The sequence below is a fragment of the Perognathus longimembris genome, chromosome 16 (genome assembly GCF_023159225.1).
Source record: "Perognathus longimembris pacificus isolate PPM17 chromosome 16, ASM2315922v1, whole genome shotgun sequence".
Taxonomy (NCBI): Eukaryota; Metazoa; Chordata; class Mammalia; order Rodentia; family Heteromyidae; genus Perognathus; species Perognathus longimembris.
In genome coordinates, this window is record NC_063176.1 from 19,841,034 (window position 1) to 19,985,212 (window position 144,179).

Consider the following 144,179-nt stretch of genomic DNA (forward strand, 5'->3'; position numbering starts at 1 on the left):
TGTGCAAAAAGGTTCTACTGTAACTTTTCCACACTTAAACAATGTATCAACCATAACCCTCCCTCCATCTTTCTCTGCTATCCCACTTCCCAAAGCATTTTCCATTGTAAACTTATTTTTAAACCAGATATTGGTGAACATGCACCTGGTGTAAGTGTTAACAAATGTCGACCTGCCTTAACAGGTCTTAGAGAGGATGAGAAGGTTCCTCTGTGGTGCTTCCTGTGCTTCTCAGGAGGCAGGGGTAAGCAAATCAGACTGAGGTCAGCCCAGGCAAGTTGGTGTGAGAGCCTGTCTGAACAACAACCTGACAAGCACAAGGTCCTGAGCTCAGTCCCCAGCACCACAGAACCAATAAGCACAAACAATGCATGATTAGTCCTTCCTCCATAGTATTTATCTGAGTTTGTGGGACAGACTTCCTTCAGTGATAACTTGATAACAGCTTGCCTGCCTTACTGGATTGAGTTTTCTGAGCTGAAAGCCTATACTGTTTGTAGACTGAGCTCAGTGAAACAGAAATAGTAACCTCAGATAATGGGGAGAAATAACTAGAAAACTCTCAGTTGGCTTTGATACAGGTCTCAATAAATATATATTGAATGTTAACCAATTGTAGCTCAACATTAGCTGCGTGTAGTGGTGTAGATCTGCAGTCTTGACTATTTAGGAGGCTCAGTCAGGAGTGAAGCAGGATAGATTAGAGAAAACGAAGCCAGGAATTCAGAAACAGTGTATTTAGAAACATAGAAGCCCTGTCTTCCTTGCTTCTAAATACACTTTCTGGACATCAAGGATAAACATCTGTTTTATGGCAGAATACATTCTTTTCTAAAAGGGATGCCTAAACATGATGGTCAAATATTTAAAGTATAGGTCACTAGAGATACCCAGCCTAAGTAATAAAAATGTAACACCAAGAGTGATTAAGAGTAAAGGTAAACACTTATGTAAAAGTTAAAGTCAGACCCTGCCCATAAATATATATTCTATATCTATCTATCTGTCTGTCTATCTATCTATCTATCTATCTATCTATCTATCTATCTATCTATCTATCTATCTCCCTGATGTGAAAGAGCTCACTGTTTCCCTTTGGGAGCACTCACCAGCCCACCTGCCTGCCTGCTTGCTTGCTTTTGAAACAACAACAAAAAAAAATTCTGCCAAGTTTTCTTTTTTTTTTTTTTTTTTGGCCAATCCTGGGCCTTGGACTCAGGGCCTGAGCACTGTCCCTGGCTTCTTCCCGCTCAAGGCTAGCACTCTGCCGCTTGAGCCACAGCGCCGCTTCTGGCCGTTTTCTGTATATGTGGTGCTGGGGAATCGAACCTAGGGCCTCGTGTATCCGAGGCAGGCACTCTTGCCACTAGGCTATATCCCCAGCCCCTCCAAGTTTTCTTATCATTATGTCCTGTCCAGAAATTCTTATTCTACTATCGAAGTCAAGGATGCTAAGTGGCAAGTCCCTAACCCTAGAGGGAAACTTCCCACCCCCTCTCCTGAAGCCAGTGACTGAGCATTTGAACTAAGAGTTCAGCCCTAGGTAACACAGCAAGTGCCTGTCTCTTAATTTTCTTTAAAAAAGTCAATCTAAAAGATTATTTATAAAGGTGCCAAGGGACAGGCAGGTTTGTACCCAGTCCATCTCTCATGACATAAAATAATAAAAACATACTGCTGACAGAAGTAAAGTCCGGTTCAGGTTGTTTTCATTGCTTCTGTGGGGTTTGCATTAGGTAGATCTTCCATATCTAGGGCATAAATGAAAATTCAGTCTTAAAATTTGGCCATCTTTAGAGCCCAGATACCTGAGGCTCAACTGCAGCATTTTATTGGAGTCAAGAGGAAATGTGGGAAGGCTCTCAAGCATTAAGACTAGAATCTTTGGTCAAATCAGTCAATGATGCCTTCATTCTCTGGATGCCTCAGAGAACCAGAACTTGCCCCCTCAGGTGCTTGTAAGTTTCCAAAGGAAATATTTCCCATCCCACAGGAAGAGGGTGGCCAGCTCTCCTATGACTGGAGAAAGCAAAGAAGACAATTTTCTATTAAGCTACAGTGTTGCTGCAATGCAAAACCAGTCTCAGAAGTGGAGCTGTAGCTCAAGTGGTAGAGCACTAGCTTTGAGCAAAAGAAGCTCATGGAGAGTGCCCAGGCCCTGAGTTCAAGGCCCAGGACCAGCACACATGTTCACACACACATACACACCTTGGAATCTTGGAGACTTAGTTCCCAGTCTGCTCCTCTGAATCTTTCTGATGAAAAGCCTATGTTGTGAAATTTTGTTTCAACTTTTAATTTTCATTATTTTTAATCAGTTTCTTTTTTTTTTTTTTTTTTTTGCCAGTCCTTGGCTTGGACTCAGGGCCTGAGCACTGTCTCTGGCTTCTATTTGCTCAAGGCTAGCACTCTGCCACTTGAGCCACAGCACCACTTCTGGCCATTTTCTATATATGTGGTGCTGGGGAATCGAATCCAGGGCTTCATATATATGAGGCAAGCACTCTTGTTACAAGGCCATATTCCCAGCCCCACAAGGGATTTCAATTCAACATTAATTGATGAATACTATGTATCTTGGTCAATGTCACCTCTTCCATCAGTCTCCTCCATTTTCCTACTACTTAAAATATAGTCCCTAGAAGACAAAGTTTGTGTCTCACCTATTTCTGTTAGACAACACTGCTTCAAAATATTCACACAGGGACTGTGAGTGTGGCTTAGCGGTAGAGTGCTTGCTTAGCATGCATGAAGCCCTGCGTTTGATTCCTCAGTACCACATAAACAGAAAGCTGAAAGTGGCGCTGCGGCTCAAGTGGAGTGCTAACTTAGCAAAAGAAGCTCAGGGACAGTGCCCAGGCCCTGAGTTCAAGCCCCAGAACCAGAAAAAAAAAGTCATCCAGTATACATAGCAAAGGAAGAAAATTTGTACTCTAAGAACTACAAAATGTGAAAAAAAAATAAGTGGAAAGATATACCATATTCATGGATTGGAAGGCTTAATGTCATTAAGATGTCATCAGATAAAGTGAACTACAGGTTATCTCTATCAGAACTCTCATCCATTCCTTGTAGAACTAGACAGATCCATCTCCAAAGTCATACTAAATCTCAGGAAAAATCATATAAGTCATTTAAAAATGGTTAAGATGGTGCTATATGTAATTTACCGCAACTAAATATATATTTAAAAAGTCTTACCCAAATATAACTCTTCCCCTTCCAGACCTAGTGAATTAAGGACTTCCCTTTTTATCTTGGATGTGCTACTGTTACGGCTTATTGGGCAATTATTCATTTAACAGGATAAGGGTTGGGATAAAGCTGGAATAGGATGAAAACTCATCCACTTCTGGGGGCTGATCAAAAGCTGAGGGGAAAAAAAATATTAGGGATTATGGCAGGAAAGAAAAGAGGCACAAGGGACAGCAAAAGTCTATTTTGTGGGCCTCTCACCTCCAGGCTGGACCTGGAGACACAGTTCCTAGGCAGCCATCTTTCTATAAGCATTTCTGAAAATCTAAAGGGCCCGTTTCCTCCCCAGCATACAGAAACCTCCTTTTCTCCATCATGAGGACAATCAGCTGAAATGCTTATTCCTACCTGGTCCAACTCTTTTATGATAGATTTGGGCTGGAGGCATGATTTGAATGGTAGGGTGCTTGCCTAGACAGTGTGAAACCTTGAGCCCACACCCCAATACCACCATTATTTTTTGAAAAGGAGATTTGACATAGAACAGCTTATTTACTTGATAAAGTACTTGTGTTAGTCCATTTCTTATGACTGATAAAAATACCTGTGAAATACAAAGGAGGGAAGATTTACTTGGTAGAGGTTTTGGCATTTTTGTTGGTTGGCTCCATTTCCTTGAGCCTGTGGCAAGACAAAGCATCAAGGCAGTAGGACCCGGTGGCAGAGACTATTCATTTCGTGGGAGCCAGGAAGCAGAGAGATAGAGAGGTATGGGATTGGGGCAGTGACAAGGCGTCTCCTTCAGAGCCATGCCACCAGTGACCCAATTCTTCCCACTAAGCCCCATTCAGCTATGATGGGGCTAGGCCCCATCAGTAGGTTTGCTCCATTGATGCATTTAATGCCCTCTGCTCCCATCACCTCTACCAATACCACACCTTCACCATGAAGCCTTTGGCGGATCCTTCAAACCACAACAGTGCTGAGGCTCCGAAGGAACTCTCTGCTGTTTCCCCATGGATTGTTGTAGGCAATGCTAATTATTTTTCTAATAATAGTCAATTTTCCTGCCCGTCTGATCTCATAGACACGAGGTTATATTTGTATCAGTCTTGGCTCCTAGACAGTAAATTCTTTAAAGAGCAGGGGCCATGCCTTATTCATTTATGTATCCCAGTGCTTATTAGTCCTGGCACAAAGGAGGTGTTCAATAAATGCCAAACAATGACTTATGATTACTTAGGACAGGATGAATCTTTACAGAAATCCAGAGAGAGAGACCTTTGGCTGAGCAACTACTGTGTGTCCAAGACAAGACAGAACTTAAGAGTCACGGGGTTTGCCTGGTTCTAGTGGGAAATCTGAGAGTAGAGGAGACATGAGAAGAAACATCTCCCCCATCTACATTTTCCAAATCTTCTATTCAGATGGGTTAATTTTCCTTGGAAAATTCTGAGTGATGTTTCTATAAAGTAGTTATTTAATGGTTCGGCAGCAGAGGGCTGAGGCCATTCCAAAGCACCCTGGTTAGCAAGCACGAATGTATCAGTCTCAACTCAAAGCATGAAACTGATGGCTGCAAGTCAGCCACAAATCATCTATGTATCACCCAACAGGCATTGACTGGGCGCCTACTGTGTGCACCTGCAGCTGCACAGGTGGAACTGGGCAACTGCCTGCCACCTGCCCATGGAGCCTTGTCCACTAACGGACAGGATGTAAGATTCTGATTGTGAGAGAGTGAACAAATGCAGCAGTTGTACTCACTAGACACTGTGTTGAAAATGAACTATACAACTTGTGGGTGGGGAGTGGGAGGGAAAAACTGGGAGAGGGAAAAGGTGTCATTGTCCAAAAAGAAGTGTACTCCTTTACCTCACTTATGTCACCGTAACCGCTCTGTACATCACCTTTATAGTAAAAAAATTTTTTTTTGAGATTCTGATTGTGGGGGCTGGGAATGTGGCTCAGTGGTAGAGTGCTTGCTTAGCTAGTATGCATGAAGTCCCAGGTTCCATTCCTTGGTACCACATAAACAGAAAAGGTTGGAAGTGGCACTGTGGCTCAAGTGGTAGAGTGCTAGCCTTGAGCAAAAAAGAAGCCAGGGACAGTGCCCGGGCCCTGAGTTCAAGCCCCAGGACTGAGGGGGGTGGGGAAGATCTGATTGTGGATCTAGCCTTATCTGATCATGTGACACTGAGAAACTATTTAAAAATTCCCATCAGGGATGTGACATGAAGAAAAAAAAAAGCAAATAAGGAACTGTCTGGAAACTATGTCTTGGGTCTGAAGAAACATAAGCAACACACATACATACATGCACATTCTCGAGTCTGAAGAAACATGAGCAGTGCACAGACACACACACACACACACACACACACACACACACACACACACACACACACACACACACCTCTGCCCTGCAGCCTCCCTGCCCCGTTAGCCCTGCCCCACTGCCGACACCTGCCCAGTGGGCACCTGGCTCAGCCCTTGGGAGCCGGGCAGGGGGGCGGGGCCCTTCCTCCTCGCCAGCCCCACTGGCGATCGTGATTGGCTGTAGCTATGCAGTGCATGTCTTCCTCCCTGGATCCCCCGGGCTCCCTCCGGACTCCCTCACTGCTCCTTCCACGATCCCGCCCTTCTCTCGCGCCTCCCTCCCCTCTCCTCCCCCTCTCCCCCTCCTCTCCCCCAGTCTCCCCCTCCCTCTTCCCCTGCACCTCCTCCTCCTCCTCCCCCCCTTCCTCGCGGGCGCTGGGTGACTCGCCCAGCAACAGATGCCAGCCGTCAGGACTGGCACCCCGCGGCCGCGCTGAGGCGGGGAGCCGGGGCGGGGGGGCCGGGCCGGGAGGCGGGCTCGCGAGGCGCGCAGAAGCCACCCAGGCAGACGCCCGTCCCGGAGCTGCGCGCACGGCTGCCCAGCCATGCCAGGCCCGGCCACCGCCGCGGGGCAGCTCCCCTTCGGCGATGCCAACGAGGAGGTCCGCGCCGGGCTGGGGGGCTCGGCGGGCGGCGCGGGCCCGGAGCCGCGGGGCGCGCGCGGACGGCGGCTGCACATCGTCTGGAGGAACGTGGTCCTGATGAGCCTGCTCCACTTGGGGGCCGCCTACTCCCTGGTGCTCATCCCCAAAGCCAAGCCCCTCACTCTGCTCTGGGGTAAGTGGCGTCCCCTCCGGGGCACCATGGTGGCCGCGGGGCCGCCACGGCTCTGCCCCCCACGCGCCTAGCGGGTATTTCTGCCCCAGATGGAGAATGCAGCGCCCCGGAGTCCTGCGACGCCCTCCACCCCCGACCCGCTGGGAACCGGCTACACGGGGCTTGGAGGAGGGAGGGCAGGTGGGGTGGTTGGGTCGCCTCTGGGTCCCCTGGGTCTTTCACTTTTCAACTTCTTGGGGTCCCTGGTGGAGGGACGTTGGATCCCCAGTTCAAGAAGGGCGTTGGGGGCGGTGGGGCGAGGAGAAACCTGACCCGGGACGCAATCTTGCTTTTTGCGCACGGGCTGGAAGAAATGAGCTCCCCGCGGCCCGTCCCCCCCCCCCGCCACGCCCCGGCCCTGCCCGGCCGTGCTCTCCTAGGTCCAGGTGCTCTTCTCCCATCCTAGAAGTTTCTCGGCGAGCCCATGCGCCCCTGGGCTGGAGGCGCGTGCCCCACACCCCTGTCCCGATCCCCGCCAGTGCCTCCGGTGCACACGAGGGCACGTGTGCCTTTCGGGCCACGCTCCTTCCTTGGACCTGCATCCTCACGGAAGAGAGCTCAGGGGCTGACCGCTTCTCTTCCGGACCCCAGAGACGCAGTGCCACCCCTGCAAAACAAGCCAACCAAGCCAAAACAAATGCTCACATTAGCGGCTGTCCCCCGCCCTCCCGAGCCACCCCCACGACTGTCTCCCTCGGCCACCACAGGGCCGCCTTCCGCGAGACAAGACAGGGCACGGTAGTGCTGGGAGAAATGCTTTCAGGTCCAGTCTCTGAGATCTGGAAGGAAGGCAGGCAAGAGAAACTCAACCCGCGTTTACTTCCAGGGGGGGAAGAGGAAGAAGGAAAACTCCCTGTAAAGCTCATTCTGCATGTATCCAGCTGTGCGGGCACAGCAGGTGCAGCCATGTAGAGAACAGCACAGCTGCGTGTCAGGCCGCCCTGCAAGCTCCTGTCTTGGAAGCACACCCGCACCCACGTTGAAAGTTGGTCCTTCTTAGGGGGTGTGGCTCAGGGAGGGAACTCTGCTGAGGGGTGTGAGAGAAGCCAGGGGTCTTTGGGGGATCCCTAAAGTGTAAGGTCCTCCCCACTCCACCCCACTTCTGCAGCACTCTGGGTAATCAATCCTGGGCCTCCTCTCTTCCCTTTCCAGTGCACCCTCTCAGTTCTTGTTTTCTGGTTTAATATTCTACACAACGCCTTTACTCCATGGACGCATTTCCACAGTGCCCACCAAAGCTCCTGATTTCCACCCTCAGATGGCAGAGGCAGGCTTAGCACTGAACTACAGAGCGCACTGGCCTCTAGGGGATGGGGCTGATCTTTGGTAGCGGCACTATTAGAGCTCACTCAGAGATCAGCGAGCACTTAAGATATTTTCTTACATGCCTGCAGCTCCACTGTGCCCACAGCTCCACTCCCTATCACCGAGCTCTGAGACGCTGGAGTTCTTCCAGGAGCCACAGGACTAGGCCGGCCTTCTCAGGTTTGCCAAGTCACCTCTGCCCTTTCCAGATTGTTCTCAGTGGTAAGGATGGAATCTTTGTTCTGGAAGACCTTGGCCAGAAATTCCTCTAGCTGCTCCAGAGAAGCTAACACACTTTAGGAACCTGATTTCTTTTTTGTAGGTGATGTTGCTAAATGCCTTGTACTTTGCTTGAATGGAAATCTTAAGAGCTCTGAATTCTGAATCTTGATTCTCTCCATCTCTTCGTTGAAGGTATTCATTTTCTTTCCCAAGGGAAAAAAAAATACTGAGCACAGTGGCTCACACCTGTAACCCTAGCTAGTGGAGAGGCTGAGCGTGGGAGAATTGGGATTCAAAGCTAGCCCAGGCAAAAAAAGTTGAGGAGGCTCTCGCTCAACCAATCTGAGCACGGTGTCCTGCTCCCGTCAGCTCAGCTCTATGGGAGGGCCGTGGTTCAGGCTAGCCCAGACATAAACGAAGACCCTATTTGAAAAGTTATGAAAGTGAAAAGAGCTGGGGACAGGACTCAAACAGTAGAGTGCCTGCCTAGCTAGGATAAGGTGCCGAGTTCAGAACTGAGTTCCATACTGCTCAGAAAAAGAGCAGACAATGATAAATGTTATAGTTCCATGATCTAAAATTATGGCTTAAAACATTCCAAGCAAGGTTTTGCTTGCTTGTTTTCTGGTGGCTGTCTTTTGGGGGAAAATGTAAAGGACAATCAGATTCCAGCTAAGATCAGTCATGAGAATGACTGGGTTTTGTCAGAGACCCAGAGAAATGGAGTTATTTTCAGTGAAAGTGTTAATGCCTTTGCCCCCAACTTTCACCCCACAACCCCAGGTCTAGTCTCCGGACTGAGTTCTTGCCCCACTGGGCTGCTCAACTACTCAGGACCTGAGTTGTCACAGAAGTAGCTTTAGTCCATCTATTGTTTGCCCTGGAAATGGGAGGTATCCATGCAGAGCACTCCTCAGAGGGTGCTTTCCATAGTGTGCAGTATCCAAGGAGTGAATTTTCATCGTCAGAGATGTCATCTATGACAAGCCCAGCAAGAAGTTTAGTCCACTTTCCCCCACTGCCCAACCCCCACATCTGCTCATGATTCTCCTTGGGGCCAGAGCAAGTTGTTTTTCCCTTCTGATCCTCCTAGTTTTCTGAGTGGCTGCTCTTGATGCCGCAGGGATAAAGTTAAATTCCAGGACAGAAAGCAGCTCTAGAGGAGAATAAATCACCTGCAGGTCTGAGCTCACAAAAGCAACCACTCTGAGGGTTCCTGGCCACGGGAACAGTTAGCCAAGGCACTGCATGCCAAGAGCAACAGTTAGAGGTCAAAACCGTGAGGCCAAGTTCCTGATCATATCCACATGATTTTCTGTTGATAAACAACAGTCTTGGCTGTTGACTCCCAGAATCGCTTTGCTGGTTTCATCCTATAGAGCATTTCAGTCCTCAAAGGATGCTCTGCAGTAACATAATGTAAAAGAGCTTCAACAACAGATCTGGCCCCCAGCAGCAGTTTATACTCTTTGATAGACTGGCTGTCCTCTTCTGATCCTGTCCCAGAGCAACTGGAACCTTCTTGAAGGCAAATGGAAGAGTATTTCTGGACAGTCTTGAATGGACGCCAGCCATGGCAGGAAGCTGGGAAGGGATGGGGATAGGGGCAGTTGGTGGGGGGTGGGGAGCCAGGAGAAGCAGGAGTTTGGAAGGCTCCATCAAAATCTCAGAATTATCCGCAGATGAGCTGTCTTGTTCGGCATTGGACAGCCTGTATCCACCACTTGGATGGTCCTGGCGTCTTTATGGGTTATTCTTCCTTCTTATAAATCTCTGGGTTGTTGGGAAGCCCCCAGAGAGCATGGCAGTCAGCTTCTGTCTTGCCTTCAGGTTTTGCAGGATGAGCCAGGCTCATCAGATTCCAGTGGCAACCCCTGCATACTTGCCTGCTAGCTGTGTGGCCAGGGACAAATGAATATCCCTGACTTGTAAATGGCTGAATTAGTAAATACTGCTTGCTCATGAGCTTGTGAGAATTAAATTAGATAATCATTTAGCATAGTGCCTGGCTTTTGGTTTGGTTGTGTCAAGAAATCATTAGCTGCCATCACTATTATTGGACCTTATACTGGCTCTTGACTTCTTTTTTTACTCTTTTTTTATCTGCATCTTTTCTTATTCATTCCTTTTCTTTTCCCTTTGATATTTCTCCCTCTTCCTTCCTTCCATTTTTCCTCCTTCCTTTGTTTTTCTTTCTTTCTTGCTCTATATATACGTGTGTGTGTGTGTGTGTGTGTGTGTGTGTGTGTGTGTGTGTGTGTGTGTGTAATCTTGAGACAAAGTCTCACTATCTAGCCAAGACTGGCCTCATGCTTGAGATCCTCCTGCTGGAGTTCTCCTGAGTACTGGGATTACAGGTGTTCACCACCACTCCTGGCTGTATTTTTGCTTTCATATAAATATGAAAGACTTCCCTGCTGCACAATAAATTCACTTAGAAGCCTGACGTTACTGACTCTCACATTTTGGCTTTCTAGATAAATTCTCTAAGTTCTCTAAGAGAAATGGACACAAATCCACTTCCTTTCCCACTCAGCCTCTTCGTTCTATCTGGCTCCCATTTTCCTCTATAAGATCACTGGTTTATAGCTGAGAATCTTTTGGTTCAGCTGACAGCTAAGCTGGTCTGCAGCATATTCTTTGGGTGATTTTTTTTTTGAATGGCCAATTATGATTGCTGTAGAAACACAGTGAAGCTTTCAGCGTCTCAGGTTTGAATTGTTTTGCTTCCTCCCTTCCCTTTGAGTCACCATTTAAAAACAAACTTTAATGCTTAATTAAACCACTAAAAATTATTTAAAGCCATTAAAATTTTGAAAGAAGTGAAATGTCTTTTCTTTCGAAACCCTGCAATTTCCAGCCACTGTCGCTGCAAGTCCTGCATTTTTAATAAGTGGGTAAGACTAAGAGCTGAAGCAGACAGGACTGCAGCAAAACCCGAGGGAATAAGAGGGTGCATTGTGCCGGCTGAGTAATTCCAACGAACATAAATAACAACATAGGTTGACACTATGAACTCATTTTTTTTTCTAAAACTGCTCAAGGTCCCTGCAGTCTGCACTGTGCTCATGAAATGAGAAACTGAGCTGCAGAGGGGAAATCAAGGTTGGAATCCCAGCATGGCCAATTCAGACTTCTCTCTATAATCTGTAAAGCTGTTTCCTTGTCTATAAAATGGAAACTATAATACTGCACTAGGATGAGGGGACTTTGAGTACTTATGGATCAAATGTGAGGTCCAGCCTTCTCTTTTTTCAGTAGGGGGATTGAACTCAGGGTCTTGCAGTTGCCAGACAAGTGCCCTACCACTTGAGCCACGCTATATGCTTCAGTTTATTCTTTTCATATAGGGTCTCACACTTTTCCCTGGGCTCGCCTCCGACAGTGATCTTCTTACCTCTGCTGGGATTGTAGGCACATGCCACAATACTTGGCTGACACCCAGCTTTTACATTCAAATATTTGATGTTGACTATGCTATGTTTTGGCTCTCATCTTGTGTAATTTTATGTATTGTATCAAATTATAATAATCACTTGGCAAAGCCAGTGATAGATTTATAAAAGGGTAATCAGAGCTACGGTGGGCTTTTTAAAGGGTTACAAAAGAAGGTACATTTGGTTGGTAGTTTCCTCACGGAGCGTTTATTTTGCTCCTCTGTAGTCCATGCCTGGAAGTGTTATTCCCATGTCCCAGGTTTCCTTGGGAGTGCCACCGTTTTTGGGGGGGGGGGGGTGGGCATTGTAGCTGGGTGTAGTGGTTTCAATGGTGTCCTGCTTACACAGGAAGGTGACATTAGAAAGACTGTGGTTCCAAGCCAGCCCAGACACAAAAGTTCTAGATCCATCTCAGCACACTGGGTACCGTAATGTGGACCTGACATCCTGGCTACCGGGGAAGCATAAACAGGAGGACTGCAGTCCACGCCGGACAAAGGAAGACCCTATCTCAGAGATAAAGAGCAAAAGAATGGCTGGAGGCATGACTCGGGTGGTAAAGTCCCTGCCTAGCAAGTGTGAAGTCCTGAGTTCAAGCCCTGGAACTACCCCAAGACAGAAAAAAGTATGAGTTTTGAAGGAAGAGGATCTGGTTTTGACGCCCCACCCTCTAGAGTAGCCCTGGGCAAATCACTGGTTGTCTGGTACCCCAGTATCTCCAGCTGCAGACTGGGGACCCTAACATTCGGCCACCATCAGCTGCTGCTGGAATGAATGAAGCAGCACAACCGAGCTGGGCCTGGAAGCCAGCACCAAGCAAGCAGTACCCTCGATGCTCCATACATACACCTGCTCGCACTGCTTCCCTCGCTCGGTCTCTCCATGGCTCCCCTCTACATGGAGGGGCGACGTGTGGCACACAGCCTCCTGGGTGCAGAAAGCCCCTGGCTGCCAGGGGGAAGATCTGGGTCATGTGTAAATTCAGTCTGTCTCTGGTTTGTTTTCCTTTGGCAATGAATGGCCTGAGCAGGTGCAGCTGACTTGCTGCCGTCGGTGATGTGTGTGAGCACCGTGGGAGGGCCTCATGGCGCTGCACCCCCGCACAGAGCCATTCACCCCCTTAACAGGAACGGAACAGGGAATGGAAATGACTGGGCCCAGCGGGCGGTGCCTGCAGCTTTTACAGTGCTCAGGAGCCCACGCTCTTAGCCTGCCCTACTGACTTAGAACCTCTCTTATGGTGCCCTGGTTTACTTAGTGAATTTGGAGGTGTTGTCTGGTCCACAGCCAGGTTGAGAACTAGTATTTAGTTTCCGTAGTCGACAAGCTTTGCCTCCTACCCCTTAATCTGCTCGGGACTGGTGGTGGCATTGAGGCAGGTCTGTCCAGAGCCCCGCGGGAGCTGGCACCTTCCTCTGGCTTCAGCCTTCTGAGGGCTGATACTACAGGCATATCCAGCCCCACAGAACTTCTGCTTTTCATTTCTGTATGAGGTGGGTGCACACAGGAACAGATGCTTATTAGGAAATACCAGAGGTTGCTATGAGCCTACGCCTGCCAATTGCTTTCTAGAGACTTCCCAGAACTTTAGCATGTACCTGAGAACAGTGCCTGGTCTCCAGCCTCCTGAAACTTAGGAGCCTTTCTACTCAAAGTCCAGTCTTCAGACCTGTAGCCTTAGCATCACCTGGGACCTTCTAGAACCAGGGAATCTCAGACCCCGACCGTGAACCTTCTCAATCAATACCTTCAGAGGGAGGGAGGGAGGGAGGGAGGGAGGGAGGGAGGGAGGGAGGGAGGGAGAGAGAGAGAGAGAGAGATTCTGAGATTTGAGCTCAAGGCCTTGTGCTTAGGTGCTTTCCCACTTGAGTTAAACTCTCAGCCCCTTTTTGCTTTAGTTGTTTTCCACATTGTATATTGCTTCTCTGCTAGGACGAACTTGGACCTCGATTCTTCTATTTATGCTTTCCACAGGCACATGCCACTGCACCCAGATTTTCTTTCTCCCCTTCCCCCTTCCCCCTCCCCCTTTTTAAAATTAGTAGAGATGAGGTCTGCAAGTGTTTTCCTGGGCTGGCCTCAGACCATGATCCTTCTGATCTCAGCCTCCTAAGAAGCTAGGATAACAGGCTGAGTCACTGTGTTGACAATATCTGCATTTAAAATGTCTCCAGATGACTCATCTTCACATTAAAATTAAAGAAGCGTTGAGTCTAACCACAAGCAGAGAGCTTAGGGAAGCTGAACTCGAGTAGCATTTTGCACTGTTTCTTTTCTTTTTTTGCTGGTATTGGGCTTGAACTCAAGGCCTGAGCACTGTCCCTTAGGTTATATATATATTTTTTTGCTCAAAGCTGGTGCTCTACCACTTGTGCCACAGTTCCACTTGCAGTATTTTGCTAGTTAATTGGAGATAAGAGGCTCACAGACTTTTCTTCTGGGGCTGGATTTGAACCGTGATCCTCAGATTTCAGCCTCCTGAGTTGCTAGAATTATAGACTTGAACCACTGGTGCCTGGCTGGATTTTTTTCGTTTAATGGCCTCTCTCTTTTTTATGTTGATTTATTTATTGTAAAAGTGATATACAGAGGAGTTACAGTTTCATATGTAAGGCAGTGAGTACATTTCTTATCCAACTTTTTACCTTCTCCCTCATTTCTCCCCCATCTCCCGCCCTCCCCATTTTCCTCCCCCTCCTCATGAGTTGGACAGTTGGTTTACAGCCTACAGTTTTGTAAGTATTGCTGCTGCTTTGGTTGTCTTTTATCCTTTGTCTCTCCATTTTGATGTTCTCCTTCCCTTCCCTAGTTCCAATAAACGTATACACAATACCCAGGGTACCAAAATCAGTAACAGTGACATCAGGAGTTAAACCCTGGGGAAAAAAGACAAAACAAAATGGCATAATTTCACATGGTACATTGAAAATAACAACAACAATGATAAACCACTTATTCCATAACGTGGAGTTCATTTCGCTTAGCATCTTCTTATGTGTTCATATGTACATAGCTATTGAGCTATTGTGATCTTCTGCTAGGACTTTGGGTCTGGTTCACTTCACTTAGTATGATTTTCATACTAATATCCTCTCTTTTGCTGCTTTTTCTACCCTTTTGACTCCTTGTAGCCTATTTTAGAACATTCCAGGGTCCAGCTCCTCTTGCCAGCAAAAGATGGTAGCTAAAGTCCTTCAACCCACAGCAGCAATGTTTAATTCATGCGCTAGAAAATTAATTTCAGGAATAGACTCAGGGAGACCCTGTGCATGGCTTCTGGGAACTCAGCTTGTCTATTTAATGGATGAACTGCTAAAAGTGAAGAAGAATCTGTAGGGAGGACTTCCTTCTATCAAATTCAGACACAATCTATCATTAATCTATCTATAGTTTCTATTCTGTGTGTGTGTGTGTGTGTGTGTGTGTGTGTGTGTGTGTGTGTCTGGTGTTACAGATTGAACCCACGGCTTCACACATAGTCCTGAGAAGCAAATCCTCATGGGTAGTCTGCTTTGGGCCATAGGTACCATGGAACTGCTTCAAATGCATTCAGTGGAGAGGATGACTTCTAACTTTACTGAGCAATCCTGGGTGAGGGTGGGGATGAAGCGCAGGGACAGCGAGCTTGCCATGCTCACTGGAGGGAGGCCCTGGGCATGCATGGGGCAGGACAGATCCTGACGTAGGTCGCTTCTTGAATGACCAGTAGTGTCATGAACCTGCCTTTGTCCTATGGAAGGAGAGAAAACGTACCCCTCCTCAAAGGCTTAGTTTATCAGAGTGAACATTGCTCTTGGTGGCTCCGAGCTGCTGACCATGAGGTCTCACTTGCAGGATTCAGTTGCATGCACTTTGTGAAACTCAGCATTAGAAAAAAGAAAAAGTGATTACCTTGGCCAGTCAGCCTATTAGGATTGACATTATCTGAGTTTATTCATGATGCTATAAAAAATACCATAAATGGAGTGGTGTGTGTGTGTGTGTGTGTGTGTGTGTGTGTGTGTGTTGTGTGTGTAGGCTTGAACTCAGGGCCTTCTGCTCTTGCTTAGCTTTTTTGCTTAAGGCTGGCACTCTACTATTTGAGTCATTCTACCACTTCTGGACTTTTACTGGTTGATTCGAGACGAGAGTTTCTCAGATTTCTTACTCTTGCTGGCTTTGGATGGCAAGCCTCAGATCTCAGCCTCCTGAGTAGACTAGGACTAAAGGTGTGAGCCACTAGTGCCTGGCGGGAGTAACTTTTTATTAAAGAATGGAAATTTGTTTCTCACAGTTCTGGAGGCTGGAAAGATGGGTGTCTGGTGTTGCCCCATTTCCTGATTCTTTGATGGCACCTCTTCATTGTGTGGACACATGGAAGAAGAAGTGTTTCTGGGAAGTGTTTTATTAGGGCACTAATACTATTCCATGAAGGTACCGTCCTCATGATTGCCCCAGGACTATACCTGCTACTACCATCAGCCTGGGATGGGAATTTCACCAGGAGAACTTGGAAGGACGCCAACACTGAGAGGCAGCATGGAGAGCCAAAGAAAACTGAGGCTCTGCCAAAAGGAAGTAAAGGGTGTAGCTTTGTGCACAATATGACACCTCTACTCCACAGCCCTCTCCTTCTCCCTCGTCCTTAGTCCGTCATGTGGTGTCGGCTGTGTTCCTTGAGAAGCTCTGGGTGTGGTGGTTTGTATTTTAGTGAGTGTTTCCACTCAGCTCTCCATCCTTATACTTGTTTTGAGTCTCGCATTGATCACAGTCATCAATGTCTGCTTTTTCCATGCATCCGGGGCACCTCCCCCTCCCCCCCCCCGCCCCTGGCCATCCCAGAACTTGGCACAGGGCTCTGCTGAGAAGCTGGAGAACAAATAGAGTGTTGGGTGAATGAGTCAAGGAAGAAATGAAGGAATCTAAGTCACTAGAGGGGGCCCTTCAGTCTATGAGAAATTGGGATTTGGCACATTACTTTGAAAATGTGTTTCCCATTCTGTTGGAGAGCTATGTGGCTTGACTATGGATGAAGAGTGGAAAGACAACAGAGTGGGTGGGGAGGGAGAGAGGGAGGAAAAAAGAGGGAGGGCAAGGGAGGAGGGAGAAGGGGAGGAGGAGGAGGAGGAGGAGGAGGAGGGGGAGGAAGAGGAAGGTGATCCTGGAGTGTAACTGGAAACCCATGCCGCAATAACTACGAAGTAGCTACACAGGGTTACCACTGCAGTCTGAACAATAAGGCTTTGAACTAACTCACTCATATGGGAAAGGTGATCTACGAAATCCATTTGATGGCAAAAACTGACCCAAACTATGTAGCTTATTTAGTCTATGTCTGTTTGTGTATTTGGTGACAGTAGATGGTACACACACGGTACACAATGATTACCTTTCCACAGTTTGAGTCACTGGATTTTAAAGCTCTAGTGGCTTTCAGGTTCGGAGAAGGGACTGCTGTACACTCAGCACATTTTGCATGATGGGAACCAGAGTGGCGGGAGTTGTCAAAGTCACAAAGCTCGTATCTCCCCCGCCCCCCTTCAGCAGTCCCAGGCCTTCGGGGCAGGGGTTCTGGGCCATGGTTCTACTTCAGCAGTTTCGTAAGCTCCCTGAAATAGTTTGCAAGGTTTTGTGGCTGTCGGCAATTTTCTTCCATCAGCTTCTGAGCAGTCGCTAATTTTAAAAAGATTGAGTGCTGCTGGTCTAGAGGAGGCCACATTAAATATGCCAGCATTTCCTGGGAGTATAAATAGGGAATGAATGAATACATAACGGTGTATTTCCATCCATTATCCCCTTAGAAACCTGGAGTCAACGTAATCACTTTCATGCTTGATTTAATAGACAGGGCTATTAAGTCTTGATACAACAAAGGGAAAACTGCACTTAGTACATCTTTATGCGGTAAAGACAGGGATCCCTTGGAATGGTGGAGCCACACAAGGATAGCAAGAGACTGTTTCTCCTTCCTTCCTTCCTTCCTTCCTTCCTTCCTTCCTTCCTTCCTTCCTTCCTTCCTTCCTTCCTTCCTTCCTTCCTTCCTCCCTGCCTCCCTCCCTCCCTCCCTCCCTCTCCCTCCCTCCCTTCCTTCCTTCTTTCTTTCTTGTCCATCCTGGGGCTAGAACTCTGGACCTAGGCACTGTCTCTGAGCTTTTGTGCTCAAGGCCAGCAATCTACCACTTGATTCACAGCTCCACTTTAGGGTTTTTTTGTGTGTGTATGCATGTGTATGTGTGCACACGTGTGTGTGTGTGGTTAATTTGAGATTAATCTCGTGTGTTCTTTTGTAAAATTTAATTTTATTGTCAAGGTGATGTACAAAGGAGTTACAGTTACACTCATGTACCTTCTTGCCTAGAGTGGCTTTGAACCATGATCCTCAGATCTCAGCCTCCTGAATAGCTAGGATGAACCATGGGCGCCTGGCTGATTCTTATGCTTTCCCTTCACTCACATTGACATGGACTCACCCAATGCATGTGTTTTCTGTTGTTACTGCTTTCATGTATTATCTCTGAGTTAAGGATCGACAGTAAAATGAATACGTTACAGTTCCATAGATTAGAGGCTCGATATAGATCTCACTATGTCAAGGTGTTTCCAGGACCATGTTCCTGCCCGGAGGCCTTAGTGGTCAGTCTGCTTCCTTGTCTTTTTCAGCTTGCAGAGGCAGTCTGCTGCCCTTGGCTGGGGTCTCTTCCTCCATCTTTGCAGATGTAATGGCTGGTCGAATTCCACACAGAAAATCAGTCCAACCTCTTCTGATGCTTCTTTTTTTTTTTTTTTTTTCTGATGCTTCTTTTCCCTCTCCAAGGACCTTTGCGGTTATAGCAAGATACCCAGATAGTTGAGGATATTCTCCCTAGGGGCAGGTCAACTGAAAAATAACTTAATTTCCTTTTGCCTCGTAATGTGCCGTATTCACCAACACCAAGGACTACTCGAGCTGTCTTTGGGATGCCATCATTCTGCCCAGCACACCAGCATAACAAAGAAAACCAATGCATTAGTGCCTCTGGTTTTCATACACTAACAGCTCTCGCTCTCTCTCTTTCTCTCTCTCTCTCCCTCTCTCCCTCTTTCTCTCTCTGAACTTGTCCTTGTAATGGGAACCTAAAAGGGCCATTGAGTTAGAGAGTTCTCTCATTTCATGCCCCCTCTTGGAGAGATAGTCTGATTAGCTCATTGATCAGCTCAGTAGGGTCCTACTGACCAAGAATGGCTTCTTCCTAGAGACCTCCCGAAGTATGTCATTGTTTGAACACCCACCTTTGACCTGGATGACATATGTTAGCAAAAGTTGACTGGAGGCAGTGTGGGTTTTGGGAGTTGTCAGATAGACATTTATCTAGGATGGGGGTAAGCAGAGATTCTTGGACTGTCTAGTGCACACAGTTCCTTTCTCCCTTGGGCAGGGCCCTTACAAATGCGCAGGAGCACTTTGTGAGCAGTTTGAGAGGACAGGATGGCAAAACAGAACATCTGATAATAGCAGAACATCTGACAACTGGCAGTGACAGCCAAAACATGGTATAGATTTATGCAAGGAAGAGCAGAGGGGGAAAAGAGCCAATGGTCATTTAATTAAAAAATTTTTTTTTGGCCAGTCCTGGGCCTTGGACTCAGGGCCTGAGCACTGTCCCTGGCTTCTTTTTGCTCAAGGCTAGACTCTGCCACTTGAGCCACAGTGTCACTTCTGGCCGTTTTCTGTATATGTGGTGCTGGGGAGTTGAACCCAGGGCTTCATGTATACAAGGCAAGCACTCTTGCCACTAGGCCATATCCCCAGCCCTGGTCATTTAAATTGTGAGTCACCTCAAATGCCAGCAAGATCTTAGGTTTGACATCTTGTAGCCTTATACATTTCCACTGGAAGATAACACCTTCCATAGAGCTGAGTTTGAGGGCTATCTTGGTGATGAGATTTCATTGGCTGATTGTATTCATAGCTTTGGAGCTTTGGGAAAACAGATGTTTACAGATGCTGGAAAAACAACCCTTGTTATGATTCCATGAAAGTTCTAGCCTTACAGGAAACTCTGAGATTTGGAAGGCTGACTATAGGAGAAAATGATCAAGAAATTTTTGTAGAAATGGGACTAGGTACATAATTTCCAGGGCCCAGTGCAAATCCTTCAACAACTATGAAGGATTTGAATTACTTACAGAGCAACTCAGTGGTAGAGTATATGCATAAGCATGCTTGATGTAGTGAGCTCAGTCCTCAGCACTAAAAGTCAAGGTGTGATTAAAAATAAAATTTCATCAAGCATGGAACTCTTCTAAGCATGGGGCCCTGTAGGTGACCAGTGTGGTAACCATGAAGTAATGTGCCCTGCATATCATTCCAACTCTGTTATCAGGAAAGACACCCAAGGGTTCTTTCCCAGGAATCTGACAAAACCACACGTCTGGCACTGATGACTCACTTTTTTTTTTTAATCACGAAACTTGTCCGCATCACTCTGGGTATTTGTTGCTATTGAAAAGTACTTTGCTCAGTTCTTGCGGGAGCCAGAATTCCAAGGGCAGGAAGGGAGAGGGTCAGAGGAAACTTGAGACTCTCTGAGAGCCTTCCCATCCTGGCTGGTGGTGTGACCTTGGACAGTCTGTCTCAGTTCTTCTGTACAATGGAAATCACATTTCTGACCCCAAAGTGACATCATGAGGCTTTATTGGTGAAGGCCCTCTGAGAAAGGGTCAATATTGCCTGATGTGTGTAGATTAAAGGGTGTGTCTTTGGGTTCTTATCTGTCCATCTATCCATCCATCCCTTTTTGCCTGGAGTCTATGGTTATGAAGTCCACATTGGAGTGTGGGACAGGAGCTAAGGGTCAACCTAGTTCAATATGGTTTCCAAGATGTTCTTGCTTCTTCTTTTCATCATCTTTAAATATTTTTTTTCTTTATTGTCAAAGTGATGTACAGGGGGATACAGTTTCATACATAAGGCAGTGAGTACATTTCTTACCCAACTTGTTACCTCCTCCCTTGTTTTTCTCTCACCTTCCCCCCTCCCCATTACCCTCCTCCCCCTCCCCATGAGTTGTACAGTTGGTTTACAGCCTATAGCTTTGTAAGTATTGCTGTTGCATTGGTTCGTCTTTTATCCTTTGTCTCTCCATTTTGATGTTCTCCTTCCCTTCCCTAGTTCCAATACAATACACAGGGTACCAAAATCAGTTACAGTGACATCAGGGGTAAAACCATGGGGAAGAAAGACAAAAGAGAAAGGCATAATTTCACATGGTATGTTGAAAATAACAACAATGATAAGCCACTTGTTTCCATAACTTGGAGTTCATTTCGCTTAGCATCATCTTATGTGTTCATATGTACATAGTTATTAGGCTATTGTGACCTTCTGCTAGGATTATCCTAGATGTGTGCTAATTATTTCTGATGAGGGAAATCATAGAGTCTATGTTTCTTTGGGTCTGGCTCACTTCACTTAGTAAGATTTTTTTCCCAAGTCCTTCCATTTCATTCCAAATGGGGCAGTGTCGTTCTTTCAGACAGAGGCATAGAATTCCATTGTGTGTGTATACCACATTTTCTTGATCCTCTCATTTACTGAGGGGCATCTGGGTTGGTTCCATATTTTAATGATGGCAAATTGTGCTGCAATGAACATAGTTGCGCTGGTGGCTTTGGTGTGGTTTTGCTTGTAATCTTTTGGGTAGATGCCCAAAAGTGGGGCTGCTGGGTCATAGGGGAGCTCTATGTTTAGCCTTTTGAGGAACCTCCGTACTGCTTTCCAGAGTTTTCCCTCATCTTTGAACCGCCACACGCCCACTCCTGTCCCTGTACAGATGCTTTCCTGAGCAATATGAAAGCATAGACCAGAGACTTGAGCCTCCACAGTATTAGTTTACTCAGGATCCATCCATCCCCCATGCAGCCACTAGTTGGGTTTGAACACAGAAGGACAGCTGTGGTCTTATAAATTTGGGAACATCCTTAAACACCCCCCCCCCCCACAATGCTTGACACCTCATTCCCAGCAGCCTGTCTTCTGGAAAGAGGCAGAAACATGGCTTTGAGTTTCTCTCTTCTGCCCACTCCACTCTAGCTGAGCCTGAGGTGATAATTAGCAGAGTCATGGCAGGCTGGGAGATGGTGAGAGGCCCCAGGAGACTCCGAGGCATCTGCCAGAGGATAGTGGCTGCCACAGAGTGTCTCCTGGTAAGCCTGAGGGCAGCCAGGCAGAGCCGGGCAGCTCCAGTCAGTGGACTTCACCTCAATTTCTTCCTGCAAAGCTTGCTGCAGGTGGAATTGCAAATTTCCCCTGCCTCAAAGCTGATAGACTTAACTGGAATTGAAGCTGGCTTCTTTCTGTGAGTCCTGGAGGATAGAGGAAGTGGAAGTGGGTCGGCTGGGAGAGAAACAGAACACAAAAATGTGGGAATCTCTTCAACCATTTTCTCAGGCAATAAATTATTCTCACAGATTGGAAGGAGCAAAGAGCAAGGAGAAAGGGGGGAGGGAGGGAGGAAGGGAGAGAGAGAGAGAGAGAGGGAGAGAGAGAGAGTTTTCTATCTGGGAGAAGTGGTTTGTGGGTACTGAAGTACCAAAACAAATGCCCGAGCCCTAAGGTTATGGTTCTCTTTCTTCTAGAAGAATTTTACTTTACAGATGATCAATTAAGTGATCTTATATAATGTAGACAGCCTAGGAAAAAATAAACAAACAAAAGGAAAAAAAGATATCTTCCCATTTTATAGATAGCTCGCCTTTATTACTATCTTGGACTATAGCTTTCCAGGCTGGGGTCAAGTGCCCATGCACAGCACACGAGACTGAACTGTAATTGACAGAGGGGGTTGGGGAAGCTTACCTGGAACATCCAAAGGATAACTGTCACAGTCTATGTTAGAGATGCAGGAACAAAAGATGGCCTCTGCCACCACCAGCTGCTTTTCCTCCTTCATTTCCATTCCAATCTGGGTTAGACTGACATCTTCTATCTGGTCACTTGAGCAAATACTTGGTACTAATCTAGGCTCCCTCATCTCTCTACACCCCTTATTTATTTAGTCACTGCTTTCTGCCCATTGAACCACAAAGTACCTTTGATCACAGTCCTACATATTCATGCCTTCTTTTTCCAGTTCTGTGGCCTGAACTCTGGGCCTGGTGCTGTCTCTGGTTCTGTGACTAATTGCAGATAAGAGTCTCATTCACTTTCTTGCCCAGGCTGGCTTCAAATCATGATCCTCGGATCTCAGCTTTCTGAGTGGCTAGAATTACAGGCATGAGTCCCTGCACCTGGCTCATGCATGATTTAAGACCATACTTTCCCAGGAATCCTTTCTAAAATCTCATGTTGAGGTAAAAGTGCCTTCTGAATGCATCTTTGTGCCTTAGATCCTAACACTTTCTATGGCCACACTTAATTAGCTGGTACTATAGCTTGAATTTAAGAGCTTTTCTGCTCAAGGCTAGGGCCACCTTACTTGAGCCATAGTTCTTCTTCTAGCTCTTTGGTGGTTAACTGGAGACAAGTCTTATAGAATGTCCCTTCCTGGACTATCTTATGACTTTCAGTTCTCAGATCTCAGCCGCCTGAGTTGCCAGGATTATAGGCATGAGCCACTGGCATCTGGCTTTCTATGGCCACGTGTGTGTGTGTGTGTGTGTGTGTGTGTGTGTGTGTGTGTGTGTGTGCACATGCTCACAGGTGCACAGGTCCAGGCAGGTCCTGGGACTTGAACTCAGGGCCTGAACACTGTCCCTGAGCTTTTGTGCTCAAGGCTAGCGCTCTATCATGTGAGCCACGGCTTCACTTCTGGCTTTTTGCTGTTGGGAGATAAGAGTCTCATGGATTTTTCTGCTCGGCTTGCTTTGAACTGTGATTCTCAGATCTCAGCCTTCTGTGTAGCTGGAATTACAGGTATGAGCCACTTTTGATAATGGTTAGTCTCCCTGACTGAACTGGAAGCTCCCTGAAGGCAGCCATAGCTCACAGGACCACAGGTGAGTTTTGCAATAGATGTGTGAGGAACACAAAGTCCTCTGGTACAGTCTGTGTTTTCCTTATTTATTATCTTAGCCTTCAGTAAAAGGAAAAACAAATCCAAAGCTTTTTTTCCATAAGTATTTGGGGCCACGCTGATTTCTGATCATCCTGGCAAGATGAGCTGAGATTGAGGAAGCTAAGTGTAGGGGCCGATGAAGAGGCTTGAGTTTCATGGGTATAGGTTTGAATCCTGGTCTCACTCTTGACTCCCCAAACTGTGTGATCCTGGGCAAAATACTTCACTTTTCTCAGCCACTTGTTTCTTATGTGCAAAAAATAGGGGGAATCACATCTTGTGGGGTAGTTGGAAATTCAAAGGGGATAACATAGAGCAACACAGGTAGTATGTTTGTAGTGATGTGAATTTTTCTTTCTTTCTTGAAACACCTGCCCGGAAGCAGAGCTGGTGAGAAGAATCTGAGTGGGCTGAGGGCGAGAAGTTTATATTGGGAAGAAAGAGAAGTTAGATAGGTGAGAATGAAGTCAAGGCAGGGCATGTTAACAACCAGCTATCACTGTGGGTGTGGGAACTCTGCCTCTCCAGGGACATCCGGGAGGTTGATCAGATTGAAATAGGTCTCAGAGGAGGAAGAATTATGGGGTGTTTACATACCAAACTGTTCATCCATCATTGGCTGTAGGTTGCTCTCAAGGGCAGACCCATCCCAGTGCTTCTGTTCTGCCACAGGCTCATATGCAAGGAAGGTAAGAGATGAGGGGACATACACAGGGCCCTGGCAGTGCCCACCACACTGCCTTTCCCTGAAAGAACATTTCTCATGCTCATATTTATCCCCATCATTGCTCATAGTTAGAGGATGACTAAGGATGAGATACAAGTGGACTGCTTTCTGATCTTACTGTAGCTGGAGGAGATCTCTAGAAATCTAGTAACTTTTTCTCCCTCTCCCTTCCTCCATTCTTCCCTCCCTTCTTCCTTCCCTCCCTCCCTCCCTTTCTTTCTTCCTTCCTTTCTTCCATCCTTCCTTCCTTCCTTTCTTTTCTTTCCTTCTTTCTTCATCACTCAACAATTATCTCTTTAGAGGCCTTGTATGGAAATACAGTCACATTCTGAGGTAGAACTTCCATATATGAATTTGAAGAGACACATTGAGCCTATAGCAGCCAGGGACATTGTTTGTCATGGTGCCCCCTTGAAGATAATGCCTTCCAACTTCCTTGGTGCAAGTGTAGTTGCCTGGGAGCAGACAGAACTCTCCTAGCCTTATGATGCCCATGAGTCAGGAACCAACCCAAGAGAAGAGGGACTGAGAAGTTTGGGAGCTGTAATTCACCTCTCAGAGTTGGGGACAAAAAGAAGGATTGGAGGAAGCAAACTTGTCCACCCAGAATCCTGTGTTCTACTTTGTCTATGAGAAATTGGACATCTCAGGTATAGCCTTTGTGTTAATTGAATTATTACTATAATTTTTCCTTTTCAATTAATAGTGAACTGAACAAACACTTCAAGTAAACAATATAGTTCCCTCTGCCAGTCAGAACTGACTGAAAAGAGCGGGCAAGGCCACCAACATCCCCACCCACAAACACCTCTGATTGCCATGGTAACATCCTTTGCTAAGTTTAGCCCCCAGGTTGTCAGGTTTCTGGGTGAGGTTTGGTATTTGAGAGAGGAAAGGAAGGAGCTGTAGGAAAATGCTGCTGGAGAGAAGGCATGAGGACCTGAACTACAAGCTCTGGATAAGAGATGAGGGCGAGTCCTCAGAGCAACTCAAAGCAGGTGCGTTTACGGAAAGCACCACCATCTCCATGGCAACCACTGGCAGATCTGTCAGGTGCCATCAAGCCTTCTTCCCTCCATGGGGACCGAATCTTGTGGTGTCAACACCAAGGACCTCAGGATAGAACAGATTAGAGTACCCTGAGAAGAGAGAAGACAGAATTGGTTAGCTCTTAGAGCCTTGGGAAGATTCTCCCAAGTGGCCGGTGCAATGTCAGGTGTTGCCAGCTCACACAATGTTCATGAGAATGGTAGCTCTACTTCCTTCTTTCCCTCTCTCCCTCCCTCTCTCCCTCCCTCTCTCCCTCCCTTCCTTCCTTCTTTCCTTCCCTTCCTTCCTTCCTTCCTTCTTTCCTTCCTTCCTTCCTTCCTTCCTTCCTTCCTTCCTTCCTTCCTTCCTTCCTTCCTTCCTTCCTTCCTTCCTTCCTTTTTAGGATTACAGGCATGTAATGGTGGCAGAGTTCTAAGGTTTGAAAGACTGTGGTGCCTCTTTCTGCCCCTATATTTTAATATAATAATAATAATGAGAATACTTGCCAACCGCTAATTCATTCATTTGATAGCAGTATTGCATTCTGCTAAAATCTCCTCTCAGGCTGGTGAGAGGTGCATACCCAACCCCACGGTGCATGCCTACAGAGGTGAAACACCTGCCTACATTTCCGAGGACAGATCTGCAGCAAATGGAAGCAAATATCCAGAACCCTCCAAATGACCAATTACTCCTGCACACTCACCCACACTTCTGAAGTGTGGGTGTGTGTGCATGCATACACAAGCACACGTGCATGCATCTGCACTCCAAGCACTGTTGTTAGGTGTTGAGGTTAGAAAAAGGGGCTTTGCAGTCTAGATGATGGATGCACAGGGTTGTGACAAGGATGAATGAGAAGATGAGGTGGCACATGCTACAAGGGAATGGTCTAGACGGTGAGCTCCATAGGAATGAGAGAGTAGCTTCTTGTTTCCAGATCTGGGATGAGCAAAAGGCCCTGACCTTGACTGAAGGGCAGCGCTTGGGTGACAGGAGGCTCTTGAGAATGAACAAGGAAGAGAGTTACAGGAGAATGGATACAGGAGTAAGGATGGGTGGTGGCTCAGGAGCAAAGAGCAGACAGTAGGGAGAAGAGGGCTCTGGGCCCATGTGGAAACTGGCTCAAGGCTCAGGGTGTCACGACTGCACTATGTCAGGCCACACTGTGGGCTGTTCAGACTTTATCCTACAGATGTCTGTCAGAGAGTTTAGAGCAAGGGAGGTGTTCGTGTCCTTGTTGATGCTGCAGGATGCTTGATCTGAGAGCCAAGCGTAGGAGACACCAAGGAGGAAGCACTGTAGGTAGGGAGAGTGAATAGGAAATTGCTTCAGGGAATAGGTTAGAAGTTGGAGGAATGGAGGGAAAAGAATGAATGAAGTGGAAGGAGTGGAGAAGCCCCAGAGATATTGAGAAGGGTGACTCTGACTGGCTGTCACAGAAGAGACAGAGAGAGAGAGAGAGAGAGAGAGAGAGAGAGAGAGCGCACAAGGGGAAGGTGTGCGTGTACCTTAGAAGGAAAGGAGCTAGGCCTTTGACAGAAGTGATGCCTACTTAGTTATCAAGCTGTTAATTAAGAAGGATAACCAAAAGCCTGGCACACCTGTAATACAGGCGCACACCTAGAATCCCAGCATAGTGGAAACAGAAGCTGGAGGATCCAGAGTTGTAGCCAGCCTGGGCTAGATAGCAAGACCTTGTCTCAGAAACAAACAAATGATGAGAAAGTTCTGGCTCTTAAGTAACCCACAACACTCTGATGTGGAAGAGAGAAAGACTGTAGATGCTGCAATGGATGTGTTTAGAGTACAAGGATGGCTCAAAGGAAGGACAGGTCAATTCTAGAGAGGGATAGAAAGAGGACTTGCCAGGAAAAGATTTATAGGAGACGACGTTGAACTGGACACTGGTGGCTCCTGTCTGTAATCCTAGCTACTCAGGAGGCTGAGATCTGAGGAGGATCATAGTTTGAAGCCAGCCTGGGGAGAAAAGTTCACGAGACTCTTCCCCCTCCCGGATGGTATGGTAATTAGTGCTTCTGGTAAATGCTCTGAGAGTCTTGGCTGTACAGCTATGACCAACGGGCCCTCTGCCCCCTCCTAGGAGATGCCAGCACATAAGAATGTCCATCTTGGGCTGGGAATATGGACTAATGGTAAAGTGTTCGCCTTGTATACCTGAAGCCCTGGGTTCGGCTCCTCAGCACCATATCTATAGAAAAAGCTGGAAGTAGCGCGGTGGCTCAAGTGGTAGAGTGCTAGCCTTGAGCAAAAAGAAGCCAGGGACAGTGCTCAGGCCCTGAGTTCAATCCCCAGGACTGGAAAAAAACCCCAAACAAACAAAAATAAAGAATGTCCATCTTTCCCAGCCCACTCGCTTTTCTGAAGTTTCTTATGATGGAAAGCATAGTCCTTGTAGAAATGGCTCGCTAAGCAAGTGCTCTACCACTGAGCTACAGCCTCAACCCTGGATAAGCCCTGCGGGACAGCTGTCAGACTTGAAGAAATGAGTTAACAGTGACGCTGTTGGTATGTTTGCTGGGGCTGTTTGGCAGTTCACAAGATTCTATAGCATTTTAGTTTGCAGAGGGGTTTACTCAGTGTCTTGGCATGAAGAAAGGAGAATCGTTTCTGATGATCATGGCCAGCAGCTACCTGTTGTTGCTCAGGAGCTCAGGAATCATGGGTACAGAGATTCGTGGAGCAGCTCCTCTGGGTGAAGAGCCAATTGATAACCTCTTGCTGCTGTGAGTTTTGCCAAAGCTTAGCTCTGAGAGACTGGCCTCTTCCTGGAGCTATTTAGCCGCAGGGCCCCAGACTCTCCCTCACCCTGGATTCCTTGGGGGTGAGTAGTGTGCTCTGTATTCTTTCATTTCCAGAACCCTCCAAACTGCCTCCCCTTGCTTTGCCCATCAATCTAGTCTCTTGGGAATGGGGTTCAATCATTTCATTGGTAATTCAATTATTTCCTTTTGTTTTATTTTTCTAAATCTTAGAAGCAGGCAAGTGAATATAGCTTCCAATGTGATATTGGTATAGCCATGTACTGTACTGTAGAAGCAATTAAAGCTGGTTGTCATGCTTTTTTTTTCAATCTATATCCTGTTGATATTTTTTAGTTTGAAAATATGCTTATATCAAGCTAAATGAAAAAAAAAAGACCACTAGAGAGATATTATCCAGAACATAATGCTATTTCTTTTGGAACAGCATTGCAATGGAAATGTGTGCCATATTAAACTATGAGCTTATCTAAAGTTTGAGGCAAAGGAAAGTGTTAAAGATAAACATGAAGATTATAGCGAATATTTTGCACAATAGACCTCAGACACAACAATTAATAACAAGCGTGAGGTTGAACAGACAGCTGCTGGGCATATGTCCTTGGAAAGAACTTTATGTACTAGGTCATGAACTTTATGTACAAGGTCATGGTGACTTCTCAGCAAACTTGTGGTCTGGAAGTCTTTTGTAATAGGTACTGCCAAGCAGTTGTGCAAAAATATCCTCCTGCATAAATGCTAGGTTTTATTTACTTTTTTTGTTTTGTTTTGTTTAGGGTTGACCCAAGTGACTGCATTTTGAATATAACTTTTGATAACTTTTAGATTTTCTTTCATCTTAGTATGTGCCAGGTACAACACTAAAGACTAGATATGATTGTGTTCCTTTTTTCATTTCTGATGGATTACTAAAATGATGAAGTATGTCATATAGAGTCAGTACTGGAGCGTGGGCATGCGCACTGGCTCCTATATCTCTGCTCCACACAATAACAGATCTAGTTTTGAATACCCAGCACAATCCGAGCTCTGCAATCTTGGGCCATTTAATTCCGCTGTGAGTTCTGTTTTCCTATCCTGTAAAACAAGAATTGAAAGACTGATGGTGGATGATGCAGTTCAGTAACACACCTTGCACACCTCCACCCCAGTCAAGCTGCTAGGAATGTAACCTGGAATGTGTCTTGCCCCAAGATCTAGGCCGGGAGTGGTGGGAGGCACACAGGGCTCTGAGAATCCAGACCAGCAGATGATGTAGGGGAGGGGCTTGGGGATCCAGCTGAAGGAAATGATGATTAAATTGGGACTTGACTCCCTTCCACCGCGCAATCACACAAACGAGGGCCTGGAATTATGAAAGTGAAGCTCGATGTAGCTAGAATGTGAGGAGGAAAAGGTGGGAGAGGAGGCAGGGGCGGGTGGGGGGGGAAGAGGTGGGAGAGGAGGCACGGGGAGGGAAGGCGGCGGGAGGGCAGGTTGGAGAGCGTCACATAAGTTTGTGACATCTAAGAAGATTGGGTGTCTTCCTGTGGAGGTGGAGGCACCATGGCTTTTGAGAAGGGGAGTTCTGGAGGTCTGGTAGAGGGCAGGTCGGGGAAGGGAGTTTATTTAGGCTGCGATGGAATCAAGTGTTAGATCAGGTGAGGTGATGAGAGCAAAGAGCGAGGCATGGAGGGGACTTTGTGTTTGACAGGTCCTCAGGATTGCGTGGATGTGGGCTTGAGGAACACCAAAGGCTTTGCAGATAGGCTTCTAAACGGATTTCAACTTATTCCCCATGCAGAGGTTGGGGCACAGAGAGGATGCCTGTCTTAGGCCTGTGCTTAGTGAGGGACCACTGGGCCTTGCCAGCAGTCTGGCTCCAGTTCTGCCCTCTTCATTACTGTGCCACATGTACCCTCACTGATCCGGAAGGGCAGAGGATGGCTAAATGTCTCACTTCCGGCCTCACCACTGCAGAGCTGCCTGGGTGACTCAGTGGACAATGATGACACGCACCAAAGATTCCACAAGGGAGCAGAGAAAAACAGTTCCTAATGACACAAGTATAGTGTGAGCTGCCTGTCAGTCATGGGGAAGTCCAACCCAGGCCTCCTGCTTTCCTCCTGTAGCCCCCCACCACACAGCACAGACACCCCACACCCATCCTACATCTGGACAGCGTCATTAGAAAAAACGTTAGTAGTGCAGGCTCGAGGATTTGTCACAAGCTGAAGTGATTCCTCTCTGTTTCCAGTCCACTGACTGGATGACAGATTCAAATGTGAAGGTTTGACAAATAATAATAAAATAGCATGGCTATGCTAGACTTCAGTATTCAAGGCACGAAATGAAACTGGCATGTTATATGATGCATCTGAAGACTTGTCCTCATAAGGCAAGCCATGCAGATATGATTTAGGGGGTTCGATTTTTGAGAAATGAGAAGGATAAATAGGGATAAGATAATAGCAGAGATTAAACAGAAAAAAAACATTCTTTGAGATAGAGTCACACTATATGGCCTAGGCTAGCCTTGAACTTTTGAGCCTCCTGAATGCAATGCGTATAGGTTTGCATCACCATACCCAGTGAGATTAGACAATTTTGAGGGGAGAGGAGAACCTTGATCTTGCAGTTGCTCTATCACATGAGCCATGTTCTTAATCAGTTAGACAAATCCCTCTGTGTGTGTGTGTGTGTGTGTGTGTGTGTGTGCGCGCGCGCGCATGTGCATGCTGGCATTGAAGGATGAACTCAGGGCCTAGTGTTCTCCTTTGACTTAATTTTTTAAATAGTTATTATAAAGGTGATGTACAGAGAGGGGTTACAGTTGCCTAAGTCAGGTAAAGGGAGCACATTTCTTTTTTAAAATTTAATTGTATTGTTAAGGTGATATACACAGGGGTTACAGTTACATACATGAGGTAGTAAGTATATTTCTTGTCAAACAAAAATATGGAATGCTTCATGAATTTGCGTGTCATCCTTGCGTAGAGGCTATGCGAATCTCTGTATCGTTCTCATTTTAGTATATGTGCTGGTGAAGCAAGCACAAGAGTACAATTCTTTTGGGACAATGTCACTCCTTCCCTTGCTCTCTCTCCTTTGACTCAAGGCTGTGCTCTACCACTTGAGCAACACTTCCACTTTCAGGTTTTTTTGCTGGTTAATTGAAGGTAAGAGTCTCACAGTCTTTTCTGCCTGGACTGGCTTTGAGACTCAATTCTTGGATCTCAGCTTCCCAAGTTGCTAGGATTACAGGCATGAGCTATCAGTGCCTGATGAATTTTTTAAAACATTAGCTAGGTTTTGCATCACCTCCTTTCCTGCCTGACCAGAGGTTTCAAATTCATTGGACAGGTCCTGGGGCCAAAGTCTGGAAACTTCCTACTCATTTTCTTCTGTCTTGGACCTTTCTATATCCCTCTGTCACCCCCGTTCTTCTTGTTAGCTGCATGGTTTGGTCTGGCTATAGGGCTTCTTTCCAAGTTCGGAAGAACTCAGCTCAGGATCTTTCCCTTTTGTCCACCTGAGGGGTCCCTTCAGCCAGACCCTCTGCACCTCGGCTTCATCGCTGGCTCTGGCTGTAGTGGGGCTCCGAGTCTCACCTCACTGTGCACTCCTCAAAGCTTTGTCACCTCTGTCAACAGAGGAAGTGGAATGTAGGTCAACCTCACAGGGCTAAAAATACAAACATCATCCCCAGGCTCTGCAGGTAGCTTAGCTGGGGTCTCCAATCCCCTCCAATCCCACTTCTGAATTGCTTCTTGGAGCTTAGTACTGCTGCCATCCCCCTAGTGAAGGGCCTGGGAACTGGAGGAGGTGTTGAAAGGCTCTCCCTGGGAGCACACTTGTCTGATCCAGAGTGCCTGAAAGGAAGGCAGCCTGGTGCAGTTCTCCTCCAGTCCTGGGGTGCAGGGCTGCAGGGAAGGGGAGCTGGAAGAGGGAACCTGAGCCTGTCCCTGTTCTTCACACCAGGCAGGGACCAGAGAGCAGACACTTCAGCATTTTGGTGAGAGGAGCTACCACCTCACTTGTTCCTTCTTAGCTCTTGTACTCTCTCCAAAAGACTTACTTAGAACATTTCCTGTGAAACTGGAATCCAGGGTTTGAAAGCAAAGTTTGTTTTATTTTTATTTATTTAATCTATCTATCTATCTATCTATCTATCTATCTATCTATCTATCTATCTATGCATGCATGCCAGTCTGGGAGCTTGATCTCAAGGCCTGCACTCTGTCCCTGAGCTTCTTTGTTTATTGCTAGTGCTCTACCATTTGAGCTACAGCTACATCCCAGGCTTTTTGGTAGTTAATTGGAGTGTATAGTCTGACGGATTTTCCTGCCTGGGCTGGCTTCAAACTGTGATCCTCAGATCTCAGCTTCTAGGACAGCTAGGATTACAGGTGTGAGCCACTGGTGCCGGGCTTTTCAGCCCTTTATATCTCTTTATATCTTTTCAGCACTTCATATATCTGTACTCTGACACCCTTCTCCCTTTTTATTGAGATTATTAAGTAATTTTATAAAGAGGTTATTATTCCATAGGTCAGATTATTAGTACCTTTCTTTTCTTGAAACTTTTATTCTCATTTCTTCTCCATTTACTTTTACCTTTTATTTCATTTTGCCCTTCTTCCTCCTGCTAAACCAGAAGGTAGGTTTCCTTCCCCATACAAAGTCAAGCCTCTTCAAAGTCCCCTTTCTGTGGTCTCGTCTTTCAGGCGACCTGTGCTTGACAAGAATGGAACTGTGTATTGAGGATCCTTGCTCCCAAGGAGTGAGGAGACCTTGACATTGGAGCTTTTCCTAAGCCAGCTCCTCAGTGTTTTGCTGAATGAAAACCCACTTTAGTCTCCCTCCCCGCTCCCTGCGCCATGCCCCCCTCCCACCCCCACCCCCGGCTTACAGCAGCCTTGCTCTGCCTGGCTTTGCATTTTCCAGGGCTTGGAGAAAATAGAATGTACCTTTGGAGTTATATAGATATTCCTGTCAAGATGAAGTGTGCTGGCTGCTTTTCCTATCTGGACAGCGGGAGACGGAAAGGAGGGGGGTGGTGGGCAAGACTTAATACCTATTTGGTGGGTCAAATGGAAATGTTATTGGTTGTCTGGTTTTCAAAAGTTATTGTCCAGGGGCTGGGATTGTGGCTTAGTGGTAGAGAGCTTGCCTAGCATGCATGAACTTCTGGGTTCAATTCCTTAGTACCACATAAACAGAAAAAACTGAAAGTGGTGCTGTGGCTCAAGTGATAGAGTGCCACCCTTGAGCAAAAGAAGTTCAAAGACAGTGCCCAGGCCGGAGTTCAAGCCTCAGTATTTGCAACAACAACAAATAGCTATCCTCCAAGACAGATTAAGTGATTTCACTGAAAGCAGGAAAAGAGATTTGGCCACTTCCTTTGAAGGCCTTCCCCGCATGGTGCTTTGGCTCAAGAAAAGCCAGACAGGGGAAAGAGACATTCTTAAGGTTGGAGTCCATTCTCCTGAGGGGCCATGTGGCATGTTGATTTGGGGTTTGGATTGAATCCCACCACTGGCTTACTTTATGGCCAGGGCGAATCAGTTCCTTTGCAGTTCTACTTCATCTGTAAAATGGGTCCAATGGGTACAACCCCCTCCCCTGGGAAGGTGATTGGCTGGGTCTGCAGAAGAGGAGAGGGGAGAAGAGAGGAACGGGAGGAGAGGGGGAGAGGGAAGAGAGAAAAGAAAAGACAGGGGAGGAAGGGGAGAGAGAAAGGGAGGGCAGTGAAGGGAAGGGAAGAGAAGGAAAGAGATAGAGACAGATATGTCATTGCTCACAGGGAGAATATTCTGTTTATGAATATTTACATGATGAAAGAGGAGCACAAGCTTCCCAGGTCCAGTTCTGGTGAGGAGCTGGGGAGTGGGGGGCTATGTCAATCAGCTGTAATTTAAGGGGAAGATCACTCTTCCCAGAACAGCTCAAAGGCTGCAAGATTTCGTCCCCTTGGCCTCATCTCTTTTCTGTTCTAAAAAAGCCATTTGTTCCCAATTATTCTTGAATTATCATGACAGCTTGTGGTTTAGGCTGGCTTCGAATCATTTGAGCCAGCAGCAGTGGAAGCATGCCTTGCTTGGTCAGAACGGCAGCTGGTACCTTTCACCGGCGCTCTCCTTCCGGTGCATCCCCACCTCCTGGCCAGCCCTCCCTGCCAGGGGCCACCAGCACAGCTCAGGGGATCAGCATTCTGTGTGTGTATGTGTGTGTGTGTCTGTGCCTGTGTGTGTGTGTCTGTGCCTGTGTGTGTGTGTGTGTGTGTGTGTGTGTGTGTGTGTGTGTGTGTGTATGAAGTCAAAGTTAACTTCAAAGAAATGCTGCCTACATTTTGCCTTCGGCTTTTCCTAATCTGTGTAGAACAAAAAATTCCCATGTATGAGCAAGTGATATTTGTTTAAGGATATATGTGTCAGGTGACAGTTCTGTCCACTGACTAATGAAGATTTCCTGTTTAGACAGGCCTCCCTTTTTTCCCCCCTTTCTTTCTACCTTCCTCTTTGCCTTTCTTTGTGGAACGGAGGATCAGACTCAAGGCCTTGTGCTTGTTATCAAGCCCTCAACCTTCAAGCTACACCCCAGCTCAGAAGCAGTATTTCTTTCTTTCTTTTTTTGCCAGCCCTGGGGCTTGAACTCAGGGCCTGAGCACTGTCCCTGGCTTCTTCTTCTTCTTCTTTTTTTTTTTTTTTTTTGCTCAAGGCTAGCACTCTGCCACTTAAGCCACAGCACCACATCTGGCTTTCTCTATATATGTGCTGAGGAATTGAACCCAGGGCTTCATGTATATGAGGCGAGCACTTTACCACTAGGCCATATTCCCAGCAGAAGTAGTATTTCTTGATAAAACCTACAGTTCATAAATTTGTCACTGTCCTATTTTCAGGATTCCTCAAACTTATTTTAGGGAAAATAAATATTTTTCTTCAAATATGTTCCACTCTCAGGAAATATTTTCTTTCTCTGTGATTTTGTCTGAACATCCTCTTCTCCTTTAAAAAATGATTCATCGTGTCCTCAAGTTACCCACCCATATAACGGGGGCATCAACTCTGTCTCACCTGTTGTGCCATGAATACTGGACATAAAGCTCCAGTTACACAGTCAAACATCCTTGCTTCCTTTCCTTTCACTAATTCGTGTTACTCCCTCTTCCTCAAATACATGAACTCCTACCTTCCCTCCTTGGATCCATGATCCATTTTAGATCATTCAAGAAACATTTTCTAAACCCTTGTTTCCCCAGAAGGGTGTGTGGGAGAGTTTTGGTCAAGAAATTAAATACTATATAGCCAACAGGGCAGTAGAGATTTGCCCAAAAGAAGAACACTGCCCCCCCCCCCCAGCCTGGGCAGAAGGTGGAGGCTATGCTGTATGTGGGGTATAGGAGAGAGCCAGGGACAGTTAGATCACTGCCAAGTAGAAATGAGTGGGACAGTGGGAACACGGGAGTGGGAGGATGCGTGGCTTCAGCATGCTGAAAATAATTTGGAAATAAAACCATCAATAATGCAATTCTTCATAGGTGGTGTAGAGTTTGTCGTGCATGTGCTGTGTGGTTTTTTTTTTCTGGGTCCATTATAGTAGGATAAGGCTTTAAAAATATCATTTTAGCCAAAGTAATTATTGGCTTCCTTTCCATCCCCAAGGCTGTGTCCTGGGGAGACACTGCCTGCAGCGGGGTGAGCATTGATTGCTCAGGGCTGCAGTGGGGAGTGTGCCCCCATTCTGGTTCCTTTCCCACAGCTTTCTCTCCAGCTGAGAAAACACATCTTCGAGTTCGTTTGTCCTGACCTTAGAGCTTGCAATTTGCAAACTCTTACTCTTTGCAGCAAGATTTTCCTAGCTACAGGTTGCAACCCACATTTTATAAAATCGATACTTTGCAAATAGCATTTTTTTAGAAATGACATAGAAAAGAACATCAGAATCCATCACACAAATAAGGTTTGGGTTCTTTAGAGAAACTTTGTGTGTGTGCAATGAATGTCATATATACTGTGGATCATGGAGGAGTGTTTGGAATGGTTGGGAGAACACATTCGTCTGGAAGACTTTCTCATGTATACTCCTTGACCAAGAAGCAAGGACCGTCCACCTTGTATTCTAACGTTAATTGACTGGATGGGTTGCTGGACTGAAAACAATTTGGAGGTGGTGTGTAGACTCAGGGAGTGCAACCATGGATTAGCAATGTCCAACACGAATTTTTGTCCAAAGCCTAAATACCCACCGATTTATGCTTCCTGTATTGCTAGATGACTGTGCCAAGGTTTTTTTAATTGGTTGATATGGAATCTCTTGAACTTTTTATTTTTTATTCCAGGATCTCCTTAAACCAAGATCTTTCCAATCTCTTCTTTCCAAGTAGCTGGGTAGCAGGAACTACCATGCCTTTTGGTCCCAAACCTTTCTTGTCATGCAGACAAAAACAAAAACATAGCCTTCCATTCAAAAGGCTCTTCATGAGTCATTAAGAACTTTTTTCTGAGATTATTTCTTGGAGAATTAACCAGGATAAATACTGCTACTCATTGTCTACCACACGCTTATTCTTGTTTGTTAAGACTCTCAAACTTTCTTTTTATTCCTTTTGCCTCTTGCAAAACTAATTTAAAAGATTATTATTTACTTATGGAGTCTCTAGGCTGGCCTCAAACTCTCAGTTCTAGTGCCTCAATTTCCTGAATGCTGGGATTACAGGATTGTACTTCTACACCCTGCTTGACGAGTCACTTTTAAACAGACCTACTTGATATGTAGTTTCTTCGTGTGTTATTTCCTGTGGAATGTTAGCTGCCTTTCCTTTGTATGTTGTACAATTGCTCGTGGACCTATGAGCACAGGGAATGAGGTGGATTTCAGAGTTATCAGTAAGGAAGACTGAGAGTGTCTCAAGTAGTGACCCTGCTCCTTCCAGCAAGCACTCTTGCCAACTCTTCTCAGCCTGATGCTAAAGAAGGCAAACATTTTTGTTTTGTTTTGTTTTCTTTTGCCAGTCCTGGGGCTTGAACTCAGGGCCTGAGCACTGTCCCTGGCTTCTTTTTGCTCAAGGCTAGCACTCTACCACTTGAGTCACAGCACCACTTCTGGCCTTTTCTATATATGTGGTGCTGGGGAATTGAACCCAGGACTTCATGTATACAAGACAAGCACTCTACCACTAGGCCATATTCCCAACCCCAGTAAACATTTTTGTGGGCACAATGTGTGTCACTCATTGGGTCCCATACTTCACGAACAGTTTTCTGTTTTCACTACCATGATAGGAAGTAAATCCTGTTAATATTCCCATTGATAGATGAGGAACCCAAAACCTAGATAAGTAACCAGACATGGTTAAATAACTAATAAATGTAGAAGTCTGTTTCCAAGATCCTTACTCTTAGCTGCTATGCTTCTATTGCCTCCTAAATGAACATAAAATATGCATAAGGGTACTAAGGCTGAAGTCATTTTGGATGAGTAATTCCTAAAATAGCATGTAGCTAAACTTTAAACAGTATATCAGTCAGTTCTGTAATGATTTCCAGGACGACGATTCCTCCTGTAGGCTGGGCATCTGTAATCTGATCATCAGAACTACAAAATGCTCCAATTTGAGGGATATTTTGAGCACTGGCATAGAACCACAAGTGGAAGCTAAACATCTGACCTCATGTGATAGGTCACAGTCAAAATGCAGGTGCAAGCTGGGTGCCAGTGGCTCATGTTTATAATCCTAGCTACTTTGTAGGCTGACTAGCTCCATATGAGGATCAAAGTTTGAATCAGTTCAAGTGGAAAAGTTCTTGAAACTGTATCTCCAGTTAACCAGCAAAAAGCAGAAAGTGGAAGTGTGGCTTAAGTGGTAGAGTACCATCCTTGAACAAAAAAACTAAGCAAGAGGATGAGGCCCTCAGTTCAAGCCCCAGTACACACACACACACACACACACACACACACACCTAAGTATACTCTAAATGCATAAAACTACCATCAAGCTCAGTGTATAAGAAAAATAAATGTAAGAAAACTACGTGAACTAGGATCTCATTTCTAAGATACCACATTACCTATGCAAACATTCCCACATCTGAAAAACTCTGGAAATCCCCAACACTATCGTGACTCTCCTTTAGCACAGTCGGATGGTGTGGAGGGAAGGTGTCTAGCCTGGCATGGGGCCTGCTTCTGATTCTGCTAGCATCATGGTGTGGCTTCTCTCCTGCCAGATGTGAAGACACAGGCAAGCCCCAAGAATGACAGATTGCCCACATGGCCCAACCTGTGTTGTTTCTCCTTATGCACATGTTTTGTTTCCTTAAAGCATGGTTGGGAACGATCTGGCCCGAGAGCCGTATGAGGCCTATGAAATCATTTAGTACCTGATGGACCTGACATGTATGCTTCTTGTCAGCTTCCTGCAGCCACTATCGTGGTATACTGTTTATACTGATAATTGTGTGTGGAGAGTGATATTACAAGTATCCAAATGGCCCTGGCTGAAAGAAGTTTCCTCCAAACCTGCATTTCTTAAGAACCATGTCCTTCAGTGACTCATGGCGCAGGGAATAACAGGTACTGGTAATGGTGATGACGTGATAGGATCTACTACCATCTTCTCCCTTGGGCCTTTCCCACTGAAGAATGCTGTTCTCGGAGTACTTCCCTATTGTCCACCACTCCACAGTAATTCTGCCATCTAATAATAAATTGAGCAGACTCAACTCTGTTTCTTCCCATTCATTTTGCTTTCTTTTCCCCTTAACCTCGGACATTCACTTTCCCTCTTTCTTGGGCTTAGAGTCATTTAGAACCATCCACACTAGATGACCATCTAATATTAAAAATTTTTTTTTCTGGAAGAATGGGGATGTCTTATATCTCTTTTGCCTGCATTCTTCAGGAATTACAGCAGATGCATTATTTCCCAGCTAGGCAGATGTTTAAAGAAATGCTCTTGCTGGGTATGATGTCACGTGCCCACACTTGGAAGGCTGAGGGAGGAGGAAATCGTGTTTGAGGTCAGCTGGGTTATATAGTGAGACCTTGTTTCAAAAACAGAATACTAGAGAGACAGAAAGTTGGAAGGCTTGTCTGGCAAATGGACGTCCTGAAAACTTGCCTGTCCTGCCCATTGACCCTGTGGTTTGGCTGAGCCTGAAACATCTCCATAGTGTTGAATAATAAACAATAGTCATATTCGCCATGCTTAGCGTCATAGATTCACCAGAGTGCTTGTCTATAATGACTAGGATTCTCCAGACAGTATGACCAGGTATAATACCACAGCTGAAAAAAAAATGAAGATCGCAGATAAGAACCATTTTGAGTCCTCACTCGCATTTCCTGCAGGGGAGTAGAAAAAGCTTCTTCATTTTCTATTCTCCCTACTTTATCATGTTTCATTTAAATAAATCCTTGCTAAATTTAAAAAAAAACACCACAAAATGTAATTCCATAGCCTTGGATTATTTAACTCGATTTTTAAAATCGTGGTGCCTTTGGCTTGCTAAGTGGAAATAAACACAGCTGAATTTGATGTCCTCATCCAGCTGATCCAAATAAACACTGGGGAGAAACTATGGCGGTTCTATCTTGTGCCCTCTCCCCCAAGTTCTTCCTCATGCCCTGTGTCTGTCTAGAATAGAATGAACCCTTTAGGCCTGAACCTGCTCAGTTCTTCCAGAGTCAAGTGCTTTGCTCCTGGTTTCTGGACTGTGGGTGGCCTCTACTCATCTTTTCTTTGCTGCATGTGACTGGACTCTGTCTAGGTTCTGGTTTCCATTTAAGACTCTGGAAATGAAATCTTTTTTTTTTTTTAAGTTAAAATGAGCTCAAGAAACTAGTGAAATTCCTCCCAACCCTAAATCCTTGGCTCTTCTGTGGAAGAAGAGCATTCTTCATACAGCAACACAAAATGTTCCCTCAAATCTCCAAGCAACACCCCCCTCCCGACCCCACCTTCCTCCTTCCCACAGTGCATTACATTTGTTCTTCTAGAGAAGAGCTCAACTGTGGTCTCAGAGTTCAGCCCCTCCACTCTCTTCCTGACCTGTGATGACTGGGTGGGTGCTGATTTCCTGATTTGACATTGCCACTCCAAGAATTTGCCCTTGGTGTCTTGGGTTCCCTCCCTGTGCCAGGGCTGGAGATGAAATGCTGTGGGAATTGCCCGAGTGGACAGAGAGGTGCCAACACAGTAGCTGATGGCACTTTGATGGCCAGGGGAGTCCACTGATTAGTGGTATATGGTATTTACTTGGGCTGGCATGAATTATCACACTGACGTCTTTTTGAATATTTATTGTGAACCACTTCTAGTGCTAAGTGCCTTAATAAGCCTTTAACTGTCACAAAATAAGATTAGGAAGCTATTGTTAGCCTCCATCTTATGTAAGAGGGAGCTAAGGGAAGTTTGAAGACATTAAGTAACTAGTATGTGGCAGGGATGGAATTTAGACCCACTGGGTCAGTTCTAAAACCCTCATAGCAGCATATAAGACAAAGGCATGAGCTGGGGAGTCAAGCAGCCCATGTCTGCCTGCTGGATCTTACATTTATTACCTGTGACCTCAGGTAGTCTCTTGCATATAAGTTAGAAATATCAGCCACACTTCAGTCATTGTGAAAGTAGGAGTGATGTGGATGAAGTGCTTGGCATGGTGCCCCGCACATAGTAGGTCCTCAGTTTATTATATTTATTATTTTAAAATACTATTACCTCTCTCCATTAACTCCATCAAAACTTCTTCAAATGTTGGGAAAGCATTTTAGTCTCTTGCCTCTACTTCATCATTATCTTCCATTTGTCCAGATTTCTTGGAACACAGAAAAATATGCAATAATCAATAAAAATGTGTGTGATAATCATTGGGTACAACTGATACAATTTGACTTGAAATTAAGGTAAAAATCTGATTGGTCTGAAGAGAGGAAGTTCAAGTTTGGATTTGGCCAGTGGATCACAATATATCATTATGGCCTCAGCAGAAAGCCAAAGGAAAAAAGACAAGGTATGCATGGGAGAATGAACTTCTCTCCAGGAAGGAGATACTTATCTCAACAAGACACCTGTCATCTTATTTGACTAAAAAGCACTCTTGCATTGAAGAGAGCGCTAGCCCTCACCTTGACATCCTTTTGGATAATCTCCTCTGCTTCTCATTTCCCTTCAGTATGGTATCACCATAATTTTCTAACTCAAAGACAGTAGAAGCCATCCGGCCTCTGATTTCTCTCGTGTTCTGCACAGCGTACGTGATTCCAGCTGCCACGAGATCTCAGTTCTGGTGTCTTATATTGTGAGCAACAGTTTCCTAAAGCAATTCTTTTTTTTTCCCCCTCACTATGATCCTTTTAATTTATGTAAAGCAACAGATTGATCTGGAAGAGTGGCTCAAGGGGTGGAGTACTTGCCTAGCAAGTGTGAGGCCCTGAGTTCAATCTCCAGCATTGTCAGGGGGGGAAAAGTATTATGAGAAATATTATGGGGTTGGAGGCATGGCTCAGTTGGTAGAGTTCTGGCCAGTGAGCCAAAGTGTCAGGTGCCAAGATCTGGTCCCAATCTTGCAACTAAAAAACAAACAACAAGCAAACAAACCCCCCCACAATCCCCCCATCAGTTTATTAGCATCATTTTTGTGCAAAGGGGATTCATTTTGACATGTCTGTCACACATGCATATAATGGCTTTGATCAGACTCCACCATTACACTTTATGTCCCCTCCCCCTTCCCAAACCAATCTCAACAAGTTTCATTGTTCCATTTTCACATATGCACACCACGTATTTTGACTCTCTTCACCCTCATTTATGCTCTTTATTCTGCTGCTTCCACCCCCACAGAGAACATGTTTTATCCTTCTAAATTTGTTTTTGTGGAAGTGCATGTTAATTGATCAAGGAATTTCACCATGGCATTTCACACATGCACATTATGTGCTCCATAAAGCAATGCTTAAATGGTGAAAACTCACACGGTACTTTTTACACACGAGGCACTGGCCCTTGCTCTTACTGATACCAAGTCAAGTGATTTTCCCAACCCACTTTGCAAACACAGAAACTAAAGCATAGAGACATTCAGTAACCTGTCCAAGGCTAGACAACTAGTATTTGGCAAAACCAGAATTTGATTCTACAATAGCCGATGTTTACTGTCTGGGAAAAACCACCAACTGCACTGCTTCCTCTCTGCCTACCTTCTGTACAACACTCTGATGCTTTCTATTCCATTCTATATTTGTTATTGCAGTAAATCTGGGTATGATTCATAAAATGATCTTTCCACTTTAATTCTGGGTACTGACACCTGGCTAACAAATCAGCAAATTAGACTCCATTGTGAGAGGAACTCTTCTGTTGTCTGGAACAGTCCACTCACATTTCCCCTTGTTGTGATTCCATTTCACCCTACAGGTGTAATGCTTAGGACTGGGTTCTTTCACCAGGAAGGAATGCATTGGCTATGTGGACTTTCAAGTTTCCCTTGAGACTTAGCGATCTGTCTCTCTGATTTAGGTTGTTAGGTTAGATAGTGTGAATTTGTCCCCCCAAAATGGATTCTTGATGGGCTGGGAATATGGCCTAGTGGCAAGAGTGATTGCCTCATATACATGAAGCCCTAGGTTCGATTCCCAAGCACCACATATATAGAAAAAGGTCAGAAGTGGCGCGGTGGCTCAAGTTGGCAGAGTGCTAGCCTTGAGCAAAAAGAAGCCAGGGAGGGCTGGGGATATGGCCTAGTGGCGAGAGTGCTCGCCTTGTATACAGGAGGTCCTAGGTTCAATTCCCCAGCACCACATATACAGAAAATGGCCAGAAGTGGCGCTGTGGCTCAAGTGGCAGAGTGCTAGCCTTGAGCAAAAAGAAGCCAGGGACAGTGCTCAGGACCTGAGTCCAAAGCCCAGGACTGGCCAAAAACAAAACAAAACAAAACAAAAAAGAAGCCAGGGATAGTACTTAGGCCCTGAGTTCAGCCCCAGGACTGCTCCCCCACCCTGCCCCGCACAAAAAGAAATGGATCCTTGAGAAATGGTGTCACCAAAACTCTGTTCCAGTGAGGCCGAGGGCTGTGCTGAAAACCTGGCCAAGCTTCGTAAGATCTACCCTATGTCTTTTGTAGGATGGCCTACAAGATTTCTTCCAGGAGTGGTGATCCCAGTATTCAAGGATGACCATTTAAACAGGATTTCACTTCCCACGGCATCCAGTCCCACTTGTTCCAGAGTCAGAAGCAGAGAAGCCACAATCTTCATCTAGTAGGGGTCCTCATTGGCTCCCATCTGCCCACAGAAAAGAAATGGATGTGGCTTTCCCATTTCAGCTCTGCTGCCTTGCATGAATAAATGCAACACATCACTTGCAAATAACGGATTGAAATGCAATCCCTCTTATCCCGTCCGATCTCTCTCCTAAGAGGGGCCATGTCTTCATGCAGTATGCATCTCTGTGATTACGCATTCAACTCCTGAGCACTAGCAAGCGACACCTAATTCTTCAAGCATGGTTTGTTATGCTAAATCATTGATAGCATCTTTTATTTATGAAAATGTTCTTTCTGAAAGTTCAGACATAGAGCCTGACAATCTATCTTCTCTATTAGGTTTCAACTTCCCAGCATGAGGTCCAAAAACTCACCCAGAGAGTTGAATCTTTCAAAGCCTGTAGGCAGCTAGCCAGCATGGCGTCTACATTCTGGACAAACACACCTGGCTTTAAGCCCACAGACACCTGCATTCTCCTCTTCCCATGGCCTTGGGAATGGAGCTTGCCAAGCCCTGGGGTGTCTGGAGAAACCTATCCAAATTATGGGCTCAGAAAGTGCTGTGTTCTAAGTGGTGGTGGCACTTAGGGACTCTTTGTACCTGGGTAAATGTCATGTGATAAAGCCTTTGTTCTGGGAGTGGGAGGATAATGTAAGTAGAGAGAAATATCTGTGACTGAGGGAACAGTCTCCGTAGAACTTTTTTTTTCTTTTGAAAAGAATATTGAGGAGACATGGTGAATAGACAAAGGATAACTAGGTTGTTGAACAAACTCAATTGTTGATGTAGTCACATGACAACCCCCCTCATCCCCCTGCCGTACCCTCTGTTGTCGAGAAATTGGAGATCAAATCCAAGTCTTGTTTATGCTGAACAGATGTCTTCCTGTTAGTCTCAATTTAGAAAAGGGAATGTCTAGCCTAGGATGAGAATCTATTCTCTATGTCTGGCAACTGCCCACTGTCCATCCTTCCCTATCTTCAGGCTGCATGGGGATAGAAATCTCAGCAGGCAGGGCTGGAAGCCTTCTTTGGTCTAGGAGCCTTCTTTGCTATCTGTCGTTGCTTCTCTCTGCTACTCTCAGCCTCCTAGCTAGTTTCTGAACCTTGCAAGATTTTGGAGGAGCAGGTAAGAAGTCAGGGACAGGAGAATTGGAAGGACTGGCTTCTCCCCCGGCCTGGCTGGGGTTTGCTGTATGGGATGTTGTGGTGGCTCTTGAGGGAGCCCCTCATTGGCTATCTGTCCTGTAGTTGCCCAGACATGGAAAGACCCAGGTGATCCCTTGGGATCCTGGTATGGGTCCCTTTCTAGAACCCTAGCAGGACAGTGCTCGCTTAGAGCTTCTTGTGGCTGGAGTTTCCCCGTCCCTCTGGTCCTGACACAGTGATATTGTAAACCTGCAACACCTGGATCAAGTCCTTCATCTCTATGGCCTCGAAGAATGAGCCCACAGACAGAGAGGGAGAAGTAAGACAGTCAAGATTTCCTGAGCTCCTGTGAAACAAGAGGGAGCCCAGTGCAGGGCACAGTGTGGAGCCAGTGGGGGGAGTGTTGTGCAGGAGTTAGTAAGGTGTCTCTGAGAACTATGTGACTCTAAAGATCACTGGGTAAGCTGCAGGCCAGAGTAGTCCCAGGAACCAATCCAAGGCTTTATGCAGCCTCTCCAGGCATCTTTTAGCCCCTCTGGCAGGATGTCAATTTGTCCGTTGTTCATGTGCAAGTCTTCCAGGGGGCAGTGGGCTACGATGTGATGCCTAGGGACCCACATTCGAGACTACTCAAGGCCATGGTGTGATGTCTGGTGACATTCATACAGGACTGCTCAAGACAATGCGAGGGACGGAAGGGCCTTCGCCTTGATTATCTAGCCAGGCTCTTTCTCTTCTCCCAATAGGGGCTAATCTGATCTCATACCAGCTTCTCTGCCTTTACCCAAGAAAAACAGATTATCTTGTCCCTGCATCCCTCTGCCACCCACAGGATCACAGGCACACATCTGGGATCTGGTTTGTCTGCTGTTGCCAGCTGTTGGGACACTATTTTAAAGCGATCCAAGTGGCCCATCCATGTAAGTGCTACAACACTTGCTCATTGTTTCTGCTCATTAGCGGTTGTTCACCTGTCTTCTTACTGGCACACTCTGACCCCCTTTCAGATCCTTCATCTCGACAAGGCGTCTAAGGGTGATGGAGCCAGGTCTGTGCTTTGTGAAGCCCATGTGAGGGTTCCGGTTCCCATCCTGTGGGTATCTGATAACTATCATAGTGGCGCCTCAGCCAAAATGGAGGCCAAGGGTCCCATTCCAAGATCTTATTACACAAACAATAGAGTTAAAAGTAAAGGGTGCATTTTAGTTCTGCTGCCTGTCACCCAAAAGTAGTGGTTTAAAACTGCTCTGATATTCGATTCCTCCGGCTCTGTGGCTGGCTGTCAGCATCTCCTGATTCCTCGTGGCTTTTCCCAGGCAGCGCTGTCATGCTGGGCAGGGAGCTGGCTGATTGGCTCTCTTTCTTATGGCTTCTCATTCTTTGATGGCCCACACGGGCTTCCTTTCATGGCAGCCTAGGCAGAGGCTCTAAGGCCTCCTGGGATGGCACACAGAATCACCTTCATACAGTCCATTGGCTAAAGGAAATCACAAGACTAGCCCAGATAGATTCAAGAGATGGTGCTCTGGGAGTGTGTGTGTGTGTGTGTGTGTGTGTGTGTGTGTGTGTGTGTGTGTGTGTCTGTGTGTGTGTGTGTAGAGGGGGAGGTGCTGTGGATCAAACTCAGGTGCTAGTGGATTATACCTATAATCCTAGTTACACAGGAGGTTGAGATGTGAGTATCCCAGTTTGAAGCTAACCCAGACAGGATAGTCTGTAAGAGTCTTACCTCCGTTTAGTCATCCCAAATCCAGAAGTGGAGATGTGGCTCAAGTGGTAGCATGCCAGCCTTCAGCAAAGAAAACCAAGGGATAGTACCCAGGCACTGAGTAAGTCCCACTATCAACACACACACACACACACACACACACACACACACACACACACACAACAACAACAACAACCCCCCAACAGCAACAAAAGACCCTTTGCAATTATGCATGCTAGTCAGATACTAGACATTAGCTTTTGTTTTATATGGCTGCTGGTGCAGGGCTTGAACTCAGGGCATGGGTGTTGTTCCTGAGCTTTTATTGCTCAGGGCTAACACTATCATTTGAGTGTCTACTTCACTTCTGTTTTTCTTTTTGTGTGCTTAATTGGAGACAAGAGTTTCATGGACCTTCCTATCTGGGCTGGCTTTGAAACACAACCCTTAAATCTTAGCCTCCTGAGTAGCTAGGATTACAGGTATGAGCCATTGGCACCCAGTATGACAGTTTTAGGTTTTTTGGGGTTTTTTTGAGACAAGATCTCATTATTAACAGGCTCTATCTTCCTGCTCTGATGTGGTTTCTCAGAACCTGTCAGTTTTTAAACTGTGTGTGTACGCATGTGTGTACATGTATTGGGGCTTAATCTCAGTCTTGTTCTCTCTCCTAGCTTTCTTGATCATGGTTGGTACTCTACCACTTGAGCCATGCCACCAGCCTGGTCTACTGTTGGTTAATTGGGAGACTGAGTTTCACAGGCTTTTTTTTTGCCCATACTGGCTCTGATCTTTAATCCTCCAGGTCTCAGTTTTCTGAGGAGCAAGGATTATAGGCATGAGCCACTGACATAAGCTTTTACACCATTTCCAGAGTCTTTGCCTATCTCCAGTCCAAGTTGAAAGGGCCTATGTTTGTTATCAGACACAGCAGATGGAATGGCGGGCGCTGGTAACACTGGAAAGGCCGGTCAAGTTGCTATTTCAGTGGGGAAGATTGCTGTAGCTGATAAACAAGCTTGGGGTCTGGGCTGCTCAGAATCTGTACTAATCTTGGCTCTTAAACAAAAACACTAAGTTTCTAGAGGAATGTATTTTTCATTTTCAGAGGTCATATGTCCCTCTATTTTCCATTGTGGTCTATTTTTCATGGTGGTGTTTCTTTATCAACAAAGCAAATCTCAAGTGCCAGCTGCCTTGACTCCCACTCTCTCGTTCTGTCATCCTTTGGTCCTCTTTAAAACCTATGTGTGGCTGAAGCCTAGCGTGTGTCCTGTGCTATCCATACAGGAATGTGCACTTTACAGCAGGCGTGGGAGGAGTCTGGGGTTGTCTGAAGGACTCTCCTCCTCTGAGCAGGGCCACTTTCCCAGCATGGCTGGCCAGGATGGACTGCCCATCCACCCACTGGGACATCCCAGGAGGGCAGTGCTGTGGGGCTGCCAGTAGGGGGTGCTGTGTCCCCATCTCTAGGCACCAGTGTAATCCTACTACAGGGATTAGGTGCTACTATGAAACTGCTTTATAAACCATAAAGCATTTTATGATGCAGAGGATATTAGGAGCCATAGCCTCCACTGGTTTCTATGTACCCCAAGGGAAGCTGTGGTCTGGAGAGATGAGTTGAGTTGATAGAACTGGGAGTAAAATTTCAGGCCTCTTGTCTTCTAGGTTGAGGCTTCTACTTTTCGAGTCCCTCTCTCTGTAACTCAGACACCTTACCAGTGTAGAAGACAATAACTTTTGGTGTAGGAAGGCCAGCAAGGAACAGAACAGACTCTTACTGTGTTGCTCAGGGCTTTTTGCAATTGCCTCCATCCTCCTATCCACAATGGTAATGGAGACTTAGGGATTTTTCTGCCCTGGCTTGCTTTGCACCTTGATCTTCCAAGGTCTCAGTTTTCTGAATAGCTAAGATTACATGAATCACTAGTGCCTGGCCCATATATTTAAGTTCTGTTTAAATTAATCTACACATGACCTTTTTTTTTTTTTTTTTGCTTCCTTGTTCACCTACCCCTTGAAAACATTGCTATTAACTTGACTCAATTCCTTCTCTTTCTAAGGGCTGAAAAATGCTTTGAGATGATGGTATCTAAGTGCCATTTTAACCAAAAGACACAATATAAGTCAGAAAGTCAAGCATAAAAAATAGTATTCGTGGTTTCTTTTTCCAGGTAGCACAGGACACAACATTGAATAATTGCTGGCTGTATTTGACAAATTGGGAATATAGTTCATTAGAGAATTGGGGGACTTAAGAATCAGGCAGGCTTCAGGAAAATTTATGAGATGATTACAGTGTGCAGCCACCAGAAAATAGGGCATCAGGAACCTGAGCTGAATTGATGATCTTCCGCCTGAGTGAGAGTTGTGTCCACAGAGCCAAACTTTCCTTAGTCAAAGTGACTTGGGGAGGAAATTGTGACTAATAGAATGGATGAAAAATAATAGCACCTAGAATATCTAGGAGATGGAATGCCAAGGGCAATGTTATTTCTACTGCATCGATGGTCACAGACTCTGAATATGCCGCTCACACAACAGATAATACAAAAACAAATCCTTAGAGGCGTAGAGTGGGGGTAGGGTAGCTCAGTGGTAGAACACTGGCCTAGCATATGTGAGACCCTGGGTTCCAGCCTCAGCACTGGGGGAAAAAAAATGAGAAAAGATTTAGCCTCTCTAATAGTTGCAAGAACTTCAACCACAAAGCCCTACAATGCCAGGGGAACAAGTGAAGTAATTATAATTACAAAATCAAAATCTGGCAAGCCTTTGGGGAAAGCGCTAGTCTCATGTGGACATAAATTAGTACACTGTTGCTTGAAAACAACATGGAAAAATGTAATGAGCCCTGAACTACCATATCTTTGGTCCCTGGAAAATATATTTGAGACTGTATTCTAGAGAAATAACTCAAAAGAGAAAAAAATAGGAAAACATACTTACAAAATATGGAGCCAGGCGACAGTGTCTCATGCCCATAATCCTAACTATTGTCAAGGCTGAGATCTGAAGCTTGCTGTTTGAAGCTACCCCAGACAAAAGAAGCCTCAAGGCTCCATCTTCAATTAACCAGTAAAGTGCTGGATTGGAAGTGCGGCTGAAGCTGGAGGACCAGCCATGAGCAAAACAGCCAAGACAGAATGAGGGCCTGAGTTCAACCCTGATACCAATATACACATACAAAAATGGCACAAATGAAATATTACTACTAAAAAGGATACGTTTGTGTATTATAAAAACAAATAGGAAATTTGATGTAAAAGAGTGCTAAGCAAAAAAAAAAAATCATTGAACTCAACTTTGTAAATGTTAGGTTTAAAAAAATGCCCAAGAAACAATAAAAGCAAGAGATTATTTGGTTTTGAAACCTGGCAGACAGTAACAGTAACTGAATATTTTCTGTTGCTTTAAATGCTTTGTATTTATCTATGCTATTAATCTTCACAAGTATCCTTTGGGGCAGAGGGATACTATTATCTTTTGGTGGTACTGGGATTTGAACTCAGACCCTTGCACTTGCTACTTGAGTTATGTACTTTACCACTGAGCCACACCTCCAGCCCAGATGGGTACAGTTGTTATCCCCATTTGAAAGCTAAGGAAACAGGCACAGAGACTATCTTGTCCAAGTTCACTGAAAGTGGTGAGATCAAGGTTCAAACCCAAGCAGTTTACACAGTGTGCGCTTCCTAAGAGTGGTCTAGGCCCCGTTGGGAAGGGGCTGACATGGAGGAGCCAAAGCAGGAGTGAAAAGCTCAGTAAAGACACAAACATTTGTGTATGGTGTGTTATTTGTGCTGTGTACACACATAAGGCCTCCTCTGCTCTGTCATTTATTCTGTGTGTACATGATGTTACTTCACCTCTCTGTTTCTCACTTTCTTCACGTGTAAAATGGTAAGAGTATAAATAGTACTTAATTCCTTGTAAGGCTGTGATGATTAAATATACCAACAAAGTCCTAAGAACAGTGGCTGGTACATAATTACTGTGCTTAATAAACGTTATCCATTATCATCATCTAATCATTCATACCCAAGTTTGGGATCACTGCCATACTTGGAAAATTGGTGGTTACAGGTGGAAACAAACACAGAATTTCTAGCAAGTGGTATGGATGCTTCTTGTCTGGAACCCACACATTGAGCATCCTGGGGTACAGGGTAGAGAGGGTCTGGAAGCTTTCCTTGTCTCAGAGTCCTGAAGTCCCTTCTCTTCTCTGAGCATTTTCTGGGATTATTTTTACTTCCTGTCTTTAGCTGGGAGGGGCAAATGCCTGCTTTCACAGCTGTCCATAGTCAATGGAAGGATCTGTCCCAGACCCTGGCGGGGGCCAGGCAGCCAGGCTGAGGCTTGCACCTGTGAAACACATGGAAGGCACAGTCATCTGAGGGAGGGGACCCAGCAAAGAGTGTAGCGTGTGTGTGTGTGTGTGTGTGTGTGTGTGTGTGTGTGTGTGTTTGCTGGTATTAGGACTTGAACTCAGATCTTTGCACTCTCCCTTGGCAATTTTTCCCCTGCTCAAGGCTGCACTCTACCCCTGGAGCCACACCTCCATTTCTGCTTTTTGCTACTTAATTTAGGATTTGTTCGCCTGGTTGGCTTCAAATGCAGGCTCCTCAGATCTCAGCCTCTTGAGTAGCTAGGAGGACAAGCGTGAGCCACTCGCACCAGATGACAGCAGATGATTTTGAAAGTCACAGGAGAGGAGAGCAAGGAACTTCACTCTGAGAGGTGAGAAAGGAAAGCGAGAAGGCCAGGAGTCTAACCACCATATTCATGGGTGACATTGTGGGGTTTCTGGGAAACGAACACGGTGGACCTTTTCTTTGGTCTGACAACACGGGGGACCTTTTCTTTGGTCTGACTCAGGTAGATAACAGTTCACCTTCAACAAAGTGCAAGGTGATACTGTGCATAAAATAGAAATAATTGGGCTTTGCCATCATTTTCTACCTCCGGGGAAGGAAGGGAATAATGAGGAACTTGGCCTGCTTGTGCCCTATATTTGTATGCCTGTTGAGTTCTCTCTTCTCTGTCTCTAATCCCACGCAGGGAGTGTGGGAACCCCATTCAGGTCTTCAACCATAGCATCCATTCTCAGGGCAATTTTGCTGAGGCTTGATGTTGGAAAATGAAGCTCCTGTCATTGGTAGGAGACAAGAGCCAAGGTAGGAGGTGATTTGGAATCCAGGACCCTTTGGATCCCGAGTCAGGCTCCAGGTGTCACAGGCCTGTCCTCACCTGCAGGGCTCAGCCCATCTCAGAGCACAGAGACAGGAAGGTAGCCGGGAAAGCTACCTTCATTTACCCAGGAGAAGAATTTGAGGCTCTTTCCAGGTGGCCCCCTGTTCCCTGCTCACAGATCCTCCAGGCTCCTCAAAGCTGCCCTAGCCAGGCTGGATCTGAGCCAGGCCTTGACCCACCGGCTGTGTTCTGCACCTTGGATTCCTGACAAAAGCAAGATAATTGCCGATTCCAGCTACAACCATCTGGTTGCCAGGGAGAAGTCTGCTGTGTGCCCACTCGTCCTGCAGACTCTGCGGGCCTTTTGCACAGGAGCCTCAGAGTTGAAAATGGAAAGAAGGGGGACTGGAGCACGCTGAAAGGTCATAGTGGGGTAGCACATGCAGTGTGCACTTACTTGGCTGTGCTTGTGGTCGATGATGGGTTTAGGGGCTTCAGGCGTACCCCAACCAAGCAGCTTCAACTCATCAAAGACTGTTAGCTTCCGATTGGAGGCTTCCCTAGGAAAAGCCGCTTTTGAAGGGGTGATATCTTTGTGTTCACAGGAGGAACAGAATGTTCCCTCTGCCTTCCTAGGTTCTCTCCCACTGGGTGCTGTAAGTTAGACTGAGGAGTCTATTGACACAAGTGGGTGCTCAGCCTTGGAGCTGATACAGCATCGTCACAAAACAACAATAAATTTTAAGGGAACTATTAAGACAAAGATAATGACTGAAAAATGGAGGATGTAATGAAAGGCAAGGGCTGATTAGTAAGGTCTGTTTCATAGGTCCCCGTGAGGTCTAGAATTTTCTCTGATTTTTCTTGGTAGAGAGGGGAGGAGGAGGACACTTTTATAATATTTGTAGTGTGTGTGTGTGTGTGTGTGTGTGTGTGTGTGTGTGTGTGTGGGTACTGGGGCTTAATCTCAGGGCCTCATGTTCTTGCTGGGCTTTTTTTTTTTTGTCAAGGCTAACATTCTACCTCTCAAAACACACCTCTACTTGCAGCTTTTTGTTGTTCAATTGGAGATAAGAGTCGCTTGGATATATCTGCCAGGGCTAGCTTTGAACTATGATCCTCAGATCTCAGCCATCTGAGTAGCTAGGATCACAGTCTGCACCTTTGTAAAAAAATTTTTTTTTGTCAATCCCAGGGCTTGGACTCAAGATCTGCAAACTGTCCTTGAGCTTCTTTTGCTGGAGGCTAGTGCTATACCACTTGAGCCACAGCTCCATTTCTGGATTTTTTCCCCCCAGTAGTTTCTAGTGGAGATAAGAGTCTCACAGACTTTCCTGCTTAGACTGGCTTTGGACCACCATCCTCAGCTCTCAGCTTCCTGAGTAGCTAGGATTACAGGCGTGAGTCATACATGCCTGGCTGTAAATTCTTTCTATCTGCTTTTAAGCAGCTACAGGATAGGCAATGCTCTTGTGTCTGTTTCTTCTACTTGTCTTCAGCAAAATGATCCTTAGGCAAAAGTGGAGTGATTGACATACAATGGCTGGGTGCCATTGGGGATGGGGTAGAATAGAGAGCTATTGGTTGATAATTGACTGAATTTACCAGATGAGATATAAATGCAAGAAAAGGCAACTATGATACTAACATGGTGATTAACACTACCTGCCAAATGCTGGCCTTGAACCAGCAAAATAAAAAGTTTCTGTACAGCTAAAGACATAGATACTAAGCTAGAAAGACAGCCAACCAATTAGGAAAAGATCTTTACCAGAAATGCAACAAAGGCCTAAGATCCATCATATACAGGGAGCTCAAGAAACTAATCCCTCCCAAACCTAAGAAACCAATCCCTAAATGGGCAAGGGAGATAAAGAGAGACTTCACAGAAGAAGAAATAAAAATGACAAACACATGAGGAAATATTCAATATCCCTGGAAGTAAAGGAAATGCAAATAAAAACAACTGTGAGATACCACCTTACCCCAGTCAGAATGGCCTATACTCTGAACTCAGAGGCAACAACAAATGCTGGAGGGGATGTGGAAAAAGAGGAACTGCACTGGTGGTGGGAATGCAAACTAGTACAACCACTCTGGAAAGAAGACTGGAGGTTCCTCAAAAAACTGAACATAGACATACCCTATGATTCAGCCATACCACTCCTAGGCATCTACCCTGAGCAACAGGATCCAGAAAAATGACAAGGACAACCAGACTTCCATGTGCATTGCCATACTAATTCTTGAAGTTGTTGTAGTAATTCTTGTAGAGAAGAGCTGTAGTAGGTTGTCCATGTCCTTGCCCTGGTCTGAGGTTATTTGCATCTGCTGTGTGAGGAAATCATGGCTCCATGTTTGTTCTTTGGAGAACAGTACCTTATGTGGCGAGCAGCAGTAGTAGTGGTAATGTATTTGTGTGGCAGCCACAGACCCAACTATAGATTGATGCTGAACAAAATCCCCCACTCCATCACCTTCTCATCCCAGGTTGTCAGAAGGCTGTAAGTGAGGATCTCTAGAAATCAAATCTTGTACCCCTGTGGATTGGTTTATCCTCACCCTTTGTCCTGCACTTAGAAATACACTCTTTGTGTCACACTCACTCTGGTGTGTATGTGGGAGGGACAGTGAAGAGGTGATGCAGAGAGCAATGTCACAACACAGCACGTAAAAGCACACAGAAAACCCGAGATGGAAATGCACTCATGTGGATGTGATTCCATCAAGACCCAAAAGACACACGAACAAATAAAGGGCTTGTTTGCTGCAGGAGAACATGGTATTTCAAGCCTTCTGAAAATAGGCCACCAGATTCTGAAGGAAGTTCTAGGTGCTTCTGGCTACTACTAGGGAGCTACCAATCAGTCACAAGGCTGCACCTGCCCAGGTTATTGATTCTTTGTGTTGAGGATTTGTTCCCTGACATCATTTTCCATGGGCCTTACTCAGGGAGGAGAACGTGAGAAGGCTTGTGACAATGGTTGACTTTCTCCCTCCTTGTGTCTTGCAGCTTACTTCTGCTTCCTCATGACTGCTCTGGGCGTGACAGCCGGAGCCCATCGCCTGTGGAGCCACAGGTCCTACAAGGCCAAGCTGCCCCTGAGAATATTTCTGGCTGCTGCCAACTCCATGGCTTTCCAGGTGGGTCGGGGAGGGGGGTTCCCTTTCTGCCTAGGAGAACCAGTGCAGATGGCAGTATGTGGATGGAGTATGGATGGACTAATTACCCACCTCCCAGCCCTCTTCCTCCTCTTCTCCACCCCCATTTCTACCTAGGTTCCGTGCTCTGGCCCATAGCACTCTCAGTCTGTCCCAAGTCATGTTTTTACCCTCCTGTAGCTTCGGGCACATGAACATGTCCCTGAGGATTCTGTGTGTGCTGAACTGTGGCGGACGAAAGGAGCTTTCCCCATTCAGAGTCTAACCGGTGATCAAATCTTGAGGCGTTCCATGGCAATCCAGCTCTAGCCAGGGGCTAAGGTCTGTGCTGAGCATGCTATACACATGTCACATTGTTTTTGTGCTAGTACTGGGGCTCAAACTCAGGGCCTAGGTTCTGTCTCTTAGCTTTTTTTGCTCAAGGATGGGACTCCACCACTTGTGCCACAGATCTTCTTCTGGCTTGGTGCTGGTTCATTGGAGTCTTACAGATTTTCTTCCTGGGGTTGGCTTTGAACTGAGATTCTCAGATCTCACTTTCTTGAGTAGCTAGGATCACAGATGTGAGTCACCAAGCACCTGGCTTGTCTATCACATTTGATTCTTACAGTTACTCTGTTAGCTAGAAGTTATGGGGACCCCCCCTTTCCAGATGAAGAAACAGGCTTACTGAGATCAAAGAACCTGCTCAACCTACAGAGCTAAAAATGGATACCTCCAGGATAGGCAGACAGAGGTCAGCCTGACTCCAAATCCATCACTCTTACCGCAATGAGAAGACTGTTTCACCTGGAGGTAGAAGACTCAGGAACTTCACTCTGATGGTTGCTAGCTGTGACTCATCTCCAGTTTGTTCATCTGTAAAAATAAGACCTACAACTTTATTCCCAAGGTTGTTACACAGTTCTTAAGAATTGTAAGGAGCTATAAAAATCCAAGGGATAGTAAATGCACTAGCACTGGACAATATCCTTTAGGAAAATTGCATGCTAGAAGATTTCCTGTCACCTTGGACACTTTCTGATCATGGATTTCTGTTTTTTTGTTCCTCACCTGATCTAGGCATTGCATGTAGGAGCAACTTGTTTTCAGTTTTCACCCATTTATGTGTGCAGATGATTCCCATTCACCCAGTGGGAAGGAATGGTGGTTTTTACAATTGCTTTAGGGCTCAGGGAGTCAGGCAGCCTAGAACTTCCCCCGTGACTCTCAGACATGCAACTGAAGTGACCAGTTGTGACCACATCTGCAGTGGGCCTTCGTCTCCCCACCAGAAAGCCTAACCCTGAGTGTTTCTCAACTGCTCTTATGGCAGGAATGCATTTTCCTATTTTAAACTTTCTGTGCAGCTGAGCTTTCATGAAGTAAATAGGACATAACATAGTCAATTAGGGAAATAGAATTAGGATGAGTGGTAGGTATGGAGAAACACTGTTTATAATTTCAGCTCTATCAGGATGCATACCATGGTCCTGGGACATAGGCTGTTATACACCAATGGGTGGCTGGAAGCCCCTTGGAGCTGTGTTTGTCCTCGACAATGTGAATGATGCTGTATCTTATTTGGAGTTCAACCATCTTTTTTTTCAACATTGTACTTTGTTTATCATAATGCTGAAACTCAGGACTTAGGTCTGCGAGACTTAACTCAATAATTTTCAATTTATTTTGTTCAAGCAATCGATAGCACTCAGATTCAAATTACACATTGATGTAGTTATAAAGCACTCATGTTATTGGATTTTTTAACAAGATAAATAACTTGCAACCAAGAACCTAACACTTTGATTTTTCTTTTCCCAATGAAATTGTTTATAACTCAGTATTTGAAAACAAAGTTTCCTTAACAAAAGCATCACATAACAGAGTATCAGACTGAAACTTTAAATACTGGGAGGAAAAAGAAGATGGTAGCAAGATATATCTTAGGTATTGAATAAAGTTTTGGCTCTGCCATTTGCTAGATATGGAACTTTATGCCAGTCTTTTTTTTTTTCTGTAAAAGTAGCTTAATAAAATTGACCCTCCCCATAGAGTTATTGGGGGAATGAAGTAATGAATAAAAAATGCTAAGTAGCTGGATGTGGTAGCATACACCTGTAATCCTATCAGTAAAGAGAATAAGGAAGCAGGACAAAGAGTTCAAGGTCAGCCTGGGCCATATAATGGGAACACTGTCTCAACAAAAGTACCAAGCTACTGGCTGCCAGTGGCTCATGCCTGTAGTCCCAGCTACACAGGAGGCTGAGATCTGAGGATTGGGGTTCCAAGCCAGCCTGGGAAGGAACATCTGTGAGACTCTTACCTCCAGTTAATCACCAGAAAACCTGAAGTGGCACTGTGGCTCAGAGCACTAGTCTTGAGCTGAAGAGCTCAGGGACAGCACCCAGGCCCAGAGTTCAAGCCCCATGACTGACAAAAAAGAAAGTACCAAGCTTATTATAGTATCAGTCTAAGTGTTGTTTTCCTCTTATCTTTTATGAGATGTGGCACACTTTCTCATCATTCCTAATTTCTATAACTAATGCATAGTGATTAGTAGATACATGAAAAATAAGTGCATAGCTTTAAAAATATTTTAAGGGTCATTAAATTTGAATTTAAGAGCCGTATTTGTGACTTTTTTGTTTTTAAAATTCATTCCACAGGTACTCGCTACCTACTTACTCTATTTCAGGGACGGTGGGTTTAATAATCCTTGCCTTACTAGAGTTTTTCCATCTAGTGGAATATTAGAATTCCCACAATTTCCCAGCGAGTATTTTCAGAGCTACGTGGCCCCGGGGGTTTATGACAAGCTCAACTAGACTAGGTGAGGTAAGCAGAGCTGGCTTCCATACATGTGTCTGCAGGGCAGTCAGTCTGGTTCACTAACCCCAGGGAGACAACCTGGGAAAGTAACAAAATGGGCTGTGATCTGCCAGTGCCCGATATCCACCCTCCCTCCCCCACTTAATGCAGCCATTGAGCTAGCATCCCTTTCATGTCCCCCTGGATTTTTTTTTTTTTTTAATGATAAGAAGATAGTTTCAAAGGTTCTCCCTCTCTTTCCTCGAGCAGGATGCTCATACCTTTGGCCAAAATGGACACATTTGTGATCATGGTCTCTGTCTTTGCATTAGCAGGCCTTTTGCTGGATGCTACACACAAGATCATGAACATTAAAAACGATCTTAAAAATTGGGACTTGAACATCCTAATCTCTTTTCTCTTTCTTCTTTATAAGATGGATTTATTTATAGGACAGGGAACAATAGCAGGAAAGGTGGAGTTACTTTTCATCTGAAAGGATGATGCTGGACAGGAATGCTTGACCTATCTGTCCCACTCTATCCTTATCTTCAGTGAAGCCCTGAGTTTATCTCTAGTCCATCATCCTTCCTTCCAGTAGGATGCAGGTCAACCTAAAAATTGCCTTAGTTTTCTCCTAGTCAAATGTGGGCCAAAGAGTTCATTTTCACAAGCAGGAACCAGGAATTTGCTTTTGTGCTCTCATGCTTGTGAATCCAGCTTTGCTGGCTGTGTTAGCTCTCTCGTGAACTCAGTCCAGCTAAAAACACCTGTTAGATGCTTCAGCTTTCTCCCTGTGAGCCTACATTTCTTCATGGTAAAGGGCGGTAAGAATTAGAGCTGGAAGTAAACTTAAGAGATTTAGTCTAATTCCTATTTCACACAAGTATAAACAAAGCCCAAGAGAACAATAATGACTTGTAAGAGGCCCCACAATTAGTTACTTGACTTAGGCTGGAGCTTGAGTCTCCTGACTTTCAGGCTGGGAAATCTTTGGGGTCACCCACTGAAGTTCTCATGTAATGTCCTACTGTGTGATGTGAAGACAATATATAATTGAATAAGTTGGGTCTTATTTTTTAAATCCTCTGTGAATAATTTTTTTGGAGGGCATCTCTGTATTGGAGATTGAACCCAGGAACTCAGGAATGTTCATTAAATTTTCAACTCCCTAGCCCCAAACTCTTGTTTTTTTCATTGGTAAATTTAGACCATTCACACTTAAAAATGATTACTTACTTACACTTAAAAAATGATTACTTATGTAGTTGGATTAATACCTATGATGTTACTGTTTTTTATTCTAGTGCCGGATATTCCAATTTTTCTCTTCTATTCTTTTACTGTCCTTTATGATTTTCATGAACATTTACATGAGTCCATTTTATTTTTTCTTTTAGCATGTCAATTATACTTATTTTAAAGATTAGTAACTTTTCTGGAATTTCAACATATATTCCTAACTAATCCAAGTCCATTTTCAAATAACACTATATCACTTTGGAATGGCTCATGTCCCTTATGAGAGAGCATTCCTAATACTTTCTTCCTGTCTCTGTGACACTGATGCCATTCAAAGTACTCATCCATCAGCTATAATCATCAAGCACATTGTTATCATTATAATGTTGAAAAACCTTTATGTTTTGGATCAGCTAGGAACAAAAATATAAGCTGGGTGCCAGTGGCTCTTGCCTATAATCATAGCTACTCAGGAGGATGAGACCTGAGGCTTGTGGTTCAAAGAAAGCCTTGATAGAAAAGTCCTGGTGAGTCTCTCATGTCCAATCAACCACTCAAAAACCAGGAAGGAGAGCTGTGGCTGGAAGTGACAGAGTGCTAGCCTTGATCAAAAGAGCTCAAGGACAGTGTCCAGGCCCTGAGTTCAATCCCCACATCTGACAAAAAAATAAGAAGAATATGTTTCTATTTTCCTTTCACTTATTCACTCTCTGATGCTTTCTTCATGTGCATCTGATTTTCTGCCTATATTCTTATTTGCTTGTCACATATCTTATGAGGCAGCTGAAAATTTATCTGAATTTTAGTTTGTCTAAGAAATACTTTTTCTTTCATTCCTGAATAACATTTCACTGAGTACAGAATTCTAGCTCAAGGGGAGTTTTCTCTTTTAACATTAAGCATTTTATTCTCTCCTTGTTTGCATAGTTTCTAAAGAGAATATGGTATACTCCTTTCTCTACTTCTGTATGAATAAACTGCCCTCCTCACCCCAACAAGCTTCTTCCCCCCCCCCCACTAAGTTCCTTTATTGTTGTTTTAGAGGTGATACACAACAGAGTTACCTTTACATACATCAGGTAATAAGTACATTTCCTTTCACATGTCTTCTTTAATTTTTTAAAAATTGTTATTATAAAGGTTATGTACAGAGGGGTTACAGTTACATAAGTCTTGGATAATGTTACTGCTTCCCTTGCTCTCTCCTAGATCCAGTTTCTTTTAAGATTTATACACACACACACACACACACACACACACACACACAGAGACATACACACATTGCACTTTGAATATAACAAGCCTGAGTGTAGGGTCTTTGATGTTTGTTCTGTTTGATGTTCCCTAAGTTTCCTAGATAACTGGTTTGAAGCTTATCATGAACTTTGGACAATTCTCAACTCTTACTCCTTCAAATATTGCTTCTCTCCAATCCTCCATTTGGTATTCCCATAACACAGGTCACACCTTTTGTGCATCTCTAACAACTTAATATTCTCATTCTTTTCTCTTTTCATTTCAGTATGGAAGTTTCTGTTGAAAAAGCGTCACGTTTGTTGATTTTCTCCTCTGCCATGCCCAATCTATTGATGAGCCCATCAAAGTCATTCTTCATTTGCTGTGGTATTCATGACTTCTAGCACTTCCTCTTTGTTCTTTGTGTTTCTATTTCTCTGCTTACATTACCCATCTATTCTTATATGTTGTCCATCTTTTCTTCTTACATCCCTCACTGCTATATTAATCACATATCTCCTAAATTCCCAATCTGATTCCAACATCTGTATCATATCTGAGTCTGATTCTGATGGTTGTTTTCCATTTTTAGGTTGTAGTTTTGCTTTTTTTTTTTTTTTTTTTTACCATGCTTTATAATTCTTTTGAATCTGGGGACATGATGGTAAAAGGCTCTGAGGGAAATAACCTTATATGCAAGGTTTCATGCTTACCTGGCTCAGATTTTTACTGGCACTTAACATTTAAAATAGCAGTTATGCAAAGATTATGTCCTTAGGTGGTTTGGTTTTGTCTTTCTCACTGTCTTTAGGTTTCCCTAAAGCTTTCTTCTTTTTTTTTTTTCACTGATTAAGGAATTTTATTAAAGCAAGACTTTTATAATCCAAATTACGTTTCCTCGCACAGTTATCAATTCTGTTACTTAGAACTGACAACCTGAGCTATTCCACAGTAAAGAATTACAAAATTAAAGAAAGGAATTAAAGCTTTCTTCTTAAACATTTTCCTGTGAAGGAAAGTGGAGAGGCCTGGCTGTATTTCAAATGGATTGATTTTTCTCCTCCTTTTGTGTGAAGCCTGAAGTTATTTTTTCCTGAGATTTTCATAGAAAAACCTGATAGGGATCCCTGAGGCAAAATTCATGAGGGTGTTGGGTTCTCCCAGGACCAGAAACTCTCAGGGTTTTTACCTTGCTGGCTTTTTTTCACCTAGCCTCTCGCACCCACCTATCACTGTTAAATTGTCCTTTCGCCCTAGTTTAAGCTGCAGACTTATGCTCAAGGGAGCTCTGATCTTCTGTGATGCTTCTGTCTCCTAGTTTTTGGAGTTGTACCCTGTGCTGTTGTGAGTCTGCTGTATCTGAGAAGAGCTGTTGGTTTTCAGTTTGTTTAGCTTTCATCTTATTGTAAATGGATCAAGCTTTACATATAGACATATCAAGTAAGTCATACTATCATGGGTTGTGAACATTGGCAGGAGTCTAATAATTAGCAACAACAATAAAACAAAACAGTTATTGAGGGATGAATTCATATCACCACTTCATTAAGTCCTTATACAGTCATTTGATACCACAAAATCCTGTAGGTACTGTCATTCTACTTTCTAGGTGAGAAATGGTGTCTAAGCACACAAGTATTTAGTGCCAGACACGGCTCAGGGCAGGCATCAGGACTCCAGTGTTCACCTTTGCTAGCAGAGAGTGTTTTAGCAGTTTGGTAGAAGAAAGACAAACACTGCTCCTTCAGAACTCTCCTTACAGGTTTTGTGTTTGACCACGAGTCCATGCCTCATATATACAACTGCTCTGCTTCACGCTGAGAAACCATGTGCTTTTCTCCTTTCCACATGGGTAAATGTGGATGGGTGAATGTTTACTGCTTCCTCTGTGAACCCGACATCCCGAGAAGCCTTTCTGCTGTGATTTGGGAAGGATGATGGCCTGGCATGCCTCACATCCTCTTCTTCCGTGGATTTTGCCTTCTTGGGGTGCATTGTAAGTCAGGTGGAAAGAACAGATAGCTTGATGTGTCTGAGCAGCTCCTTGTATCCTGTGCTCTTGATGATGGTGATTTATCAGTTCATCAAAGCATCCTTGCTCTGTACCTGCTGCTTTATAACTCTCTCAGTCACAGCAGGCAGCTCTGACAGATGAAGGGAAAGGCGGGAGGAGGAGAAAGAACTCTCCCAAGCCTGCTGTGTGACACACAGCATTTTCATCTTGCCCTACCTGGCAGGATTAATTATCCATTCCACCAATAAAAACATATCTTATAAGAAAGAGAATAGAGTTTCTCCAGCCCTGAGATTTCCCCCTCGCCCCCCCGTCTGTCTTTGTTGGGAATCCAGGTCAGTAAAAGTAGGTGAGTGAAAAGAAATCACCTAAGAAAATGTACCTCAAAGGAATGAAAATGGGACAGACTGAGAGATCCTGAGGAGAGATGGTACCTCCCTAGATGACATGTAATTTGCAGGGCCAGGCTTCCTCCTGTGTCATGCTCCCCAAATAGCAGGGAGACTCATTAATACGGATTTCTTTCTTAAAATTTTAAAATTTTATTTGTATAGTCCATATACAGAAGGGTTACAGTTACATGAATTAGGCACAATGAGTACAGTTCTTTTTCAACCATGTCTCTCCTTCTATCACTGTCGCCCATTATTTTCCTCCTATTCCACCCATAAGATATCCAGTTCATTTCCCACATAGTGTCTAGTGAGTATCGCTATTGTGTTTGCTCATCCTTGTTCCACCTTGTATTTGCCCTCCCAAATACAAACAAATAACAAATAAAACAAAAGGGAAAAGAAACGAAAACAGCAACAATGGCAACTAAAGAATGTCTCTTGTTTCCTTTTCCTGGAGCTCATTTCATAGAATATTATTTTGTATGATTATCTGTCCATAGCTGTTGAGCTTTTGTTCACCACTCCTATAGCCTCCTTTGACCTCTGTGTGTTAATGACTAGGGTCCTGTGTAAGTTATGTCCTGGTTTTGTTTATTTATCTTAGTCATTCAGTGTATTTACTTGTAATACAGATTTTTTTGTTTTGTTTTGTTTTTTTTTGGTGCTGGTACTAGGGCTTGAACTCCAGGCCTCTCATTCTTCCTTGGCCTTTTCCTTCCACTCAAAGCTAGCACTCTACTGCTTGAACTACACCTCCACTTCTGCTTTTTTGCTGGTTAATTGGAGATAAAAGAGTATAGCAGTTTTGTCTGCTTGGGATAGCTTCAAACTATGATCCTTACATCTCAGCCTTCTAAGTGGCCAGAATTACAGGTCTGAGCCACCAGCCCAAGTCATTAATGTAGATATAACTGCTTTGTATCACCGATGCAGTTTTCATTGTTTTATAGGTAATTAAATTTTAGTGAGCCAAAATATTTTTGCACTTTGAGGGCACCTAGAGTTGATATTTAAGGATCTACTTGCTGGGGATGGGATGGGTTGATAAGTAGATAACTACCAGGTTTTCTATGCTAACTTAGCTGTGCATCTATATTACAAGGTTTATTGAAGATGTTATAGGTTTATTGAAGGTGAAACTCATGTGGACCCTGGAATATCTACTTGAAAACATATTCTCAAGCTCTGTGTTTCATTCTGTTCCTTTTCATGAAGAGGGTCATTAGAAGAGTGCTGGTTAGAGCAAATCTCTTTAACCATATACCTTGTCCCCTACCGGCCTCCTCTTCTGAAAATAGACTATCCCAGCTTGGGGCCTTCAGAATCTACAGATTGACTCTTTTCTGTACCTACCACCTGCTCTTTGTGCTGGGATAGCATTCTGTGGCAGCTTATTCTTTATCCCCTTGCTCTCCTACCAGATGCTCTTCAGTTGCCGCTTTCCAGATTTCCCAGCTTGCTGATCATTTTGCATTTTGGATGGTTTCTTCCCCTGCTGCCTTCATTTACACTGCTCCTAAATCAAATCTTATGGTAATCAGGTCTCTTCATATTTCAGGTCTCTCCCCCCCCCCCATCCATCTGTGTTCCTTCTGAGTCCTCTGTGGTGCCTGCTGCACCTCCTAACTTAGCACCAGCCCAAACTGTTATTAGCAAAATGTGTAAGCCTTGTTCCCAATCGTTAACGAAGATGCTAAGTAAAACCGGATCTCTCCGACACACGGTGGCCACTATTGGCTGGCTTTCCTCTGCCTCAGGAGACACTGAGCTGTTTTCCACGTTGATCCTTGTTCATCATGGTTCTGGCTTTCCTTTCAGCCTGTCCCAGTCCTTATGCCTGGCTTTCCTTTCAGCCTGTCCTATTCCTTATGAATGCCAGCCAGACCTCCTGTCACACCAATGTGTCACGGGAGAGTTTTGATGCCTTCTCAAGCTCTGAACATACAAGTTTCACAGGAGTCGTGGGATCAGCAATTTTAATGAATGGTAAAATTTGAGTTTCATATGCCAAAGAAGGTTTCTAGTCTTGCTTTGGAAACACCTTTTAGAAGACAGAAACGTTTGATTATTATCATTGTTTCTAATGGAATCTTTCAGGTATTTTGTTGTTGTTTCTTGTTTTGTTTTAGTCCTGGGGCTTGAAGTCAGCGCCTGGACACTGTCCCTGGACTTCTTTTTGCTCAACACTAGTTCTCAGAGCCAAAGCTCCACTTCCAGCTTTTTCTGAATAGATTATTAGGGATAAGAGTCGCACGAACTTCCCTGCCCTGGCTGGCTTCAAACCACAATCCTCAGATCTCAGCCTTCTGAGTAGCTAGGATTACAGTTGTGGGTGGGTCACTAGTATCCAGCAAAAAAAATTAAGAAAAAAATATATTAAAAAGCACTTAGATTGTCAATTTCTGCTCTTGCTCAGCTGCAACCTACACAGACCAAGTGCCACATGGAGGTGAGATATCAGGACCCAACTTGCCCTTTCAATACCACCACATGCCCTGTGGTGTAGATTGATATCAGGACCTTTTGGGGACTTTCTGGACTCCCCTTACCAATTGTCAGCATTACCTGTAAGGAAATGCGGCTGACCCAGTATCAACAATGGCGAAAGCACAGAATGTTCGTCACCACCTGAATGGAACACCCTGGAGCAGATTAAGTTCTAACCCTAGAGAACCTTGAATCATACAGTTTCTAGAAGGCAGAGACAACTTGATCCAATGGCAGAATGACTCTTTCCATAGCTGGGCTTTGATTTGCTCACAGAGCATGCATGTGTGTGTACATGCAAGTGCACCTACACACACACACACACACACACACACACACACACACACCCCACAGCATGGATGCACCATCACACACACCAGGCTTTCTCCACTCAGCCTGCCTGCTCAAGCCACTGACATGTTAGTTTTAGTTACACTACTGACTGGAAATGAAGATGAGTGATAAATAAAAATGAAATTTTCTTTAGCTGGTTTTTTCTTTTTTGCCAGTCCTGGGGCTTGAGCACTGTCCCTGGCTTCTTTTGCTCAAGGCTAGCACTCTACCCCTTGAGCCACAGCACCACTTCCAGCTTTTCCTGTATATGTTGTGCTGAGGAATTGAACCCAGGGCTTCATGAATGCTAGCCAAGTACTCTACCACTAGGGCCACATTCCCAGCCCCTTTGGCTGTGGTTTGATACCCCCTGGTCATTTCTCCTTTGGGAACTTTAAGTCACCATAACATTGAATTAGGGACCAGAAAAGTTGCATGAGTATCTGGTCAGAAGCAAATTTCTGTTTCTAGCCAGGCTGAAAAAAAAAAAAAAAGAAATGACTGTGGTTTTGTATCTGTGAATGAGCCCTGTCATGCTAGCGAATGGAAGTTATGTGGGCTTAATAGACAGTTTCCATTTGTCATATAGAAGATGCCATTCAAGAATTGATTTTAAATATGAAAGGAAGGAGGGGAGTTCTGACATAGTGGGCTATTTCATAGCCTGCATCAATGAAGCTTTTGAAATTGTCTTTGTCCAAGTCTCAAGTAGCACACAAGGTCTGAGCTAGGAGGAATAATTGCCACATGACCACTTTCAACAAGGACTCCAATACTGAAGCAGTTCCTTGTTGGTTCTGTTACTGTCTTGACCTACTAGATGAACTTGGATAAATGTCTTCTAAGTCTTAATGTTGCCATCTGTGGATGGGGTATGGTATGTTCTCTGCTCTTCCTATGTCATCGTGTTCAGATGGGCGCTGCAATAAAAGCGATAAAAAAGGAATTCATTGGGAAATTCTTTTCCTACTCCAAATTCTGTAGTTATAAATAATAAGATACTTTCCACATGCTATGTTTAAACACACTGGTACATTCTAAATACCTCATTAATATTAAAATAAGCCAGGTTATAAGTTTTGCCTAAAACAGATTTCTAGGTATCCATTTTCTTCAAAATCAAAGTTGCTTCATATGCTTCTTTGTTTTGTTTTGCTTGTTTGGCAGGAGAATGAGGTAGGTTTGAGACAGAATCTTGCTATGTAGCTCAGGCTGGTCTGAAACTTGAGATTCTACTGACTCCTGACTCCTAAGTGCTAGTATTAAAGGCAGGCATTACTATGCTCGCTTTATTCAACCTCTATTCTGTCTTCTCTATCACATTACTCAAGGGTTAAGCAAATTAAAATCTTTTTCAGTGATGCTATGGGATGAACAAAATGAAGTAAGCTCTTGGTGGTAGTAGTGTTGTTTGTTTTTGCTTGGTTTATTTTTTTGTCTTTTTGCGGGGGGCAAAGGGAAGGAGGAAGGGTGAACAAATGCAATTGTGATATTAAGTATATACTGTGTAGAGGGTGAACTGCACCACTTGTAGGCAGAGGCAGGAGGGAGAAACTGGGAGAAAGCAAAAGAAGGGGTGGCATTGTCAAAAAAAGAAATATACGAATTACCTGACTTATGAGATGGTAAGCTTGCTGCTGTACAACACCTTAATAATAACAATAAAACTTCATTTAAAATTTTTAAAGAAACCTAAGTAGGCTCTAGCAGCATTGAGTGAACCAAAGAACCCAAAACTCAGGAACTTTCTTTGGATTAGAAGAACCGCTGACACACTGAGAATGGGATAATCCCTCCCACATGAAGCCAATATCTCTGACGTGGAAGATCCCTATAAGAATAATATGAATTGTTCCTATAAAAATGGAAGATCAATATAAGAACACTATGAATTTTCCCTATGAAAATAATCTTGAACATTATAAAATAAAACACTACTGCTAGTACTGTAGAAAGAAAAGACTTAATTACTATTTATATATTCTAGTTTCAGAACTTCCCATTAAAAGCACTATTTCCTTTGCCTCTAATTTTTTAAAAAGCATTGCTAGAATAAAACAAATACAACCAATCATATCAGTTTCACATTTATAGATACATCAGTCCATGGCTATAGATAAGGTCTCATTAATTAGAATGACTACCCATCCTTGTCCTTGCCATTCACCCTCCCTCCCCTGATACACTCTCAGTATCTCCCATCACAAGAGGCTCAGGACGGTGTGTATCCTGATCCTGGCAAGCACACCAGATTGTGCATGGAGTGGACATTTCCTCCCCTCCCTTTCTTATGCACTATTAGAATAGTCCTAGTCAATGTCATTTGTACTTGAGTATTTAGCAGAGATTTGGACATGTACCTCGGAGGTTATTTTTTTTTTTTTTAACTTTTTAAGGTCTTGCTTTGAGTGGGCTGGGAGAGAAGCAGAAATATCCAAACCTGGAACCAACACACTCTCCTATCCTAGTCTAGGTTGCCCTCTCCTCCGACATGCCAAACTCCATCCCAAGGTTGGGCCTCATTTTTCCTGTTAGAAATGATCTTCTTAGTAGCACTATGTGAGAGATCTAGGAGCACTCCAGATCTCTCCACGCATTCACTACCAGTATGAGCCTCCTCAGTGGACACATCCCAAACACAAGCTGTGATCAGATAAAGGAGGGTTTACCTTCCTGGTGAAGGCCACTCTGACCACCCTCAGGGCTTAGACTTGAGGCAAAGTACAGTGAGCAGGGTGGGGAAGACTTTTTCAGAATGGCATGTGGCATTTTGCTCCTTTGCTCAGTCTCTCCTTTCGCTCTGCAGAATGACATCTTTGAGTGGGCCAGGGACCACCGAGCCCACCACAAGTACTCAGAGACAGATGCCGACCCCCACAATGCCCGCAGAGGTTTCTTCTTCTCCCACATCGGGTGGCTGTTGGTGCGCAAGCATCCGGACGTCATTGAGAAGGGAAAGAAGCTTGATGTCACGGACCTGCTCGCAGACCCTGTGGTCCAGTTCCAGAGGAAGTAAGTCAAGGAGCCCATAGAGGGTTGATGCCTGAGGGGCAGGCAAGAGACAGAGCACAAAGGAGCAGTGACAACCCCCCCTCCTACTCCTCTTGTATTCTCAAGTACCCCCTGGGGAGACTGGACCTTATTGTTAGGCTCCTTTTAAAAAATATTAATTTCTTTTTGCTCATTAAGTTCTTTCTGTTGGCAAGTTTATATTGGAATTTAAGTTTCATTGTAATAGGTTTCCATTAGATCCGGTATCTTTTCCTTCTGACCGGTTTTCTCATGAAATCCAGCATCTTTTCCTGCTGACTGTGTTTTCCTGGGATGGCTGGAGGTGTTGGAGGGAGGCGTGTCTTGCTTTATTTTAGTGACACACTTGTCTCCAACAGAACTACTTCTCTCCAAGTAGCCTGCTGGCTTCTGCAGTTTTCTCCCCGGCATCCCCTCCCCCATGGAAATGGTATGTCAGTAATTTTCTGAGTAGAGAAAAATAAGACCATGTAACAGGGAGCCTTGAAGCACCTACATACTCATTCATAGTGGAAACAGAGGACACGCCACATCCAACACAAGAATCCTTGCATGGAGGAAGCGTGGTTCAGACGGGGCTCTTTTAACGTCTCCTTTTACTTACACAGTAGGGAACACAAGTGGAGTGAGAAAATGGGGGACTATGGAGGTAGACTGCCTCCATCAAACCCCATGCTCCCCCTGACCGGCAGTGAATTAAGCACCCTACATCTGCATTCATCTATAAAATGGGAACAACAGTGATAGCCACCTCCCAAAGCTTTTATGAAGATGTAATGAAAATAAAAGTAGGGAAAATCTGTGGCTCACACAAAGAGCTCGTGAATGTCAGCTATGAGGATTATTACCTGGACAGTTTCTTAAAAGAGTCCATGTTTCTCATATCACTTCTATTGTTTTCAGTGTAGGGTCATCTAGTTTTGTGCTTCAAAGCAACTCTTCCAGTAGACTCACCTAGTATCTACAGCCTAAAATTTTAGAGCAGAAAATAATGAGATTTTTTCAATGAGCAATTAGATGATGTGTTGATTTTGATTTGTCATCCTGAGAGTAAAATATTAAAGGACATTCAAGAAAAACCTGATAGCTGGGTGCTAGCTACTCAGGAGGTGGAGATTTGAAGATCAAGGTTCAAGACCAGCCTGCAAAAGTTGTTGAGACTAGATCTTTAATTAACCAACAAATAAATACCTGAATGGAGGCATGGCTCAAGTTGGAGAGCACCAACATTGAGCAAAAAAGCTCATGTATAGCCCTAAATTCAAGCAACAGTATCTTCACACAAAGAAAGAAAATAAAAAGAAGAAAAAAAGAAAGAGCCAAAAAATTTATAGTAGAGACAACATAATACTGCCACCTGTAATATCCAGATTGTATGCATATATTTGATATATTTGTCACAATGGCAGTCACACTGCATATGTGATTTTCTGTCTTGCCTTTAACTTAAGATTATATTGTAGATATAAATTGTTAAAGTCTGCAGGACAATTTATCTTTTGGACATGCCATCATTTATTAAACCATCACTTTGCTTAGATGTGTATGTCATTTCCAATTCTGTGATATAAATGGTATCACTATACAATTAGTAACACTTTGGGACAATCAGACCTTAGATTAATTTGGAAAGCTTGCATGAGAAGGCAAAGGCTCTTTGGTTTTATTAATAAGAACTGAGCTGCATACAGTAGTCTAGGTTTCTTAGACTATAAATATGGATGTTCCCTTCTCAATCTTTTCCCTTAATAATATTGTAATCTGATTCATTATGTGTGTGCTAGAAGTACATATGTCCAAAGACTGTTTCGAAATGCAGTCTAAGGAACAAAGATGATTTCAGCAAGGTCTCTGAGATCATCTTTTTTTTTTTTTTTTGGCCAGTCCTGGGCCTTGGACTCAGTGCCTAAGCACTGTCCCTGGCTTCTTCCCGCTCAAGGCTAGCACTCTGCCACTTGAGCCACAGAACCGCTTCTGGCCGTTTTCTGTATATGTGGTGCTGGGGAATCGAACCTAGGGCCTCGTGTATCCGAGGCAGGCACTCTTGCCACTAGGCTATATCCCCAGCCCTCTGAGAACATCTTTCACCTCCAGCTCAGTGATCAAAAGAGGGCCATGGCTATTAGAAATCATTCACGTGTGTCATTGTTTCATGGAGGTTCTGGTGGGCATGAGTGTGAAGATGCGGCCCTGAAGCTTGGCTTCTACACTCCCAGGATTTGCAAAGGAGCTGGGAACTCACAAATGAACTTCTAGACAACTATACCTCACTGAGAGGAAGCACTATAACACAGCCCAGGCCTCTGTGGGAATGTGAGACCCATCTCTTCATCCACCACCCCACAGGGTGAAGGGTGAGGAGGGCTTGTGGAAGGAACTGGATGTGAGCAAGATGGAAACGGTAGTCAGAAAAAAAATAAGGAACGGTATTTCACATGGTTATCATAACACTTTACTGAACCATTGATCTTTAACACCACAAGGCACCTTACAAATCATTTGGAACATGTCTCCATTTCTCTCATTTCCAGTTTTATTTTATGCTGCTCAGTTAGGTGCAACTACAAGAGGAGGCAAAGCAAAGCCCAGAATTACAAAGTTCCTTATACTAATAAGTCCTGGAAACAAGAGGCGTGGGATTCCATGCAGGGGTGACGTGGGGACCTTCATGAGGTCAAGAGGTGGAAAATAGGAACAAGGGGGAAGCAGATTAGAATCCTTATGAGAGCTCCTCTAGAAAGACAAGGCAGAGCAGGTAGGGTGCACCATTTGTGATTAGTTGGTCTTAATCAGCGTCATGCTTCAGTTTAATCACCTTCCTCCCTCCCTCCTTCCCTTTCTCCCTCTTCTTCCCCCCACCCCTCTCTCTTTATTTGTGCCCGTCTTGAGGCTTGAACTCAGGGCCTTGTGCTCTTCCTTAGCTTTTTGCTCTAGGCTGGGACTCCAGCATTCACACCTGCACTTCTGGCTTTTTTGCTGGTTAATTAAAAAGAGCCTCACGTACTTTCCTACTCAGGCTGGCTTCAAACTGTGATCCTCAAATCTCAGCCTCCTGAGCAGCTAGGATTACAGGTGTGAGCTATCAGCACTTAGCCTTCATCAGCTTTCTATTATATGGTTTAGTGAAACACGTCAGTGTGCAGGCTCTAAGCTGTGGGAATGGTCTCTTGTTGCCTGTAGCAGAGAACTATGGACTCTTCTTGTGTATGGGCAGGTGCAGGAGTCCAACTCTGGATGAGTTAACTTGTATATCACGATGCACTCCAGGCTGGGACCATCGTGCCTCCCAGAATTGGCTGGCCTCATGAAGGCATTCTCTTCCTAGCCAGAAAAGTTTTAAAGACATAAGAACAGCATAATATTACAGAAGAACTTAAAAAATACATACACACACAGCACATCCATGGGGAAACAATAAAGTATGTGGATGGAAAGCTGGAGCTCCAGGCCCCTGCATCTCAGATTGTTTTCTTAGTGTTCTTCTGGTTGCACTTACTGTCTGAAAGTCACAAAGCTCTTAGCCACGTGGGAGGTGTTCAGCTCTTTGGTAATTATCCAGTTGAGAGAACACAGAGACCTTTGATCCACAATAAGGCGTATACTCACGGAATTCAGTGAAAGAAAACTATCCAAGACACATCGGCAGAGCAGTGGTTCAGGTTTTCTCACATTCATGAAGTTAGTTCTGGTTCTGCCAAGCTGATTTTCTTTTACAGGAGTCGAAGTCAGTGCTTGGGGTGTGTGAGTTGGAGGGGGTCCCGCTGTCTGCGGTGCTGTCCCATCGGGACTCATTCTTTGACTTCCTGAGTGATTTGGGGTTATTGGTACTGAGTTCTGCTTGTTTCTGTCTGGTTCTCTGAGGGCAGGAGTCCTTGTTCCGGTTCAGGGCATCCACTGTGCACCGTTCACTCCATTGCACTCCTAGGGGACATTGTTTGTGCAAACATATCCAGCCAAGTGCCTCTTGGAGCTCCCCCAAACAGATGGCTATGTAAGTGACAGAGATCAAAGACTAGAGGGCCTCCTCAGTCCAGTCAGGGTAGGAACACAAGCAACGCATCACATTGATAAATAACGTAGGCTTGACTATCCTAATGACGACTCACTAAAGAAAACCATGGCAGAGAATTGGGCTCAATGGGCTTTCTATTATGCAGTGTAATAAAAGAAGATGCAATAAGGACCAGAAAGTGCTTTTCCCATAGAAGTTAATTTTCCCAAGGCAGTTATAGTAAGTAGTTAACTAGATGACTGTGCAGTTTGCTGTGTTTGTGAAGGGTGCAAAGTCAGACACTCAGAGATGAAAGGTCAAGAAGTAAGTGGTTGCTTTTATACCCCAGCTGATAAGGCCCCTCCTTAGGTCTTTGCTTAAAGGGATATGTTTCTTCTAATAAGATGAGGACATCGTAGAGTCTAAGGGACATGGCAACTAGAACCTTCTCAGACTTGTAGATCATTCTCAGTTGTTAGATCTTTGCATTTTTGCCCAGGAAGTCCTGAGTCCCATTCCATAGTCTATATCAACCTGTACCTAGGCTCTGTACTCCCAAAAAGTATGTATAGAGGCCCGAATGGTGGCCCAGGGACAGTGGTAGTATGGTGACTCAAGCCTCGTTTAGTGGGAGCTCAGAGCAGTCAAAGCCAGAGGTGGGAAGAGAGGAGGGAAAGCCAGGCTGATACTCGGCCTAAGCCCTGCCCACGTGGGGATAGACCTGTATTTGGCTGAGAATAGTTCTATTGGTTAGGATGTGTGTTTTGGATTAAATACAAGATAGAGGTTTATTTCTCTTACAATTAAAAGCATTCTGGGGCTGGGGATATGGCCTAGTGGCAAGAGTGCTTGCCTCGTATACATGAGGTCCTGGGTTCAATTCCCCAGAACCACATATACAGAAAATGGCCAGAAATGGCGCTGTGGCTCAAGTGGCAGAGTGCTAGCCTTGAGCAAAAAGAAGCCAGGGACAGTGCTCAGGCCCTGAGTCCAAGCCCCAGGACTGGCAAAAATAAATAAATAAATAAATAAAAGCATTCTGGAATCTGGCAGTCCTGGGTAGAGATGGTGGACTTGTGGGGTAAAGAGAACTAGTTCCTGTTATGTTTCCCCTCAGCAACTGTAGCATGTGACATTTATTCTTCGCGTCATTCATGGTACATGCTGACCACTAAGCTCCAACTAGAAGGCAGTTGAGAGGGTAAGGGCGCATTGATGAGTTGAGTCAGTTGCTAGTAAAGAATCTTCCTAGATGATACACACAGCCTATCCACTCTCCTCTTATTGGGTATACCTGCACTCAGGGAAATACAGACATATGCCCTCTTGATCATTGCACAATTGAATAAATCCTGTGTGTAAGGAAGAAAAGGGCATTGCAGTAGTTACTTAGTTCTTTTGTCTAAAGCAGAGCATTTGGTGGTCACATGTTACTCAGCCTTGTTATATTGTTTGTGAAGTAACAAGGGCACCTCCCTATCTCCAGCTTAATAATGAGAAAACTGAAATCTCAAATCATTTTTCTGATAGACAGAATGAAGTTTGAAGTCCAGAGATTTCTGGGTGCCCATGGCTCATGCCCATAATCCTAGTTACTCAGGTGGCTGAGATTTGAGGATTGCAGTCTGAAGACAGCCAGGTCAGGAAAGTCTGGGAGGCTACTATCTTCAGTAAAATGTCCCCAAACTAAAACTATGGCTCGAGTGGTAGAGCACTAGCCTGGAGTAAAAGAAGCTCAAGGGCAGCACCCAGGCCCTGAGTTAAAGCCCCAGGACTAACACACACACACACACACTCTCTCTCTCTCTTTCTCTCTCTCTCTCTCTCTCTCTCTCTCTCTCTCTCTCTCTCTCTCTCTCTCTCTCTCTCCAGAAAGTTTCTCCTAATGATTCTTTTTAGACACAGAGTTTCTTCAGATCCTAAGCTGACATTGCCATATGCACTTGTGAAATGACTAGGAAGCTGGCCGGTCTATGCACATAACAGCCAGCCCTTGCCTTGTTTCCATAGTGATGAGGTGAACCACAAGAAAGTGGATGGGATGAACCAGACCAGAGAAGCACTTCTGTTTCAATACTTGGGAAGAGAGAAAACATATAACTCTTGCCATTCCAGGAAGAGAGGCAATCGAGTGACTTCTTTCTTGGGGCTCAGTTCACCTCAAGCTGTTTGTTCCCTAGTGTATTGTCATGAGTCGCAACCCCCAAGAATGAGCAGCAGGTCTCACAATGACACTGTTATTTTTATTGGATTGTAAAGAGTCACTTAAGGTTTACAGCAAAATTGAGAGCGAGACACACATATTTCCATATACCCATCTCCATTTGTTCCTATTGGTGACTGTGCATTGCCCTATCAGTATTACCTAGAGTCTGTGGTTCGTGGGATGGGTCTCTCTTTTTGTGTCTCAGTAGTGGGTCTCAAACTCAGGGCCTCACACTATTGCTTAGCGTTTTTGCTCACGGCTGAAGCTCTACCACCTGAGCCACACTTCTACTTTCAGGATTTTGCTGGTTAATTAGAGATAAGAGTCCCTTGGATTTGTTTGCCTTGCCTGCATTTGAACCTTGCTCCTCAGATCTCAGCCTCCTGAGTAGCTAGGATTACAGAGGTGAGCCACTAGTGGCTGGCTGTGATTCGCTTTTGTGTTGTGTGTTTGATGGGTTTGGATGAGTGGGTAAGGACATAGCCTCTATTTTAGAGTCACACAGAATATATTTACTACATGTTCCACCACTTGAGCCACACTTCCAGCCCTTTTGGCTACGTATTTCTATTTTGTGCAAAGGAAAATTCTATAGAAGTAATCTCCAAAGGAAAGATTCTGAATGACAAGACATCTGGACAACTAAATGAATGTTTGCAATTTGTGCGAAAGCTAAGTGTGGTGACTTATGTCTGTAAACCTGGCTTCTTAGAAGGGTGAGAGTGGGAGGCTTGTGGTTCAAGGTCAGTCTGTGTAAAACATGTGCAAGACTACCCACTTAACCAATAAAAAGCTGGGTGTGTGGGGGTGCTCTTGGCATCCTAGCTATGTGGGAATTGTAAATAGGAAGATTGCAATCCAGACTAATCTGGGCATAAATACAAAACATTACTCAAAAAATAACAAAAGCTAAAGGGGTACCAGGTCATGCAGTAGAGCATCAGTCTAGTAAGCAAAAGGCATACACACCAGTACCATCAAGAAGAATGAAGAGGAAAGGTAGGGGGGAAGAGGAGGAGGAGGAGGAGGAGGAGGAGGAGGAGGAGGAGGAGGAGGAGGAGGAGGGGGGGAGGAGGAAGAGAAATTACTTGGGGGAAGATGCAGTGGAGATTGGAACTATTTAAGGCTATATGACTAACTGGGCTCTGGTGGCTCATGCTGTAATCCTAGCTGTTCAGGAGGCTGTGATCTGAGGTTATAAGTCAGCCCAGGCTGACTTTTATCTCAGTCTCTTATCTCCAATTAACCACCAAAAAGCTAGAAGTGGAGCTGTGGCTCAAGTGGGAGAGTAGCATCCTTGAGCCAAAATGCTAAGACACAGCACTCAGACCCTGAATTCAAGCTCTAGTACTGGCACACACACACAAAAATGAACACTGTGTTTTATTGAGTTGTTGAAAGTGAATGGAAGAGATAAATAAACTTTTGTACTACTTTTATAAGCTTTGGTCTTTCTAAGGAAATTGTGGTTGCTGAGTCAAACAGCTGAATTAGAGTTTAGTTTCAGGTCAGAGATAGTTCACTACTGAGGTTACAGTATCAGTACCAAAGCTTCCCTCTTGTTGTGGGCTAGCATTTGGGCAGAGGCGAAATCAGTGGAGTGTAGAATTCAGTAGCTTGTTTTGACTTGTCAAAAATTTCCAAGGGCAAATGTCACTTGCTTTGCCTCTGTAAATGGTGCTTTTGCTCCTGGAACTTTGGGGGGGGGGGTGTTTGTGTGTGTGTGTAGGGGGGCATCTACTGCGATAACAGTCATTTTTCTTTTCTCACACTGTCCATTTTTGTGTGGAAGAAATCCCCCTGTTCACATAAGGAGACCAGAGAGTGTCAAATTTCTGGACACAGTAATCTGCTTAGTACATGAGAAGCACAATATGTTGACCTACAGGTGGCAGTGAATTCTTGGTGCCTTGTTATCTCAGTTCAGTGGTCATGGCAATAAAAACAGCCTCATGCATCTTGATTTACTTCTGTAGCCAGCAGTAGCAGCTGTTTATTACCTACCAACGAACGGGTCCTTACATTCTGTATTCACACATTCAGATCCTCTCAGTAATTCTGCCATGCGAGGTGGGAGGCCCTGGATTCTGGCCTCGAATCCTAAACCCTGCTTCCTCATGGCCTTGATTAACCAAGTGAAATGAAGAATAGTATATGGTTTCAATAAGTTATTCCCTACCCAGAAAACACCACCAAAGCCTTAAAGAAGTCTTAGTGAGCTGGGTAGGATGGCACACATCTATAATCCCAGAATATGGGAAGCTGAAACAGGAAGATTGAGAGTTCAAAGCCAGATTGGGCTACAACTATAGTGAATACTAAGCAAGGTTAAAATTTAAACTTTTTTTTTTTTTTGGTGCTGGTCCTAGGACTTGAACTCAGGGCTTGGCAGCTTGCTGTCCCTGAGCTCAAGGTTCACTCCACTTCTGGCTTGCTTTTTTTTTTTTTTTTTTTTTTTTTGCAGTTAATTGGCTATAAGAGTTGGGTGGGCTTTCCTACCTCTGCTGGCTTGGAATCACGATCCCCAAGATCTCAGCCTCCTGAGTAGCTAGGATTTGCTTTAAAAGACAATTTGGTGTGAGTAGATACCACTCTCAATAATATTTACTATCGGTTCCTAATTTTCTTTCTTGCCCCTGTGGGAAACAGTATTCTAGTCTATTTTGCACATATTCTTGGAATAAACTGTCCTTTAAAGGACTTGGCTCTCACTCTAAGGCTTCAGCCAATAGAATAACAGCACTTACAGGCACCTCAGTTCCCTGTTCATTATTGCCATTAATTACACATCAAAGGAAAGGCTTTTTTTCCTTCTGTTATATCTTCCTCTTTATTACATATTAAGGTAAAAAATGAGTAGAGAAACCTTTTCATGACAGAAGAATTCGTTTTCTAGTTGCTATTTCTTCTTCTGACAATTAGCTTATAAAATTTCAATAACCCTGGAGTACTTGAAACCCATGCATTACAAGCTGACCTTAAGAATAGTTTTAGTACAATCTTTTTTTAGTACAATTCTGTTTTTTTAGTAAAAAATGTGATTCAAGCTCAAAGGCAGAAGATTGAGGACGGTAAATAAGTATCGAGATGAAAATAAAATCAGGTGCTGGTGGCTGACGCCCATAATCCAGCCAGGTTGAGATTGGGAGGATCCCAGTTCCAGGCAAGCCCAGGGAAGCTGGGTGGCGGTGTGGGGAACAGCGATCCCAGCAATGATGGGAAGCTAAAGCAGGCAGATCATGGCTCTGGTGCATGCCTGGGACGGTGGGAGGAGGAAAGTAAGGCCCTGTCCAAAAAGAACCAGTCAGAGACAGGGCTGGAGGGCCCGCTCAGTGGTAGAATGTCAGTCTTGCAAGTGTGAGGCCCTGAGTTCAGACCCTAGTGCCACTGAAAGAAAACAAAGATTAAAACAAGAAATAGTTGAGCTGGGGCAACACACCAGTGCACTCATGCCTGTAGTCCTAGCTACTCATTCAGGAGGATGAGATCTGAGGATTATGGTTCGAAGCCAGCCTGGTCAGGAAAATTTGTAAGACTTTTACCTCCAATAAATCACTCGGAAAAAAGTTGAAAGTAATGTTGTGGCTCAAGTGGTAAACCCTTGAGCAAAAAAGCTCAGGGACAGTGCCCAGGCCCTGAGTTCAAGCCACAGAACTGGCACACACAGAAAAAGTTTATAATTATCCTACTTTAGAAAAGTGAAGTCGAAATTTTGCTATATAGTCTTCTGCAGCTTTTAAATGACTCATGCTAGCTTTTTCCTTCCTTCCTTTCCTCCCTCCCCCTCTCCCTCTTTCTTTCTTTCTTTCTCTCTCTTTCTTTCTTGTTTTTTAATACAAACATATTCTTCAGCTGCTTAAGAGTGACTAAAATGAACAAAATGTTTTAAATACACTTGCTCCTTTTCTTTCCAACATCTTAATTTGTGTGTATGTATCTATATGTATCCTTATTTCCATCCTCTTGCCAGAAGAACTTCTTGTACCAGTTCTTGTAGCACAGTTCTAATAGTAATAAATCTTTAGCTTCTGCTCATCTTAAACAAAAGCTCCTTCCTTCCTTCTTTCATTTGTTCCTCCCTTCTCCCCCCACCCTCTGGAGTTTAAGGCACCCATCTTGTTAGGTAGGTACTCTACCACTTGAGCCATGGCACTGGTCCTTTTCTTTTTTGCTTTAGCTATTAAAAAAAAAAAGATCCTTTGTACAAGAAATGTACCCACTGTCTTACATATGAAACTGTAATCCCTCCGTACATCACTTTGACAATGAGTAAGTAATTATTTAAAAAGAAGATAAGATCTTGACTCATTTTGCCAGGTGGCCTTGAACTGAAACCTTTCTATCCATGCCTCTCTGTGGCTGGGGTTACAGCCGTGACCACCTCACTGGGCTTGAGGTCTTGCTTAATTTGTTACTGGAGCCAGTCTCAAAGTGTGATCTTCCAATCTCCACCTCTTGAGTAGCTGAGATTACAAGCATGTGTAGACATAGCTAAACCTTGAAGGCCTTTCCTTTACCTTCTTCTTTTCTGTGTGTCGGGGAAAAGGCTGGTCCCAGGGCTTGAACTCAGGGCCTGGGTGCTGTCTCTGAGCTTGAGGCTGATACTCTCCCACTTGAGATGTACCTCCATTTCTGGCCTTTTGCTAGTTAATTGGAGATAGGAGCCCCACAGACTTTTCTGCCTGGACTAGCTTTTAACTGCAATCCTCAGATCCCTGCCTACTGCGTAGCTAAGATTACAGGCATGAGCCACTGGTGCCTGGCTCTTCACCTTCATTTTTTTTTTTTTTTTTTTTTTTTTTGGCCAGTCGTGGGCCTTGGACTCAGGGCCTGAGCACTGTCCCTGGCTTCTTCCCGCTCAAGGCTAGCACTCTGCCACTTGAGCCACAGCGCCGCTTCTGGCCGTTTTCTGTATATGTGGTGCTGGGGAATCGAACCTAGGGCCTCGTGTATCCGAGGCAGGCACGCTTGCCACTAGGCTATATCCCCAGCCCTCTTCACCTTCATTTTTGAAAAGTATTTTTACTGGGTATAAATGTGGAATTGGGACTGTTTTCTTTCAACCCAATGCATTTTAAGCAATGTTTTGCATAGTTTGGAGAAATCTGCTGTCATTATTAATCTCTTTGCTCATAATATTTCTTTTTTTCCCCGCAATGCTTTCAAGTCTGTGAAAGAACTGTGGCAGAATGTGCAACGGTCACAAAACCTAGGCTGGACAATGCATTAGCTTGTCTTTCTCCAGTGCTCTGGACTGTGATACATTACTCCATAGGTCCTAATGGTCACTTTAGTGCTGGTTTATGCCACGGAAAACTCTTTTTCTAAAGAAGGGAACTAATACTAATCTAGAAAGACATTCTTAGAAGAAATAAATTGCTTAAACCAGAGGCATCTGAAACCACAAATGTGTGTATGTGAAGTAAGAAATGGATTAGCTCACTACACACAGATCAATTAGTTTGCTGCCAACATGGATTTCTTTCCAAGAAATGATTTACGAGGTTAATGTCCTTATGACAGCTGTTTTTTTTGAAAGTATTAAATGACACGATGTCCCTTTTTTTTTTAAATTGGAAAAATGTACCATGTGCTGCTGGCACACATCTGTAAGTCCTAGCTACTCAGAAGACTGAGATCTGAGGACCACGGTTCAAAGCCGGCCCAGGCAGGAAAGTCTGTTTGACTCTTATCTCTAGTTAATCACCAGAAAACTGGACATGGAGCTGTGGCTCAAAGTGGGAGAGTGCTAACCTTGATCAGAAAAGCTCAGGGACAGTGCCCACTCCTTGAGTTCAAGCTCCACGACTGACCCCCCACCCCCCCAAAAGTGGAAAAGTGTGATTCATACACATTTGTGAAATTAAAGTACATCGTGTTACTTCCTGACACCAGCTGCTGACAGTCCTAAAAGCAGCTCTCTTGCCCATTGGCAGTTGAAGGGAAAATATTGTCTTAAGGTAATAAATTTCTTGATAGCTAGTCCGTTAATCAAGATGAATCTTTGCATTTTTCTTGTGCCAGCTGTCATGTCAGTGCCACCAGGGAGCTTTCCCTCTGACGTAGACTATCAGTTATGGGAACTTTCCCTCTGGCATAGTGTGTTCTAGTTTCTAGAATTTTCCCTCTGGCATAGTGTGTTCTAGTTTCTGGTTTGATCTTACCATCCTGTCCCTTACTGAGAATGTCAGAGGGTGATTGGGTGGAGATATAGAAGGTGACACGCAATACACAGGAGCACTGGGGATATCAAACCTTTCCTGAAACCTGGGTGGAAATCTTGGCCATTGCCTTTGTGCTTCATTGGAATCGGAGTCTTGATGCCACACATCAGGGCTGCGCAGTGAGCAGTCACAGTCCCGGGCACTGCCTAGCTGTGCAGCTCGTCCCCACAGAGCCCCCTCCCTCCCACACCTCCCCTCCACCCCACTTCTGAAGGTCGGAAGAAGGCACAGCTAGTGGTCCTGGGTGAGAACATTATATAAAGAAGACTAAATGAGTTAGTATGTCTGAAGGCGGACATGAGGTACCTGTTACAACCATATCAACACAACCATAACTTCAATTTCTGGAGAGTTTAGGTTCTGAAGGCTATTATTCATCTACTCCTCACTTTTTGTTTTTAGAGAAGTCTTACTATATAGCCCAAGCTCTCCTCAAACTCCAGATCCTCCTGCCTCAGTCCCGCTGATTCTGGGATTGGACTATAGGCAGGCGCTACCTACAACTAGCTACCATTTCTTAAAAATGAGTCCCAAGCGATTGAGAGAAACCTGACTGACCAGATTCCATATGTGTTCCAGTGAAAGCACAACAGCATTTCAAAGCTGGGCAACCAAGGGCTCTCTTCTGGTCCCTACTTTCTGCTGAACATTTTTTCTGCAGTATGGACTCAGAGTGTCCACAGTGGCCTCAGAGCCACCTCATCAACCACTTGGTGTGCGTGGGCCCTGAAGCCAGCAGCTTGGAGCCCGAGGACCTGCCCCTGGCCTCCAGCAAACATGTCATCTACACGCCCCTTTGTCAGGTGCACTCCTGGCCTGCCCCAGAATTCACAAAATTGAGGCCTAAAGTTTGCATTCATTACTGCTCGTGTTTACCTCCTACCTCAAATATTTACCCCTTCTTTTTTGCCAACCCCTATTCTTGCTTGTCAATCATTATCACAGACTCTTGGTCCTTAAAGCTCCTTCCTTCCTTCCTTCCTTCCTTCCTTCCTTCCTTCCTTCCTTCCTTCCTTCCTTCCTTCCTTCCTTCCCTGCTTCCATCCTCCTGCGAGTGTCAACAGCAATCTTTGGCTTTTTATCACACACAGCAAGAAAAGTCAGTGAGCAGAGGCCCAGACACCTGGCTTTGACTCAACTGTTTAGACAGTTTCCTTTAACAATAGCACCTCCAGCTGCAGAGAGCCACGTTCAGCCACTGGCCTGCTCAGGGTATCATCTAGGTAGCTGTTAAAGTCACACTGGCTGGGGCAGAGGAATCCCACCCGAGGACCATTGTTTAGACATTTGATGTGATCCAGCCTTGGGAATCCAAAGTTCATCCTCCTTGCTCCTGTTCATCTTAATTGTCTTCATGGGTTCCAAATCTGCATATGCACACGAGCTCACACATATGCATGTGTGTGTATGTGTGTGTGTGTGTGTGTGTGCCAGAACTGGGGCTTGAACTCAGAACCTAGGTACTGTCCTTTAGTTTTTCCTTCAAGACTAGTAGTACACCACTTGAGCCACAGTTCCCCCTCCAGTTGTTGTTGTTGCTGGTTAACTGGAGATAAGAGTCTCACAGTCTTTCCTGCCTGGGCTGGCTTCCAACCATGAGCCTCAGATCTCAGTGTTCTGAGTAGCTAGGGTACAGGTGTGAGCCATCAGTGCATAGCTGCGTGTGGAATGTCTTACAAGTTAAAATGACCATAAGAGAACTCCATTCTTGGGGGAAAGAACATCTTGCAAGGGTTGTTTTGAGAGCTGAATTCTTAGTCTAAAATACTCAAATTACAAAGAAGGAAGTGGATGAAAGAGAGAGAGAAATCTGTCAAGACCCACTGAGGGTCATCTTTGACAGTGCTGGCTTAGGAACTGGGTGAGTCAGTTGCTTCTCCTCACGTTGTCCATTTTCTTGTAAAACAAGAACCAACCTGGCATTCTAATAAAGCAATTGGTGCTGAGAAGGTGATTTGTCAGAATGTGCTGATGGACTCAACTGAATGAATATTCCTTCTGCCACTTGGATTTCTCTTTGAAACTACTCTTATCAATATCTCCTTTTAAAGAAGACAATAAAGCTGGGAATGTGGCTTAGTGGTAGAGTGCTTGCCTAGCATGCATGAAGCCCTGGGTTCAATTCCTCATAAACAGAAAAAGCCAGAAGTGGCACTGTGGCTCAAAAGGTAGAGTGCTAGCCTTGAGCAAAAAGAAGCTCAGGGACAGTGCTCAGGCCCTGAGTCCAAGCCCCAGGACTGGAAAAAAAAAAAAAAGACAAAAAATTGCTATCAAGAAACCTAGCGATGAGGGACAAGGTAACAAACAATACAAGAAATGTATCCAATGCCTAACGTATGAAACTGTAACCTCTCTGTACATCAGTTTGATAATAAAAATTTGAAAACAAAACAAAACAAAACAAAACAAAACAAAAAAAAGAAACCTAGCGAGGGGCTGGGAATATGGCCTAGTGGCAAGAGTGCTCGCCTCGTATACAGGAGGTCCTGGGTTCAATTCCCCAGCACCACATATACAAAAAATGGCCAGAAGTGGCGCTGTGGCTCAAGTGACAGAGTGCTAGCCTTGAGCAAAAACAAGCCAGGGACAGTGCTCAAGCCCTGAGTCCAAAGCACAGGACTGGCCAAAAAAAAAAAAAAAGAAAAGAAACCTAGCGAAACCATACATACACACAAAAACAGACATATAGACACACACATATTTGTGTGTGTAGTTTTTTAGATGAGCAGGATTTGAGAACTTACTTATTTCATAAAAGATAAAACAATTCTGCTCAACTAGGAGCTTGGATTTTTGTGATAATGAAAACTGCCCCTTCCCTGGAGTCAATGTTTGCTCAAATGTGTTATTAGAGCAACTCATCATATATGATTATAATAACCAAGCCTTGGGGCATGAATGGAGTGTTAAAAATCTCAGAGTTCTCTGGATGCCAGTAGCTCACACTTATCATCCTAGCTACTCAGGAGGCTGAGATTTGAAGACTTTGGTTTGACGCTAGCCCAAGCAGGAAAGTCTCTTATTTCCAATAAACTACTAAAAAAAATAGAAATGGAGTTGTGGCTCAAGTGGTAGAGTGGTGTGCTAGCCTTGAGCAAGAAAACTCAAGGAAAATGTCCAGACCCTTAGTTCAAGCCCCATGATTGGTCCAAAAAGAGAGAGAAAAATCTCAAAATTGCAGATGGTGGCAAGGGGATTTCTGGATCTTAAAGGTCAAGAATATCCAAAGAAGACGAGGAAGAGAAATTAGGAAGCAGCTCTGGTATAGATGCAGGGGCAGGGAGTTTTTGAAATAGTATGATCTCTATGGCTCTATTAAATGTTCAAGATTTTCTCTTTGTGTCCCTGTGACTTTAGTCATTATCACCTGTCCTAACCACCAGGAAAAAAAAGGAATGGGGAAGCCAAGATTTTTTTTTTTTAAAACATACTTGCTTTTTAGTTTATTTTTTGCCAGGCCGGGGGCTTGGATTCAGGGCCTGAGCACTGTCTCTGAGCTTCTTTTGCTCAAGGCTAGCACTCTGCCACTGGAGCCACAGCACCGCTTTCAACATTTTCTGAGTAATTTATTTGGAGATAAGAGTTTCACGGACTTTCCTGCTGGGGATGGCTTTGAACCATGATCCTCAGATCTCAGCCTCCTGAGTAGCTGAGTAGTGTGTGGCTCAACATATTTTTGTTTTTGAAAAATAAAATTTCAGGGCTGGGAATATGGCCTAGTGGCAAGAGTGCTTGCCTCCTATACATGAAGCTCTCGGTTCGATTCCCCAGCACCACATATATGGAAAACGGCCAGAAGGGGCCCTGTGGCTCAGGTGGCAGAGTGCTAGCCTTGAGCGGGAAGAGCCAGGGATGGTGCTCAGGCCCTGAGTCCAAGGCCCAGGACTGGCCAAAAATAAATAAATAAATAAATAAAGTTTCACTGGACATGGATGAAAGTGAACTATGTAGCTTGTGGGTGGAGACAGGAGGGAGGGACTGAGGGAGAGAGAGTGAGGAGATGGAACACAGTGCTCGAAAGGATATGTATTCAGTTCCTGACTCATGTAATTGTGATCCCTCTATATATCATCTTTATAATAACAATAAATTAAATTAATTAAAAATAAAATTTTAAAAATTTCAAAAGCCTAGGCTGCTGCTAGTAGTTCATGCCTGTAATCCTAGATACTTAGGAAGCAGAGATCTGAGAATTGCAATTCAGGGCCAGTGAGAAGTAAAAGTCCATGAAATTCTTATCTCCAATTACCCAGAAAAAATCTGGAAGTGGAAGTGTGGCTCAAGTGGTAGCGTACCAGTCCTAAGTGGAAAAAGTAAAGCAAATGAGTGAGTCCCTGGGTTCAAGCCCTAGTATTGGCAAAACAACAACAGCCAAATAAAAACCACTATAATTCTAAGCTAAAGGCAAGTCTATGTATCTAAGCTTCAAATAGTACTATCTTATTATTATTATTTCTGTAACATTCCTTCTCAGATGATTTCCATGTATGGAGTACTTACTATGTACCTGACTCGCTTCTTTATACTGCAAGCTCTGCATCATTCTTAACTTGGTTCACTGTAGAATCTGAGGCTCTGGAAATTTGCCCCAGTAATGCTTTGTAAGTGGAATAATTGGAGGGTGAATCCAACAGCCTTATTCTAAATATTTTATATTCTTCCTGTTGAACCTATTCCTATTGTCACGAGAAATGATGCTCATGGTGAATATTGTCTTCTTCTTTGATCTCACCTTATTGCCTCCTTACTTTGATTGTATGCTTTCTATTTCACTGAAGTCACAAGTTATTCAGAATAAGAAATGATGCTTGCTTGTGAGCCAGAATTGGCTCCTGCTTAAAACCTAATGATTTCCCCTTGGGCACTCAGTGACAACTGATCTCTCTATAACATGGCCTCAGTTACTTTATCTCTGGTTCTTCCACCCTGTATGTCAAGCTCAGTCATTCTGTTCCCCTCACATGCCATGGTTCATGACATTGTGCCTTTGATGTGTTCTTTGGCTGAGATCCTTTCTTCTCAAAATGTGGCTCTGTTACCAGCAGCATCCATTAACACCTGAGAGCTGTTACAAATGCAGGGGTCTCAACCCCATACCTAGACCCCAAGGACCCAAATGTATAATGATGTTTTGAAACCTATAGTGGTCTTGTCAGTTTTTGCACCTAGCCAACTCTTGCAGAATTCTGTCCTTGAAAGTCACTGCTGGGAAGCGGAGGCCATCAGTTCTCACACTGTGTTCCAAGAACTCTTGGTGTGGAAAGCTCTCAAGCTAGCCCGCTTCTAGCTCTCAGAGACGAAGGTTTTCTTCATAGACTTTAACCAGAACAACAGACCACAGCATACTGCTGCAAACGCAGATGTAAGAATCCAGCTTTTTTTGACAGGAGGAGATTTGTAAATGTGCAAATCAGCTCCACTCTTTCTGTTATTGCTTTGGAAAATACTATCATGTTTCATAGCACTATTCCTTTAATGAAGTCACAGATGTACTATTTTTTATATCATTAACAAATACATTTACATACTTGATATATAATCTTTCATATTACATGTAATTTTATATTAAATCATTTAATACTTAAGACCTTATTTTCCATATATAGTCAACTTTTCTGTTTTTTTTTTTTTTTATTTCCTATACTGTAAATAGCAATAGCTAGGGGCTGGGGATATGGCCTAGTGGTAAAAGTGCTTGCCTCCTATACATGAGGCCCTGGGTTCAATTCCCCAGCACCAGATATACAGAAAATGGCCAGAAGTGGTGCTGTGGCTCAAGTGGCAGAGTGCTAGCCTTGAGCAAAAAGAAGCCAGGGACAGTGCTCAGGTCCTGAGTCCAAGCCCCAGGACTGGCCAAAAAAAAAAAAAAAAAAAATAGCAATAGCTATAGTCCATGTGAATAAAAACTCTTGAGTTCTTCCTATTTTTAAAACGTAGAAGAATCCTGAGACCAGAGCATCTGAGATAATTGTCTTAGGGTGAATGAAGTGCTGCTCCTTAGAAAGTCTGGAGAAATGTGGACATATCTGGCTTTTCTGCTCATCCTTTTATGCTAAAACACTATGTGTGTTAACTCTTTCATGAGATCATAATATCTCTTTCATTAGACCATGGTTCTAGGGTCCTATATCTTCATCATATTCCTTCCTTCCCTCCTTCCCTCCTTCCTTCCCTCCCTCCCTCCCTCCCTCCCTCCCTCCCTCCCTCCCTCCCTCCCTTCCTTCCTTTCTTTTTGCCAGTCCTGGGGCTTGAACTCAGGGCCTAGTTACTGTCCCTGAGTCTCTTTGTGCTCTACCACTTGAGCCAGAGCACCACTTCCTGCTTTTTCGGAGTAGTTTTTGGAAATAAGAGTCTCATAGAGTTTCCTGTCCACGATCCTCAGATCTCAGCTTCCTGAGCAGTTAAGATAACAGGCATGAGACACTGGCACCCTGTTTTTCTTCATCTTTCTGTGTATTGAGCTGAACAAAACATCTTGTAGCCCCCAACCACTTTAGCTGAGGGTGCTTACTGGTAAGCCTATAGGGAACTCTAGGGGACTCAGAGTGGACCCAGCCTGGGGAGGATGAGGCATGTCATGAGGAGGAAGTAGCCCATGGAGTAACACCGCCAGCAGCACCCATGCATCTCTCCCCTCGGCTATGTTTAGCACCTGAAGTTCCACTTCCGGTAACAACCTAGGGAAGTCTCTTGTGCACACAGCCCATAGCACACAATGCCACTGGTCACACACTGTTACCTGTAGGAGAGGACTGGGGAAGTCTCAGGAAAAGACACAGAGGCTGAGACCCCAAGCAGGACTTCTAGGTTCTTGTCACTCTCGGAAAAAGAACAGAGATGAGACTAAGAAGGGAAAAGCAAGCAAAGTGGGCTTATGAATGAAAGTACATAGTCAACAGAAATGTGTACTTTACAGTCTGTCTCTTGATGGGCTTTATATCACTTTTGGAGGATACTGTACAGGCTACATGGGTTTTATTTTGAGGATGATTTGGTAAAGACTATTTTATTTCTTAGTTGTGTCCGCATGTGAATTTGCAGGTCAGATAGAGTGTCTACCGTTGAGGTTGCTTTCTTTTAGCACAAAACTGACAGTTACTGAGCTCATTACATGATGGTTATGCATCCTCTAGGTGCCACGTGGCTTGTAGAGCCCAAGTTTCCAATGGAGTATTGTTTTGTTTCTGCAGCTGATTGTTTATTTTAAAGTTCTTCCCTTTGACCCCTTTTTGCTCCCTGATCAATCAGTCCCTATCTCAGCATTCCTCTTCTTCAGGACTTGTAAGGCCTCAAGTGGACGCGGATCATCAAAGATGCAATGATAGGGCTGCAGAAACAGAGATGGTGGAACAGGGCTCTTCTGTTTGCCACTGATGGACGGTGTCCCCTCTAGTGTGAGAGGAAGAAGAAGGCTGGAGTCCTCCTCATGCCAAGTTGCCATGTAGTCAGACTGCATTCTACCACAAATAGCAGTTGGAACCAAACAGCAGTGCCACATTTCTGGCCCCTCCCTCATGCCCTGCCCGAGGGCTACTCTGGACACCCTGGCCAACCCCCTCATGGGGCAAACATGACATAGTAGTATTTTAAGGGTGTTAGCATTTCCCTCAGGTCCTCAGACCCTCCCACTAGCCCCCAGATCCACCCATACCTAATGAGCCACTCCCACTCACTACCTAACTTTCCCTTTACCCCCAGAGAGAGAAGCTGCCATCTGGATAAGGTGCAGACGCCATGTAGCTCCCTCTCCCGTGGGAACTATAGCCCCACTAATAAACCTCCTTATGAACCTTCTTCTCCTATAGGTGATTATCTCCGCATGGTCCTCTGGGATGGCTGGGACCTATGCTTTCAAAGGGCACAGTCCAAATCTAGCAACAGCATCCTTTCCATGGTCAAGGGCAGAGTACTACCGCTCTCACAAGACACTGCTGGGAGGCATCTGTACAGTATTTCTAGCCAAGTCATGTATTTCCAACACTAATTTTTTTTTAACCAATGAAAATTTATTTCTATTATCCTAATGATAAATTCTTTAGGAAAGGTGATTGGAAATAAAAAAAAAAAAAAACAGTTGAAGCCTTATGACAATCCTCTGGCAAGTGGGCTGCTTCCTTTGCCTGGTGTTGCTAAGCTGCTCATCAGAGCACTTCATATGCTAATGAGTTGTTCCTAGGGTGAAGAATAAAACACACAGAGCCGTCACATGCACACATCGCTCTCATTGTTTATGGAAAGAAATTTCCTTAAAATCAGAGGCAGTATAACAATGTCAGTAAGTTCAAATATACACAGTGAAATGAAAACATGCCGATGGCTCAATGACCCCATGAAGCCATTTAACTAGAGCGAAATCAGGGGCCTTCGACGAGAACCATCCCAGTAGAGACAGAATTGGCACCTGTGCTGCGATGACAGCTATGTACTCTGTTTCGTGGGATCTTTTGAAACTGCCCAGCATGAGTTCTGCCCTCTGCCTCCATAGAAAGGTATCTTTGAATCAATGCCCGTCCTAATAGTGTTCGCGTGCCAGATGCCTTCAGTGCGCACCTAGCTTCTGTGTGTTCTTGATGTGCACAAAAATCAAATAAGCCTACTTCTCTGGTTCTCAAACCCTTTGCTCAAACAAGTTTGAAGAGGACAGAGAACTCCTCACCTCTCCCTTCCTCTTCTCTGCCCCCCCTTTCTCCCCTCCCCCTCTCCTCTCCTCCCCTCCTCTTGCCTCTCCTGTCCCCCCTCCTCTCCCCTCTCCTATCTTCTACTCTCCTGACTTATGACAAACAAGTTTGAAGAGGACAGAGAATTCCCCTCCCCTTCTCTCCTCCCCTGTCTTCTACTCTTCTTTCCTTCCACCCCCTGCTCTCCTCCCCTCTTCTTATCTTCTCCTTTTTCAGGTGTTCCTAGGGATTAAACTGTGGGCCTTTCACTTCCTAGGCAGGTGCTCTACAACTTGAGCCACACTCTTAGCCCTCCTAGTTCTTTTTTTTTTGGCCAGTCCTGGGGCTTGGACTCAGGGCCTGAGCACTGTCCCTGGCTTCTTCTTGCTCAAGGCTAGCACTCTGCCACTTGAGCCACAGCGCCACTTCTGGCCATTTTCTGTATACGTGGTGCTGGGGAACCGAACCCAGGGACTCATGTATACGAGGCAAGCACTCTTGCCACTAGGCCATATCCCCAGCCCCCTCCTAGTTCTTTTCTTCCCTCACTTCCTCATGGTTGTGTGTGTTTGAGTGTGCATGCATGCATGCACCTGTACTGGGGCTTGAACTTCTTGTATTCTCAAGGCTGCTGCTCTACCACGTGAGCTACGCCTCCACTTCTTACTTTGTGCTGGTCTCACAGACTTTTCTCAGCTCTCAGCTTCCTGGGTGGCTAGGATTTTCTGTAGCTCTCCAAGAGCTGCCCCATGAAGCTTTCATCTTCAGCTCTGCATCCAAAGGCATTGCTCCCCCCGCCCTGTGGGTGATGCCTGAGAGGACAGGGAAGGGAATGGAGTGTGCCATCCTGTTATAAACTGCCAGCACGTCTCATTTGTCCTCTAAATAAATGTTTACTAGGCATGCACATCATTTTTTTCTGGTGGCCTACAAGATGCAAAAATTGCAGGGAAAATGAGTTTCGGGTGAAGCTTTAAGCGAAATCACAAAAGCAAACATGTTTAATCAAGATGTCTGTGGCAGCTCATCCCTCATCATTATGATACATTTGTGGGGTTGTAATTTCTTCCTCACCCGTTGAGGTGTTTGCTTCTTTTCACATTTTCTTGGCTGCCAGCTGGCAGGGTGCTCGCTATTCCTTCGTGCTCAGATAGATTTTTCTGTAAACATCTTACAAACCACCAGCTTGAGACCTCCATGCTTACAGCTAATGAAGCAGGAGAAAATGCTTGCAGACTGAGAATGGCAAAATTTTTTTCATCCAAAGAAAAATGAGTTTTAAGACATTTATCACACCCACATTTGGAAAGCAGGGGGTGAAGAGGAGGACAAGGAAAGAGAAAATATCAAACTAAATCTTTTGCATAGAACTTTTTTGTGTGTGCCAGTATTAGGGCTTGAATTCAGGGCCTGGGCGTTTCCTTCAGCTTTTCTGCTCAAGCCTGGCATTCTACCACTCGAGCCAAGTTCTACTTCCTGCTTTGGCTTGTTAATTGGAGATAAGAGTCTCATGGTCTTTCCTGCCCAGATTGGTCTCAACCACGGTCCTCAAATCTCAGTTGTCCTGGATGGCTTGGGTTACAGGCATGAGCCTCTAAGCACCTGGCTAGGAAATGGTTTCTGTTTTCAAAGAGATTTTCTGTGTTTTGGTTCTCTTTATTGGGTTCTCAGTATATTGGAATAAGGCAGTGCAGAGACAAAGAAGTTACAGGGTTGTCTATATTTGTACAGCATAGCCGGAGCTCACTTGCACTGGGACACTGTTGTGTGCCATTGCACACATGGGTCCTGAAGTACAATACAAGCTGGGGCACATCTTTGCTACTGTTGTGTTTGTGTGATGGGGAACTGTGAGGTGGTGGGAGTAGAAAGATGTCTAGCATTTACTGCAGACCTACCTTGTAAGTGTCACCTTTAAGCAATAGAGAACTGCTCTAGAATCACCATTAAGGTTGTTCAAGTGTCTTTGCTTTTGTGTTTTTGGGAAAAAACAAGTGGGTCTTTGGCTTGAAACCTATAGCACATGTTCCATGAGTTCATTCTTGGTTGCATTCTTACCAGTTCCTCTTTCTAGTCTTGACCTTTTTTTCCCCTTGATCATCTAGGCATATTCTAGGATCTAAGTATTCTTAGAAAGACAAACAGGAAGCCACTTACATGCCAAATCAAGAAAGAATAAACCATTAGAGTGACTGTCAATCCTACATATTGTCAACTTTTTGCCATATTTGACAGCTTGGAAAATAACCTAAAAGCAAATGGTCAGAAATTGTTCTTTTAGGCCAAGCACAGTGGCTCATGCTTGTAATTATAGATACTCACAAGACAGATCAGGAGGCTTGCAGGTCAAAGCCAACCTGGGCAAAAAATGAGCAAAACCCCACCCCAACCAGTAAGTCAGTACAATAGTACCCATCTATGATCTTAGCTTCACAGAAGGTGTAGGTTGAAAGATCAAAGTCTGAAACCTGTCTGGGCAAAAAACAAGACTCAGAAAAATAATGAAAGCAAAAAAGGGCTTAGAACATGACTCAAGTGGTAGAGTGCCTGCCTAGCAAACATGGAGCTCCCAAGTTCAAACCTCAGTATTGCTCCCACTCCAAGAGAGCAACAAAAAAAAAAAAAAAAAAAAAGGAAAAAGAAATGTTCTTTTAAACTAACAGTAGAAGGTATGTTACTCAAGCTCAGATGCTGGAAAATATGAAAAATTTAATCCATGGTCTTTTGTGTGTACCTGATCCTTCCCTGGCACCAATCCAAGAGCCAGAAGCTAGTTCTGAGGCAGATATGACATTGTAGAAGGTTTCCGGGGAAGGGTCTTTGAGATCAACTCCCATTGAAGAAACAGTGGAAGCAGGATAGAAGCTGGGGCTCTTGGGGGAACTTAGAGGAGGAAAGATAGATGAGTGGTATGCATTACTATGCTGATAAGTTCCACATTTCTATTCCTGCCACCTCCTGTCTCTCTAGCATCGCTCATCCCCACGCCAGCCTAGTGATACCCTTGACGTGGCATTCTTGGATGTGTGTGTACAGTGAGCATATCCCACATCCTCTCCTACGCCACTACAAATGAGCTCCTCATCCACCCTGCCCCAGCTCCCCTGACAGCGTCTCCCTCCTCGCCCCTCTCCCCAACATCGAGGCTCTTAAGAAGTTCTGTCCTTGGCTTTTTGAAATCTATGCAGCATTGGATTATTCTCACCACTGTTCCTGTCCGCCTCCTGCGCCAAGCCACCCTGCTCTTACCTAGATTATTGTGACGGCCTGCAATGACAGCCTCCACACTTGGTTCCCTGGTTATTCCTGTCACCTCCTCTTCCTCCACTCTTTTCTCAGTTCTCCTGCTGTCCCCCATATGTCTCCAGGGCCTTTGTGTGTATGCATTCCTCTGCCTTATTCAGCCATGCGGCCAATCTTCTCTTTCCCTTACATCTTTACTGACAAGCCAGTGTCAGTAAGGCTTTCCACAGACACCCTGTTTCAAATCACAGATGCACTGAATGCATCTTAGTCTTCTTCTCTTCCTCGTTTTTTCTTAGTATTTACCACTAACATGCCTAAGGTTAGATTTATTTTGATTGCTTGTCATCTGACTTTCCTATCAGAATAGATTATCTCTACCACAATCCCCTGCTCTATGAGCACGGTGAGTTTTGTCTGCTTAGTTCACTTTGTAGCCAGTGCTAGAGCAGAGTCTGGCACATGGTAGGCACTTACTTAAGAAATTTGTTACTACAGCAATTTTTGGAAGAGAAATCTGAGACTCAGCATCATTAAATACGCCACTGAAGGTCACACAGCTAGGAGGGAGCTGACTTTGGTAGTTAAATGTTTGAACCATTAGCAAAAAGTCTCAGCAACTTTAATGGCTGCTTGCCACCCAATCTCCTAAAGCTAGTACAAGTGTTTTCAGCGGGGAAGGATTTGGTGTGGGAGGACTTTGTGGAGTTTTTCTGTGGACCATTGGCAAGGCCATTCAGAATTGAGTGACATTAAGCAAGAATTTCAGGAAGCTATCTCAGCACAGCACTTGTTCCAAAGCACAGAGGCCAGTGACTGTGAATAAACAGAGAACAGCTGCTCAAGGTTAACGGTGTCTGGGAGGAAGGGCTACTTGGCCACATGGGAAGAGACTTGCTGAGTCTGTTTAAAATGATCAGGGAGAGTTTTTAAGCACTTTTTGGCTGTGGGTAGGAGCATGAGCTAAGATCACCACTGCCACTGCCCTGGACTCACTGTGCCACTAAGCATTCCCCATCCATCCATCCATCCAACCATCCATCCATCCAATTACAGAAGGAAGGACAATCTGAGAGCAGCCCTAGCTTTAACCTGACACTTTTTGCTAGAAGGAGAACAGGAGGACCCTGATCTTTTTTGAAAAATTAATCAATCAATCAATTTATTTATATTGTTCTGGTCCTGAGTTCAAGTCTTGCTGGGGCGTGAACTTAGGGTCTAGGCGCTGTCCATGAGTGTGTGTGTGTGTGTGTGTGTGTGTGTGTGTGTGTGTGTGTGTGTGTTGGGCTTAAGGCTAGTACTCTACCACTTGAGCCACAGCTGTATTTCTAACTTTTTGGTAGTTAACTGGAGATGAGTCTCGTAGAGTTTCCTGCCCCATATCCTCAGATCTTAGTCTCCTAAGTTGCTATGATTATAAGCCTGACCCACCAGCACCTGGCCTTTTAAATTTTATTGTTATTTTTTAAAGACTATCTTTTTTGGAGGAAGAGAGAATTTGGCTGAGCACGTCTGTGCTAGGTGGTGATGCCTGGGACTTGCTCGCTCCCTTGGGAAGCCATGTTACAGCCGCTGTCCTACACAGACTGTTCGGCAGAGGGGAGCCACCAAGCCTGGCAGGTCGCCCATTAGACAGACCAGAAGGAGAAGACAGAGGAGGGCGTTAGTGGAAACTGAATTCTATAGGTGACAGCCAAACACAGATGGTCAGGCAGGGAGCCCTGGCACCTCTGTACTCTACAACGTGTTGAGGGAGGGAGCAGGCCAGGACCAAGTCTGCCATGACGATTTGGCAAGAAGTCCATGGCACACTTAGTGCTCCATCCAGCACAGAAAAAGCCTGGGATTTCTTTTCGGAAGTGGAGTGAGGACTACAAAAGGCTCCTTTGAGAGACCTGGGTCGTAACTTTGAGTAATGAAGGAACCCTGAGCGGCAACATGCCCTTGCTTAGCAGTGTCAGCCGCTTTCTTCCCCAGCCTTGAGATTGGATCTCACTGTATGGATTCCAGCTTGGCCTCAAACTTGCAATCCCACTGCCCCACTCACCTGGGAGTGCTGATGTCATCGGCACGCACTACGCCTGCCCACCCCCTGCCCACCCCCTGCCTCCTCACGCACTCAGCCCAGGACTCAGGTTTGTGGCCGGTGCAGGGCCTGTGGACTCTACGCAGATGCCCTCCTAGCTTGTACTCCCACATCCAACTGTTATTCCTTCTGGAAATTGCCTTTGTCTACAGGGAGCTGCCTGAGGCACCCTCCAGAGGCACCCTCAATCCAGTGGCTGGATGTGTGGGCACATCTTCCATCAGGTGGCCCAGTCACAGCATCCCACTGAATTCACTGAGACTCCGGGTTGGTGAGCGCCTCCCTCTGCTCAGGGCTGCTTTACCACTGTATCTCCAGAGCCCTCCCAGCAGGCCTTCTGTTCTAGAGAGGGTTCTAGAGAGCCTACCAAGTCCCTGAGTTGTCTTTGGACCCCTCTCCTGCACTATCATCACAGCCCAGTCCTCTGACTTCTTAGTTGCCCACGTTCTACTTGAATGCGGCCATCTTGTACTGTAATGACTGGAAAATGAATGGACTATAGTATTGTCCAAGAAAAATAATTATCAGGAAACTCACATCCAGTTAGCAATATACAAAGCACACCTACATGATTTTATTTGAAAGGAAGGATAACATGATGAAATGATGTTCAAATTTGACGTTGTTATTTTTTTGTTTTGTTTTTGGTCAGTCTTGGAGCTTAAACTTAGGGCCTGAGTGCTGTCCCTGAGCTCTTTTTCTCAAGGCTAGTGCTCTACTACTTTGAGCCAAGCTCCACTTGCTGTTTTTGAGTAGTTAATTGGAGATAAGAGTCTCATGGGGACTTTTCTGCCCAGGCTGGCCTCGAACCACAGTCCTTAGCTTCCTAAGTAGCTAGGATTACAAGCATGAGCCATCAGCACCCAGCTTCAAATTTGAGGTCTTATCACTTATGAATCTTTTGGCTCCAGGCCAACTATGTAACCTTTCTCTTTCACCATTGCCCCACCTATAAGATGGACAAAATAGCAATCCCTTCTTCAGAATGTTTGTGTTGGAACTAAATGAGTCAATACATTAGTCACTGCCACGTACTGGTGTCTCAGTAAATATCTGCTAGATGACCCTGCTAGCAGTGGTTTGCTTTATTTGTTTATGTTTGCTAATATTGGTGTTTGAACACAAGGCCTTGTGCTTATTCAATTTTCTTGGTTAGCTGGAGTTCTACCTTGAGCCATACCTTCAGCCTGGCTTTTTGATGATTCTTTGATTATTTTGGAGATGAGTTTTATTGACTTTTCTGCCTGGTTGACTTTGAACTTTAGTCTTCCAGATCTTAGCTTTTTAAATAGCTAGGATTACAGACATGTACCACAGCCCCTGAAATAGTTTGCTTTTTAATGATTACTTTATGTGGTTATGTCTTTGCTTATTTTGTTATTTATTTTTGTGCTGGTTTGGAGTATAACCTCTGGTGGGCAACAGAACTTTTTTGAAGTGAGGGTCACTTACTTCTTAGTAAACTAAGTAAAGAATCATGCACTTGATATGATCCAAGAAATTCTGAATCCTTTCCTTCCTTTTTTCCTTCCTTCCTTCTTTCCTTTTTCTTACTCTTTTTCTCCCTCTCTGACTTTCCATGCTGGTACTGGGCCTTCAACTCAGGACCTTGCACTCAAGACTGGTACTCTGTTACTTGAACCATACTTCCACTTCTGGATTTTTACTGGTTAATTGGTTATAAGAGCCTCATGGACTTTCCTGCCTGAGCTGGCTTCAAATTACAATCCTCAGATCTCAGCTTCCTGAATAGCTAGGGCTATAGGTGTGAGCCACCAACAACTAGCATAGTTATTTCCTGAAATTATTTAGGAAAACATATCTCTCAGATTGACTATTGAAAAAGAAAAATTTTGAGCTATCTCAAACTTGTGTCTCCTAGGTTAAGATACATTTAAGATACACGTATCTTAAATGTTTGGCCAGCATCTTTTTGATTATTTTATATTGAAATGCTTCTGAAGAATGCGATAAGACTGAATGAACACTTCCTACAGCAAATATGAATTACTTGCCTAACTTTTGTCGGTCTCTGGGTTTGTGACTCCTTCACAGAGTCTCACATACAAGATTCTTCTTACATAGAAGGAGTTAGAGGAGCTCACCAGCCCAGTTCCTTCTTTGAGTGTTTCTAGTCTTCCAGCTATCCCTATCTCCACAAGCAGTCGCCTAATGAGGATGTGATGTCTGACCTCACAGGTACTATAAGACCAGCGTGGTGCTCATGTGCTTTGTGGTCCCCGCCCTCGTGCCCTGGTATATCTGGGGAGAGAGTCTGTGGAATTCCTACTTTTTGGCCTCCATTCTCCGCTATACCATCGCCCTCAATGGCACGTGGCTGGTCAACAGTGCAGCCCACATGTATGGGAACCGACCCTATGACAGGCATATCAGCCCTCGGCAGAACCCGCTGGTGACCCTGGGTGCCATTGGTGAGTAGGAGGGTGACAGACAATGGGCAGAATGGCAGCCTGGATTTTAGGGGCTTCTCAATGGCTTTATGGAATTTGTAAAGGGAGGGAGGAGAGCGGAGTGAAGGTTAGCTTTAGCCTTAGGATCCTGGCTCTTGCATAAACAGTGTGATTTCTCTAATTTACAGTTTTCTTTTTTCCCTACATGTTTATTAGCATGAGTTTGTTTTATGAGGGGGTTTCATGTACATATGTCCATGTATGCAGACAATGCACTTTGGCCAGATTCTCCCTCTCCATTACTTTTCCTCCCCTCTCCCACTTCCTAAACCAATCTCAACAGCTCCATTGTTTCATTTACACACATGTACATACAGTGTTTTGATCATATTCACCCACTCATTCTCTCTCCACATCCTCCCACTAGTACCTCCACCCTGGACGGAAACTGTATTCCTTCCCTGCCACTCATTCTTTTAAGTTTGTGTTAACTGTTAAGAAAGTTTTCACCCTGACATTTCACACATGCATTTACAGTATTTTAGGCAGCTACCATCCCAGCTACTCCTTACTATTCAACAGATTTCAATGAGTTCCATTTGGCATTTCAAATGGCATTTAGCTTGGGAAGTTCAGGGCTGGAGTTATGTATCATGTTTACAATTCACTTGAGAAAATTATTCTTTGTCTTTATGCTGGTCCCTCTATTATTTCCCATTCACACTTATGTTGTCTCACCAAATAAATACATTTTTCTTGAGGACTGCAATAAAGATTTTGCCCCCACGAGATCCAACACAAAGTCTTGTATATGCTAAACCCTCAAAAAACACACGGTGCGCTGGGTGCTGGTGGTTCATACCTGTAATTTTAGCTACTCAGGAGGCTGAGATTTGAAGATTATGGTTCAAAGCCAGCCAGCGCCAAAAGGAAAGTCTATGAGACTCTTATCTCCAATAAACTCACCAAAAAGCTAGAAATGGAGCTGTATGTAGCTCAAGTGGTGGAGCACTACATTGAACAAGGAAAAAAAAAGCTCAGGGATAGCATTCAGACCCCGAGTTCAAGCCACAGAACCAGCAAAAATAAATAAAATTATATGATATATATACACATATAAATATATATATATGTGCATATATATATATATATATATGTCATGCAACAAAATCTTGTGCAGGGAGGTGGTGACCGAATTGTCTAAATACCTGCTTTGTATTCCAGGGGAAGGTTTTCACAACTACCATCACACTTTTCCCTTCGACTACTCTGCTAGTGAATTTGGCTTAAATTTCAACCCGACCACCTGGTTCATTGACTTCATGTGCTTGTTGGGGCTGGCCACTGACCGCAAACAGGCCACCAAGTCAATGATTGAGGCCCGGAAAGCCAAGACAGGAGACGGCAGCGCCTGAAGTGGAACCAGCCAGTCAACAGTCTGACCGATCTTGAGGCTCGCCCATGTCTTCGTTACTGTAGTTCTCTGTCTCATTGGATGGTGGAGGGGATAGAATCCGAGTGGTTTGGGAATTGTTGATTTGTCTCAAATAATGTCAACTACAACTATCAATAAAAAACATTAGGTCAATATTAGTTCTACGATTTAGCATTAGTGTAACTTAATCTCTATAGCAATTCTATGTCAAATGCACATTGTTCTGAGCTTATACATGATGTTATCCCAGACAGGATGGATCTTTACTGATTTCTGTGTGATCCAGGATAGCATTGCTCTTATTTATTTTCTGTGAATTAATCCAGCATTGCTTTAAACACACTATCTGAGGAGCAGAGAGGCAGAGTACAAGACAAAAGAGGGTCTTTGGAGTAACTTGGTAATGTTCTTGTTTTTAGAACTATTGTGTGTATGGGGTTTTGTTTGTCTGAGAGAATCTATCCAGGCACTGATGGCTCATGCTTGTAATCCTAGTTACTCAGGAGGCTCAGATTTGAAAATTGAAGTTCAAACCTAGCCAGGGCAGAATAGTCCAAGTGACTCTTAACTCCAATTACCCAGCAAAGAGCCAGAAGTGTAGCCGTGGCCCAAGTGGTAGAGCCCTGGCCTTGAGCAAAGAAAGCTAAGGGACAGTGTTCAGGCTTTGGTTTCAAACCTCAGTTCCAGAGAGAGAGAGAGAGAGAGAGAGAGAGAGAGAGAGAGAGAGGCAGAGATAGAGACAGACAGAGACAGAGAAAGAGAGAGAGAGAGAGAGAGACCCAAAAGTTGAACAAAGTGAGGTTTCAGGAAATGGGTCTTGTACTTTTCTGCCCTGTTTAGAGTTTGCTGATGCCTCACCATTGTTACTTTAAAAGATTTGTTCTCCATGGAGCTGGTTTTATGTCCAAAAATTGAGGGCTCAGCGACCCCATAAGTCAATGCCTGTTTAAATGTTTGTGTTCTTTTCACTACTGTCACTTTAAAGACGTGTAACTCAAACATACCAGATATCAAATAAGCTCAAGTTCCACTCTCATTTAAATATTTAGACAGCTAATTTGTATTCTGATGGATGCTAGCCATCCATGCATGTACTTAAGCTACTTCTGCTAAATAAGTGTATTAATTTTCCACACCAGCCCATCAGATCTTAATAACCGGCAGTTATCTAGAATTCTCTTGTCTACAAATGTGTCATCCACATGTGGCCACCATCGACTTTGTAACAAGATGTAATGTAATCATTATGCAGCTTCTGGATTGCAACAATTTTTTTTATGTGTGAAGTCACCTTGGGCACCGCATGTTGAGTTAACAGGACAGCGTGCCCTTTGTATTGGATGTTAGAGCAAAGAAAGGCTTTATATTGTTGCTATCAGAATGATCTGAGGATGGATCCTGTCTGACAGATGTAGGATGTAAACTTTAGAAAAAGAAATGACACCAGCTGGAAATTATCATAATGAAATTTTTCATCTAGCAGGTGTTTAAAATGTTCTTTTGCCATCAATAACATGTAATCTCTGAGTGATTTACAATAAATGATTATGAATTCATTGGCGTTCTTGTCCATATATTTAAGTGTTGCTTCGAGAATGGAGTGCTTGATGCTTTGTGATAACAAGATATCTCACCTTTGACTTGGACACTCCCCAACAGTCTAAGACCAGGGCCTTCCTTGTCTGTTGTACCCGAGGCCCAGCCAGAGGGAGCTGGCAAGCCTGGTATAGAGTACACAAACCCCAGTGCTCCTGTTCCTGGTTTCTCACTCACCAGCCCTATCACTTCCTCAGCTTCTAGCTGACAAACAGGGACCTCTATGCCCACAGGTCACCCACAGGAGAACGCAGGACTCTAAGCTGCACTGTTGATGACTGGGGGGGGGGGGGTGTGCACTTGTGTCATCCAGGCCAGAGTCTTCAAGTCTCTTTGTGTGTGTACATATGTGTATATGTGCATGTCTGTGTGCACATGCACACACGTGTGTGCACTGGTATTGGGGCTCGAACTCAAGCTTCCTGCTCTCACTTGGTGTTTTTTTTTCTCAAGGCTGCTTCTCTACAACATGTGTCACTCCTCCACTTCTGTCTCTTTGCTGATTAATGAAGGTAAGAGTCTCACAGACTTTCCTGCCTGAGCTGGCTTCAAATTGCAATCCTCAGACCCCAGCCTCCTCAGTACGTAGGATTACAGATGTGAGTTACCAGTGCCTGGCTTCTAAGTCTCTGTGTTGTGACTCAAAGCAGCTGTGCCCGGCCATCAGACTTATCAGCTGTAGTCGAGAACATTGGTGTAAAGGCACCAGGGATCTATCGGTGACATTTTTCAGTCCCCAACTGCTAACCTTGCCCAGAGTGTCGATAGAAGGTACTCCCCTTCCAGGATGGGTTTGCCACATGTGACCTAAAATGGCCCTGGGTGGGAGTGTGACTCTTTGATCATGTGACTCTTTGATTCCCTACAGCTGCTTCACTTACTGTTGATATACAAATTGCTACTGGGAACAACTATCGAAAATCTCATAAAAGGGGATTTTGCTTCTTCTAGTAGTCCAAATCTAGAGCCAGCCCTGGGCCTGCAGCAGTGGGCATGACTGCACTGACTTGAGGAAGAAGTAGTTGCAAGTTACGTCACCGGAGGGCCTTCCCTGTTAGTATTCCCTGCCCGTGCAAGCAGCATCTGAAGAAAGAAGGCAGTTGTGGGCGCGGTTCCTAAGCCTGTCTCGGGAGGCCTGAGACAGGCTGCTACATTGTTGAAAGGTTCAGGTTGAGAGAGTAGTCTCCCTAGGTCCTGTCTTTAATCTCAGGCCTACAGGTGTTGCTGTAGTTGCCCCCACCCTGCTTCTAAGCAAGGGGAGTCCAGGGGTTCCAATATTGTGTGTCAGGCCATCTTTGCCCCCACCCCCCAGGCATGATGGCCGCCTGGTGTGGAGCTGACCCCTGATGGTGGAGCCAACTCAAGTGCACTTTCAGTCCCAGCTGCACTCCTGGCTGGCTGTGGGGTTTTCTTTTTCTTCTTCAAAACTCTAGGTTTTTTTTGGGGGGGGGTGCCTTGAACTCAGGGCCTTGTGCTTGTGAGCCTCTATTACTTGTGTGATGCCTGCAGTCCTTTTTGTTTTGGTTACTTTTCATATAGCGTCTCATGGTTTTCTGTTTTGGGGTCCTAACCACCCCTCCCCTGCCCGCCCCAGGGCTGGCTTTGGATCTGGGTCTCCCTACCTCTGCCTTTCAGAAGCTGGGATGATAGGCACACACACTCATACCCAGCATGTTGGTTGAGATCATATCTCACTAACATTTTGTTCAGGCTGGCCTTAAATATCCATTCTTTTGATTGCTATCTCCTAAGTAGCTGGGATTACAGGTATGCACCATGATTCCCTGCTGGATCTCCTTTTGTTATCTGCAGAGAGAGAGGGAATTAAGCCAGATTCTGAATAATGGCTATTAAGCCTTAATATTCATTGGCAGCAACAGGAATGAGAATAGGCCTAGCTTCAAACTAGAAACATCTGTCAATGCCTATCCTCTCTGGAACCTAGATAGTCAAAATTGGGAGGAAATAACTGAGCCTGAGGGGGAGAACACAGAGTGAGGTTAAAAGGATAGGATGTGCTTGGTAAAAGGTGTGAGTGTGTGTGTGTGTTTATATACATGTGTGCCTGTGTATGTTTGTAAATAATGTAAGAAAGACACTCTATGAAAACCCTCAGTGCTTGGTGCATCATAAAGCCACGTGAGACATCAAAAAAGGTCAATGCATGACTTAGACACAGCCAGCAACAGGGAGTTTGTGTCAGCAGGGGACTGTGGACCGGAAGTGGAGGTCAGCTTGGAGGCCTGGTTCTGTGATTCGCTAGTCTCATGACCCTTACCTCTCAGAGCTTCGGTGTCCCCTTCTATAAGGAATCTGACTGGATTGATTACCCTGTCTGCCTCAGTCATTTTGGTGTCTTCTTCCCTCTGCTTGAAGAAGCCTTAATACCTGACAAGAACTGTGTGTATTCGTTTCTTTTTGTTTCTATGACAAAACACCTAAGACAAGCAGCTTATGGGAAGAAAAGTGTGTGTGTGTGTGTGTGTGTGTGTGTGTGTGTGTGTGTGTGTGTTGCTAGGCAAGCACTCTACCACCTGAGTCATGCCCACAACCCTTTTTGTGTTAGTTTGTTTTACAGATAGGGTCTCAAAGTTTTGCCTCAGCCTACCAAGTAGGGTGGGATTATAGGCATGAGCCACCATACCCTGCTGGAATTATTTCTTTTGGTTCCGTTTAAGAGCTTTCAATCTATGGTCATTTAGCTCCATTGTAGCTGGGCCCATGCAATGAGGCAGACATCTTTAGTGGGGAACTTGTGGTGGCTCTGAGCCAGGCAGAAACCAGGCATCAGATACTCTAGTGACCCACTTCTTCCAACCAGGCTCCAGCTCTTACTTTCCACTACCTCCTAATGATCCTATACAGTGATAAAGCTACAAATAGATCCACTGAAGGGGTCAGAGCCTGAGGACCAATCACTTCCACAAATCCATCAGCAGGCAGCCACGCCTTTCACAATGCGCCTGTGTAGGGGACACTTCCTATCAAACCCCGACGCTTCGCCTTACTCTGTGTGGGTTTTTCCAACCTCTGGCCTCTGGCCTCCTCCCGGAGCCTCACACTTCCATTCAAGGATTAAACTTCCTTAGCTTTACTGCTCAATCCTAGTGTTCCACCATTTTGAGTCACACCACCATTTTTGTTTTTTGATGGTTAATTGGAGATAAGAAGCTACAAATTTTTGTCCCTGGGCTAGTTTTGAACTTTGATTCTCAGATTTCAACCTCTTGAATATCATAAGCATGAGCCATAGGTGGCGGGCTCAAGGCATTCATCTTGATAACCAATTATTTCTCAATAAGATAGCTTGTTTTGCTTTAACCCTTTTGCATTTTCATCTAAAAGATGTCCTTAAAATGAGCATTGCTGTGTTCAGAAAGTTGCAGCATCATTATACTTGGAAATAACAACTTATTTCAAAATGAAGTCATTCATTCATATGCCATAATGACTTGGTGGGTAGAGTCCCACACTCCCTGCTGGCACCCAGCTGAGTGTGCTCCAATAATTAAAACCGCCCAACCAAACTGGGCTTGGGTAATCTGACAAATGATTGGTTGATGCAATGGCTTTTGTTGTAACATTCAGTCTGTTGTTTTTCCATGTGCTTTAAATATAGACCTGCCACCAAAACAGGAGAAAGAAAGCAGCACAGCTGGAAGAGGTGTAAAAATATAATTACTCTTCTGTAAGTATGTATATGTCTCTATTTTTGCCAGCCCCCATCTCTCTTGACTTTCTAGCTCTAAATAGGCAAACACTTTTGGCTCAAGGACATAGACAGTTATAAACTTTTCTGCTAAAGGTTGGCCCTCTACCACTTGAGCCACAGCTCTACTTCCAGCTTTTTTTGGGGGGAGGGGGGCAAGGGGATAGTCAATAGGAGACAAGAATTTCATGGACTGTCATGCCCAGGTTGGCTTTGAATTGTGATCCTTAGACCTCAACTTCCTGAGTAGCAAGGAAGTCATTTCTAATTAAAAAGAATATCCTTTATTACAGCTTGTAGGCCACTGATGATAGCACATTTTAAATGTTTGTTTCACATCAAAGAGAAAATCAAATGAAAGCACAGAAGGACTGAAAGACCACTGACAGTACCATGGAACCAGGCTACAAATCTCTGAAATTTCACTTAGCACATACTACTTTTAGAAAAAAAATAAGCACTAAAAGAAGTAAAAAGGAGAAAGGGAGAAGGAAGGAAAGGGAGCAAGGGAAGAAGGGAAAGGGAAAGAGAGACTTTCTAACTACACCTAGTGTTAATCACGTTTGGCTCACATTTTTCTCCACCTATAATATGATACACCAAGAATTCACAAATCACATTTATGAGTCATGTAGACAATGGGGGTGTTACTAGTGTTTTCCAGCCTGCACAACAGGGCCTCAGAAGTGGGAAGAACTCACTAAACGTCTACCAGATAGATGAATGGATGGATGGGTGGGTGGGTGGGTGGGTGGATAGATGGATGGGTAGATGGATGAATGGGTGGATGGATAGATGTTTAGTATCACTGTGTCTTACCTTTTGTTCGTCCATTAAGTATGAACACTCAGGAGAGGTAGGATCTCATACATTTCTTGTGCATAAATATATAAATACAAAGCTCTTAGGAGAGAGTTTATCATAAAGTAGGACTTTAAGATATTTTTATTGCATTTTTGCCATTTATGAATACAGGTAGACCTTACTTTCAGAAAATGATTGCTTCTGGGATCCAAATCTGTAAAAACAACTGACAATTCTTCATTTCACTGAAGTGGCTACTACAGATTTCCTTTCATAAGTAGGCCTTGAAAACATGCCTTAAATACAAGTCTTAGCACACCTTTTAGTAAGCATATGTGCTGGAGAATGGGGGATACCTCTTGATCAGGACTGTCATCCTGGAGCCACTTGAAAATGGTCAGGGTTAGAAGGCTACACTTCCCCCAGCAGGGTACCCATAAGCCAGAAGCATGCGACTGCATTAAAAATGGAAAAGACCAGGACAGTGCATTTTGTTTCCCCAAATTCTTATACTGAAATCCAAACACCCCAATACTTTAGAATATGACTGAATAGGAGACAGGGCTTTTGAAGAAGTGATGCCGGTAAAACGAGGTTGTAAGTGTGGCCCTAACTCAATCTGACTAGTGTCCTTATGAGAATTGCAAATAAGGACAGACACACACACACAGGGAGAGGACACGGTGAAGTCACAGGAGAAGATGCCCCGCAAAGCCAAAGAGAGGACTACAAAGAAACCAATTCCATGGACGGTTTGATCTTTCAACTCTAGACATGAGAGAAGACAACTTCCTGCAATTTCAGCTGAGCCTAAGATATGTGTTATCACAGCCTTAGCAAACATAAAGAGGCCTATATGGGGAAAAGTTTTTAGACTTCTTTCAATTGTGCTATAGACAAGAGACATAACTTAGAAGCTTCTAAATTGCAAACAAGATTGTCAGAAGGTAAAAGCAAACAATGTTTTCTTTCACCTCCATTAAGTGTGAGCATAGCAGGGCAATTCTCTACATCTTACACTCAAAGGGGAGTGCTGTTTCCACAGAGGGCAGTCTCTCAGAGCCAGCACGAAAGAGGCTAGAGAATGGTTTGCTTTTGTTTTTAACCATCAGTGAGAATTTATTCAGCTTCTATCACTGTAAAGAGATAGGACTAGGCTTGGCAGGGAAACGAGTTATCCTGTCCTAAGAAGGAGACAATACTCAGAAGGCTGAGAGCTGAAGTCTGTGGTTCAAAGACAGCCCAGAAGAAAAGTCTATGAGATCATCTCCAAATAATGGCCCAAAAGCCAGAACTGGAGGTGTGGCTCAAGTGGTAGCACACCAGCTTGTCCAGGCTTTGAGTCCAAGTACTGGCCTCTTAAAAAAAAAAAAAACCCACAACCCCACCAAAAGAATAATGAGGAGGTGGGAAGAGAATGTAGTCATAATAGTCAGTGCATATCCTTTGAAAGTAGGAAAATTGAGGAGAGGAGTTGGGGTGGGAGGCATGGTGGAGAATAATGAAAAGGGGTGACGTGAATCAAGACGCATTGTATTTATAAACTGATTTGTTTAATGGCAACTCCTTTGTACAATTACTTAAAGACAATAAAAATATAATTTTAAAAATTCACATGGAAAGAAACCAAATGTCTCCATCTCCAAGCTCATTGGATGTTTGTCAAAATAACTTTTGCAAACATTGTTTAAAAAAAAAAAAGCGTGACTTGGGAAATCCTGAGCCTTCACTGAAAAAAACTGGCCCTGGATTTGTTAAATGGGGATGGGAGATGGAGATGGCCAATGATACAGACAAAAAGACTCACATTCTTTCATTGAAAACAGGCCAACCATCATCAAGACAATTTAATACCTTACTTCCCTTTAATAGAAGCACAAATCAAATGTCTCACTCAATCAAACTAAGTTAGGCAGAGAAATCCTCCATCAGCTCCCTGTTTGGCTCCAGCCGGCTTGGTTTGAACACTACTGGCTGCGTCCTGTTTGTATCATTAAAAAATTATCTTAACTGCTTGCTGCCAAAAGCAATTTGCCTCACATTGTCCACTCCTCAGCAGCAGAGCTAATGTTTCCTGTGGCTGTCTGGGAAATTGCATCAGCAACTCAAATGCCCACAGACAGCTGGAGAAACTGCCTCAGCAGGAAGCAGGAAGCCCCTGGAGGGCCAGGTGTGCATGTGACCACAGCACCCTTCAGCGACCAGACCAGGACTCCCAGGAAGCGGAAGATACAGGAATCTGGACTCCACAGCAGGTGTTAAAAATTTATCTGAGGACGCCATTGGTTTCTGATTCCCAATCTCTATGGCCTCCTGCCCTTAGATGTGAGACCTAGGAAAGCAGAAGCAAGGGAGAGAGAGAGAGAGAGAGAGAGAGAGAGAGAGAGAGAGAGAGAGAGAGAGAGAGAGAGAGAGAGAGAGAGAGAGAGAGAGAGAGAAAGAGAGAGAGAGAGATATATCTACTTTTACATCTCTTGGCCATTCCATCCCTCATCCCTCCCCTGCCCCCTCTCCTCTTGCTCCTTCTGAAGTCCCTCCTTTCTACTCTGTCCCTGATTTCTCTTCTCTTCCTCCTCCTTGTTCTTTTCTTCCTCCTCCTATCTTCTTCTTCCTCTTCCTCCTCCTCCACTACCTTCTCCTTTTCCTCCTTCTCTGCTTCTTCCTTCTCCTCCCCTTCCTCTTCTCCACCCCTTCCTCCTCTACTGTCTTCTTCTCCTCCTTTGCCTCCTTTTCTTCTTTGTCTTCCTCTTCTTCTTTCCTTCCTTCCCTCCCCATTCCTTCCACTTTCTTTCCCCTCTTTCCCTCCCTCTACCCTTACATCACTTCCAATTTTCTTGTTCCCCAGACCCTATTCCTGGCAGGAAGCAGCTGCTGAGGCTTGGAGTGGAGAGCGATGGAAGAGTAGCCAGTCAGAGTCGCTGGAATGTAGACATCTTTCCTTGTCTCAGGCCTTCTCCAGGCTGAATTGTCTCCTGTAGAGTCTTGGTTTCTCCTCAGAAGCAGCCCTAGCCACTGGCTGCCTGTGGTTTCCCCCTCTATCCTGCCTGCCACCCAGAGAAGTAAGCAATAAGCATTATACAACTAGGCTAATGGGATGAAGGATGAGGGGCACATATGGGCAGAGAGACAGTGAGGTGCACTGGCTTATGTCTCCACCTCTCAATGGACAGTCATTTGCCAGCCTGCCTCTCTGCCTTTGGGACTCATCTGACCTTGCTTCATAGCTCTTTCTATTGATGTACTTGCTCTCCCCTGACCCATGTTTGTGAGTAGCCCTGTGGGAAACCACAGAGGACCACCTCTTGAATCTTGTTTCAGGAAAGACCCTGCTACTTATGGTGCTGGGAAAGTAATTTTCCACTTTCAGGAGACTGAAACTTGACCCCCATTTCTCACCCTATGCAAAAGTCAACTTCAAATGAATCAAAGAATTCAAAGACCTGGGCTGGGAATATGGCCTAGTGGCAAGAGTGCTTGCCTCATATACATGAAGCCCTGGGTTCAATTCCCCAGTACCACATATATGCAAAACGGCCAGAAGTGGCGCTGTGGCTCAAGTGGCAGAGTGCTAGCCTTGAGCAAAAGGAAGCCAGGGACAGTGCTCAGGCCCTGAGTCCAAGGTCCAGGACTGGCAACAACAACAAAAAAAAGAAAAAGAAAAAGAAAAAGAATTCAAAGACCTGAAACTTGAACTTTAAACTGCAAAAATAAATAAATAGAGAAAACTCTAGAAATTATAGGTACCTGTAAAGATGTTTTGAATATAGCTGCAGTTTTCTAGAGGAAGGGAGGAAGAATTGACCAATGGGACTACATTAAAGAGTTTCTGCGCATCAGAAGAAACACTCTCCAACCAAGAGACAACCCACAGAATGGAGAAAAATTTTGCCAGCTACTCAACAGATAAGAGATTAACATATAAAATATACAAGGAACTCCAAAAAGTAGATGGCAAGAGAACAAATAATCCAATTAATAAATAGGTGAGTGAAATGGATAGACAGTTCTCAGAAGAAGAAATACAAATAAATAATAGATACATGAAGAAATGTTCAACAGTTTTAGCCACAAAGGAAGCAAGAATCAAGGGTAGAGGGAGAACTCCAAAAGACACAACTCTTCTAAACAACTGAAGTACCATTTATCAAAACAAACACCAGAAAGTGGAAACATGCTTTGAGGGAGAAGTAAAAGGAAGGAGGGCACAGGAATGGAGGAAGAAAGGGTGAGAAAATGCAGTCATTGTATTAAATATGCATTACATAAAAAATGAACTATGTAATTTATGGGTAGGGACAGCAGGGGGAAAATGACCTGACATTGACCAAATGAGTTGACATTGACCAAGATGCATTGTACTCATAATCTGACTAACAGAATTGTAACCCCTTTGTAAAACTACTTATTAACTACTTATTAAAACTACTTATAAAATGCAAAACAAATCAAAACCACAATAAATTCCATCTTATCCCAGTCAGAATAGCATCCACCAGGAAAATAAGCAACAATCGATGCTTTCTAAGATAAGGAGAAAAAAATGAACCCTAATACACGATTGATAGTAATGTTTGTTTGTTTGTTTGTTTTGGGCCAGTCCTGGGGCTTGGACTCAGGGCCTGAGCACTGTCCCTGGCTTCTTTTTGCTCAAGGCTAGCACTCTGCCACTTGAGCCACTTCTGGCCATTTTCTGTATATGTGGTGCTGGGGAATTGAACCCAGGGCCTCATGTATACGAGGCAAGCACTCTTGCCACTAGGCCATATCCCCAGGCCTGATTGATAGTAATGTAAACGAGTGTAACCAGTATGGAGTTTGCTCAAAAGATCAAAAATAGACTTTCCTTCTGCCACTCTTGAGTATATATCTGAAGGACAGTTACCTAGATCAGAGAGACACCTGCACAGCTATATTAATTATACAAGTGTTCACAATAGACAAGCAATCAAATCAGCTGATAACATCCAAGAACAGATAAATGGATAAAGCATAAATGAATAAATGCATACACACACGTGCACACACTATAAAACACTATACAACCAAAAGGAAAAATGAAATCATGTCTACTTCAGAAAATATGTGGAATTAGAGAACATCATATTGAACAAGAGAAGACATGTGCTTAAAAAGATAGCAGCCAGGTGCTGGTAACTCATACCTGAAATCCTAGATATTCATGAGTCTGAGATCTGAGGATCCTGGTTCAAAGCCTAAAAGTCTGAGATTCTTCTATCCAATATACTATGAAAAAGCTGTGGATCAAGTGGTAAAGCTCTAGTCTTGAGCAAAAAACCTCAGTGGCAGTACTCAGGCCCTGAGTTCAAGACCTAGGACCACACACACACACACACACACACACACACACACACACACACGATGTAAGATGTTTTTCACTCATGTGTGGAAATTCATCCTAAAACACATGCATATTCAGACATTAACATAAGTATATATATGAATAATTATATATATGAATATGGATAACATAGAACATGAATCTAACCAAGGAACTACTTAAGAAGAGAAGGGGAAGGGGGAAGGAGAAAGGAAAGATAGGTAGAACTTTTCCCAGTAAATTGTAACTCTATATGAATACAGCATAAAGAACCTCAATGAAAGCTATTGATTGATAGAAGTTGGGAGGGCAGGAAAAAAGAAACAGGCTCTGTGGACAGGGCAGGAGCAGGAGGTAGTTAGGTTAACAAGGAAGATAAAAAAGGATGGATAGAGTCAAAGTACATTATTCGCATTTAGGAAAATTGAACAAGGAGATCTGTTGAAATTGTTTTGGGAAGGAGGAAAGGAGAGTGCTAGAAGGGATCAGATGGATTGAAACATATTGTAAACATATGTGGAAATATAACAATGGAGCCTCCCCCCCATAACAAATGTTAGTTAATACTAAAGTAAGACACATTTGTAAACCTAAAAGGAAAAGTCCCTACTATTTATCTACAAGGCTACCTCACCCACTGCCTTTGCCCTTTGAGATCTGTGTAGCTGCTCTGGCCTGGCCGGGGGTGGGAGTGGGGGTGGGGGGGTGAGGGGAGGGGGCAGAGGCCTCTGATAGGCATCTTGGTGTCTCAGCTCTGTCAGATCTGAGAGGCACCCGTGCCTAATCCTGCCTCCTCCCCCTTTCCTTTCACAGGGGCAGGTGCTCATCAGAGACCTCCATCCCAACATCTGCTTCCCAGTGACTCCAACTGGCGCATGGCTGTTTAAAACTCTGCTCACCACGCCCTCTTTACCAGAGCCCTGACAAATTCACTGTGATGCTCAATGAGACATCAGGTGAGGTGATTTATGGACTGGCAGAGAAGGAGAAGGCATCTTCACACTGTCTGGGGCTCCCTTGACCATAGCTGCCAACAATGTTTCCAGCGTCCACATCCAAGCCCACAGATGGAATCTTGAGGAAACAGGCCAACCTGGCCAGCGAAGGAGAAGCTAAGGGATTGTGGGATACACCATGATGGTAATAAGAAGTGAGGGTCTCTGGCTTTTCTCTACAGGACCGCAGAAAAGCACCTCAAATCCTAATGAACTGGAAGAAAATGCCTGAAGTCATTGAAGCAGTGAGGTGAAAATAGCATCAGAAAGATTCCGAGTCTATTCATTAACTCTGTATTCCAGAGTTGTTCCTGATGGGAGCCTGGTTCTTCTGCCTCCCTGGCCTGATGGTTGTGAAGGAGACAAGACAAAGAGTGTGGTGGGGGCGGGGCCCAGGGGGCTCTGAATGGCTCAGGTGAGGGCAGAGAAGTTAAAGCATATGGGGGAAATAGCTAAGGAGAATAATTCTTACTCCTATTTCTGCAACACTCTACATGTTTTCTCAGTCTATCAAGAAATGATTATCACAAAATCCTAGAAAGAAACCTTAGTTGATAAAAAGAGAATGCTAGTGAGAGTCTAAACGTGCACCTGTGTTTTCCAGGGCTGTCCTTATTTCAAGAATTCTGGCCTGCTAAGATCATACTTCTCACTGGAGCATTTATTTCCTTGGGGATGCCGAAAGTGTGATCTTATTTTTCACATAGCAATTTTAGAAGAGGACAGGAGATGGGAAGAGGCAAGTGTGGCTGGAATATTCTTGCACTTCAAAAATGCAAAGAGGCGTTCTTATCATTTCAGTTCTTGGTTGTCTCATGTAATAAATGAGACCCAGTTCTGCTCACCTAGTGTCTCCCACTCCAGAATCCTTAATTGTTTTGATTATTTGAGAGAATAAGGAAATGCCAAGTAAGGAAGAAACATTTCCAGTCTCCACACAGCATGATTAGAGATAACAACAAGGTACTTCAGCTCCAGAAGGCTTCCAGATCCTGACTGAGAATTACTTCCAACCCTGCTTTCCATCTGCGGATTGAGTTGTCACATGCTACATGTTTGAATCAGAACCAACATTTGTGATTAGGACTCCTTCCTACTACCCTGTACAGATTTGTTCCTAAACAATAGCATCTAGGACATAGACTCCAAATCTTTCCTGAATAGCCCTGCTACTCCCTAACACCCTGCTCTTCAGCCTTTGCCACCCACCCTTGTAACATATTCTCACTTCTGCCCTCCCCCATACAATTCCCCTTCCCCAGATCCTGGATCTGGCACTACAGGATGCTCAGGCAGAGTTGAAAGGTTAAAGTGGAAAGGGCATGAGACACAGTCCCTGTTCTTTCCTTTGTGGCTGGCAACCCTCTGCCCCCTGGTCGCCCCCCACCCCCCTTTTTGCAGTATTCTTCCATGAATTATCTTCTCTAACTTTCTCTTCATTTGATAGAACTTCCTGCTCCATTTCAATCATTTTCCGGAAATTCTATTGGAAACAAATTGTTCTAGATAGAGGTATAGCTTTTCCATCACTTCATAATAATGAGGGCCAGAGAGAAGGGGTAAATATTTTCCTTCTGGCCACCTCCCATGGATTCTTCCCACCCATCACTTCTCACTCGTGCAGCTCTCTGCTCCTTTGACTGTCCTCCCCAATACTGCCCAGGCCACCATCTCCCTCTATCATTCTTCTGATCAACATCTTGTACAATATCGCCCTTATACTAATCACTTTGTCATCTTATTACATACTCCCTCTACTCCAACCTCCAGGAGATCATTGTGTTTATGTGCAGAGATTAACTATACACAAAACACTCAAGTAAATAGCTCGAATAAGATTTGGAGTCTGTCATGTAAAACAAATCCAAGTGGATCAGAGCCGGGATGGTGACTTCCTATTCTGAAGGAATGTTTGTGCTTCTGTGTCAGTGTCTTAACCTTGGTTTCCTTTTTTATTTTTTATTTTTGGAGGGGGGTGGTGGGCCAGTCCTGGGGCTTGGACTCAGGCCGTGAGCACTGTCCCTGGCTTCTTTTTGCTCAAGGCTAGCACTCTACCACTTGAGCCACAGCACCACTTATGGCTTTTCCTATACATGGGGTGCTGAGGAATCGAACCCAGGGCTTCATGTATACAAGGCAAGCATACTACCCACTAGGCCATATTCCCAGCCCTTGATTTCCATTTTTGAAGTAGTTTGTGATCCAAATGGCAGAAGAGAAAATACCAAATAACCAATGAGCACATCTTTTTGGTGACTCACTTAAAACTTTTTCCTCAACACCCCTCTTTCACCATCTAACCACTTTTATTTGTGTATTTCTCCAAAGAAAGCTAAGAATTTTAGGCTCTTAGACGGTTTCATTGCTCATCTACTAGTAATGAGTAAGCAAGTTGCATTCTTGCATAGTAGAGCTCCTCTCCAATGTCATTGACTGTCACGTCTATTCACTTTCAGCAACCTACTCCTATAGCTCTTGTCTGAGTCTGTCACCCTAAGTGGTTACCTCTGGTCTCTTAAATCCTAACGCCTTAATTCTCCAGCCCTCACCACCCACCCTTGCAACACTTATGTTCCCAATTTTGCCACCTGGAGGCATTACATCCAATCCCCTGACACTTCCCTCTCTCCCACTTATAGGATGCCATGACTGGGTACTTGGAGAAGGGAACACGGAGGAAGAATAAGGTATAGGAGACGTTTGTTAAGGGAAAGGCCTGTGCGAATAGAGGGCAGGAGAGCAGTGGTAACCAGAGAGCATTGAAGCCATGATGCAAGCAGTGTGAGAAAGAGGGATTGAGTAGGAAGAGGCTGACTGCAGCTTAATTTTGAGAAAAATCCTCCTCTGCTCATCAGAAAGCCTGAAGCCAAATTGCTCATTAGAGCAATGTTGTACTGTCCAGAAATGACCCAGATCCAGTGACGTTTCTGGGCCCCACTTCCTTCTCTAAGGACTGCCAACACACTTACCTACACAGAGTGCCTTGCCTTCCTTTCTGTGCCCTTGATGGATGGATGGATTCATTCATTCAGTCCTTGCTTCACTGCTTTATTCATTACATTGTGAGATAGGATCTCCAAAACTGGTTCAACTCAAGAACTTCCTGCCTCTGTCTTCTGAGGGCTGGGACGATAGGCATGCACGAGTATGTTTAGTTAATCACTTGCTTTTTTATCTTCTCCACATCTTTGCTTCAGTGATGAGCCCATTTACTCTTTCATCTTCAGCTCTCCCATGATGACGTGACAGAGACAGCATGGTAGGATTGAGGAGAAACAACTAAAGGTTTTGTATGCCTAGAGCAAATGTGTGAGGTGCATAATAAATGTTTAATGAACACACACACACGGTCTTTTCCTGTAAACTGTAAGCTTTCAGAGGGCAATATCTATATCATATTTATCTCCATATTCCACCCAATAGCTTACAAGTGTAAATCAAAGCTGTCCAGATAGGAAAGTTTATTCATTTCTTAGATGTATTAGAAATTTAAAGTTAAGTTTCCAAGTTCTTCATTTAAAACCTAATATGGAAATAAACTCATACAGTAGGTGTTTAATAAATAAATATGTGGAAGGTAAGATGTGAGGCTCATTTCATGTGAAAGCCAGCCCAGGCAGGAAAGTCTGTGGAACCCTTATCTCCAATTAACCACAAAAGTTGAGAGTGGAGCTGTGGCTCAAGTGGTAGAGAGCTAGCCTTGAAGAAAATCTCAAAGAATAGAACCTAGGCCCTCAGCTCAAGCCCTAAGACTAGCATAAAAAATAAAATAAATAAATGTTTGATCTGAAATGAAAACAAACTTCTCACGTTCTGGGCATGGCATGCATATTAGTGGCATTGGAGAAGGAGCATCAGACAGGAGGAGGTTATGAGTTAGCTGTCTAAATGGTTCTTGGAGTCTGGTTTACACACGACTGAATGCTTCACAGGCTTGAACCGACTGATCTTTCTACCCACAGTACATGATGAGGCTCTCGGGACGAATTGTAACAACAAAATGTTACTGAAGCTGTCGGTCAGACTGTCTCTCTTGGCTGTTGATTTTCCATGGTGCTGAGTGGCAACCAGAAGAATCTGTCAAAACTGGAATAAATCCCCAAGTAGACACAAAGACTTTAGTTTCTGTAGGAGACAAAATGTCAACATTGTCTAGAAAACAACCAAGATTTCAGGGTAAAGAGGAAGTTAAAGCCATTCCTGTTAGGCTAAAGCACACTTGTAGTATAAAGCTCTAGACTGCATCTTGCAAAGATGGAACCAAAGGTTTCTTCTAATCACACTATCAGGCTATTGTCTCTGGCGTAATCAGGCCTTCAGTGTGTACAGGTTGTATAGACACATGATAAGTATTAGTGTACCTAAGGAGAAAAAGAAAAAAGGAGCTTCATTGGGAGCTTTATCAGAAGGAAGGTGGGCAGTTCATCCACAAGCACCCTGTGTCACTGGCACAGTCTCTGGGCACCCTGCCCATGGTGACATGTGTCATCCCCAAGTATGGCCACCATAGATGGGGATGCTCAGACTCTCAGAGCCTAACTCCAGTGCATGCCCACACTTGAGTTTCTCCTATTCAGAGTTATGCTCTGCACCTTTATCTAATGATGATTTATTTCTCCTGTAGTGTGAGAATCCACTGAGTCTTTGTTCTGATTGTGTTTCTCACTATAATGAAGAATGCCCCCCCACCCCCGACTTTGGTTTATTCTTCAGTCTTTTCTGAGCAAGGCTAGAACAAATCCTCACTTCATTGAAAATTTGACTTAGGGGGTAGGCATAGTGGCTCCTTGTAAACCGAAGTACTTGTGAGGTAGAGATCAATCAGGAGGATCATCATTTGAGGCCTGCCCGGGCAAGATGTCCATGAGATCCCTCTCAACTAACAAACAGCCAGGTAAAGTATTAGCACATACTTGTTACCTCAGCTACTCAGGGGGCATATATAGGAATCAGTGTGAGGAAAAAGAAAGATCCTATCTCAAAACTGGCCATAGCAAAACAGGCTAGGGGTGTGGCTCAAGTGATAAGAGTGTCTGCCTAGCAAGCACAAGACCCTGAGCTCGAACTCCTCTAATTTATAAGTAGATATGATATATCTAGATATTATAGAGGTATATAAAATGATGTAACTAGCTAGATACATTATATATATTATATTGATATCGTATGTATTCAGTAAAGATATAGACATATTATAGATATAACATAAATATAATTATATACATAATTGTATATCTGTATTAGGGAATAGCTAAACTCAAACCAGAGTATTATGGATTTTCCCTAAACAAGGCAAATGAGAAATAATCTGTTTAAAACCCTTATACTGGAAGACATGGCTTAAGCAAAGGCAGATTTGAGAGCTGTTCTGCAATATGTAAAGATAAATTCATACTGAGTCGGTGAAGAGTCTCCTTAGGTTAATATTGATGTCTGTAGAGACATGAGTAGTATGAATAATATTTAGATCACAACACTCATCTTTGCATAACTGAAAATTTGGGTAGTATTCATGCCTCACATTTTTATTAGGACACTATTAAGATCCACTAATGCTCGTGAAGAGGAGGCACATTTATTAAAACCCAGCTGACAAACAAAAGTAAATCCTCATGTTTTCAAGGTCTCTTCACAAAATATATATCTTTTAAATTTCCCCAGGTCACCAAGATATAACTATAATAAGCTACAGCAAAACCCTAGCGCCCAGCCATGCTGCAGAGCCAAGCACCAGCCAAGTGAGCTGGTAGAGGAGCCATGCTCTCCTAGTTTCCTTGACAACTGTTACCATAGAACCAATGTTCAAAGGCTGCCATAGCCAGAGCAGCTTGGTCTAATTGATGATTGTATCTGAAATGGCATCATTTGATGACACTTCTACATTTTGCTGAGCAAGTGTTTGAAACCTTACTTTTCTTCTTTGCTATGTTTTAGTGGAATCTCCCTTTTATCTAGCTCTTTCCAAAATAAGAAATCCCCCTAGGAAAAGGCGAATAGATACATTAAATCGCTATCCAATCAAATGATGATTTCTCATAGAAAACCAACTATCTGTCCAAAAGGAGCCACAGGTGAGCTATGTAAAGGTGTGCTTCGTTGGGAAGTGGTTCTCGGGAATTTACTCCCTGTTGTTCAATCTCCATGTGGCTGTAGTGTGACTTGTGCCTCTTGCCAGCTGCCAGGGGAATTAATTCCTAACCCAAATGATCACAAAAACGCAAGTACAGTCTACAGAGAAGACGCCATGCCCCTGAGCCAGCCAGCCTTCCATTTGCTGTGAAATGGACATCTCCATCATTCCTAGTGTGGAAAGGAATGTGTGTACCAACTGTGGAAAATTTGAACAACGGTGGGGACCGAGAAGTGGGAACTACAATAGGCTAAACCACACAAGGCAACTCAAACGGTGTTGGAATAAAGAAACTTTGAAGTGTTAAAATAGCATTCCTAAGCCCAGTTCTGGTTACCCACATGGAGAGATGAGAAATGCAATTACTCTGGCCCTGGGGTGTAAATACAGAAAATAAGAAGCCAGTGGGAAGGCATGCCAGAATAAAGACTCAAATTAATAGAAGTACCCTAAAGAATTGCCTTTCTCTTTTCTTATTTTCTGCTGGTATTTTAGATGTTTTCCCCCAAATGTACGATTATCTCAGCAGAATAAAGGGAGAAATGAAATTGTTTTGTACACACACTACTGTGGATAAAAGCAAACACACAAGGGCTGGGGATATGGCCTAGTGGCAAGAGTGCTTGCCTCATATACATGAAGCCCTGGGTTCAATTCCCCAGCACCACATATACAGAAAATGGCCAGAAGGGGAGCTGTGGTTCAAGTGGCAGAGTGCTAGCCTTGAGCAAAAAGAAGCCAGGGACAGTGCTCAGGCCCTGAGTCCAAGCCCCAGGACTGGCCAAAAAAAAACAAAACAAAAAGCAGACACACAAGTGGAGGGATGAGGGGCATTCTCTAGGCTCAAATTCTGTTCGTTAGTCACCAGTGTGGCCTCTCAGATACATGTGTGGCCTGTCGTTTGTTTTCTGGCAGTGCTGAGTTTGAACTCAGCCTCATGCTTCCTAGGCAGGTGCTATACTACTTGAACCATACTTCCATTTCTTTTTGCCTTCCTTGTTTTTCAAGTAGGGTTTCTCATGTGTGCTTGGGCTGGCATGGATTTTGATCCTCCAACTTAACACTTCCTGTAGGGTTGAGATAGGGATCTTGTAAGCTTTTCATCCAGCCTGGCCTTAGCCTCTAGCCCCCTGATCTCAGGCTCCCTCATAGCTGGGTTTAATGGCCATGAGCCACCGAGTCCAGTCGCAATAGATCTTTGAAACCCAGAGCCTATGAACTGCACTTATGAACTGCTTCGTCTTCAGTAAAACAGGCAATTGCTCCAACAACAGCAAATCCTCCAGAAGTTGCTCTCCCTTCACTGTGGGCAGAAGTGGAAATCCCAGGTGTGGTTGGTGAGCTATCCTAGCTTTGTAGTTTGACCTTCAGGCTCATCCAGGGGCCGTAGGGGACCTCAGATAAGAGTGCATGCGGGGGCCTAGGGCAGCAACACAGCCAGAGGTCCTTCTCCCCATGATTGGGGGACTGTCTGGAGAAAGATAGCAGCTCAAAACTCTCCTCTTCGGAGAGGGCATGCATCTTGTAGCTCAGCGCTTTAGGAAATTGGTTCCTTTCAGATAGGAAGAATTGGAATTAGCTTTTGTTTTTAACAAAGGAGCACAGGTTCCGCCATGCCTTGAACACCATGCTGTTAATTTTGCTACACTGAGTTGCCTGTTCTTGTTTACTCCTTCCCTTGCTCGGAAACTTCCTTACCCCAATGTGAATGTATGCATGGTGAGGTGAATCTGCTATTTCCCTCATTCTGTCTGCAAGTCCACCAAACATTTCTGTCAGGAAGCCAGTCAAACATTTCTAGAAGGTTCCCTGTGTCCTGGATGCTTCAGAGATAGCCTTGGGCAAGCCAGACAGTGGCTCAACAGCTTCATCAAAGTCTGAAATTACACCTGTTGTGAAATGTCGAGCGGGCAGAGTGCCGGGTGGGTGTAACTACAGGACCTTCCCCTGCACACTCCCAGTTTCTTGGTGAGGAGCCAGGATCAAAAATACCCTTTCCCTGGCAAAACCAAGTGGGGTAGTGAAGACGCGTTAGGCAGAAAGAATATAAGCAGGAAAAGCCCTGGGATAGCAAAAAGAATAGAAGCAAAAAGAAGTCTAAAAGCTGAAAGAGGGCCCACGGGAATGGGCAAGTAGGCAGAGTCTTGAAGTCTTCGTGAGGACAGCTTGCCCTTGACCTGTAGACTGTATCAGTCTGTCTCTCCAGCCTTTTGATTGTCTGAGCAGGACGCTGGGTTCTCGCCGGGCCCTCCGCCTTCACAATCAGAGTTCTACTGTTATTCCAGTTTTACACAGGGGTTCGAGAAGTGAAACAACGTGCTCAGGAATGGCACAGGTGGGATCTTGCCACATCACTCTGGGGCTGTTTCCAAAGGATTGCACGGCAGTTCTATGTACTTCACTGGACAATAAGATACTGCACACTTGACGAATCTCTTCAGAACATCTCAGTTTCAAATCACAACCCTTTTTGGCTTTTGAGGTTTTTCTTGCAAGCCATAAGCTTACCAGGCATGTGTTCTATCATGAAGCCACACTTCCAACCTTTCTTTACACTGGTGATTTTTAAGATAGGGTCTCACTTTTTGACTGGGTGCAAGCCTGGACCACAAACCAGCTATGCTTCACATCGTTGATGAGAGGACAGGTGTATGCCACTATACCCAGCTTCTTCTGTTAAGATGGACTCTCCTTTATTTGTTTTGTTTTTTGTTGCCAGTCCTGGGCCTTGGACTCAGGGCCTGAGCACTGTCCCTGGTTTCTTTTTGCTCAAGGCTAGCACTCTGCCACTTGAGCCACAGCGCCACTTCTGTTTCCTGTATATGTGGTGCTGGGGAATCGAACCCAGGGCTAGTAGTCAAACCCTCTTGCCACTAGGCCACATTCCCAGCCCCAAGATGGACTCTCATAGAATTTTATTCTCAGGCTTGCCTACAGCCATGATCCCCCTGATCTCAGCCTCCCAACTTAGTTTGCAATCACAGGCGCATACCACCACACCCAGGTTGAGAAGAGGTCTCTGGACCTTTTCTGTCCAGGCTGGCCTCTGCATATGATACTCCTGATCTTAGCCTCCCAGGTAGCTAGGATTACAGGCATGAGCACCAGCACCCACCTGCAAACGCTTTTGAATAGGCAATATGTTTTCATGGCTCAAAAAATGCAAATGACCAGAAAGGGTGAAGAGCCTCCCAGCCCTGCTCCATTTTGTTTCTATGCAAGCAATGCATTTATTATTTATTTAAACAAATACAGCCATCATTCCTTATCTTACCCATGTTTTGTTTTGGCAAGTATGTGCTTGGCTCCCTTATCCACTTGTGGGGGTTACTGGGATTTGAACTCAGAGCTTCACACTTGAGCCACACTTCTTGCTCTTTTTTTATGCAGTTATCACTTAGTTATTCCAGATAGAGTCTTGAACTCTTCCTTCCCCCCGCTGGCCATGAACTGCAGTCTCTGTGACTCCCCTCCTAAATAGCTAGGAATACGGGCATGCACTACCGTGCTTGGCTGCCCACTCTTGATTTTTTTTCTTTTGTCAGCTGTGGGTATCACAACCCATGGCGATGAGGGACAAGACAATAACTGACACCAGACTGTGGAATTGAGGCTTGGGGCACCAGGGGCCTTAAGTCTTGCACCTGCTTCAGGGGCCCTTGTGTCCATTTTAAAAGGTATTTACTGAGTAGGGTACAGGGGTGCACATGCAGAAAGTGAGGGCCATAATTTTCTTAAAGTCACAAGTACCAATCATGTGGTATATTCTTGCTCAAGTGATAAATAGCTTATTTAGCTTAAGAAGCAGGTGGAAGCAGTAAAGGACTTACAGTTAGCATGGGTTTCTGTCTGTCCTCAAGTTCCCAGAAAGCTTGGTGTTGAATTAGTCTATACCCAGGAGAGAAATCTGAATTCCCATCACGCTAGGGCTGATTGACCTTTTCTGGGAAACTCTCAGCATTCTGAGAGCTCCTGTTGGGAGGAGGCCTTCCACCCTCCCAATCCTTTCCAGGTCTCACAGCTCAGATTTGGAGGCTCTCACAGTGGGGCTTGAACTCAGGGCCTGGGCACTGTCCCTGAGCTTCTTTTGCTCAAGGCTAGCACTCTATCACTTTGATCCACAATGCCACTTCCAGTTTTCTGGTGGTAAATAGGAAACAAGAATCTCACAGACTTTCCTTCCCAGGATGGCTTTGAACTCTAATCCTCTGATCTCAGCCTCCTGTATAGCTAGGATTATAGGCATGAGCCACCACGGCCAGCTCCCATTTCTTAGGCTTGAACTCAGGGCCTGAGCATTGTCCCTGACTTCTTTTTGTTCATGGTTAGCACTCTACCACTTGAGCCACAGTGCCAAAAAAAGCCACAGTGCCACTTCCGGCTTTTCCTGTGCATGTGGTGCTAAGGAATTTAACCCAGAGTCCCATAAATGTTAGGCAAGCACTCTACCACTAAGCCACATTCCCAGCCCCCCACTTTTGAATTTTTCACCCCTGGGCCTTGGACTCAAGGCTAGCACTCTACCATTTGAGCCACAGCACTACTTCTGGCCATTTTCTATATATGTGGTACTGGGGAATAGAACCCAGGGCCTCATGTATACAAGGCAAGCACTCTTGCCACTAGGCCATGTTCCCAGTCTCTACTACTTTTGATTTTTTAACACAAGTAATCTGTCAGGTTTGATTCTATATCTTCTTTTGGAAGGCTTCTGAGCAGAGAATTCCTAGGGACTTGAGAACCTATGGACACGTCCCTATTGTCACTTTTTATCAATTCTGTCTGTGTTTACTTACTTAATTCTGCTTATATACCTAGATCCAGGAGAATATACTGGCTCATAGTTGGATATGTTAGGAGAAAGAGTGGTTCTAGGAAAATGTGTCTGAAGTCTGTTTCCTTTGTTAAGTTTGTAAACCCATACTGCATTCACCAAGGCCATAGCTCAGAGATAGACACACACGTGACTGTTGATGAAGAGGGGGGCAGAGGCAGGGGTGTAGGGCAGTGTTGTGGGGCTCTTGAGAGTTTTCTTTTTGCTTTTCCTTCTGCTTCTGAACAGGAGGAGGCGAATCTAGAGCTAAGAAGGATGAGTTTGCTGCGGCCTGCAAGAGCAACGTCAGAGATGACCCCAGAGTTTTCCTATTTCTCTGTCATTGCCTGAAACCCACTAATTGCAGAATCATTTGGGTTAAAAGCATCTCACATAAAAGCTTCAGTCACTCATGCTCTAAAACAAATGGTTTCACTTCATTTCCCAATGCTAATGCCCAGTGCAAACCCGCTGCACCCGGAGAGACTGAGAACTGGGCTCATTGAGGGTGAGGAAAGAGGTGAGGGGAAGACGACTATAGTGGGGAGGACTCAGAGCTACTGATGGCCGCATCAATGGAAGGGAAACGAAGCAGAAGTTAGCGACAGGCAGAAGAGAGATGACAGGCCTCCAAGCCAACATTGCCTGCTTCATGATTTCAGCTTATTTGGATCTCTTTGCTGAGAATTGTATCCATTGCTTATCTCTGGATCTTATTACTATCGCGTTAGTCTGACTACACTATTCTAACTTTAAATTAGAATCTACAGATGACAGAACAAAGTCTACTATGAAAATAAATATTGGCACTTAGTTGTTTGGTTAGTAGTGTCATTAGCACAGTGATTTAATATTTTGTTTTGTGACTGGGTCTTCAAAATTCTCAAGCATATCATTACAACCTACACGAGAACACAAAGAAACAACTTAGATCCTTAAATGGGAGCAAAGTCTTTTAGAGGAGTGGAGTTCAGGGAAAAGATACAACATGCACCGTTTCAAAGAACTAAGTGGATCAACTCCAAAATGATTCGTTCAACAGAAAAAAAGGTCAGCTTCATGCCCACCTCTGGTTCGCCATCTTTTCTGTAGATTCTCTGGGCATTTGTCGAGTCTTCCACAGACATTGCCTCCTGCCCTACATGTGGTCTCACAGCCTAATAACACACTATTGATATTTTAACACAGCAACTTCTAGGAATCCAGCTCCCCAGCCATGCAGCCCACAGGCACAGAGCCCTTTGCCTGCCCAACTACACGAAACAAGTCTCCCACTTGCCAAACTACTCCTGATGGGGGTTCTTTTGGTAATTGCAGGTAGCTTCTGATATCCATTGTTTCCATGTTTCTTCTTCTCTAGGCCATAGCAGATAACCTGCCTTGATTTCTTCATCTCTTCTCTCCTCACAAATCATAGAAAGTATCTCTGCAACCATATCCCATTGGGACCCTTTCTTATTACACTTGTTAACCAATTTTCAATCTTAGAATCATTTTAGATTTTATTTTAAAGTTGCCAGCACAGGACTGAGATTTGCCACATGCCTTTCCTGTTGCTGATATCTGATGTTAATATGGCCTACAGTCACAAATAATGAACCAACATGGAAACACTATGATTAACTAAGGTCTGTAGCTTATTTAGACTTCCTCAGTCTTCCCCAAATGTCCTACTTTCATCCCAGAATCCCATGCAGGCTTTCATATTAATTTAATTGTCTCCTTAGAGTCTGTTTTGTAATTAACATTCTGTAGGAGAGCCATTCTGGATACAGATATAACCAAAAATACATTAATCTAACAATACTTGACATATATATGTAAGGTGAACATATATATATATATATATATATATATATATGTAAGGTGAACATTTGTCTGCAAGTATATATTCTGCATTATTTAACTTCTGTGACAGAAATGCTATTATTTAATACAACAATATGAGTAGTCACCAGTGTCAATTAGTAATTTATAGTTGAACCAATTAAACCAACAACATGTTTTAAAAAGAAACAAAACAAAACCTAATAAGGCTGAGTATGGTGGTTCACTTCTGTAATCCTAGCTACTTGGGAGGCAGACATCAGGAGGATAACAGTTGTAGGCCTGCCTTGGCAAAAAGTTCAAAATATCAAAATCTCAGCAGATGCCAGTAGTCCTAGCTACTCATTAGGCCGAGATCTGAGGATCACGGTTCTAAGCCAGCAAGGGCAGAGAGGTCCCCATGAGACTCTTATCTCCATTAACCACTCAAAAACTGGAAATGGTACTGAGGCTCAAAATGGTAGGGTGCTAGCCTTGAGCTCAGGGACAGTGCCCAGACCCTGAATTCAAGCCCCACAACAACAACAACAAAAATCTAAATCTCAAACAATAAAAGCTGGGCATGGTGGTATGTGCCCGTTATTTCAGCTATTCAGGAAGCATAAATAGAAGGGTGGTAGTCTAAGCAAGGCAGTAGGAGTAGGGGAAGCAAGACCTTATGTAAAAAATAACGAAAGCTAAAAGGGCTGGCACATGGCCCAAGTGATATAAGGCTAGCTTTATCACTAGGTAACAGCTAGGCCCTGAGTTTAAACTCTAGGGACTCCAGAAAGAAATAAACAGAAAGAAAAGAAGGCCAGGGGAGCTGTAACAGTGCTTTTAAGATAAACTTTTCAGCTTAAATTTGATTGCTTTTTCATCTTCTTTTTTTTTTTTTTTGCTAGTCCTGGGGCTTGAACTCAAGGCCTGAGCACTGTCCTTGGCTTCCTTTTTACTCAAGGCTAGCACTCTACCACTTGAGCCACAGTTCCACTTGTGGCTTTTTCTGTCTATGTGGTGCTGAGGAATCGAACCCAGGGCTTCATACATGCTAGGCAAGTACTCTACCGCTAAGCCACATTCCCAGCCCATCATCTTCTATTTTATATGTCCATTGTATTGCACTCTTGTGTGCTACCTGGAAGCCCCTGTGGCTAGGCTGCAGGAAGCTGCAAGGCAGGATGGGCTTGAAGAGTATGTAAGGGGGCACACTGGTGCTGGTGGAGAGCACAGGCAACAAGTCAGACTGCTGATGAGGACTACTTGGTAGATTCCAATTCTCCTGTACCTTTGTTTTCCTTCGGTAAAGTAAAATGAGTTTTTGTTTTATTTGAACAAGTTTCTGGTATTTATTTTAAAATTAGATGTGAAATATTTATCCAATTGTGTAAGTATTCATGTATATATGCAAATGCTATACATATAAAAATTGTATGTACATATATAATTTTATATACATAAATGGAAAGCAAAAGAGAGATGAAGGAGAGATCATTTATTTAAAAATAATTTGTCACACCAGATTACATGACACCTCTCTCCTCACTATTTTTCAGGATTAATCTGTTTTATTCAGTGCGAATTGAGGAGTTATGTACTCATCACATGTCAGAATAATTTCCACCAAATAATATAATCAACATACCCTTCTGATATCGACAATATAGTTATATCACTTTCAGGCCATTGAAATTTTACACCAAAAAGTCTCATTACAGGGGCTGGGGATATGGCCTAGTGGCAAGAGTGCTTGCCTCATATACATGAGGCCCTGGGTTAGATTCCCCAGCACCATATATACAGAAAACGGCCAGAAGTGGCGCTGTGGCTCAGGTGGCAGAGTGCTAGCCTTGAGCAAAAAGAAGCCAGGGACAGTGCTCAGACCCTGAGTCTAAGCCCCAGGACTGGCCAAAAAAAAAAAAAAAAAAAAAAAAAAAGTCTCATTACAGTTTGTTTTGAATGGAGAAATAAGTTTCAGAGATCAGTTGTACAGTGTGGTGACTATGATTATATGTACATATATGTATATATGTATACACACATATGGTACTAATGTTTTGATCTCAGGATCTCATACTTGTTAGGCAAATGCTCTACTACTTGAAACATATCTCCAGTCTTGCTTTGCCTTAGTTATTTTACAGGTAGGATTGTGTACATTTTTTCCTGGACAGACTTTGGACAACAATTTTTCTACCTATACCAGCACTATAGATGTAATTACATGTATGCGGCACCATACCAGTTTGTTAATTGAGATAAAGGTCTCACTAACTATTTGATTGGCTGGTCTCAAGCCATAATCGTACCAAACCTCACTTCCCAAATAACTGAGATTATAGGTGTAAGCCACGAAATGAGTTTTTTTTTAAGTCAAATAAACTGTAATCCTGGCTACTCAGGAGGCTGAGATCTAAGGATCATGGTTCAAAGCCAGCCTCGGCAGAAAAGTCTTCGTGAGACTCTTATCTCCAGTTAACCACTGGAAAACTGGAAGTGGTGCTATGGTTCAAAGTGGTAGAATGCTAGCCTTGAGCTAAAAGAGCTCAGGGATAGTGCCAGGCCCTGAGTTCAAGCCCAATAATTGACACACAAAAAACGTCAAATAAAATGGTACTTAGCCTATGTACTTTTTCTTTTAGAAAAGTTCCTATAAATTGTATATTTTTCATTCATTTTTATTAGCAGGTATATTGTTCATTTTATTTTTTTAACATGTGTTTGTTGTACAAACGTTTCACTGTAATATTTCCATATGTGAATATAATATACTTTGATCACATTCACTCCCTCTACTAGGCATATGTTAACTGTAAAAAATAATGCCTCTATTTTCTTCAAATATTGGTTCCACACATGAGAGAAAACATGTGATACTTGTCTTTCCGAATTTGACTTATTTCGCCTAACATGAGGATCTCCAGTTCCATCTATTTTTTTCTTCCTTATGGCTGAATAATATTCTGTTATGTTTACATACTACATTTTCCTTATCCATTTCTCCTGTGATGGGCCTAAGCTGATTCCCTTGCTTGTCTGTTGATGATCGTGCTGCTGTAAACATAGGTATATGGGAAATCTCGTGTGCTGACTTTGAGTTTTTCAGGTATACTCCACAAATGATATAATAGGGTCATATGCTGGGTCTATTTTTAGTGTTTTGAGACGCTTCCTTGTGAATTTGCATAGTGGTTGCACTGGTTTACATTTACACTAACAGTGAATTAGGGTGCCTTTTCCCTTGTGTCCTTCCTAACATTTTGTTTGTTTGGTTGATGAGGGCCATTTTGACAGTGGTTGGGTAGACCCTCAGTGTATTTTTCTATTTGGTTTTCTTTGGTAGCTAAATACTTCGAATCTCTCTTCATATGTTTATTGGTCATTTGTTCTTCTTTTGAAAACTGTCTGTTCAATTCATTTGCCCATTTATTGATTGGATTATTTGTTCTTTTGTTTTTCAATGTTTTGAGTTCTCTACATATCCTGAATATTAATCTCTTGTCAGATGAATCACTGGCACAGATTTTCTCCCATCTGCAAGCTATTTCTTCACTCTAGTAGTTGTTTCTTTTCTTTGAGGAAGTCTTTAATTTAAAAAAAAATTATTTGATGCAATCTCATTTGCAAACCACTGCTCTTATTTCCTAAGATATTGGTTCCTATTCACAAAATAGTTGCCTATGCTTGTATGTTCATGTGTTTTCCTGCCACAGTCTTAAAGTTTCGTTAAGATTTAGTCAGTCATCTATTTGTGGACGTCCAGTTTTTCAAGAACCATTTGTTGAAGAAGTTTTCTTCTTTTCCAAGTATATCTTTGTCAACTTAGTTGAGAACTAGACATCTGTCACTGAGGATTTATTTCTGGGACCTCTATTCTATTCTATTGCTCTGTTTTTGAGACAGTGCTGTGGTACATTGAGTGACTGGAGCATCAGTACTCTTCCATGCACTCTTGCATTTGGTCCTCATAACAACCTCAATGAGGGTAGGTATTTGTATCTATAAACTGGTCTGACTTGATTATGGGCACTGTTGATTGCAGCAGGCACTGTGGGCTCCTATGTACCCTTCCTTGTCAATGGAGCCCTGAGTTTCCCTGTGCTTTGCTGCAGCTCAGTGGTAAGACCTCAGTAGCAAAAACCAGTAATGACTGTATTCTCTATGTCGGTGATTGTTTTAGGAGCAGGCAGACAACCCATTTCTGCCTAGTGAAACTGGAGATGAGGTCTGCTGGGATGGGGAGAGAAAAGAGGATGAGAAGGGCCTTCTAGGAAAGTCCTTGAGACCTTACTTGGAGACACCAAGACCATCCTTCAGAGCCTTATGCCTGCATTTGATGCCTAGAACTGTGGGAGAACTCTCAGGACTCTGTGAGGAACTAGCCTAGAAGAAACCCAACAAGTGAGGGGGACAGAAGACCATCAGCATATAACTAAGTTTGGCTCTGTTCTACTTTGGACCTTCATGTTATGTGAAGTAGTTAAGTCTCATGATTGATTGCTAGCATCACGAACAGGTACCGTTGCCCTTTACCTGCAGTTAGGCTGAGGTGCATGGCTTGATATTTTTAAAAAGCTCCTCCCTAAGCAATTTTAATGTGAGAACCACTGACCTACAAGCTCCAAAGAACATAGAACATGCATTTTAGAACATCTGTTCCTCCTCCTCCTTCCCCTTCTCATTTTCCCCTTCCTGCTGCTTTTTGTGCTACTTGGGTTTAAACTCAAGGCCTTGCCAGGCTGGTGCAATACTGCCAAACTATGCCTGCAGCTCTGTTACTCAGTAGTTATTTTTAGGATAAGGTCTTGTTTGCCCTGTTGCGCATCTGAGTGGTGATTTGCCTCCTTAGGTTTTCCAGCATTGCTGAGATCACAGATGTATGCTACCACATCCAGTTTCCCTCTATAGAGGTGGAATCTCAAAGGATTTTCTTCGCGGACAGGCCTGACACCACGATCCTCTTAGTCTCAGCCTTTCATGTGGTTTGGGATGACAGATGCACAAGCCACTGTTCTCAGCTCTGAGTTGAGTCTTTTGACTTTTTCTGTCCAGGCTAGTCTTGGGGAATGATCTTCTCATCTTTAGTCTCCCAAGTAGCTAGAATTACAGGTGAGAGTCACCTGTGCCTGGGCATCTTTTCCTTCTTAATTCTATTCTTTCTCATCTATACCCTAACCTATATTCTTAGCACTTCCCAAATACAGGGTGATGATACATCCAGGTTTACCTAAGAAGATATCAGTTTGTAACTAGATTTACAAACACCTTTACTCTCCAAAGTATCCCAATTTAGGTGACTGATCACTTTACCTGAAAGGCCTTTTAGTGGTGCTAGCTTAGTCAAGCTTCTGACCATCACTATGTCCTTGTTTCAGATTGGAGCATGCCTATCCCAGCGTGAATCACTCTCCGGTAGGCAGAGGACCGGCTCAGCTTGCTGGAGTTTTGAGTAAGTACAGCAGTTCTAGCCCTGGAGATTTTTTATTTAAGGTAGGAAAAAGGTGGATTGAGGATTAGGAGAGAATCCCAAATGCCTCATTGAAAGTTAAATGCTTTCTGGTTATATTGTGTTCTAAATCATTTGTTGCTACTCTGGAGTGCATGGAGTCCTGCCTGAAGGCAAGAGAATGTTCTAAATGACTCCTCCAAGTGCACTGCAACCTCCGGATGCTCTGGTAATGCACATCCTGCTGCGGCCCTTCAGAACTGGAGGAGGAAATTGCACCAAGGGAGCTGCTAGAGCCTGATTTAAGATGCAGGAGTGATACTCAAAGCAGATAGTTGGAACACTATGCAGAAGAAATCACCAAGCCTGGAAAGGAAAAAAACAACAACCTCAAGGGAGAGCTACTTAGCTGCTTTCCAGTGAGGTAATGTACACCATGGATGCTTGCCTAGGATTGAGGGGGCACTTTGGATGTCGTGCAAGGAGCCAAAGTGTGGACATTGGCGGGATCTCATCTTGTCTACCGGTTTGCAGAGATCTGATTCTTCTTTGGAAGAAAGAGAAAGAGGACTTGAGGGACTGCTAGGTGACCTCCAAGAAGCTACTGAAGACTTCCAAACAAGAGGGAAGCGAATTGGCTGCCCTTCCCTCTCTTGGGGGGTTTCTTAGATGCTTAAATTCTTAGATTTCTCTGTGGGATGACAAAGTTGATGCCCCCAAGAAGTGTGGAAAAACACTGATGAATTAAGAAACTTGGTGTCAGAGAACTGAGGAGTGCCCGTACTCAACTCAAAGGGGGTTGGAATTCAGATGTGCTGGTTTCTTGATCTTGTCCCAGAACAAAGGAGTTTTCTCTACATCTAGGAGAAAATGTGGGCTGACTGGGGACTGCCTCAGTTATATTGCTGTGCAACTGACTGTTCTAAAGCAGAGTGGCTGATCAAAAGCAACCACCACTGTTCCTTTGCTCATTATTTTGCTATTAAGCCAAGGTTAAGCTGGGGAAATCAAGCTCTGCAGTATGGATCGGGACTGTTCGATTGTCAAGCTTGGGCTGGCCTTCTGGGTTTTCATTTTCTTCCTTGCAAACCTCTTCAAGCAGCAGCTTAGGCTTCCTCACTGCGTGGACACCAGATTCTAAGAGGGGCAGAGAGGAAGCAGTTTGGTTTGAGTACAGGCAATGCAGGAACAGGCATATAACAGGACTTCCACTTTGTTCTATTGGTCAAAGCAGTCACAAACCCAGAGCAAGTGCAGGGGGGTCAAAGGTAGAAAAGGAGACTCTGTCTCTCTGTGGGGAAATGGGAAAGAGTATGCTGCCATCTTTGTGTGTGTGTGTGTGTGTGTGTGTGTGTGTGTGTGTGTGTATTTTATTTATTATACTTTTTGTTGGTTGTGGGGCTTGAACTCTGGGCCTGGGCGCTGTCCCTGAGTTCTTTAGCACAGGACTAGCTAGCACTCTACCACTTTGAGCCACAGCACTACTTCCAGTTTTCTGGTGGTTAGAGAGCTTGAGCTGGCTTTGAACAACAATCCTCAGATCTCAGCCTCCTGAGTAGCCACTAGCACCTAGTGCTGGCATTGTTAATGCATTTCATATATCATGGAAAGGGTGAACCACAGAATGCCAAAACCATTGCCAATGGAATTACAATTTCCCGGCTGTCAGTGCAAAAGTATCTGACCCTTCACAGAGGAAGGAAGAAAGAAACCTAGGAAGTTTGATGTTTCTAGTGTTTCAATTATAAGGCAGTAGAGTTAAAGACTGTTCACATTATCATCACTACTATAATTTACTTCCTTACAAAGCATGTATATCAGGGCTGGGAATATGGCCTAGTGGTAGAGTATTTACCTTGCATACATGAAGCCCTGGGTTCGATTCCTCAGCACCACATAAACAGAAAAAGCCACAAGTAGCACTGTGGCTCAAGTGGTAGAGTGCTAGCCTTGAGCAAAAAGAAGCCAGGGACAGTGCTCAGGCCCTCAGTCCAAGCCCTAGGACTGGAGAAAAAAAACATATATATATATATATATATATATATATATATATATATATATATATATATAAAGCAGAAAACACTAATTTTAAAGACTGACATAACCAATTGAAGTTGACAATATTAAATTGAGATATTTCCTATGTACAGAATGGTCTAATTGGCTCTAAATTAAAGTTGAAGTTATACAAAACATGGGTGTTTGTCCTTCAGGAGATTTTTAGTATTCATTCAGCAGGTGGTCCACAGTACAATATGTGGTGCCATCAGAGCAAGGCAGAGCTGCAAACACTACTTCCTGCAGCTCCATGGTTCACTATCCAGTAGAGGAAAAACAGGGGAGCATAAATAGTGCTAGGCCATTTTACAGAGAAATGCCCAGTATTTTCCAGAAGCTTCTCTGGGAAGAAGCTCACAGTCCTGGATTCTGTGTCTAAGAATCTGGTATGGCATCTGGTGGGAGGCAGGACATCACATGGGGAGGTGGAGCAAATGCCAGCTCTAATCTTCCTTCCCTCTCCATGTTATCAAGTCACAAATGCCATTATGGCAGGGGTTGGGGGCGTCCCCCTTCTCATTTAATCTCATCTTAGTTATTTCTCCAAAGCCCTATCTCTAAATGCAATGAAATCTGGCAATTAAGTTTTAACACATGAAGCTTGGAAGACAGTCACATCATAGTACTAGGAAGCACAATTTGGATTTTATTTGGTAGGTGGTAGGGAAATAAAGAAAGCTGGTATACTGGGAGTGTCACGTGGTCAATCGGTGCTTTAAGGATATGAAATCTGGTAGTCACAGAAAGGATGATTAGTGAAGAGGCTGCCACCATACCACAGGGAGTTAGTAACATTAAAGGAGGCCAATGCAGTGGATGGAAAGACTAACGTGCAAAAAAGAAACAAGGATTCATACACTGACACTTCTCTGTTAAAAAGCATATTAACAACAAGCTGTATTTAAACATGCAGTTGCATGTGTTTATAAATAGGCTATACTTACATACAGACAGATGATAACACGTCACATATACTGATTGTAGTTCTTTGTCAAGTAATGGAGTGGGAGAATTTGTTCCACACATTATGTAAAACAAATAGAATAAATGGAGAAAAGCAAAGAATGCTATGCATCATTCCATGAAAATGCCTTTGCATGTGTGCATATGTGGTAAGTGCAATGTGTGCCTGTATATGAGCAGGATGCATGGGTGTGAACTGAGAATACACTATGCAGTAAAATGCCTAACTTAAATTCCAGACTTAAAATGCCAGACTTAAATTCCTCTGAGGAACCAGACTGCTTCCTGTAACTCTGCTTTTATTGCAGCTGGAGTTGCTAGTGACTATAAGGGACAATTGATGAAGTAGAGGGAAACTCACTGGCTCTGTCAATGGAATTATCCTCCTCCTGATAATTCCAGGGACAGTGATGTTTTAGAGGCTTCTTAAAGGCAATTATACAGTAGATCAAGATTTAATTTACAACCCTCTTTCCTTCATCCAATCAGCCTGTTGCTTCTATCTCCTAATTACATTTGAGTCTGCACCCTATTCTAGCCTCCATTTCCCCATGACCTCAAAACTCAAAACAGAAAACCGCCTCTTGACCACAGTCTTTCTAGTCCAGGTTAGGTGCCTGGTTTTCCCGTAGAGGGACATGTTGTCTATGTCACCATCTGCTCTTTTTTTTTTTTTTTTTTGCCAGTCCTGGGCCTTGGAATCAGGGCCTGAGCACTGTCCCTGGCTTCTTTTTGCTCAAGGCTAGCACTCTGCCACTTGAGCCACAGCTCCACTTCTGGCCATTTTCTGTATATGTGGTGCTGGGGAATCGAACCCAGGGCTTCAAGTATACGAGGCAAGCGCTCTTGCCACTAGGCCATATCCCCAGACCCCACCATCTGCTCTTGTGGTGCCTCTTCAGCAGACCTGTCTTGTGGCCCTTCCTAAATAAAGAGTCGTGTGATGCCCCGGCCATATTTAGACCTGACCCTAAACTGACCTATCAGTTTCTTTTTCTGAGAAATTTGGAATTGGGATCTAACAACTCAATCAGCAAGATGTGTTTAATCTGTATAGGCTTGAGCTGAGGGCTTTTGTAGGAAGCTGAGGTGACCCATACACACAGAGAGAAAATGGGCTCCATTTGGAGAAAGAATGAGGAACAGATTGCCAAGGGAAAGTTCAGATGAAAGGCACCATTGCCCTAGAAGGAATAAGGGAGATGGGTGTGGGGTGGGGAAGATAGGCAGACAGACACACACTTTTTTTTTTTTGCCAGTCCTGGAGCTTGGACTCAGGGTCTGAGCACTGTCCCTGGCTTCTTTTCGCTCAAGGCTAGCACTCTGCCACTTGAGCCACAGCACCCCTTCTGGCCTTTTCTCTCTCTCTATGTATATATCAAACCCAGGGCGTCATGTATACAGGGCAAGCACTCTTGCCACTAGGCCATATTCCCAGCCCAGACACACACTTTTTTACTCTGGTTCCTACAGTATTTATCTTCCCAGTTCCCGGATTTTATGAGGCCAGATGCACTTCTTTGCTTGTAACCCCAAGACATTTCCCAGTGTCTTTATAATCTTCCTGATCGCAGGTACTTGGAAGTATTTTCTATTCTTTGTATCAAGCATCCCCTAATTCATGTGCTGCAGAGCCCCTGCTCTGTCTCAGCCCTTGCCTTATCCCGAAGCTGTTATCTGTCATGTCCTACCTTTTCTTGAAGTTTGAACTTCATTAAGGGCAAGAACTTTGTCCTGTTCATCTTTTGAGTCCTCAACACTCAGAAGAGTGGCTGGCATGTAGTAGGTAACAGATACATATTTAGAAGGTTCTTTCAGAATTCAGGGTGAACTTTTTCACACTTTGTATTGATTCGGCTTCTGTATGACTGTATTTTTCCATTGAGTTATGATGATGTTGACTTTAAATGCAGGTAATTGCTGCTGGATTGTTCTAGGCATCTTGGAGAGCTTAGGAGCTGGTCAGTGCCAGACTCCTGGGCAAAAAGGGACCTTGAGCAGCCATTTATCTCTGAAAACGTGACATCATTTCCGAGTGGAAAAATGGCCACTTGTTTTTACAGAAAAACATGATATAACCTCACACGCATAAAAATTATAGTGATATTAATAAAAGGTTAAATAAAAATTCTTTCAAAGTGTCCCCACTGCAATAAAAGGCCACCTGTTTTCATATCTCCACATGCCCCTCCAGTCGTTCTTATACTTATACTTTTACAAGGTTTGGTCATTATTAAAATCAACATGTTCCTGCACTTAACAATCATGATCATTTTTTCATATTGCTAGAAGGGACTTCCTAAGTTTTCAGGGCTTCATAGTATCTTTGGGGGGGGGGTATGTACTCAAGACTGAACTCAGGGCCTCCCATTTGGCTAGGTACATACTCTACCTCTTGAACCACACCCCCTGCTTTTAAAAAAATTTAGTTATTTTTGCAAGCATTGCTTTTTGGAGTCATTTGTCTTTTTATCCTTTGTCTCTGGATTTTGATATTCCTTTCACATCCCTAGTTCTAATACCAGTGTATACAGTATCAAGTGTACTCAGATGAGATGCAGTGATACTGCGGTCCATTTTCTATATATGTGGTGCTGAGGAATCGAACCCAGGGCTTCATGTATGAAAGGCAAGCACTCTTGCCCCTAGGCCATATTCCTAGCCCCTACATTTTAGTTATTTTTAAGCTAGGATGTCACATTTTTGCTTAGGCAGCCTGGGCTGTGATCCTCCTACCTATGCTTCCTGCATAGCTGGGATTACAGGTATGAGCCACTTTACCTAGCTATAATAAATTGAATAGGAATGCCTCCTACTATGGGAATTCACATCATCTCTTTCTCTCTCACTCTCTTTCTTCCATTGTAACTATGCTTACCTTGAATATCTATACCTAATTTTTTTGTTATAAAAATTTTTTTCTGTTAGAAAACTCTGCTCAAATCTCTGTTACAAGTACAAGGCTCTGCTTTTTAAAGTTTAATATATTGTCAAGGTGATGTACAGAGGGGTTACAGTTACATACATAAGGTAGTGAGTACATTTCTTGTCATACTTGTTCCCTCCTCCCTCATTTTTTCTTCTACTTCCCCTCCCTTCAGCCCTCCCCCTGCAGTTGTACAGTTAATTTCCAACATATTATCTTGTGAGTATTGCTGTAGCATTGTTTCGCCCTTTTTGTTTAACAACAAACATTTACTGAGAATATGCTGCCTCCATTACTAACTGCTGGGGATACAATGTTGAGCATGAAAAAGAATTCTCTTCTTGGCGAGGGAAACATTACCGGTTGATTCTACTACACCATGCAAAGTGCTGTAACAGGGTAGAGTAACAGCTGTGATGTCAGGCTAACATGTTTGGGAGGAGGCTTGGCATACTCCATTTCTTGATAAAGGAAGTGCATACTAACTGTAACCTCTCTGTAGTCACCTTTACAACAAAAAGTTTTAAAAGGGGGCGCACATGTTCCCTGCTCACAGCAACATCCGGCTACACCAGGGAGTATTTCTGCTTCAACGTCATTACTAAAGATGTTCAAAGAAGGGAAGTTAAAGAGAAAAAGAAGGGCTGGGAATGTGGCTTTGTGGTAGAGTGCTTGCCTATCATGCATGAAGCCCTGGGTTCGATTGCTCATGCACCACATAACAAAGAAAAGGCCGAAAGTGGCGCTGTGGCTCAAGTGGTAGAGTGCTAACCTTGAGCAAAAAGAAGCCAGAGACAGTGCTCAGGCCTTAAGTCCCGAGCTCCAGGACTGGAGGGGGGTGGGGAGGGAGGGAAGGAGGGAGACAGAAAGAGAAGGAATAGAAGAAGAAGGGCCCCACATAGGGGTGGGTGTCTGTAACCCCAGCTAGTGGGCATCTAGTTAGGAGAATCACAGTCTTATTGGCCTTGCGGGGGGTGGGGGGAATGTAAAAACCTCTGTAAAAAATAACTAAAAATCAGAAAAAGGGTGGGGAGTATAGCTCATGTGTATAGCACCTGCTTAGCAAGCACAAAATTCTGAATTCAAACCCTAGCACTATCAAAATAAATACATAAATAGGAAGGAGGAAGAGGAGGAGGAGGAGGAGGAAAAAGAAAGAAGGAGAAGGAGGAGAAGAAACAGAGGGGGATGGAAGATAGAAGAGGAGAGAAAGAAGAGGAGTCTAAGAGTACACAATAATCATTTATTAAATTCTTATCTAGGGCTGGGGATATGGCCTAGTGGCAAGAGTGCCTGCCTCGGATACACGAGGCCCTAGGTTCGATTCCCCAGCACCACATATACAGAAAACCGCCAGAAGCGGTGCTGTGGCTCAAGTGGCAGAGTGCTAGCCTTGAGCGAGAAGAAGCCAGGGACAGTGCTCAGGCCCTGAGTCCAAGGCCCAGGACTGGCAAAAAAAAAAAAAAATTCTTATCTAGATACTTCTGATTAAAAGAGTTAATATTTTTAAAAAAATCCTGTGCCAGTACTGGGGCTTGAACTAAGGATGGAGTGCTACACCTTAGCTTTTTCACTCAAGGCTGGCACTTGATTGCTTGAGGCACAGCTCCACTTCTGACTTTGGGTGGTTAATTGGAGATAAGAGTCTCACAGGCTTTCCTGCCTGGTCTGGCTTTGAGCTGTGATTCTCAGATCTCAGCCTCGTAAGTAACTAGAACTACAGGCATGAGTTACTGACACCTGATGAGTTAACCCTTTTAATAATGATGCATGGGGGCTGGGACTGTGGCTTAGTGGTAGAGTGCTTGCCTAGTGTGCATGAAGCCCACATTAACAGAAAAAGCCGGAAGTGGTGCTGTGGCTCAAGTGGTAGCCTTGAGCAAAAGAAGCTCAGAGACAGTGCCCAGGCCCTGAGTTCAAGCCCTAGGAATAGCGAAAACAAAAATGATGTGAGATGGTGATTATTATTATTCCACTTTACAGAATAGGAAACAGGCTCAAGAGATGTAAAAGGACTCACTAGAGTCACATAGCTAAAAAGTCATAGAGATAGAAGCTGGGTATGGCGATCAATGCCTGTAATCCTAGTTCTATGGAGGGAGAAGAATCATGAGTTTGAGGTCAGCCTGGGCTACATAAAGAGAACTTTTCTCAAAAATATTAGTGCATTAATTAAAAAGCAGCCTGGCCATTGGTAGCTACTGAAGTGGCTGAGATCTGAGCACTGCTGTTAAGATCTATCTCAGACAGACAAATCCTTGAGATTCTTATCTACAACAAACCAGCAAAACATTTGTACTGGAGGCATAGCTCAAGTAGTAGAATACAAGCTGTGAAGGAAAAGGGCAAGTGAGACTCAAGGCCCTGAATTCAAACCCCAGTGCTGGCACAAAAATGCAAGCAAGCAGGTAAATAAACGAGAGAGAGAGAGAGACAGAGACAGAGACAGAGAGAGAGACAGAGACAGAGAGAGACAGAGGCACAGACAGAGAAACAACTGGATTCCAGTGGCTCATGAGTATAATCTCAGGTACTCAGGAGGATGAGACCTGGAGGATCTGTTTGAAGCCAGTCTGGAAAAAAAAGTTCTCAAGAGTCCATCTCAAAAGATAATCAGATTCAGAATGGCCTATACTCTGAACTCAGGCAACAACAAATGCTGGAGGAGATGTGGAGAAAGAGGAACCCTACCGCACTGGTGGTGGGAATGCAAACTAGTACAACCACTCTTCAAAAAACTGAACATAAACATACCCTATGATCGATCCAGCCATACCACTCTTAGGCATCTACCCTGAGCAACAGGATCCAGGATACAGCAAGGACATCTTCACCTCTGTGTTCATTGCAGTACTGTCACAATAGCCAAAATATGGAAACAAGCCAGATGCCCACTACAGATGAATGGATCCCAAAAATGTACACAATGGAATTTTACATAGCTATTAGAAATGATGAAATCTGGCATTTGCAGGGCATTTGCATGGACAGGACTAAAACAAATCATGTTGAGCAAGACAAGCCAAGAACAGAGAGACAAATGACACATGGTCTCCCTGATATGCAGGAGTTCGAAATAAATAGCAAAGAGACATGACAAAGAAAACAGGACCTAAGACACCAATTCACAGTGAGGCCAAAAAAGGTCAGTTTGGGGAGAAAGGCACCAAAAAGCAAAACCCAAACACTAATTCATATGTACATAAATTAATATCCAGACTGAAAAGAACTCCAAAGACAAGAAAGCAAAGGATTTCTTAATTAGTCTTATAGTGTCTAGAGGACCCTACATTCTTTACCTTATGTATGGTCTATACACGTGCACATCTGAGGTAAGCTGGGAGGAGGGCACAGAATGAGTGGTAAACAGGTGAAAACAATACAGTAGAGGGGGCCCAACAGCTGCAATGGACATTGATGAGAGCAAACTAAGCAACTCAAGGGCAGTGGGGGTGGGAGGGAAGAAATGAGAGAAAAAGAGGGAACAGATTGTAGTAAGCAAAAGGAAAGAATGTACATGATACCCGACCTGGAAGGAATTGTTTTATGGTTAATATTCACAGAGTTCATAAGCATTGTAGACTAGAATGACTATGTCCGTCATGGGGAAGATTTTTTAAATGATGAAAGCAAGGGGGGTGGGTTGGGGGAGGGAAGGCAGGAGAAAAATGAGGAAGGGGTAACAAGTATGACAAGAAATGTATATGTACTCACTACTTTAAGTATGTAACTGTAACCCCCTCTGTACATCATCTTGACAATAAAAATTTTTTTAAGAAAAATGGTTTTCATTAGAGAACTGAAAGATATACAGAATGGAAATTCCAAAATTGAATACTATGACTAATTTAAAAATTAAAGGAAATTTTTATTACCAAAAAAAGGATAATCAGCAAAATGTTAGGTTTGCTGTAGCCTTCAAATGGGAGAGCTCCAGCCAAGTGAGCAAGTTGTGCAAGTTGCAAGGCCCTGAATTCAAACTCCAGAACCAGAAAAAAAAAAATCCTAGAGGAGGGCTGAACATCCACCTAGTCACCTAGTTCAGCTACACAATCTCTCTCCTGGGTTAATACCACACTGCTGGGAGAATCTTTTATGAAGCGACACTGCCTTTCATGAGGCCAGGGCTCTGCTGAGCACTGATGCGCTGATGCACCAGTAACCAGAGTGATCACCAGAGCAACAGGACAGCATCGTGTTCCTGAACACCTGACGACCCAGTTTCCAGTTGGAAGCCCACAGCTCCAGGCTGGCTTGCTCTCTCCTGTGCATCTTTATGATGAGAGAGGTGCTCATTCAGTCGCCAGCAGCCTTGGAAGCTATTCTTCTAGGGCAGTTCTGCAGCAAAACAGGAAGCGTATTTTCCAGCTTCTTACTAGGCTGAACCTTCATCTAAATAGGAAGAAATTGTCTTTGGCTGAGCTCCTAAGAAACAGTCTCTTAGACAGAGTGCATGCACAAGGGATTTATTAAGAAAATGCTCCCAGCAGAAATGCATAAATAGGTGAAGACAGAACAGGGGAGGGAGAAACAGTGAGTAAGGGTGTGAAATGGTGAAGTACTCAGCTCCAGCCTGACCCCAGGGGAAGTAAGGAGTTAATTTTATCTCCGAGTTGGACTCGGGAGAGGAGAAAGTGCTGAACTCTGGTTCTCCCATGCCAGGCACTCACCATCTTTGGGGACAGGACACTATACATGTATGACTCTCTGGACTTGGGCAAAGCAAATCCAGTATCTCCTGGGGAGTCCTCTGAAACAGAAGGCAGGAACGAGCTGCTAGAGGAAAAGCAGGCAGGGAGATGGATAGAAGACAGACATGTCCACTCTAAAACCCTACTTCCCAGCAGACAACACTCTGTCTCAGAAAGACAATCTAGATGCGCATTCCAAATGTACTGTGCTAGACAGACAACCTGCCCTGCTAAGACTTGGGGTTTCCTTTGTAATGTGAAAGTAATATCTTCAAGGGAAAGTGTGAAGATCTGAAGTCTGTTATTAGGTTTATTTTGATAGCTATCAAAAGCAGATGCTCAATAAGTGGTAGCTATTCATGAACCAGAGTGTTAGACCCCCAGACCCAAACTCCAGTGTTTCCTCACTTCAGGTCCAGCTACTCACTCCACCATGCCAAATAAAGAACATGGTGAAGTGGAGAAGGGAGCTGCGTGATGCAGCATGGACAGAGGGTGCAGAAAGGACCAAGTAAACATCTTCAGGGTATGCACATGAGTTTTAGGCTTAAATAGACAAAGAATTGGGGCAGGGGATGGTAAGTATGCATAAACAGGCCTGGTTGGTTATTATAGGCAGTTGTGGAGTTGTTATCTTGTCTTCACTTGACAGGATCTATATAGTAAAGGATAAGCAGTCGTGATTGCCTGAGTATTCCTGTTGCTCCTTTCCTTGGGGGAAGCTTCCTCCATCCCTCCTTGTAAACATGTATAATCCCTGTACACCTGGATTCCAAGAAGACTGCCAGGAAAATGGCAAAGAGCAAAGACAGACACAAACAGAGGCAAGATGCCAAGCTGTTTTCCTACCCAAGAAAGGAATCCGTGCTTTTCGGCTAAAGCAATTTAAGTACCTGTTTGATTAGTTCTGGTTTGAGGCAAAAGTAAGTTTGGTGTGTGTGTGAGTGTGTGTGTGTGTGTGTGTGTTCATATTAGGGCTTGCACTCAGAACCTGGAGACTGTCCCTTAGCTATTTTGCTCAAGGCTATCACTTTACCACTTAAGCCACATCTTGACTTCCAACTTTTGATGGTTATTTGGAGATAAGAATCTCACAGACTTCCTGCTTGGGTTGGCTTCAAACTTCCATCCTCATACCCCAGCCTCCTGAGTAGCTAAGATTATAGGCATGAGCCACAGCACCCAGCTTAAACTATTTGGGGTGTGTGTGTGTGTGTGTGTGTGTGTGTGTGTGTGTGTGTGTGTGCAGATACTTGAACTCAGGGCCTGGGCACTATCCCTTAGCTTTTTCTTTCAAGTCTGGCGCTCTACCACTTGAGCCTCAACTCTTAAGTTTTCAAAGGTAACCAGCTGTAGCATACCATGAAAATCCTTTTTCACATTATCACAAGTTGCCAAGGGAGGGCACAGACGTCCTGTCACTTTTCCCATATAGAAAATTCCATACCTTGGAAAGAGTCATCAGCCTGGAAAGCGGACTGCATGCTTCTCTTATGCAATACAAGCAGGATGCGACCTTATTCTTGCTCACCAATGCTTTTTATTTTTAACTTTTTATAATGAAAACCTCTGTACCAACGCAGAAAAGGAAAGAGAATATAATGAGCCCCTGGAGGACAACAGAACAAGCTGGGTTCTACCAGTGATCACTTCTCAGACAGTCTTATTTCATCTGCCCAGCTCTTGCCTTGTTCTCAGATTATTTGGAAGCAAATGCTAGATATTGTTATCACTTCATCCATGAATATTTCACTATGTGTCTCTAAAAGATTATGACCCTTTATTTTAATTTCAAAATTTGACTACAGTAAAATTGCGTTTGGCAGAGGATGCAGAGTTCCATTAATTTTCATGTGTATATAAATTTGTATAAACATTTGTGTTGCAATCACAAAGCAGAACAGTCTCACCACCCCAGAAGAGTCTTTTTATCAATAGCTACAATATACCTTCTAGAAAATCAATAGTAGCTGACATCAGTGGCTGATACCTGTAATCTTGGGAGACTGATATTGATTGGGGGGATCATAAGCTCAGCTATACTAGATCCGAAAAGTTTGCAAAATCCCTTCTCAACCCATAATTGGACATGGTAGCATATTCCCAACATCTTAGCAACAATGGGAGACATAAAATAGGTGTAGCAAATCTGGGTGCATGCCTGGGTAAAAAGAAAAACTGAGACCCTATCTCAAAAATAACCAATGAAAAGCAGGACTAGAGGTGTGACTCAGTAGTAGAGAGCCCCCAAAGCACAGCCCTTGAGTACAAACCACTGTTCCAAGAAAGGAAGGAAGGAAGGAAGGAAGGAACTCTCTGACTGGTATCTCTCACTTCTTGGTTGAAAAAAATCAACTCAGGGGGCTGGGGATATGGCCTCGTGGCAAGAGTGCCTGCCTCATATACATGAGGCCCTGGGTTCGATTCCCCAGGACCACATATACAGAAAATGGCCAGAAGTGGCGCTGTGGCTCAAGTGGCAGAGTGCTAGCCTTGAGCAAAAAGAAGCCAGGGACAGTGCTCAGGCCCTGAGTCCAAGGCCCAGGACCGGCCCAAAAAAAAAGAAAAAAAAAGAAATCAACTCAGACCAATTTAAATGTTTACAAAAAGTACAAAACAGGGGCTGGGAATGTGGCTTAGTGGTAGAGTGCTTGTCTAGCATGCATGAAGCTCTGGGTTTAATTCCTCAGCACCACATAAACAGAAAAGGCTGAAAGTAGCACTGTGGCTCAAGAGATAGAGTGCTAGTCTTGAGCAAAAAGAAGCCAGGGACAGTGCTCAGGCCCTGAGTTCAAGCCCCAGGACTGGCAAAAAAAAAAAAGTACAAAGTAGTGAGCAGAAAAGCTGAGCCCAAATGTGGTCATTCATTCTTGCATGCTTTTGACAGCTTTTTTTTCCCTTCACTGTTGCTGTCATGAAAGGCTAGAATTGCTTATCCACTCATACACATGAGTAGCAGTGAGGGATACTTAAAGCTACAAAAATAAAAAAGACAGAGTGTTTATGAAATGCCTAGACAAAGCTAATCCGTAGAGACAGCAATAGGCTAATGGCTGCCTGGAACTATAAGAACAGATCTCAGGAAGCATTCTGGGGTAATGGAAATGTTCTACAACTAGAATGTCATGGTGCTTGCATAGCTCTGCAAGCTTATTAAAACTGCATACTTAATACGGGTGAATTTTATGATGCCTAAGTTAAATTATAACTCAATAAAGCTATTGTATTAAAAAAAAAACAGTTGAGTAGAGCTGAAGGCATAGCTCAAGAGATAGAGTGAAGCTCAGAGTTCAAAAACAATACCAGAGCGCGCGCACACACACACACACACACAGAGAGAGAGAGAGAGAGAGAGAGAGAGAGTAGCATGGAAGATGGAGTTACAGTATTGATGATCTCTTACATGATGCCTGAAAGCTGTGCTGCTGGCCTGGCCCAGCAGCTCCAAGTACTCAGAGGAACATGTTGTTATCCAAACTTGTAACCCAGGGCTAGTGGCAAGAGTGCTTGCCTTGTATACATGAAGCCCTGGGTTCAATTCCCCAGCACCACATATATAGAAAATGGCCAGAAGTGGTGCTGTGGCTCAAGTGGCAGAGTGCTAGCCTTGATCAAAAAAAAAAAAAAAAAAAAAAAAAAAAAAAAAAACTTGTAACCTACAGCCGGTCACTTTGCACCCTGGACCCCTGGACCACTGGACCAAGGCTAGGTTGGTTAGCAAGGAAAGATCTGGGAGTGGGGTGGGGGGGTGGGGAAGAAGTACAAACCAAGTAAGATATTGAATGGGAAGCTAACAGCATTGGGCACTGTGGCCAATGGTTCTGTTTGTACCTCCTGAGGGAGACAGATATAAACTCTGGAGGGAGACAGCTAGGGTTCAAGGCAGCCCCACTGTTAATGGGCTGAAATGTGAGTACCCCCACTACCATGCTCAAGGTACAACTGGGCACCCTGGTCTTCAACTTCAGCTTCCAGGACTGCTGTAGGAAGCCATCTGTGGCACAGTTGAAGAAGTAATATATACCACTCAATCCACCGTGTGGCCTCAGGTGAGTTAATTAACCACTCTGTGCTGTAAACTGGGACTAATCTTAATACCAGCTTTATAGAATTACTGACAGTGAAATGAGTTAGCCCAGATGGAGAACAGAACAGTACCTAGTAAGTGGTAAGCACGTGGATGGCATTTGTTATATGTGCATGTTTACAAGTGTGTGATCATGGCATGTGTGTTACTCATTGTGATTCTTTCATTCCAAATATTTATTGAATATTTAATATGTACCAGATACACATTTATCATTTGTGTAAAACTGTAAGCAAAGTAGGCTGCCCTGACTACACTGACTTTGTGTTTTTGTTTCGTCACTACCTATAAATAGTTGTAGTGTTTTAATTCAACTTACCAATTTATGCATACGATACATCTTTTTTTTTTTTTTTTTTTTTTGGCCAGTCCTGGGCCTTGGACTCAGGGCCTGAGCACTGTCCCTGGCTTCTTTTTGCTCAAGGCTAGCACTCTGCCACTTGAGCCACAGCGCCGCTTCTGGCCGTTTTCTGTATATGCGGTGCTGGGGAATCGAACCTAGGGCCTCGTGTATCCGAGGCAGGCACTCTTGCCACTAGGCTATATCCCCAGCCCATACGATACATCTTGATCAGTGTCATCCACCTGTCATTCTCCTCCTGCCATCTACCTCAGTTTCATCTGTCCTGTGTTTTTTTGTCGTATGTATCTTTTATGGTACTAATGC

At 44.1% G+C, this 144,179-nt stretch overlaps 1 protein-coding gene and 1 non-coding gene across 2 annotated transcripts; one reads left to right on the forward strand and one right to left on the reverse strand.

The window, feature by feature from the left end:
- Positions 1-5,678: 5,678 nt before the first annotated feature.
- Positions 5,679-98,772, forward strand: Scd5 (stearoyl-CoA desaturase 5). The gene is made up of 5 exons (XM_048364604.1): positions 5,679-6,351; positions 54,222-54,352; positions 67,674-67,879; positions 96,504-96,736; positions 97,940-98,772. Exons 1-5 carry the CDS (start codon positions 6,120-6,122, stop codon positions 98,128-98,130), a joined length of 993 nt encoding a protein of 330 aa, XP_048220561.1. The 5' UTR covers positions 5,679-6,119; the 3' UTR covers positions 98,131-98,772.
- Positions 30,839-30,942, reverse strand: LOC125365069. Its single transcript, XR_007213626.1, has one exon. It is a non-coding gene; the product is annotated as a U6 spliceosomal RNA (small nuclear RNA).
- Positions 98,773-144,179: the final 45,407 nt, after the last annotated feature.

Excerpts from the sequence above, each read along its gene's own strand:
- Scd5 (XM_048364604.1), top strand. The coding sequence starts at position 6,120 with ATGCCAGGCCCGGCCACCGCCGCGGGGCAGCTCCCCTTCGGCGATGCC. Across the intron at positions 6,352-54,221 it reads GCCCCTCACTCTGCTCTGGG|CTTACTTCTGCTTCCTCATG; the intron begins GTAAGTGGCGTC and ends TGTGTCTTGCAG. Across the intron at positions 54,353-67,673 it reads CCAACTCCATGGCTTTCCAG|AATGACATCTTTGAGTGGGC; the intron begins GTGGGTCGGGGA and ends TTCGCTCTGCAG.